Genomic DNA, 144179 nt, shown 5'->3' with positions numbered 1-144179 from the left:
AGATGTTCACTGTAACAGGAGCTTGAGTTGACTTGATCTTCTGTGTGACAAAGAGGACTAGATGATGAAGAGAGTGAACGGGACAGAGAGAGAAAGACCAACAGGCTCCCATGAAGTCTTCAGGGGCCGGTCCACAAGCACAAACACCGCAATAAAGGGGCCCATTCTTTCCTGTCCCAGGCCGAAGTTACTGGTTACACACATTTAAACTGAATGAGTAATTGAGAAGCGGCTCCTCGGGGACCATTAATCCCCCCCGGCTGCAAGTTTCATTACCCGCCCAAAACCCACTCGTTCGGGACAGAGACTTGAGGGTCTAATTTATGCATAAACCAATGAACCTCTGCCGCTTTATTAGCAAAGCCTCACTGTACCGGAGCGGCCCGGTAATTACAGACAGACCGATCACGAGAACAATCCAAACACAAACGGCAGCGAACAAAGACCTCGAAAGAGCTGGATTTCCATTCAAACCAGAGCCATTAAAACCCACTTACAGAAACATGATGACAAATGCACTTTCATTATCCTTAATCTTCCTCGTGCTATCTTTAGTTCACCCATTTTTAACAGGCCATTTGCAGAAGAAACTCCTCTGTTGTTGGGTAAAGATTTTGTTTTAACCATGCGCTGGTTAGAAACACACTTGACAAGAAGCGCACCGGTTACTGGTTCAACAGGTTGACCGAGCTTCTTCTGCTTCACCAAGACTTTCTCACACTCCAGCTTCTGCTCAGATCATCTCAGAGGAGCTTCGTTTATGTTTTCTCAGAGCTCATAATCTCTCCCAAAGGAGATCGGACAAACATAAAGATGAGGAATCACGTTCCCATAGCAGTGTTTCTCATTTCAGCTGCACTGAGAGATGGACAATCACTGAAACGCAATACTACAAATTACATTTTTAATTTTTATATTTTCAATTAGTTGTTCAGAGGTTGTAAGTGAATTTACATAACAAAAATGTACCAAAATGTTTTTTTTAAATGTTTTGCGTACAGGCAACTAGGACCCGAAGGGATGAAAAACTACTGCAGACTTGGCAACACTGGTTGGCCTTTACTACACAGAGCCGAAGTTCATTGACAATCTACACAAACCGATTTCAAAATCGCAGACGATTCATTGCAGATTTTAAAAGTGATTTTGTGTAGCTGGTCCATGAACTACGGCTCTGTGTCGTAAATGCCGCTCCACCTGAACCAGTGTTGCCAAGTCTGCGGTTGTTTTTTGCACAACCCTAATATGAAGAAAACAGCAGTGAAGAAAGCATCAGAGCAGAGTGATGTGAATGTGGATGTCACTTGACATTTATTTATATAGGCTAACACCAAACAGCTCTACAGTATTAAACATGAAAAAGCATCGTCAGTTTCAGTAAAAATTACAACTTGATTTTCTACTTTAAAGCAGCTCTATATGTATGAAATGAATATGCATAACTATATTTTAACGAACTGCAAAAGCTGAATAATTGATCAAAGTCTACTGATTAATTTGTGTGAGCAACAAGTCGATTAATCGTTTTAATAATCATTTGTTGCAGCGCTACATATGATCCCTGTTCAAGTGAATCGACTAAAATCACTCTGAATACACACATATACATCCCTACAGACTGAGCATGTAACATGCATGTGCACGACTTCAACCTTCACAATAATGTGCATTTTGGTTGTTTATATGGAGATGATAATTTGCATAATAAAAAATAAAAACATGCACTTTGAAACCAGTTTAAAAAAAAAAAAAATTTTAAGTTCCCAGACGCCATTGACGAGTAACAGCACAGCCAAAATGCTTAAAAAGTGTGTTTACTAAAGTGTTATTATATAAGAGCATCCTGATACAGTGCAGCACATCTTTCTATAGCTGTCCATTAGCAGGAAGTGTCTCATGCTAAACCATCACAGTAAACTCTGACAAATGAGTGAAACAGAAACCTCTGCAAGCAGGCCACAAATGGGAAAGTTTTACACAAAGAAGGAACCACAGAAGGAAGGTCACACACAGATAAACAGCTCGTCTGAGACAAGAAACAGGAAGTTCTCCGGGAGCGAAAGCTATCATGTGTCATTAAAACCAAAGTGCAAACCTATTTCAGTAGCAAGTTGCTAGTCAATGATCTCATGGAGGGTAAAACAGGGTATGTGATGGCTTCCCAAACTTTTACTTTATTTAAACACTCTCACGCAAACAAGCTTTCTTTATCCATCCTATACAAACACACACACACCCATCACAGAAAACAGCGAACGAGGAACACAGTGCGTGCAGCGTGGGTTCGTTCCCAGACTCTCGCTCGGCTAGTTAACCTGCCTTTCAACTTGTTTGCCTGAAAGTTCCCAGTGTTCATTGAGGCGCACGGAGTGAAACAGAGGCTTCAGTGTGAGACAGACTCAACATACACATCTGAGCGCATGGATCAACACCGCAGGCTCAGGGCCTGATGGGAAGAGAAACTCTGTGAAGCAGACTTTGAGGAGGACTCATTCTATCGCCTAGTGCGACCCTGATCATAATGTCTAAATACTAATGTTTGCAAAGCAATACTTAAAATTCCTATTGGGATTAACATGCATGACAATGATTGTACTCAAAACAGACAGGCAAGTTTTTCTTTGCATTCACATGGATTCAAATAAATGACTAAAAGTGCTACATTAAACCACGGCCAAGTAGTGCACAACACAACAAGATCACAAAGAAAACAAGCCTCAACACAACAAAATTAGCACAACACAACAGAAACAAGCCTCAACGGAGTGGAAACAAAACTCGCAACATAACATAAAAAAGTCACATGGGAACAGAAGAAAGTAGCAACATAATAGAAACAAGTCGCAACAGAGCTAAAATAGCACAAAACAACCAAATCAATCCTAAGTGTTGTAGAGTTTTAGTTGTGTTGTGCACCACAGGGCCACCGTAGTATTATCAAGGCATGCACACATATGAATTCCTACAGACTGAACACATAACAAGCTTACACATGATATCACCATTTTCACAAATTTTCATGGAGACAATAACAGTAATTTTTCCAAAAACTTGCACTTTTGAAACCCATTTCCAAAGTTTAAGGCCCCCAAAACGTTGTCGTGTAAATGAACAGCTACAGTGCATCAAGTTTTCCATTTTTTGTTGGAGTTGGTTGTGCAGCTTTGGTTTTAAGTGACAAGTACACACTTTACTGTGCATGTCGTGTAATGAGGTTCTTTTGACTAACCATCTAGTAATTGCCCACAACCCCCTACACACACACACACACACACACACACATTTTTAACAGAAATAACAATAATGAGTAAATTTCGTATTAAATGTCTATAATTACTGCATGAAATATTGTTTTGATTTTTAAAAACGGGAAATATGAAGCTAAACTGTAGAAATTATGATTAAGTGGTAATTTTGCTAAAAGACTTTGGAAATCCATGCCAATGCGTGTGTTTACAGTGGGCCAGCAGATGTAGGTTATTCAAGTAATCCCTGAGGTTCAGATGTTACTAGGTTAAGCTGTGTTGACTGTGTTTGTGTGTGTGTGTGTGGTTTAGCCGAATCAAGAATTCAGTTGACAGGGAAATTCCATATTGTCCAGTACAGCCACTTAAAATACCACATTACGTTAAAAAATAATGCAATTAAGAAAAGGCATGTCTATGCATGTGCTTCATCTATTCATATACCCATACATCAATGTGATGCGTTGCATTAGTTAAAAAGCAGGCTGAGGATAAAGCAATGTGACCATGCTGTGCTAACGCCATTGTATGGATGATGTTATCCAATAACACCATAAAACATTTACTATGGTAATGCTATGTATTTGGACAAGGGTCAATGCATTCTTGGAACTACCTCAGAGTGCATTTAAATAAACTAGCATCACTGTACGATGCATACTTCAAATGTACTTTTGTAGAATCAAATAAAACATGGTATCACCATAGTATTTTTTGCTAGACGTGAAAGTACAACAGAGTAGTGTAAAAGCACTATGGTAAAGCACTATAGTAAATCTTTGAGGAGTAGAATCAAACGATATGACGCGTGGCAACAGCTGCGGCGCGATTGATCTAATCGTGTAGCCATGGGAACCGCTACAATGTATCCAGCGATCGTAAGATTAATAGTTACTTTTGCTCGCAGCCGCCGGTTTACTGCGAGCCAATGAAACAGCGCAGAATCTCACCTTTACTGCTGAATGAATCCTCCTAGCGTCCGGATAGCTCCGTCACGGTGTCGTTAAACGATATTCCGCGGGAGCAGCGCGCAGAGCAGCGGATGGAGTCGCGTTAAATCGGTTCGTTCACGGTTATCCGCGGGAAGCGCTGCAATCCACCGTCTTCCCAGACGCCATGACTGAACTGATCCCAAACAGTTTTCATACAATAAAACACCGCCTCCAGCCTCAGCACTACAGCCTCGTGAGAACAGCGCCCCCTGGCGGCGGAGTCGAACTACACCTGCTCGAGTCCTCGAGGCTGTACGTTTTTGGGAGACACCCCAGTACCATAGTACACTTGGAAGAACATTAAAGTCAAGTCAAGTGGTACCTCATTTCATTTTACCAAGGTAAAAAGCCACATTACATTTTTACAATTCAAGGAGTATAAAATCACAAGTGATTCTTTTGATAATCTACAATTTATACTGTCTTATAAAGAACTGTGATGAGTAACAGCGCCACCATGCTGTGGATGCGTCACTTCCCTTCAAATAAATAAATTAATAAATAAGGGGGAGGGGCTCAGTAATTACTATTACGGGATTCTCTAATAACATTTAAAGGAATCCTGATCGATCGATTCAGATGAAATCAGTCCAAGATATTACAACATAAGCTACAATTTACAACAAGTCAACATCTGAAGCAGATGTGGATCAAAACCTTTTACCAAAGCTGTCCTGAAACCAAAAATGTGTTCTTGTCTCAACGTTTTTTGATCCACTTTCAATGTTGACTTCTATGGTTCCCAATAAATACCATTTTAATTGCTACCAAAATATAGTTCCTTCAACTGGTGCCAGTGTAAAGTCTAATATATTACTAAATTACTTTTTCCTTAAAAAGGTAAAGGCATATCTTTAATCTAATTTAGTAGTTATGTAATTCATAAAATACTACAGTACACAGACTATTAAATAATTCTGTATAAAACAGTGGATTTAATGGAGTTAAAACGTAGGTTTTTAATGAGTCCTCCTTTTTGGTCAGTTCAAGAGTTAATGATGCAATTTTATGTTTAAAGTCTTTAAAAAAAAAAACGAGTTTTGTGCCTTTAATTTTTTCATTTGGTCTAGGTTGATCTGGGATATAGAAGTTAATAAATAACGCAATAGTTCTAGAGCTGATAATTAGTAATCGAATACCACTTTAAGATGCAATTAGTAACTAATTTAATTTAGTAACGAATTTAAATGACATCTGTTTTTTCTTTAGCTGAACAAGCACCAACTCATTAAACACAATCCACTGGAGGCGCCATACTTCATCCTTTCACAGCCTCATTTTCACTCCCGCCAAAAGTTAAATTCAGCAAAACGCTCGCTGACAGATGATAAACCCAGGCCAGTAGCATCTTAAATCAATGTTAATTTGCATCCTGTGCATGTTTGTTTTGACTAGAACTAATTTAAAAACTGAACAAATAGATATTGAGTGCTATTCTTTTTTTTTTTTCACGAGATTTTACTAATGTTGCTATTGACAAACCTTATATATAAGCTCCCAATCAAGTTCATCTGTGGTTACTGCTGTAAAACCATAAACAGCTTCCTTAATGTTAGCTTCTACAGAGTCAATATAATGTCAATTATGATGCAACATTTTAAAGTTTTGCAAACGAAAATGAAAGTATTGAGAAAAAGAAATTGATTTTTGCCAACAAAAATAAAGAATTGCAAAAGAAAATAGCATATGGCCATGGAAGATATATATTGCAAAATCATTGCTTTCACAGTTTCATTTATATTTTGCAAATCTTTATTTTTGTTTTCAAAAAGCACATTTTTCTCAATACTTTCATTTGCAAAACTATTTTCCTTTGCAAAATGTGGCATTATATAGACTCCATAAGCTGTAGCCTCTCCTAAACAATGGTTGAGGAGCACTCGAGAAAGTAAAACTATTTAAAATCAAAAGTTTACTAGTTAAGAATCAGAACCTGAGGAACGAAACATTTGAACTGAATTCAGTTCATATTGAGAGCATTCAGTTTGCAATGAAACGCTGACACGGAGTTGATCATGTCTTGCAGTTTTAATACTGAAAGTGTTGTAAAATGATTAACCAGGAGAAATTGCATATCATACAAATGTTGCATGGACACGTGACCACTATTAAGCCAACCGGGCTCAGATTTGTGCATTTCCTTCATAATATATCAGAAGCCCGAACCAAGAGTCCTGGTTTCCCAATGGTGTTTATTTCAGTGCGTGGATTAAGTGAGAAAATATTAGCCGTAACACAGAGATCATCAGCGTTTCTCCCAAACATCAGCACCGGCGTCCAAGAGAAGAAAAACAAAAGCCTAAAAGAAAACCAAAAAGTTGATGACTTCACCGCTGCATCATCGCTCTACTGCATTCGAGCTCAACCAACATGAGTCCGATCCGTCGGAGAAGAGTCGGACCAAGCCTTAAATCAGCTTCGGCAAGGATCCACAGACACTAGAACTGATCTCAGAAGGGAGAAAAGCACAATTTCTACACCAGAGATTCTTAAAGATCTACGATGGATGACTGTTAGTTTCATACCCCTAACCCCCCCCCCAATGTCCGCTCAAGACGAGGGTTTCTGAAGCCGTTGGTCACACTCTGCCCCAAGCCTTCGAGAGATCAGGTCCAGACGGCTCAGAGGCCCAACACAAACTCAAGTCACATGACGTTAACTCGAAACTGGGAAAGGGCCAAAAATCTAGATGTTGGAATTCCAGGTGCACAGTTTTGAATCCTCAATCGATGGGCTGTTTTACAGGGTTAAGGCTTCGCTCGTTCACTCAGGCCGTGTTCAGGAGGTCCTGGATGGCCTTCTGCTGCGCCTCGTTGAGCGCCGATACACACTGCGTCCAGAGTCCCCCAGAAACCTGGAGAGAGGTAGCATGCATCGTAATCAATACATGCTACATCCTGCCGGTGCTCGGAAATGATCTAAAAATCTATCATCATGCATACTAAAAATATATCTTAGAGCATTTATTAGGAAAACATGGATTTTTAAAGAACAAGAATAAACAATTCAACATATGCATATAGCAAAACAAACATTTAAAAGCATGCATAAACATGCAAGAAACATTTCTTGAACATTTCTAGATTTACACTATATAGATATCAAATACAAATATTTAACTATATATACAACTGAAATTAATTCAATTAAAAAGCAAGTGCATGCAATATTTAAATGCATACATTTGAATATGATATTGCATATATACTACGTGTGTATATAAAAGAAATAGAAATAATTTCCGGTACATGACTAGGATGACAAATCAGATAAAATTTTAAAACATTACAATTTGCAATATTTAGATCAACACATACTGAATATTTGTATTTCACAAGATCATTAAAGAACAAGGATAAACTATTAAATATTTATAGTCACCGATATAACAATTAGAAATATCTACATTCATTTAAATCAATGCTAGGCCAGGAATTCTGAATGCTAACACTACATCAACGTGCATAAAGAGATTTATATTTGATAAACATGCCCTTTTATTGTAAATTAATAAGGCATGGCTGCTATTTAAGTCTATATATGCACCAATATAACAATTACAAACAATAATATTCACCAAGTCATTTATGTGTTATATGTTTTTATATTAAAAGGGGAATAAATAGAATTGATTTAATTTTGCAATCCTGCATCAGAGGTTGTCTACAGGTGAATGTGATAAAGCAGTCCGTTCACATGACATCAAACTCACTTGTACTTGACGAATCACGTTGGCCAATCGTTTGCTGCAACCGTCTTCCCCTTTAATCGATTCATTCACAACACCGTCAGCGATGATGATGAAAATCTTGGGAAGGTTCGTATTATCAGGTCCAAGAACGATGGGATTGTTACTGTCGGAGGAAAACAAAGGTTCAACTCAAATCTGTTTCTAAGAGTCTCAGAGTTGACGTCGGGTGACAGACACGCACCTTTCGATGAGGTCACAGAGATAGTTGAAGGTGTGGACGGCCTCCTCTTTATCCTCGTTGAGTGGCAGCCAGGACAGCCAATGAGGGAGGAGCTCGGTCACGTTGACGCACTCGGGGCGGTACTTCATGACTTTGGCCACAGCAGAGATGCAGTTCTCCGTGGCGTTGGCGTTTTCTTTAGCTCTGGAGTCTGGAGACTGGATCACACCCACGAGAAGAGGAACGGCCTCTGGAAGAACAACGAATCGAAGATGATGTCCATGAAGCAGAAAAACATTAACACACAGAATCCTCTAGTTAAACAAAACCAACAGCACAGTGTCAAGGCATCTGGCAAATAAAAAATAAATACTAAAATCAAATTCTTTTTTTTTTTAATAAGATCATTAAAATGTAGTCTGAAAAGAGAGGAACGGTTATTATACTTTCAATAAATTTCAATTAACAGGCATCATAAAATCAGTTAATTAGATGGTTTTTAATAACTAAAATTTACTTAAAACAATCCAAATTCAAACTAACTTAGAAAAAAAAAATTCTAAATGAAAACTAAAGTTTTGGGGGTAAAGGACAAAAAAAAAAAAAAAAAAAAAAAACACTATAAATAAATACATAGACTCAAGTCAAATTTCATACTTCAACTAATTTCTTTCATGACTTCAATTAATTACACATGCTTTTATTTTTAAAATTTTTTTTTTAAACCATACAAGTTTCATGATTTCAATTAATTGGATGCGTTTTAGGATTACTAAAAACAGTTAACCGAATCCAGAAAAAAAAAAAAAAAGAACTTCGGAAAATAAAAACTTAATGAATAGTAAAAAAATAAAATAATAATTCAAAAAGGGCCTTAAAGATGTAATTTGTTTAACTTAAACCAAAAATAAACTGCATCAGATAATTAGTATAAAAAATAAATAAATAAAAAAAAAAAAAAAAAAAAAAAAAAAAAGGGACATGCTTTTTGATTACTAAAATTAAACTATTAGGGGGAGAAAAAAATAAAACCATTCCCAAAAAACAAAAAAGCAGAATCCAGAAAAAGAAACGAATTTGGGAACAAACAGCACCCATTTCATAGAGCCCTACTGATGCTAATAATGCTGGAAGTCACCGAGGATGTCTCACCTGTGAATGCAGGCCTGTAGCTCTCTCCTCCAAACTGAGCCATGACCCCGACGCCGTACGCCGCCGCCTGCCGCACCTCGGGACTGCTGTCACACAGCGCCTGCATCATGGGCCGCAGGAAGTACTCCGCGTATTTGAAGGAAGACGGGCTGCAGTGTTCGATGACATCATCGAATATACACAGACCCCACTGTCTGTCCGCCCAGGGTCTGTGAGGACACTGTCACGAACACAACACCATAAACACTATAACATTCTACAGATATCTCCACTTTTGGTATGACAAGATTTTTTTCTAACAATTTTTCAATATTAGATTACCTCTTGATTTTACAAAAGCACAAATGACAGTTTAAAGATTTTTTTTTTGTGCATTTATTTACCCATAATGAATGTGACACTAGTGACAATTTTCATGAAAAATGCAATCATGGTATATTCACTAAATTAAATAGTTTAAGTAATTAAGTAGTAACAAAGCAGGTCACACCAGTGAGTTCAACTAAAAGCTTTGCATGAGATAAATTAAAACATTTCTGATAACTGAAGACTTACAGGCCTTTCTTCTCATATCTTCAGGTTTTTATTTCAAAAGAAACATGCAATGTTCTTAGTCAATTCTTTGACAGATTTTCTTTCTAAAAACTATAATTGACAGCTTAAACAAAAATCTATACTTTAATGCAAATAATTTATTAAATATTACAATTCCCCCAATCTGGACGAAGTTAGAGATGTTCTATCAGTTAAACCGCTCTCAAAAAATAAAGTGCTCTGCGACTAGAAAAGAGATCGAAATAACAGTTAACTGAAAAGCAGTTGCTGTATATAACATACAGATGTCATTTCCCACCATGCATCATAAATGGTCATTTTTCTGACTAATCGTATTAAAATGGGTCATCTTTCACCACATATTTTTACATTGTTTCAATTAATTCAGTATCAAACTCCATGTTTCCACTGCATCAGCCTTAAAGTATTTACACAGTTTGATGAAGCTGAGGTGCCATAAATGCATTTACACTGTAAAATTTAAAATGCATGAAGAATTTTATAAAATTAGTGTTATAAAAAAAAAAAAAAAAGTAAAGAAAATATCGGAGGAAAAAATGCAATGGTTTTAAATATGAAACCACCACCAGTAGGTGGCAGCAAATGACTGTTTGAATGAGTCATTTATTCATTCATTAGATTTGTTCAGACAGATGATTCATTCAGAAATGAGGCAAGTGACTACTGCATGAAGGGGTTAATGAATCATTGACTCATTTGATTCGTTCGAAACGGTTCTGCTGTGGCTTTGACTGGAGCCAATTTCATCAGCAAACCAAGCGGAAACGGTCAATATTGTGTCCAAAATCTAAGACATTTAATTTTAACTTCGACTATAAATAAATTGCATCCCTAAAGTGTTTTTCAAGTGTGATATTTCTGTAAAGGCTAGGGACAGAAACGCGGACTCACGATCAGATTGACGAAGAGCTGCAGCAGCTGCTCGAACCACGGGAGAACCTTCTCTCTGTAGCTGCTGAAGATGGAGTGCAGGATGTCCGAAACCTTGGTCAGGATGTACACGTCATTGTCATCCTGAACACAGATCAAGAGGCGCTTCACGATTAGTCACCTAAACCAATTAACTGCTCCGAAGCAACGCATGTTAGATGAGCTGCGCACCTCGTCTTGTAACGTCTCCTCCACCTGCTCGTCATAGTCTTCATCTTGTCGTTTGGCTGCGGAGAACAGATACCATTAGTAAAACTTCACAAACCTGTATGACTTTTCATATGAAAACTGATTACGCCACGTAAACATAGGAAATCAATGGGAATAAGGCCTTAATGAATGCTGATAATGGCCAATCAAAATAATTTAATCCTTTAATTTACAGATAATTCTCAAAACATTGCATAGTAAATCTTTTTTGCCAGCTGTCATTAGTTTGAGGCTTTATTGTAAAATTGAAGTTTCATATCAATTATATACATTTTCTGGTTTCTAAAAATGTTAAATCTAATAATTAAAACAGAATCCAGAAAAAAAAATAAAAAATTGTAAGCGCAAGAGAAAGTAAAAGAATAAGGAAAAAGGATTTTACAAGGGCCTAAAAATATATTTGAAAATTCAAATAAATTCAAAACTCAGTAAGATTAGTTTTTGAAAAATGTATCATTTCATCCACGAATGATGAACTAAACTGATCAAAAGTGTCAGTACAGAAACTTATGCTACAAAATATTTCTATTTCAAATCACTGTTCTTTTGAAACTTTCTAGAAATCAGGGAAACCTGAAAAAAATCAAAATATAAAAAAAAAATAAAAAAAAAATAAAAAAAAATCTTCAGCAACAGTCAAATCAGAAATGTTTCTTAAGCAGTAAATCATCATATCAGAATGATTTCTGAAGAACCATGTGACACTGAAGACTGGAGCAATGATGCTTAAAACTCATCTTTGCATCATGGGAATAAAACATTTGAACAGATTCACACAGAAATGATTTTTCCTGTATTTTAATCCAATAACCAGCCTCTGTTAGCACTTAATTCCTGTGCGACTTACCTTGTCTGACCTCCTGGTTCTTAAAGTGCTCCTCTAGTTTTCCTTTTAAAATGCCGCTCAGCTCCTCGAAGTGCTCGTTGTTCAGGCATCCGTCTCCCATCAGCTCGATGCACTAATGACAACACATTCACTTATTAAAACAAACACAAACACTGCTGAACAGAGCTTCTTCAACCCGTTACCTTCGCAAACGAGTGCATGATTTCCGACAGCACGTCAGAGTCAGGCTCGGTGCCGATGGCTTTGATGAGGGCGTCACACATGAAGTGCCACATCTGCGTCAGGTATTCTGGGCCTCGGACGCGAGCGCACTCCAGCAGGAGAGGCATGGACTCGGACGCCGCCACACGCACACGTCAAACACACGCTAAGGATGCTAACAGAGTCTCAGGTGCACGAACAATCATCTCTGAACAACAGGAACTGAGAAGCTTCAGGATAAGTCCAGCTTACAAACAAAACTTAGTCATTACTCTGGGAAAAAAAAAAAACTAAAGTTGCAAAACAAATGTAGTTACAGTTGATGAAATAAAAGACTAAAACGGGAATAGCTATAGACAAAAATGTAAAAATACACATTTCCAGTTATTTCTGAAAGTTTAAAATTGTGCACTTATTTGTGAAGGCTAAACTGCATTGTTTTATTTTAATGCGTCTAATTTTATTAGTTTTAAGTACTTCAAGTGAAATTAAAAATAAAGTGAGAAATGGTGCCTTGGAAATGTGTGAACTGAATTTTTTTTTTTTACTACATAAACAGAACAAGGACCATTTAAACATTTTTTAAAAATAACTACAATCACGAACGTTAAAAAAAGGTTTATATTTTCCGTTTTCATGTTTAAGTTATTTTGTTGCACGTTTGTCATTTAGTTTTTTTAAAAGCAGTTCATTTTATTTACATAAACATACATGCATATATATTTATTTTATAGTTGTATTCCAATTGTTTTATTAGTTCTTAATATTTTCCATTTTCATGTTTTAGTAATGCAATTAATTTTATTTATATATACATAAATATTTCGTTGTATTCCAAATTTTTTATATTTACCATTTTAATGTTTCAGTAATTTCTTTGTGCATTTGTCATTTTCATGTGTTTATTTATACGCAGCTCTTGGTTTTAGTTGTTTCAGCACTTTGAGTTAAATGATAATAAACCCGTCCTGCACTCCAGATTAAAGAAGACCATTCTGGATCATTCCGCTGCAGAAGATCCAGTAAAGTGACCGTGATCTCATGAAGGATATCATCATGGAAGTAGAACTTCAGCAGAGGAACCATCAGCTTGACCACTTGCTCCGTGTACTCGACGAACCCTTCCTTCAGCTCTTTAGCGTAGCACACCTGAGGAATAACACAAGACAACATTAAATATCACCCCAGACATTCAACACAAACCTCTTGTGTTGCAACACACCAGAGATTAGGCAAGTTACAGGACCCAACATGGACTTGAACTGTTAAAAGCAGATGAATCTACTCACACTTGCATGCATCATTTCATTAAAATGCATACATTTATTATACAATTTGAAATGCATTATTTTGTTCAAATGAATTTTGAATTAGGAAATATAGTGGCTGTTACATTTCCAGACTCGATTGAAAACAAAACCTCCTTTAGGTTCCTCGAGCGTTGGTTCTGGAGGCTCAGTTAGTGCTCACTGGTTTAATGGTAATGATCTTCGTCTCACCAGCATCTGACACGCGGTGGCTTTCTCCTCCAGTCCTGCCGTCTTTATCCCAAAACTCTGCTGGTCCCCCAGATTCACAAACTCCCAGCCGTCGTCTTCAGTCATGTTCTCCATGTCCTGAGCTGAACGAGTCGCACCAAGACGTGTTACCACAAACTCCAAAAGAGTCAAAGGCTACTAATCTAACACTTGCATTAAGCGAAATCTGAAGAAACATTTTGGGTTCAATACGATTATCAATAATAAATAGATTTAAATGAAACTCAACAACATCCATAATTTAAATAAATCAGTATTTAACAACTAAATCTACACTTTTTCACTAAGAAACAGTTTTCTTTGTTAATGTAGAATTTAAATAAAGGTAAAATATAGTAATACTGATTTTCTTTATCACCTACGTATAACAATAAATGTTGTATACATCAATATTTCTACATTTTAAAAGTTGATGAAATACAGTAATGCTGATTTTTTTTTTTTTTAAATAAAAAAATAGGTTAATTTAACCTATTGTTTTATTTTAAAAATTTTAAAATATTAATAGCTAATATAGAATTGATTCAAAATATTGCAACTGTCTTTTATCGTGTTACTAATTACTACAGTAGTTGTAAATTTAATTCAATACTTATATATTTTATATATTGTAGACTATCAGAAATATTAATATAGTTGAAAATCTATTTTTTCGGTAACAATTTACAATAAAGTTTTTTTTTTATAGTTGTAATCCAATTTTTTTTAATGAGCTCTTAATTCTTTTTAATTTTAATATTTTAGTAATATTTTGTTGAGTAATTTTTTTTATTATTATTATTTAGTTCTTAAATTAGAGTTAATTTCCGTTTTAAAACAAGTACAATACATTTCTTCAACACAGATAGATGGATTTAAACCATAAGAGTGTCTATGTTAGTGTGGACGGCTCACTCACTGTCAAGCAGAGCCACCTCAGGTTTGATGGAGGCCGTCTTCATCAGTGGACCCATCACCACAGGAAGGTACTGCTGGAACTCCTTGCCCAGGATCTTACACATGCGTGCCCAGGCCGAGATCATGTAGGAGATCTGCAGACACGAGACCGCAGCTCAAACACACACACACACGAGATGAGATCAGAGATCAGGCTCGGCTGGTGTTCACTGACCTGTGGATCGTCATCCTCCAGATCACTAAAATCAGTCTGTGTCTTCAGAAGGAGCTGCATCACTGCTGAAGCATCCGGCATGAACTACCAGAGAAATCACAAACACAAGCACATCGTTCAGATGCAATCACACAGGTGAAGAGAGCGAGTAGATGGCATGAATGCAATGTATGTTGAGCATTATTAAAATGTAATTTAGTGTAAATAATAAAGTGGACCAAGTTTTTTTCAGGATCTTCACTTTTCTATTGGAAAGTGTAGTTCGCTTAAGCCAGATAAATTCACATGTCAAGGTATAAATAAATAAAAATGGATGCATGACTTAAGTTATTTATTGTACCTAAAAGGAAAAATTAAAATAAAAAGGTTATTAAATAAAAATAAATATAAGAAATAAATTAGGTTTATTCAAATAAATAAACTAAAATATTTAGATTCAAATAAACTTAAATTAAAGCAATTAAAAATTGTATGAAATAATAAAATAGATCAAGTTAAAAACTAAAACGTTGGCAAGTTTAATTTTTAAATAAACAAAAAAAAAAGTGAAATTTCACTTTGATCTTTATCAGATTCAATATTTTTTACTTTAATGGATAAGTAAAAAAAAAAAAAAGTGCAATAGAAAAAAAGAGGAAAGATTAAAATAACTAAAGATAAAATAATTAAAAAATAAAACTAAATAAAATAAAAAAATACATAAATCGAAAGTGTAGTTGGCTTGAGCCAGATGAATCCACTTGTCAAGGTATAAATAAATTAGTTAAACTAGATCCATTAATTTTGGGCTATTTTACCTAAAAAAAAAAAAAAAAAACTTCCATTCAAAAGAGAAGTTGGCACATTTAATGTTTAAATGAGCATAAATTGATTTTATTATTTATTTTGATCTCTTTATCCATTCAATATTTTTTACTTTAATGGGAAACGCAATTTGAAAGAAATTACATTCATATAAAATAAATTTGATAAAATGCATTTAAATAATTTGTAAAAAAATAAAAAAATAAATTAAAAAAAAGGTGCATAAAAAAAAATGTAAATAAAAGAGTTAGTTTTGCACAATCAAACCTTCTCTTTGCCCACAGCCAGACCGATGAGACTGATGCACTCGATGGTCTTCCCTCGGAGCAGACGAAGCTCCTTCTGAACGGCGTTCTCCACGATGTGTTTGAGCGAGGGCATGAACAGATCGTAGTACGGCACAAACTTCTCCTCCGCGGTATCAGCCACCGAAGCGATGGACGTCACAACCTGCTCCAGAACCAGTTTAGTGCCTTTCTGGATCAGCTGGAAGAACCAAAGACAACATTCAGTCATGACTCGCTGCCATTAAACACACACCACAAGCACCAGAAGACCCAGGACCACAGAACCAGTCATTATGATGCTGAGAGCTGAATTAATAATCTTTCCATTGATGTATGGTTTGTTAGGAGGACAATATTTGGCCGAGATGCAACTATTGTATTTGAAAATCTGGAATCTGAGGGTGCAAAAAAAAAAAAAAAAATCTAAATACTAAGAAAAAGTCCTTTAAAAGTTGTCCAAATAAATTCTTAGCAATGCATTTTACTAACAGAAAATAAAGTTTTGATATATTTACAGTAGGAAACATACCAAATATCTTCACGGAACATGATCTTTACTTAATATCCTACTGATTTAAAGAAATCAATAGGTTTTACCCATGCAATATTTTTTTTGGCTATTGCTAAAAATATACCCGAGAGACTTAAGACTGGTTTTGTGCTCCAGGGACACATGTGTGATCACACAACATCCGAATCGAGGTTCAATTCAATTCCAATTCAGCAAGCGTAAAAGAAACCACACTGATTTCTGAATTGAAGCTGAACGGACCCTGATCCAGATCAAACTACATCTCACCGCGTTAGCTTCGTGCACCTAACAGAAGAAGAGAGATTGAAGTCTAAAACTCATTTAAAGCAGCAGCTTGGGATGCAATCTCTGTGTAAACGCTGCGATGAAGGAAGGACGGGACGCACCTCCTGGAGTTTGGCCACCATGATGACGTGCAGGTGCTGGACAAGGCTGTCCAGGTAAGGGGCGAGCAGGGATTTGGGACAGTCCTCGGTGAAGTTGATGAGCGCAGCGGCAGCGTGGGCCTGGACACGAGGGTTCGACTGGTCCTCCATCGTCTGCAGGAGCGCAGAGATCACCTGCACACACACACACACAGAGCATCGATCGATGAGAAAACCATCCTCCGAGAGGACGACTCGACCGAACACCACCAGCACCGCTCACTTCAGATTTCACTTTAAATAAAGGACCAAAACCGTTATTTTACCATTAAATAATAATTATTCTTATCTGTTATTTCTTTTACTACTAGAATTACAAAATATAAATGTATTCATTTGTTTATAGTATTTGTATACTATCAATATTACCATATTTTATAACCACTAACAATAATAAATCATTTTCTATTAATTATTAATTATAATTGTACAGTAAATGTAATAGCAATTACTGTATTTTATAACCACCTAATAATAATAATAATAATAATAATAATATCACTATAATTGTTAATTAGAAACATTGATTTAAATGATCACAACTGCTGTTTATTATTGTTATTTTTAGTAGTAGTTTACATAATTACTATATATTTAAAAAATATTGATTTTTTTATTTACAGTAATTTTTAATTATACCCTATATCTTTAATACAAATGTTATTGTGATACATTATATCAAATCGATACATTATATCAAAGTAACAATTTATATTTACTGCTACAGTTATAAATGTTATCGTTTATGACCATTATTATTATTATACTTATATTACATTGTACATCTACTACAAATAGTAACTTAATGTAAGTGACTATATTATATTTAACCTATAAAGTTAAATGACTGACCATTAATACAGTAGTTTTAATCAAACAAGTTTAGAGAGAAAAAAAAACGGTAACAAATGAAGCGTAAACGTATGAAAGCGACACCTTGTCGTGGAACTTCTTCTGGAAGGTGGGAGCGAAGTCTGTGGCCATCTGTCCAACAGCGTTGCAGGCGGCGTAACGAACCCTGGGGTGCTGCAGGGGTCAGAGGCTCAGGTTTAGCGTCTGTTCTCGCTAACACACATCAGAAGTGAAGTGCTGTGATGGTTCTTACAGGATCCTGACAGAAGAGCAGAACGAAGCTGACGATCTCGCTCAGAATGGCCTCCATCTGTTGGTGACAGCCCTCGCCGATGGCAGAGAGCGCCATCAGACCGGCGTGTCTGTACTTCCAGTCGGCTGAGCGGGGAAATAAACATCAGAAATCTCACTTCTACTAAAAGCAAATCACAATAATAGATCCTGAGGCATCTGCTCACGGTTCTGCAGCATCTGCATGATGTGCTGTTTGATCATGGGAAGGACGATCTTTCCTCCGAGGCCACACGCAATCCTGTCCAGAGCGCTTTCTCCAGCAACAGCATTACTGAAGAGAGACGCAGAGTCAGATCACACTCAAACATCAGCAGGAACACAGCTTTAGTGACCGCTGCTTCAAAGCAGAGACGCTGCAGATACAGCAGGGCTCCTGAAAAAACACTTCAGACTTAAAAATGAAATTATAAAAAGGTATGGAGTAAAAAACGATGCATCAATGATCATTACTTATAAATGTCTACAAATATAGTTGAGTTAGCAACACTTCAAGGATAAAAAAAAAAAAAAATCAAGTTATAGTGAGAGAGTGAACATTTTTAGTTTTTATATTCATACCCACTTTTCATTTTAATAATTCTGTAGCGTTTATGGCAGTTTTGGGTTATTTAATGGTTATATAGAACACACATGGTTTTTATTAATATTTTCCAGTTTACTGTACTACAAGCTAAGCTAAATTTACAAATTTAAAAAGTCTCTTGGCTACATATATATTTGTTTATATTATATTCAAGTTTAGTTGACTATCATTTGATTTTTTTTTTATTATTTACATTTTTGTTAAATTAATACTTTTGTTATAAGTGTTTGAAAGCATTGTTTATTAATGTCTACAGTTTAAAAAAAAACTCAGTTTAAGTTAAACTAGTTAAAATAAATAGCAAATTTTTACGTTGTCAACTAAAATATATATGAAGTCTATAGATTTTTTTAATGCAAGCTTTTCAAGTAATGTTTGTTTTTTTTTGTGTGTGTGTGTGTGTTTTTTTAAAACAAGACTTCTTAATTTTGCATTAAGTAAATGTACCTTGATTTTAGGAAAGTTTAGCTTTCTTTTTTTTTTTTTTTTTTTTTTAAAGAAATTTTTCGCAGTACATGCTAAATTTAGTGCCATAACTTCATGAATTTAGGACTTTCATCTGCTTTTAATATCAATTTGTACTACGGTCTTAACATCCACAAAATTCCACAGAGATCGAATCCCAGCGAGCTGCGGAAACAAACTATTTTTAGTAACTGTATGCCAATTACCCAGTGACCCTGAATACTTTGCAAACAATAACAAACAAACAAAAAACCATGCAAATATTAATCTCACCTGTCAAAATCATCATCTTCTAGTTCATCAGCCATGGCCCACTCCTCGTCCTCCTCCAGATCCACCATCATACTCAACATCTGAGGCACTAAACATTTAAGAGCAAACATGATTAAGTCATTAACAGTGCTGGGAGAGTAAACAGCATCGCTATCAGCTTCATTTTTCTGATGCGTGACAACGGATCAGTTGCTTCAGAACTGCAATCATTTTTTACTTGATGAAGAATGTCCAAATGCACGTTAAGTTGCATGGTACGGTGCACTTCTAATAGCTTTAAGCTAGACAAGTGTCTCTTTCATCAGCTGTGACTCTGGTAATTAGTATTGTGACGTATGGAGCGTTAAATGTCCCTCTCTTACCGCTCTGAGCAATGATGTTGGTGTGTTTTCTCAGCATCGCAGCAGCGGTCTCAGACAGTGTGACGATGACTTCCAGCGCGAGCTGTCGCTGCATGTTTGTGAGGTTGGTGTCTGCACACAACTGGAGTCGAACACATTAATCAGATTAGAATGATTGTTGTTCTGCATTGGTCTGGATCTATTATACGGTCACATGGTTTACTGTGTTCGCTGTGCATCATTCTCACTCTGAAAGCAGTACATGGTTTAAGATATGCTCACACATCCATGAAAACATGTTTCTGCAACCGGGCTGTGGAAGCTGCATGGGAACGGCAACTTCCAAGCATTAAATCGCAGAGATCGATATGTGCCTGTTAAATAAAACCCCATGGATCAGCACAGACGAGCTGCCTCGAGGAACCACCAGGCACAACTGAGAGCGTAATAATGCGAGAGATGCATACAAGAACTTAAAAATAAATGTAAAAAAAGTTTCTTCGCTCATCAAGGCTGCATTTTTTTGAATCAGTGTCACATGATCTTCAGAAATCATTCTGATATGCTGATTTACTGCTCAAGAAACATTTTTAATTATCAATGTTGAAAACACTTTTTTTTTTTTTTGGAACATATGATACTTCAGGTTTCCTTGATGAATAAAAGTTAAAAAGAATTTAAAAAAATTAAAAGTAAAACAAGCATTTAGAAATAAATACAAATCTTGATTCACATTAATGTAACATCCTTGCTTTAAAAAAAAAAGAAAAAAAAAGACTGTCCCCAAACTTTTGAACAGTAGTACATCGTTAAAATCAATCATCATATCAGAATGATTTCTGCAGATCATGTGACAGTGAAGCGTGTGGATAATGATGCTGAAAACACAACTGTATTTTTACTGTATATTCTGATTAAATAAATGCATCCGGTCCCAGCTTCGCTCACCTTTAGGCTCAGCTGGAGCGTGGCTTCCAGGTTTGGTCTCAAGTATTTGGGGGCCGTGTCTGCAATCTCCACCAATGACTTCAGCACAGAGTCATCACCACGGTAACAGGATTCATTCACCGCCTGATTGGAGAAAGAAAGATTCTCGTTAGTGCACTTTTCTCTTTTTTGCAGTGCTCAACAATAAGGACTTCCTAGAGTTTCAGATTTTTTCTATCCATGGCAATGTATAATATATATATATATATATATATATATATAGTTTGTTGTTTTTAACCCATAATTATACATGCAAATATATAATGGACAAACACCAACACTTAAACAATTCTTGATTGTACAACAAAACTAACTAGACTAACTCATTACGATAGAACAAAGACATAAACTAAAGAAACACTGCTTTAAATTAGAAAACAGGTAGGTATAACAGTAGTATTTAAGTATTTGAGTCTGTATAAATTATATCATTCAAGCTACAACAGTTATTTAGTCAACAGCAGTGACTAAATCAGTTAACAAAAAAATAATAATTAATGGTATAATAGGCTGCTGTCACTTTAAGACCTAACGCACAATTCAATATTTATTAGTTTCTGATTCGGTATTTAATGTTTTGACTAATATCTTTGATTTTATGCTTCAGTTTACCTCAAAGCATGAACGCAGACACTATAATTAAGATGAACACAAGGGAGCATTATCAAACTATACAAGTGTTAATACACAAGCCAGCCTCCGCCCTTTCAGTTCTCCACTGTAAACTTGACAAAAGGATAGATTTAAAAGCACATAAAGGGGAACTAGTTAGCACTTTCTGACTCATAAAACATCTCTTCACCTGTAGGATGCCTGCAAGAAGGTCTGAAAAGTGTTTCAGCAAGGCTGTGTTGCTCTCATTGGACAGGACGAAGGACGCAGCCGCACGCGCAGCCAGGGTTCGAATCTGAAAGTGAAAGCAGTTTAAAAGGAGTCACTCTGGCAGCTTTATTCGGCTGCAATGTCACAACACCAACAAGGTGGAGAGGAATCAATGAATAAAGTTATTTACTGTGCGTCATGTTCAAATACTTTCATCAGGGTTAAAAGACAACATATGAGGGGACAAAAGAAAAAAACGTAATTAAACAGAGCAAGTTCAAACTTGCTACCAACCGATGAGGAAATCAAAGATGTCAGATTATTTGTAAAGGTTGGATTATTTAGGATCATATGTATTTTTACTGTATATTCTGATCAAGATTTAGGATAATATGCTTCATAACGACTCTTATTTACCAACCTTGAATTAACAAAAAAAAACAACTAAAAAAAAAATCTGCATTTTAAAGTACTTTAATAAAAAACATGGTAACACTTTACAATAAGATTCATTAGTTAACTACTTTAGTGAACATGAACAATGAACGAACAGTAGTTCTACAGCATTATTAATCCAAGTTTACCAATATATTATTAAATTCAAAAGTTGTGCTTGTTAACATTACTTAATGCACTGTTACATGCGCTAACAGTGAACAAATTAATGAACTTACAATAACAAAGATTAATAAATACTGTACATTACATCTGTAAACAAACACATCAACTTAAATTCTCAGTAAACTCTTCATTTTTTGAATTATTTTGGAACTATTTCAAAAACGTCTGTTTATCAGGTGTGTGACGGGGGGGGGGGGGGGGGGACACTGACCTGTGGGTTTTCCTGATCCTGCATGCACTGAACCAGCATGCGCTTGATCACGTCCAGGTAATGCTGCTGCTGATTGCCAAAGATACCTGGGAAGTTCCTGTACACGGGGAAACCGTTCAGAAAGACAATATCACCGCACGAACGAACTCTGAATCAGTTCTGAGCGAAGTAACCGAAACCGAAGAAGCTTGAAGTTGACGCACCAGAAGATGTGCAGCGCTGCTTCCCGGAGGCTGACGTCTTGAGAGTTCACCGAATCAAACAGAAACTTGAGGATTTCTGGCCACTGATTGTTCCCGTCATCATCTGGGGTTAAAAACACAAGGCATTAGTTCACACGGACGCCATTTAATTCGGTAGATGTAGGAGTCAACTCACCGATGAGATTGCGAGAGAGCTCGGCGGCGATGTCGCACACCTTCTTGCGGATGTTTGAGGAGGCTTCAGACTGGATTCCTGCGAGAAGCTCGGTCCTGATGGCCGTCTGAACGTCGAGGGCCAGGCTGGGATAGACCTCCTCGAAAGACGAGGACAGCAGTCGCCGCAGAAGCACGGCTGCCATCTGCTTGACCTGCGGAGACACATTCGAGAGTCACACAACTCTAGAAACATGCTGTGACCAACTAGTATTGATCACATTTAAAGAGCATGAGAAAACAAGGATGCACGAGGACTTTTTAAGGCTGACTGTCTGTGGCACTCTAGTTTCACACATCTATAAATATCTGAGGTCAGGAGAGTGAAATGAGACAGTAGGTGAAGCAAAGACTTAAAATGTGTTGAGAGGACAACTAGACGATGAGAGGCATGTTTAACCGCACGGTCATCTTGGCATTCGGGGGGTTAAAATGGTTAGAGATGTTTGAAGGTGGGCTTTGCACAATGTCATTGTTGAGTAATCATTGATTTAAGAGATGGGTCTAGTTCTACTTCTCACAATGCTTGGACTTTCTGGGTTAGTAGATCTTCACAAAATGTGCAACGCTTTGTTTGACATGACAATGCATGAAAAAAAAAAAAAAAAAAACTGCAATTTGTGATGAACCATTACAGATAAAAAAATAAATAAAAAGTACTGACAAAGCTGAAAAAAAAAGGAAAAGAAATAAAAGATTCTGAAGTAATTTAAGCTGAAGTAATAAACCAAAACTGACGTAAAAAAAATAAATAAAATATATATATTATGTTAAAATTACTTGCATTATTTATCTTACACACAAAATAAATCAATTTTAAAAACATATACTAAAATAACACCAACAATTATTTAACCAGGTTTGCTGTGCTTTTTTGCACGGCTGCACAATTTAGACATTTTAAATTACATTATAAATTAATAACTACATTGTTTTGTTTGTGATCGCTACTAAAAATTTAAACAATTAAAAAAAAAATTAGTACAAATGATCGAGTTTCGAATAGTGCTTTATAGCTGAACTAGTTGATACGCTTCCCTCTGAAACACACAGTACAGTTTTTTTTAAAGCTCAACCTTAAATTGATTTAAACAATTAAACAATCATGTAAAAAAAAAAGAAAAAGCACACCATCTGACCCTGAGAGAGCAGGTATGAGGCATAACGAACAGTAAAACAAAGCACTTCCTGCCATTTATACGGTTAAAGGCCATGCATAGAGTCTAAACGGATGCCTGGAATAAATATTCCGGCTCTGATGACAGCACACGGACTCTCACGCACCTCCTCGGCAGCGGATGCATCACGGATGGCCTGCAGCAAGAATGTGATCTTCGTCTGACCAGGGATGGTCTCATACGTCTCCTACAAGAACAAATGAAGAAGTTAATGAGTGCTATCAGAGTTTATACATATAGATGGTTATAAGAACTTTAAGACCGAATACAAGGAATCAGCAGAGCTTTCTTAAAGGGATAGTTCCCTCAATAATTAAAATCATTCACCAACTCATGTTGCTCTAAACCTGTATGCATTTCTTTCCTCCATTGAAGACAAACAACAACAACAACAACAACATTGTGAAGAATGCTGCTAACCATGAAATGATTTCCCTAGTATGGGAATCAATGGCTACCAGTAACTTTTTGGTTACCAACATTCTTCAAAATATCAGAACAGAAGAAAATAATCCTCACACAGGTTAGGAATAGCATGAGGGTGGAAAAATTGTTGCATTATATTTGTAAAAGTTGCATTTCCATTAACATTTCAGGTTTATAAAACGCAAACAAATCTCCATTACTTCTTAATTCACTTCGCACACACAAAACAGGCTTGAACACCCGTAGAAATAGCGTTTACAAAAAAAGTTTTTTTGTTTGTTGAGTCATCACAGAAATGTGGATGTGGCACTTCTGTCTTGTATTTTTTCAAATAAAACTATAATTTCTTATTTGGATTAAACGACCCTTATCAGATTCCAATATGTTTGGTTAGACTTTGATTAATTTGAGATTTGTCTTGTTGTCCAGTGCACAATTTCTAAAGATTCTTAATACATACATAACTGTATTTAAGTGATGCAAAAGTCCGCAGAAAAACAACATATATCCGAACTTCATTCAAATGGGAACATTTGCATTCCTCAATTGTCATATTTGTTCTAATTTTAAACAAATTTACCGGTAATGGTTCAGTTTTTCAAGACTTCTTATATTTGCATCTCAAGCAAATGCATGATACGAGGATGCTTAGATACTCATATTGCAAAACAAAAGCACGGAGGAAGACATTAATTTGAGAAGCATCCATCATTTAATGCCTTGCTCTAATTTTAGACTTTTAATGCCTCATTTGTTGATTATTATGGTTTTAAAAGCAAAAGTTAATTCTGTTCATGCAGGAGGAGGAAAGAGATCAACTAAGCCTCTCAAGATGTTCATTTTGCATGAGTCAAACAGATTCTAGGAGTCAGTGATAAATGGACATGGTTATGCGCAGAATGTCTGGAATGAATGTTGCAATGGGAATGTGACCGAAACAAGGATATCACACACCTTAAAGCTTTCGGAAACTTCTTGCCAATAATTTCACAGGACTGTGTCAGACATAAGTGGCATCCCAGTTAATTTCTGGGGTCCAGTCTGACTCTGTTTCCGCTCAGCATTAGCTACACCCTGGTCAAGCATTCTCTGTGCTGAAGGAAAGTGCTGACCAATGGCAGAGATGAGCGATTAGACCCAATCCGATCCACATGAGCCCCGATCTGAGCTCTCCACTGATAAAAGAAGAGCCTAACAAAAGACTAGTCTGAACACGTGCCAATGGGGAACCAGGTTTAGAGGGGGAAATTCGAATTTGCCGAGAAATCTGCGACGCTGGTGACCGTCCATGCAAAAGTGGGTTTATAAGTTTATATTAAATATAATTAGAAATTTAAAAGGTCTATGCGCTTGACTTCACATCCCTGACCCAAATCCAAAGTGTTTCCATAACATGACAGTATACATGGACATCTTTTGTGATAAACTCATCTCACGGCGTGAAGATAGGTGTAAAGTTACGGTTTAATGAGTGAAATACAAGCCTTGCCACAATAGCGACGATAAACAGTTTTTAAATATTCATCATTCTTCTAAGAAACGTCGTTTCATTACCGTGTTGCTTGTTGAGGGGAGATACAAATCAAGTAAACCGCATAGGGTTACAAACAGACTGCGATTTTGTCTGTGTGGTCACTTTGATGGATAGTTCTCGGAATGTGACTCGTTTAAAACCTTCACCTGTTTGAAATACAGATTTAACGACCGGTTTGGAGCGTCACAGGAGGCAAGAAAAGGAAGACGACGTTCAAAGATTAAATTAGGGGTAAAAACAAAACATCTGTTTTATAAGAGTTTTGAACGAGACGGGACACAAAACGTAATACACATCATGTTTGTAATGCTGGTTAGGCCACGCTGATACGCAACCCACGACAGTGATGTCCGATTCGCGAACGAATGGCTCATCTGAATCGATTCATTTAAACAATTCGAATTCGAACTGAGGGTTGGATTGATTTCGAAATTACATCTCTTTCAGCCTGAAATCCACGTATGACAGATAAAGTAAGATTCAAATGTGTAAACTAAACCGAATTCAGTCTCAAATGTACCTTTTAAAATGTAATCTTTACAGTCTAACCAAACACATTAAAATCATATAAAAGCAATTTAAATCCACATAACAAAAACAAAATATCACAATATAAGATAATCGAAAAGTTGTGTTGAGGACAAAAAAAAAAACCCAGAGGAATTTGTTTGTGGAGTTGGTTCGTTGAAGCGAATCGACTCTCTGAAGTGATTCGGAGCCGCAAAGCAGCAGCAGCGCGCGCTTCACACATGTGCTGGGCCACAGCGAAGCCCGCGCTAAACCTGCGTTAGATTTCCTCACATACATCCACACAAAGACTTCCATACCTCGGATTGCTTCCTGACGGTGTTGTCAGGGCTCATCAGGTTGCTCAGTAAGAGGTAGAACTGCTGCTGCTCCGCCGCCATCGTTGCTGAAATCAGAAAGAGAGACGAGCGAATGAAAGCCGGCGGGGGAAGCGACCTCTGACACCGGACGGCATGAACGGAGGGACGTGATTGGCTACTGACGCGCCGTCTCAACGCCGCTGATTGGCTAACGTTTGTGAATGAGATTAAATTATTGGCGTGGTTGGTGCGTTGGGGTGTCAGTCATCGTCACGCACATATAATTCAGCTGCTGACCATCCCGTTGGCTACGGAACCCGGGTAAAGTCGAAGTGGGCGGTGTCTAGGCAGACGCAATGACGTAATTGCAAAATAAGTGCGACCGTAAACGCGGGAAATTATCTTGTGAAAAACGTTAAAGGGTTAGTTCACCCAAAATTAAAATTAGCCTGTGTTTGACTCACCCTCGAACCATCCTAGGTGTATATGACTTTCTTCTTTCAGACAAATGCAATCCAAATATATATATATATATATATATATATATATATATATATATATATATATATATATATATATATATATATATATATATATATAATTTATCATAAATAAGTCTTGTTTTCCTGTCATTCTTTTCTATTATATTATATTATATTATATTATATTATATTATATTATATTATATTATATTATATATTTGTTTGTATTTGTCTTTTCTGCTGTTCAGCTTCTCTCTTTATATCTTGAATAACTTTTATTTTGAAGTCCATTGTGCATTGTTTGAAAGGAAAATTAAATACATGTTCATACATACATCAGTTAGCTCCATTAAGGCAGTACAAAAAATGAAAATGTTTATTATATATATGTAAAGAAAAGTATGTAAACAGTGCGCTCTCTCTGTGTGTGTGTGTGTGTGTGTGTGTGTGTGTGTGTGTGTGTGTGTGTGTGTGTGTGTGTGTCATAGACTGTATAAAAACAGGTGTGTGTGTCCATGCTTTGGACTGTGATGTTTGTTTTATTAAACTTTTAACAAATAAACATGTCTTATATCCATCAATTTGCAATGCAAGTGCTTTACAGGAATGTAAATCTTGAACTTTGGGGATCTGAGAATGATTTTGCTCTGATGAATCGGATAAAAAAGGCCAAACTTTTAAATGAATAAAGTTACCTTTAATTGGCCACAAGAGGGCGCGAGAGAACCCCTCTGTCAATCTCCAGACACATGCAGAGCCTTCAAAAACGATTTGCTCTCTTCAGTCACACTGAATGTCATTACACTAGAGAACAAAATGTCAAACTCTCATCTGTTCTCCAATGCTCCAGGATCTTTTCTTTTCAACTTCAATTTTCTTTATGACTTTATGAAGTCAAAGCACTAACAAACACAAGTCACACAATGCTGTCTGTCTTCAATGTCAGCATCTATTGTTTTGGAATTTCAAACTCTTTTGGTCAAAGATCATGCACACAATTCGATATTTGAATATATTTAGGAATCATCAATCAACCCTGGCTCACACAGACATTTTTGACATGACACAATGTCTGTTTACCCTTGTGCACAAGTGAATTAGTCCTACACCATAAATGTTTATGTTCTATTATTGTTTATACATATTTTTATGGCTTCATTATTTTGTCAACAGCTTTTATTGTCAAGCTCACAGTCTGTTAAGGGATGCATGGGCTGACTTCTGGAAAGTGTCCATCCTCTTCCATAACACACTCTTTGAGCCAGTGCACACACTTGAAAAACAAACTAAGAGAATATTTTCTGAAGAGAATACGAAAAAACTCACCATTGCATGTTCCCATCTTTTCCAGTATTTTCTATGCATGTTCTAAATGGTTGTTAAGAATGTGATTTGTTAAAAGAGTGTTCGCTCTAGTGCATCCCATATTTAGTCTCATTCTAACAACCTGCAGTTTGAATCAAATTCACAGATCGTTTGCTATAGATCTGAGTGTGATTGATAGAAAATAGATACACTCTCTGGAGCCAGGAGCTGTAATGGCAAGTGAAATGTTTCTGAGCCAGGCCACATCAACTGACAGACGGGGAAAGCAGGGTCTCCCATGACCTTTTGTGATGTGGGATGGAGATGTGGAAATAGCACTCTGCATTTTGGCAGCAGTCGAATCTCTCTGGAAGTTTGGACAGCGCCCAAAGCGGAGAAGAAATAGACGCTGGAAAAGAAAGAGACATGCGTTCTGTGGAGTTAAACTACCCGTCAAGCCTTTGCAGCTGAATATAGGTTAGTGAAGAGAAGAAAAAAAAAATTGCTGTATGTACAGTTGAGTTAAAAAATAATAAAAATTCAAAAACTCAACCCAAAACATCCTAGCAGCTGTATACCAACAACCACAGAAAAACATCCAACATAGACAACAGCATAGAAATGCACTATACAGAAAATTATAATTCAGCAATGCCCGAGCAAGTTTTCTATCTATGAACATCAGTGACATTTTCTTTGAGTTCAGTTCATGATTTGGTATCTGCATTGTGGTCTGATGTCTGATCGTACATGTGTCCTTCAGAGACGTCTTCAGCCCTCGTCCTCCACAGCTGCCCAGAACAGAGGGGCTCATGGGTATTATGTAAAGTGTGTGTAATGTACGTGGGTGTGTTTGGGAGAACAGGACTAACAGGAGGGAAAGTATTCATGGAGGTGTGCAGCAGATAGAATAAAAATATTAATTTGAATCATGTTCTCTAAATCTATACCGTTACCCTCAGATACTGATCATTTCAGATGGTTTCAGACTAAGTCATTTCACTGCACACTTAGAAGCATACTAAAAATGTCCACACTATGCATATACTGCATGAGTTGTGGTATAGCAATATGATATTCAAAATATAGGCAATAATAAAAGTCAAATTTAAAGCTACTGGATCCTTTGTGAAATAACCCAAGCACAACGTTTTGATATGCATGAGAAGTATGATGTTTGAGGAAACACAAGCTCTGCAAAATCTGATGCAGATTGTGTCTCCAGATGGCACACAACTCTGGATGCTTGTTAGATGTGACAGATCAAAGCGTGTGTGTGTGTGTGTGTGTGTGTGTGTGTGTGTGGAAAACAGAAGATTCGGAGGAGAATGCGGTGTGTGAACATCACTAGGCCTGATGTGGAGTTCACCGAGGGCAGTGGCACTTTATTTTTCCACTTATAATGTTAGTCAAGGGTTCTGGCACCACAAACTGTCAAAATGTAGTTTTTTTTATGTCAATTTTCCACTTCCTTAAATGGGCTGTTTGTTTAAAAGAAATAAACGACCTGTTATGATTCACCAAACTTTGCTTAAAGGCACAGTTTAAATATTCTCAATAGGTGATGATATATACATGTGGGCGGTTATATGTTAATGAGCTCAAATCTATACAAAAAGTGTGTAATGTGCTTTAATAAAATGTGTTAACATGCTAAGAACATTGCCTTAGCTACCACTAAATAGAACATTGGAGTACCATAGCAACAGCTTAGCAACACCCTGGCAACAAAGCTGAACACCCTAGTTACCAGATTCAAACATGTTAACACCCCACTCACAACACCTGGGCAACCACCCACAACACCCTGGCAACCATCCGAAACATCCCAGTAACAGTATAGGAACACCCTAGCAACCACACAGGACACCCAAGTAAACACATAGCAACACCCTGGATACAACTCAAACATCCTATTAACAGCATAAATATGCAACATGCATGCAACCCCTAGCAACCAGACATATTACCATGGCAACCAGCCGAAACCTCCCAGTAACAGCATGGGAACACCCTAGCAACCACACAAGACACCCTAGTAAACACATAGCAACACCCTAAATTCAAAACATCCTAGCAACAGAATGGAAACGCAACATGCATACAGCCCTCTAGCAACCAGACATATCACCCTGGCAACCAACCAAAACATGTTAGTAACAGAATAACAACACAGGACTCTAGCAAACACACAACAACACCCTGCATAGCAACACCCTGACAACAAGCCAAAACATACAATCAATAGCACAGAAAATGCAAAATGTATGCAAACAAAACATCCTAGTAACAGCATAGCAACACCCAGGCAACAACACAAAGCATCCTAGCAACCACATAGAAATATGCCAAAAACAACTCACAATACCTAAGCAACTGCACAGCAACACCCTGGAAACTGACCAAAACATCCTAATAAATAACAACACTGTCAACCACATAGCAACACCCTGGCAACAGACCAAAACAGAATGGAAGATGCATATTGTAGTTACTGTCATGATTCTGCCTTCGTGTCCTTGATTTCCCTCTAGTCTTGAGGCAGGATCATGGCAGGCCCATGTTTTGTGTACAAGCACATGGCCTTGTCTTTGGGCCATGTGCTTGTGTTGTCTCGTTTCCTTGCCCCGCCACCTTGTTATCCTAGTTTGGTCATTATTGCTTTACCTGTGCCACCTGTTTTGTTATGATTAGTCTCCCTATATCTATCCCCTTGTGTTCACTGTCCTGTGCGGTTCATTGTTACATTGTTTCAGTTTGAAGAGATGTTGTATTACCCGTGAGTGTTTACCTGTAGTCAGAGTTCCTGTGTTAAGAGTCTTTTGTTTATCGTGTCAACCTAGTCTTGTTAAATTATCTGTCCTTGCCCTAGTCGTTGTTTTCCCCTTGTGGGTTTTGTTTTCCCCTTTTCCTAAAATTAACCCTGTGTGTAATGCATCCTGTCTGCGCCTGAGTTCATCCTAACCTCCACGTGACCGTTACGATATCTAGCCAATAGGAAACCATAATAAACGTAATCTATTGACTTTATAGCAATTTTGCGAAAAAGAAAGTTGGTACTTCCTAATCTTCTAGCATTACTTTCAGTTGGTGTCAAACACAGCTGAACCAGTTCTGCAATGTCTTTTGAGTTCACTTATAAATCACAGACAGGTGTGTTTGGAGCAGAACTGGAGATAATCTCCAGGAACAGGATCGAAACCTCTCATCCAAGAGCCTCCCGACAGAGTGACTCTCAGCACGGAGACCCTTTGAAAGCCTTGACTTCACAGCTTTCCTCATCCCCACCCACCACCAGCTTCAGATGGCTTTGCCCAAATGATGATCCGGACCAGCACTCCTCAAAAATCTGCACTTCTCTAGGATTTAGTTTTGTTTTGAAGACATAATTGAGTTATCAGTTTGAAATGTTGAACTTTGTCTCAGATTTTTCTCATGAAGGTTAGTTTAAAAGTAACAAAATGTAAAGGTTGTGTATGTCATTTTTCTGACTGTACTAACTCATAATCATAAATAAAAAATAAAGTTCACAGACTTATTTCTCCGAAAACAAACACTACAGCCAGTTAATCTACTTTGAAGTGTGTGCTCGGTGTTAGAATCTGTTTTTGTTTTGGTCTGTGTGACTCCGCCCACTGACCATTTACCCAATAGTATTTTGACACCACATGTTGCCAGTTGGTGGAAAACACTAAACACAGCATGTTAACATCTGGGTATTTGTTTAGTTGCACAATAAAAAAATCACTTCACATTTGGTGCTGTAAGCATGAACAATGCTCTTTTCATTGCGGTTATATTTGATGGTAACTTTAAACTTCTCTAGTGTGGAGGTAATGGTCATAATTAGCTTGACAACATCCCAAAAACACTCTGCCTCTAATGAAGCATTAGTGATGGATGTTGTACCACACTAGCAGAATCAGCGGGATATTTTGGCCCTCGTTAGTGCAAATAATGCCTTTTAAAGAGCGCTGCGAGCCTCGAATGATGAATCATGGGAAGGTGTTTCCAGATGTGACCTTGCTGCTTGTTTCTAAAAAAACGACACTATTCTGAAGCCATTTGTTATATGATAGAAAGTTCTGAAGAGCTTTTTTAACCCCTTAGTTAGAAATCTAGTTTAACTCTTGTGCTGTACTTAAAACCAGCCTTACAGTATGTCATTATCATACATTATCACCAATCGACAATCCTTTAGTCAACTTGTTTAATTTAAAATCAGCAAAGATTTAACATTTCTGATTCAGTGTAACTGATTGGTCAGAGACCTCATTAACCTGAGCATATGCACCTCTGTATTTGAGTGAAAAGTCATTATCAGTGTATAATTTTGGTAATATGTACTCATTAAATGGTGTCGGTGGAATCAGTGAGGCCTACTGTATGACCAATCAGCATTAGTCCATGTGATATCATAAACTATAGCATTTACCGGGAATAGTGAAAATTCAGACATGTTTTTCTGAGCCCAGCGCAGTGCTGCATTATTTTAAAGGGACATTCACACAGAATGCATTTTGTGTTTAAAACCACCGAAATTACGGTGGCCGAGAGAGCTCAATGTTGTGCAACTTCAGAAAACACATGTAAATAGAAATCATATACATCAATTTGACAACACGTGCTGCAAATGCTCACAACATAACCAAAATAAAATGTTTTATTTGAAGTGCATTTTGCAGTGCTTTATTTGGTTGTGTTGCGAGTATTTGCGATGTGTGTGATGTCAAATTGATGGAGTTGTTTTCTAAATCTGCAGGTGTTTTTTCTATTTGCAGTGCGTTGAGCTCTCTCGGCCACTGTACGAATTGCAGGCTAGAAAAAACATTAAAAAGCACCATGTTTTTGGGAAAAACGTGAGACGTGAGTGCAACAGTCAAATATGTCCATCTATTGCATGTTTACATAGAGTGGAAACACAATAAATAAATAAATAAACAAAACACTTTTCTTTGAGGAAGATGGATGTTCTCATAAAGTCTTGTACTCTGTGTGAATCATTCATCTTTTGCTGTGATTGAATAAACAGTTCTTCTCCCATCAGACACACACACACACACACACACACACACACACAAGCATCTCCTGTGTCTCTGCCTCCGTCCCGTCATTACTGTACCAACATCTCTGATTTACTGAATGGCATCTCCAGATCACATCACTATTACAAGCAATTACAGAGACCATTCAAAACAACAACTGCAAGAGCAAAAGAAATGTCCAACCTATCCAAATCAAATATATCCGCGACTCCTTTTTCAAAACCCGTGAGACTTAAAGCCAACATGAAATCAGAACTGACTCATTGTACTTTCTCATGCTTGTTTTATTGAGCGCTTCACCAGTGCAATGTTTGTCTTCATCATTTTAGATCATGTGAATTAGATATGAAGAAATACTTGGAAGTCTGAGACTCCGTTTAATGCCACTGCTGTGTGGGAGAAACAACTGAGACATTAAAGAGAATGCAGAGCCGCTAAAAACACATCCTATAGCTCCTTGTTCTATACAAAAACTCAATTTACCATAAACAGAGACAACGACATCATGTTATGTTATCACTCTGTTGCTATGACACCCAGCGATGCGGCCTCGGGCGAATCTCATCCTCTATAGCCTGCTCTTCACACGCTGTTCCATCATTGCAGGATGTCAGAGGAGGATGAAAGCCTGCTGTCGTGGGTGGTGTGAAATCTCCTGTCAAACGTCTCACTCACTCCACAAGATAACAGCGCACTCACTCCAAACGCTGTAAAGTCATGCTTTACGTTCAGCTCTGGAGAAATTCAACACCTTAACTCTATTAGGAGGGAAATGTGTGAAGTATATTCACTTATGACACACAGCATTATTATTGCTAACTAAAACTAAAACTATTGAATTATTTTTTTTTTTGATAATTATGATATAAAATTCTGATATTACAATATATATATATATATATATATATATGTGTGTGTGTGTGTGTGTGTGTGTGTGTGTGTGTAATATGAAATAGAAATACTGGATGAAAAACAAAACCAAAATTAAAATTAGAAATGAAACAATAAGTATTAAAATTACTAATAAATGAATAAAATTGTTAATTAAAAAAAAAGATGTTATGGTTAGTTAACTAAAACTTTAAAATAATATATTTTAATTAAGTACATAAGTTAATAAAATAAAATAATAAATTATATAAATTAAAAACTAAAGCTAAATAGAAACTTTTACAATTATAAAAAAAAACATAATAAATATGACAAAAGGACATAAAATTACTGAAATGTTAACTAAAATTTAATTGAAGCCTGATAAATATACAGTAAAAAAATTCTAATTCCAAATATTAATAAATACTTTGAGTATATAAATAATACTAAAATTAAACCGATATATGAATCTCGATTCTGATTGGTTGACAGAAAGAGATTCATTAGATTGGACTGAGTTATATATAGACTACTGTACCACGGACAAAGTGGTACAGTAGCTTCGTCTAGTTGAACAGGAAAATACTAAAATCTCAGAAACTGTTTGTCAATATTATAATAAAATACTTAAATCTGGCAACAATGTACTCACAAACTGTGCAACCTCAGCTGAAATCCCACTCATATAATGCACATGCATTTCCATGAAAAGCATAGGCTCTAACAGCCAGACAAACTCAAACATGCATCTTCAGCTGTGAATAAGATGTCTTTATTGTAGTGCTGAATGAACCCACATTCACAATCCATTTACCATGTGGAAGAGGGTAAATGTTCACTTAAAAAAATATAAGATCAATGATGAAAGTTAAAAAGGCAAACCCTTAGTTCGCATGGCAAGGCAAATTCACCCATGAATGATCGTCTGGAGGATCCTTGAGTGATCGTGTATTTTTGTGTGTGTGTCTATTCCTCTTGTTCAGTCTCATCTGCTGTAATATTCACAAACGAGGATGTTTTAGCCATGCATATGACCGCTAAATCAACATACTGTAAGTTTGGCATCTTTTATATAAACTACCCATCTTGAATCATTTTTGTAACATTTTTTTTTTTTTACCCCTTTGTACATTTCTGGATTCGTGAACCACAGATGACCATAATACTAAAATGACAATATAGATAAAGAAACATTATTATCTTGTACTCTATGATTAAATAAACAGGAATAAAATGACTCATAAACTTTAATAACAGATTTGGTAGCCTGGAACTCTCCTGAGAAAGGTATGATGAAATGATTTTGCTTATTATTATTTCTTGTCATTTTTGCTCAAGCAGATGAATCAAGGGACGCTTCGATTGAAAGTGCCCCGTACAAACTATATTTGATTTTCCTCCATGTGTTTCTGTACAACATTCATGTGTTTGACTGCATTATTATTATTATTCCTGTTCCAAAGTAGGCCTATAGTTAAATTAATAATCACATCTAGTAAAGGCTTCAAGATTAAAGGCACTTTCCACAAATAGAGTACAAAATAAGAGTTTGAAATGTTGAAGAATCATGTTTTCTCCACCTCGGGAGGTCAAACTCAAGATTATTTTAAATATTATAATTTAGGTGTATTTTAGTTATTTAACAACTATAATAAAAATGATGAAATGTAAATTGAAAAATTTATATTTAATAATTGAAATTAAATTAATTAATTCAAATAAAATAAAATATTTGCTTTATAAATTGCTTTAAATTGTTTATTTTATTAATTTAAATATTTTAAAATAATATTTATTAATAAAAAATAATGAATAATTTTAAATAGTAATTCAACAGATTTAATATGAATATAGAAAAATATATAAAATAAAAATATAATAAAACATAATTTTCAAGGGTTCTTCCAGACATTTTAAAAACTATCTACTTTGATTGCTAGGTTAATTTAACAGTTTACTATTTACGTCTTTATTGCTTCAAATAAAAGTAACAGGGCACCTGGACTCTTTTTGTGGAAAGTGCCGATAGCGTTTCATGACAAATACTTTTCCCGCCCAATTCAAAGCTATTCTAAAGCGAATCCCATGATTGTTTTACTACATTATTACAAAATACATAATTGCAACATTTTATATAGAAGTGCTAATTAGAAACCACAACATAATCAGCTGAATATTCCCAGCAGTTTCATGAATCAAAACAGACACGAGATTACAAAATAAAAGTGCTTCTCAGCATCCTATTTGGCTTCCTCAAAGAAAATGTCCCTCAAAGTAAAGCGCCTCATCGCTGCATGGGACACCCGCGCACTAATCGATCCCCTCATGAACATTTTAAACCGTGACGTCTGAGAGTCCCATTTTCGCTGACGTTTGGAAGAACAAATCTAGCTCATTCTGGCTCTTTAATAAAGTAATGGCAGTTTAAGACATCAGGTTCTATATGTGCAAACTAAACGGCAAAATCAACGCGATTGAGTCTCGAACAGCGTCAAACTTAGAATGAAAACATGCGGGGAAAAGAAAGACTCAAGTTTGGTGCATTTTTAACCCCTTTGACCTTTTTTACAGTTTCTTGTTAATTTATTAATCATAATTGTGTTGAATTAAAGCATTTACACACTAGACGAAGCTTTGCACTTTTTACGATCCGTCGTGGAGGGAAACGTCGGGTCATAAGCGGGAAAACAGTGAACTGGATTTCGCCTCACTCGAGATTCCAGGAGCTGAACGGATGCTAGAAATCCCTTTCGCAAACCCTCAGTAAGGTTCTCTCAAAGTTGAATAAATGTTCTTTCCAGTAACATTAATAGAATGTTCATTTAAATTTGCTTGGCCTATAATAACAATCACAAAATCGTTATTGATACATGGCTCATGGAACATTTTGATACATTTTTAAATATAACCTTTTGCGTTTTCAGAACGTTCAGAGAACATTTAAAAATATTGTTCCCAAAATGATAAAAATGGAACTTTCCCTTAATGTTTTCTGTAATGTTCGCATAAGCCAGAAAAAGTGGGCAGCTAACAAAAAATTTCCAAGAATGTTTTGTAAACATTTTTTGGAAAAGTTATTTCCGAAAGTTAGTTAAACAAAGTTTGTAAAATGATCAAATTAAACATTCATTTAATGTTTTCTGTTACATTCGCATAACCAAGAACAAATGGGCAGCTAACACAAATATGTTCTTTCCCATCACATTGTGAAAACATAATTTTTGGAATATTCTGAATATTCATTATTTCTCAATATCTGTAACATTCGCATAACAAAGAAGAAACTGGCAGCTAACAAAAAAAGTTTTAGAATGTTTCACTAAAGTTTCCATTACACGTTTTCTCAATGATCTCTGAAGATTCAAAACATTCTTATTTTTTCATGCTTTAAAACTATTCTTTCATGGTTACGCGAACATTCCATTTTGCAAACATTAGAGGAACGTTACTATTACATGCTCTCTAACATTCTAAAACAAATGGTGGCATTTAAAAATAACATTGTAGAAATAAACATCCCATGAATGATGTGTAAATAATGTTTTTGTGCAAACATTCTGAGAACACTTTTAAACTTTGAACGAACATTCTGTTTATGTTACTGGAAGAACGTTTGTTCATAACGTTGAGGAAACCTTCCCTGTTGGCTGTGTATGTCCTTGCAATGCATCATTCCCATTCAACCCAATGCATCTGCAGCATTCTCTAGTGTGTAGACGCCGTTCACGTGGGCATGACGTGTATGAACACCACTTGAGTGATGATCTCTATGTTGAAACGCTCTCAGAACCTGGTGTGATTGTGAGGGGTTATTGTATATTGCAGGAGGAGCAGCACGGGTCTTCTTTATCCGGCTGAGAGGCGTAGTCCATCTGTCTGACTATCTCAGAGAACAGTTCGTCCACCATGGTTTTGCTCTTGGCCGACGTCTCCATGAACGGGCAGCCCCATTCTTCAGCTAGAGCTTGACCCTCGCTCGACGAAACCTCACGCTCGTTGTCCAGGTCCACCTTGTTTCCCACGAGTATCACGGGCACACGCTCGTACCTGTGAACATACGTGACAAGAGAATCAGTGAAAGCTGCAGCATTAAATGACAAGTCCACGATGAAATGTGACATTTCGGCATTAACTGCAGTTGTTTCCGAACAGGTTTCCCTAATAGTTTTACTGCATCCATTGCCCTTGTCTGCAATTGGTCAGGCAAACAGATAGTCCCGCCTCCAAAGTCATGTCATTGGTTGAGTCAACAGAAAAAAACTGAACAATGTTTTAAAAGAGTAACAATGTTTCACTCTTCAGAAAAACTGACTCACTTAAAGTGACTGTGGACATTACACATAAAAAATATTAGAATGTTAATAAAATATTTATTAAAGTATTTAAATGAATATTTTAATGTTCATTCATTATATATATATATATATATATATATATATATATATATATATATATATATATATATACACACACACACATACAATAATGCTGTCAAACGATTAATCGCATTCAAAATAAAAGTTTGTAATAAAAGTATGTGTGTATACTGTGTATATTTATTCCGTATATATAAATACACAAACATACAGTATATATTTTGTAAACTTTTCCATGTATATATTTATAATCACATAATTTATATTATAGTTTATAAATATTTTACCTCTATAAACTTAACATATTTTTCCTAAATATATACATGCATGTGTACTAAGAACATTTTAGAAATACAATGACCAAGCACATATGCTCAAAATTTAAAATCTACTCACAATTAATGCTATAGATTTTATAATCATCTATAAAGCTACAAATAAATTGCTTCAAGCAAGAAATATAATGTTTGTTTTTAACATTATGCTGAAAACAAATCAGCTAAATTATATATCTGACACCATTTTCAACATAACTTAATGCTTTTAGTTAATTATGTTAATATGTTATGTGAATTACATACCAAAAAAAAAAAAAAAAGTTAAATTATTATCGATAAAATATGTCAACGATCAACAACTAATGAATAATTCGCTCAAGATGCAACAGTTCAATGTGTTTTCTTTGCCAAGATCGACTTGGCTCCAGTTCTCGAACCTCCATCCGATACCTGAGGTCACAATCATGAAAGACGACTCAAATGTATTTGGCGTTAGCGGTGTGTCCCCGACCCGCTGTGAATCATTCCCTCCACACACTCTGAGTCAGAGCTATTGATCGGTCAGCCGAAGCTCTTCAGACGAGTGTGTGTCCAGCGCTCATCGTGAGAGCGGAGGAGGATCAGCTCGAATTAAAGGAGGACGACTGGAGAGACTGATGATGAACATCTCAATGACAGCCAGAGGAAAACACCACTGCTCTTTTGAATAGCTCATTGAACAGACATTAAAGTGACAGCTGCCTTTCTTTCTTCTGTGCAGCACAAAAGAAGATATCTTGAATAATGTTTTAACCATCTTTCAACTTAAGAAAAAATATGACTTGTATCTCGTATGTATTGAATATAAATTTAGTTTTCTATATGTATTATTTATATTCTTATTTAATTTTAAAATTGTAATATTTATATATCGTTTGTTTGTTTTTGTCTGATAAGTAACACACACACACACACACACACACACACACACACATATATATATATATAGAATATTTTAATGTTTTAATGTCTACATTTATTTTTCTTAATAATAGTGTCATTGTTAAATATTAAATATATTATCATTATTATTATTATTATCTGTAGTGCCTTTTAGGTTCCAATTTTTTCCATTTAGTTTTCATTTTGTTTCAGTTTTTTTCCTAATAATAATAATATTATTATTAAGTATTAAATAAAATATTGCCTATTATTATTTAATTTTGTTTCAGTTTTTTCCCTAATAATAATAATAACAATAATAATAATAATAATAATAATAATAATAATAATAATAATAATAAGTATTAAAATATTGCCTATTATTATTTCTGTAACTCCCTTTAGTTTATTAAAAAAAATATATATTATTTAACATATAATAAAAAAATATATTTCTATGATGCACAGCTGTATTTTCAGCATCATTCCTCCAGTCTTCAGTGTCACATGATCTTCAGAAATCATTCTGATATCATGATTTACTGCTCAAGAAACATTTCTGATTATTATCAATGTTAAAAACAGTTGTGCTGCACAATATTTTTGTGGAAGGCATGATACACAATATTTTCACGGTTCAAAAGAACAGCATTCATTTGAAACGAAATCTTTAGTACCATTATAAATGTCTTCCCTGTCACTTTTGGTCAGTGTAGATAAAGAATAGAGCACCTGTGTGACTATGCTCAGCGTTATTGATGAAGAGGCAGAGACATCATGTTCCTCATCTAACAGCGGCTGTGAACGCTCTGAGTGGGAGTAAAGCGGCGCTCAGATGAAATGTCATGTATCGTGGCGAGCAGGAGAAACACTATTTATAACCAGACCGACTCCAGGGAAGTTAAAGCTGTTTGAGCAGGTCTGGGATCAGTTCTGTCATATATTCATATGCTTCAGCTCATGTACATCACACCGTTTACAAGAGTGCACTGTTTTTGTGACATGTCGTACATTCAGTTTGGACACGTTTTATGTGCCGCTGATAAAGAAAAGCAATAAAGCAGGCTGGAAAAATACTGGCTATGCAGCCATTGACCACACTTCTAATGTGTGCCTTTTACACTTCATTTTGTGTTGTAAGTGCTTAAATAAGCATATTATTTAATTCATTAAATTATCTATTAAAATTTTTATTTTTTGTGTACAGTTTTATGTATAATAATACAAATGTAAAATATATATCTAAATAATATTATATCTATGTATATACATTTAAATCTGTCTATCTATCTATCTTGTAAAATTACATATTATAATTAAAAATGTAAAAATAATATAAATATATAATAACAAATATTTTCAAATATATTAAAGAACATATACATCTAAATAATTAAATATTTCATGATATTAAAATATATTTTGTAAAATAACCTAATAAAACATAAAAAAATATATTTACCACCACTACAAAAATATATAAAAATAAATACAAGCATACATAATAAATATTATATAAAAGACATAACATAATTCAGATTGAAACCGGTCGTTATGTTTCACCAGGTTCTCCTTCAGTTCATCTAAAGCATCTTGGTGACATTTTCCAAAATGTCATGCCTTTCATTATCATCTTAATGTCTCTGATTAAAAGAATTGAATCCAGTTGCAAGATAAGACACAGAGCAGCAGTAGTTAAGTGAATGTAATTACCCTGGAGTGTAACGAAGCACAAGCCGTTATTAGAGCGTCTGACTGATGCTGATGTAACACACAGGACCCGTCCAGCTCAATAACTCATTATTCTTTTATGCTGCCGCATGAATGCTTTCCTTATTGCCTGAAACCATACGCCACAGCACACGCTTTCATGAGTCCCAGAGCGAATCCACACGGCTGAAATCACCAATCCATCAGATCTATCAGACTACAGATCCACCCTGGGATTAATAATGCACCCTAACCACAGAACCTGACAACGGTTATTAGGAGTGTTGTTTTACTGTGTGTGTGTATACACCCACACAAATTATATTATATACTTCATTTTTTTTATTTTTCAATTAAAAGAAAATTCAATCAACTTTAGTTGGAATTATATTTATATTATAAATAATTATATTTAATGGAAAAATAACAAAAGAATTCAAAAATGTTAAAAATAAGTTAAAATTATAATATTTATATGCCATTTTTTTTGAACATTTTACTATTTTAATAAGTATTGATTATAATAATTTAATAAATATGAAAATAATTATATATGATAAAAAATAATGAAAAAAATATAAGAAGAATAAAAACATATTACTATAGTATATATTTGAATTTAAATCACAGACATATATTTTTTTATTAAAATTATTAAATATATAAGAATTTAATAATATGAAAATAATTATATATGATAAAAATAATGCCAAAAATTAAAAAAGAATTAAAAAAAATATTTTATTATATATTATAATTTTAATCACAGACATATCATTTTTAATTACACTTATTTAATAATATGACAATAATTATTTATAATAAAAAATTATGATAGAAAAAGCAAAATAATTAAGAATCTGAAATTTATATTGTAATTGTAGTTAACTAATCACACACAAACACACAATTTTAATTTCAATTATTCTGTAATATAAACAATAATTATATATAATAGAAAATAATAATAATAGAAACTGCTAATGCAATTACAAACTCAAAAGTTTATATCATATATAATTGTAATTATTTGAAAATAAGTATTTGATTAAAATAAGTCAAAATGAATTGACTATAATATTGTAGACGTATATGATTTTAATGTATTATCTGAAAATAGTTACATGATAATCATGGAAACAATGATTCTAGTGTAAGAGTGAAGTGATGCTGATGTAGTTTATTGAGTGTGATTGTTGTAAATGTTGAAGCTCTGTGGTTTCTCTGTCCGTCCGTCAGAGAGTGACGTCCGGTGCATTGAAGGCCTCGCCGGCTCTGTTTCCCAGTAACCCCGCGACCCCCGCCGCTTTCCAACACAAAAACAGATGTGAAGTCTCCAGAGACGCTGCTGGAAGCAGTGCATGCTGGGACGCTTTGGCAGTAAATGCTGGTTGGCCACACGCTGACTCACAGAGAAACAAAGGAACCTAGTTGTTAATGAAAACAAAAAGGGGAATGTTTTTTTTTCTTCCAAAGTTTCCCAAAATAAAAAGGTCTGTCAGAAATTAAAAGCAGAGTTGGATGAATAAAGTCCAGAAACACTGAACACAACACGGCCTTCAGAAACTAAACTAGATAGGACCAGAATAACATTCAATATTAAGAACAAAGTTTACACAAACATTAAAATCATTGTTTGGAATGACATGAGAGATAATAAATATTTTACTTAAGTACTGTGTAATGTGCTGAAATGTCATGCTTTGTTTATTGTAAAGAACTTTGAGCTGCATGCCTTGCATACATGAAAATAATACATTAAAATTACAATGATTTCATATTCAAATATTATTTTTCATTATATTAGAAAAATGGAAACCAAATGTGAAAAATTTAAATTATTATTTAATAATAATTTATCACATTTAATATATTTTTAAAAAATAAGAAATCATAAATAAAACCAAAAAAAGAAACTAAAGGGAGTAACAAAAATAATAATAAATCATTTTTAATAATTAATAATATTATTCATTCATAAAAAAACTGACATAATGAAAACTAAATGGAAAAAATGGAACCTAAAAGGCACTACAATAATAATAATAATAATAATAATAATATATTTAACATTTAACAATGATGATATTATTAAGAACAAATAAAACTAACAAAAAATGCTACAGCAATAATAATTATATTTAATTGTAATATTTAATATTAAACCAAATAAATAATAGCATTATTTTGCCTAATATAAAATTTTTGTTCATTAATGAATAGATCTAATATATTGTCATGCATGTACAAATGAGGACAGAACTGTGCTTTTGGTGATGAACTATCGCTATAAATACACCTTACAAAAGCGATGTAGCAGAACGGACAGAGAACTGAACCATGTTAAACAGCAATCATCGTCTTCAGTAGCACTCCACACACACACACACACACACACACACACACACACACACCATGTATCTCAGAGATATGAGGATGTTTCGACACTAATCTAAGATCCGTCTCTTCAGTCCCTCCTGTATCAGCAAGAGAGGGATTTGAGAAGAGTGTGAAATGTCAATATCTGGCAACACAAACAGCAGGTTTCTCACAATAAACCCTCAAGAACCCAATCTCATCTTCCACCAAGATACACCCCCCGGTCCCCCCGGCCCGCATGAGACACCGTGTGTGCTGCATTAAATGATCCTACATTCAGTTAGTTATGAAAATGAATTGTGATGACTATAGCTATTTACAGGTGTTAACAACATACTTCAGCGGGTAAAATACGTGTTGAACACAGAACCAGTTTTCTCAGTGAATATATTTCTAAAGGTGCTGTTGACATGACATTTTCACCAGATGTCGGTAACACACACACACACACACACACACACACACACACACACATGACCCTGCAGGACAAAAGCAGTCTTAAGTCGCTGGAGTATATTTGTAGCAATAGCCAACAAATACATTGAATGGGTCAAAATTATAGATTTTTCTCTTTTCTCTGCCAAAAATCATTAGGATATTAAGTAAAGATCATGTTCCATGCAGATATTTCGTAATTTCTTAATTATGCAGTAATATGCATTGCTAAGAATTAATTTGGACAACTTATTTGTTACTTATTATAACAATATTTTGAGAAATCACACATCAATGGAAAGATTATTTATTCAGCTTTCAGATGATTGCATTAAATTGATCAAATGTTACAATGTCACAAAAGATTTCTATTTCAAAGAAATGCTGTTTTTTTAAACTCATCAAAGAATCCTGATCAATAAAATGTATCAGTTTCAACAAAAATATTGAGCAGCACGACTGTGTTCAACACTGGTAATAATCAGAAATATTTCTTGAGCAGTGAATCATCATGTTATTCTGATTTCTGAAGATGATGTGACACTGAAGACTGGAGGAATGATGTCTGGGTAGTTTTCACTATAGTGAGATTCATCAAGATTCATTTGAACTACAAAAAAAAAAAATGATTTCGAATGATTTGCACACAAAAATATGCTTCATTTATGGGGCATTCAGTTGCGTCTGCATGAACTCTGAACGCCCGTCTTTCATATTCACGCATCTCCTTTCAAATGAATGCTTTTGGATATCAATTATCATAAATTAACACATTTTACAATATGTAAATGCTGTTCACAGAAGTCCACTCTCAGACAGACTGTGTGTGGGCCGCTCTGTGTGTGTTTCAAACACCTACTGTAGCTAAACTGAATTAGCTAAATCGATTAAAGCGTGTTTAGCATTCGATATAAAGCAGGATGCGTCCACATTTCCTCTTCCCAGGCTCTCGCTGCCAGAAGTCCAGTGTGTCTTTGGGTTAGTGTGCACTAATGCAGTAGTGATGTTTCTTTGGCTTCCAGTGGCACACCGTCTCTTTTATATTGTGGTGAGTGTGTTACTGTATTATCATCGCTGGCCCAGCATGCATCTGTCTTCTCCTGCCGATGAACATCCTGTGCTAGAGCTTCAGAGACGTTTCACAGGTTCTGGCATGAAGCTGTGCCAATTCAGTTCAAGCTGCACAAAATATAATGTGTCCATCCTGAGTGTGTTTAGTGCTGGGAATTTCTACAGGAATTACCTTCGATTTTTATCAGTTCATTTAATGCATTTTATTTAAGTGATTTTCCTTTTTTTTAATCCATTTTCTAGATTGTAGATTTTTTTGTCTCGTAATTCAAAGCTCATTTAACTTCACATACACTAAAATAAGTTAAACTCCAATCAATATTCATTTGTTTATTTATATCTTGAAGCTGGAAGCTTGTGTTTGCCACAGGATAAAATAAATTAATAAATGACTTTTCGTGACTTTTATCTCACAGTATTGACAATTCAAGTCAGAATTTAAAAATATAAAATTAACTGTGGGGAAAAAGTCAGAATTGTAAGATATAAACTAATTACTAGGAATAGAGATAAAAGTTAGAATTTTTAGAGTTGAGGTATAGAACTGGGGAAAGTCATAACTGTGAGATATAAACTCAGAGCATAAACTCAAAAAAGGATTGAATTTAAAAAAAAAAAAAAGTCATAATTGTGAGATATAAACACAAAGTTAAGCGAGAAAAAGGAGAATTTTTAAGATGTAAACTCAGAATTGGGAATAAAATTAAGAATGTCGAGTTTATATTTGACAATTATCTGTTTATATCTCAGAATTGTAATGCAATTCAAAAAAATAAAATAAAATACTAATAAAAATTATACTTTTACGGAAACAAGCTTCTATAAATTTGTTACATAAAAATAAGAGATAAATGCACAGTTGCCATAATGTCTAAATAGACCTAACGTGTGCACACAAACAACTAAACATGCACGCAAACTATTTAGCACCAAATCAGTCCAAAGCCACATTACAAAAGCCTTTAACAAGAGGCTGTTCTGCATGAAAAATGATCAAATTACTGAATTTAAATATGCAGAAACTCTAGATGTCATTTTGTCATGAAAGCCATTGCATTGATGTGTTGTGACTTGATTACCGTGGTAAAGCGGCTGATTAGCTCTTCAGCAGCTCTACTGTTCAGAAACACATCACCACACAATACAGACATGCAACAGTTCCTGCACTGGTCACCAAGACAATAAGAGAAAAGTGCATGAATAAGAGCGTTTAATAGCTAAAAGTTTTGACATGATAACTCAGGCAGCAGCGATCAATCTTTTGTCTGTATGCTTCACCTCACAGACTGTTTTTATTGTTCTGTACGTGTCGTTTATGAAAGCAGTGTGTTTAAACCTCTTTTAAGAGTTGATCTGGAAAAACACAAACAATACAGCATCTGTTTCCAGGCCTTAGGTTAAATTATGGAAAGATTAGACCAGAAGCGGTCTCCCATTGGACTTGTTATTAACCGCACAATAAAGACACAGCATTATATGATTTCACACACGCTCAAGTCTTTCCATCTGCTTTAGAAAACAAACTACCTGCTTGCCAGATCGAGCAGTACCATGCTAAAATTATGATAATGCCATGGTTCTTTAATAGTAGTTACTGTTGTACTGTATCAGCGATATCGAATGATTACCATATTCATATAACGCTTACTAATAAAGCACTGTGACAGTACCCTGGTACAGCTATCATATCAGATGCTGGTGCATGTTCAAAAAATAATCATTTTCCATACGCTTTCTTTCACCTTGAATTTATAAAAGTACTGTGGTAGTCCCAGAGTAAAATGATGGTATCAGATGTTAATATCATGGTACACAACCAAAACATGGTAATATCATTGATTTCTGTAAGCTAATAAATTTAATTTTGCCTTGAATTTACTAAAAGTGCAGTGGCAGTACCATGGTAAAATGATGGTATACCATGGGACTTTAATATTTACCGTGGTACATGTCCACAAACATGGTAATGTCATAATTTCCTGCATGTTTGCTTTTCACCTTGACCATTGTATTTTAAAAATTACCATGGAACATTACCAAAATATGCTAATATCATTGTTTTTTTGTTTTTTAAGTTTATTGTGTTTTTATACGTTTTCTATAAGTTTATTGTGTAAATTAGTGATTTGGTAGCACCATGATAAAAGTGTGGTGCCATAAGGTAATGCTTCTAAGAATACTATGATGTGTTGATCATGGAGTCAGATGTCTTCATTACTATCTGGTACTGTGGTAGTACTACGGTAAAATGATGGTATCAGATGTTAACACCTAGGTACTTCAAAGTTTACCATGCTTCATGTCCAAAAACATTGCAATACCACTATTTTCTCTATGTTTATTTTTTTCCTTACAATAAACATACTAGAGTTGTTCCGATTCCGATACTAGTATCGGAAATATCTCCGATACCACAACAAATTCTGGCATCGGCATCGGCGAGTACATGAACCCATATACCGATCCGATACCATTTTCTTAAAAAAGACCTAGTTATGACCGCAAGCTTTGCCTAACCGCTGCACGGTTCTTCTTCGCTGCTCAAAATGCATTGAAAACACAGGAAGTTGTGCTGTGTTGCCACAAGCAACCCCTGTTTAGAGCAGCGAAGAAGAAATGAAAACGCGTTAGCAGCCCTTATCTATATATGACTGGATCACTCATCACATTCTAAACTGCCAAAAGACAGTGAAGCCGCTACTATATTATAGATCAGTGGTTAGCAGTATGTCTCTGTAGTACCGGTAGTTACAGACTCTCAAGTATATTCAGTACCGGCAACTGCGTTCAGTCGCTTCCGTGTAAGTCAAAACGCAGGGCTCCAGACAGTAGCCGAATATATACTAGTGTCTGTGAATATTAAACTGCAAAATACTATTTAAATATTACTCCCGCAAAATCTACATCTCTGTGGGTGACTGGCACAGATGCGCGAGAGCTCGCTGTTTTGTAGTCTCTGCTGTGTGTCATGAGGACACGAACGCATAAACCGTCACTTCATGAGAATTTACCGTTTCATTTGAGAATACTGTCATATCATAAACACAGACACTCAAAGATCTTCATGGCAGCCCATTAAAATAAATGTTTGGTTTACATGAGTAAATTGACAATATATAAAGCTACTGTTGTAGCCTACAGTAATAATAATACATCTCTATAATAATAATAATTATGCCTAGATGGTTGCTTGTTTTTTACTTGTTTTTTACTTGTTAGAGATTATCTGATTAATAGATCTTTTTTTATATTCCTAGACTTATTTGTTGCAGTTTTTTTATACAGTTATATTGTAAAACTTAAATACCTTTTTTAGTTTGCGGTGTTAGATTTTTGGCTGCATTTGAAGTTCTTTTTTGCATAAGAAAATAAATAATACTGTCAAATTCATGTTAGATAATAAAAATACTGTAATAAATAAAGTAGTTCACCATGTATTTGTTAATGTTTTATTGAGGGATCTGTCTGAAGCACACCATAAAAAAATTCTAGCAATTTACACAGGGCTAGTAGTATATACAGCTGTATATACAGATATACACCCAGGTATCGGATCAGTACTCGGTATCGGCCGATACCCTGAGCCCAGGTATCGGAATCGGTATCGGGAAGAGAAAAAGGGTATCGGAACATCTCTAAAACATACTGTGTCAGCAGCATGGTAAAAACTATGGTAATGCCATGGTTATTTAACACAGTGTGTACTGAATGATTATCAAATTATATAATACTTTCAAAAAGTTATTATAAAAAAGTAGTGTGGCTGTACAAAAGCAGTCGCTGGAGTATATGTGTAGCAGTAGCCAAAAATACATTGTATGGGTCAAAATGATCGATTTTTCTATAATGTCAAAAATCATTCGGATATTAAGTAAAGATCATGTCCCATGAAGATATTTTGCAAATTTTTTACTGTAAATATATCAAAACATAATTTTTGATCAGTAACATGCATTGCTAAGAACTTCATTTGGACAACTTTAAAGGAGATTTTCACTGTATATATATATATATACATATATATATATATATATATATATATATATATATATACATATATATATATATATATATATATATATATATATATATTTTTTTTTTTTTTTTTTTTTTTTTTTTTTTGCACCCTCATTTTCCAGATGTTCAAAGTTGTATCACAGCCAAATATTTTCTGATCCTAATAAATTTCAAAAACTGAACCTTATGACCAGGTCTGTGATCCATGGTCACAATTAACTCATTAAGGGAGGTGTTTCCCCCACTCTACCCATGGTGCATGCCAAAAAAGGGTTACATTTCTGTAAGTTTAATGGTTTTCGCATAAGTGACAAGACACTCTGGTAACAACATCATTGTAAAATGATGGTATGCTATGGTTCAGCCTGCTCAAATGATTGCACCAGATGGTTTTACCATGTTTACCATGTGTTATGCGTCTCACCTCTTCACCCTGATGATCTGGTCTCTCATGGGCTTTATATCTTGGAAGCTCTGCTGGTTGACCAGGCTGTAGACCAGGATGAAGCCCTGGCCGTTCTTGATGTAGAGATCCCGCATGGACGCGAACTGCTCCGTCCCCGCCGTGTCCAGGATCTCCAGCACCGACGGCGACGAGTCCACCTCGATCTCCTTGCGGTAGAAGTCTTCGATGGTCGGGTCGTACTTCTCGATGAAGGTCCCGGTCACGAACTGGACCGTGAGCGCGGATTTCCCGACCCCTCCGCTGCCCAGCACCACCACCTTGTACTCGCGCATTGCGACGTGACGCGCGTAATGGAGCCAGCTAACAGTGTCCAAACCGATCAGACGCGACGGGAAACTTGCTTTGAATATCGCAGAAGTCGAGCAGACGCGGAGCCATGGCTGGCTGTATTGCAACACTCACCATAGAGACAAATAACAAAGGCGCACAAAGAGCCAATGCGCGGACTTCATGGCATCTCTAGCTACCTCGAATACCCAGAACCCGACAGCTGCTTAGAGAATGAATCGTTTAACACGTATTTGCATGCATTTTAGGTTATAAAAGCGCGTTGCGCCCCGTCAGAGCGAGCATGCAAGGCATCACGCGTCACCTCCGAGCGTCATTTGGAAATCGTTAGGGACGCTGCTGCATTCCAGAATAGCTATTCTTCTGTATCGTCCAGCATCCTCAACCGCCATACTCTCGGGTGGAGACCTTCTGAAGCCAGAGCACTCCGTCTCGGTTCGAGGATAGGAGTTTTGTGGCGGGATTGATGCGCTGGGCGATCAATGGGCGCGGAGGAGCGCAGTAAGCCACGCCTGCTTGTCTTAATAAGGCAATGTGGTGGGCGGGACTTCCGCTCTTAACTGCGACGCGAATGGTTACAGCGCAAGCTGAGCGACCAATGAGGGACGGCGGCAGGGAGCGTGACGATCAATGATGCTGGCGATGCTGTTCCTATGGCAACAGCGCGTCGCCTGCATCAGCACCTGAAATAGAAATCAACAGCGATGCGGCCATTGTGCGCGCTGATGGAGGCTGGAGGACTGCAGTGCTTCTTAAGTATTTGAATGTCACTCTTTTGATCAGTTGATGCTCCTGCATGTTCCACTTTGACAGTCACATAGCCTTTCTTCAACACTGCATCCAGTATTTGAGTTTTTCAAACTGATCAATGTTTTACTTGAAAAGTGTGCTTTCTTAACAAAGAGAAGTTGCATTTAGTGTTTTTTTTTTTTTAGATGTTGTTATCCAATGCAGTGACATCTGTACATTTTTAAGCATGTCTTTATGCAACACAGGGTTGTGCAGTTCTTACCTCTTAATAAATTATCCATGTCCACATGTCAGGCCTACAGCTTTCATTATGAAGCTGGCTCGAGTTACATCTGTGGTATATCATATCTATAATGCATCAGCAGTTCACGGAGTATGAATCCAAGTGAGGCATGGACAAAGAACAATACATTGTCCTAATGAATCAAAATTAAATTAAATGATGCTACAACAAAGTGCATTGATTTCGGAACTAGTTCAGCCAAAAATGAAGAATATATATATATATTTCAGTATTCAGTATATTGTTCCTCAATGAAACACAAATCAGAATTGGCTGGTTTTTGTTTTGCATGCAATTACTACTGAGGCTTGTTTTAAGCTTTAAAACCATAACCATATTCATATGCCACAGTATCTCCATAACATACAGCATTTTATCAGTTAAAATAGCAAATTTGGAGACAGCTAATTTAATTTTTTATGCATTTTCACAGGGTTTTATATTTTATAGTTAACTAAACACAAAAATAGATTAAAAACTATTTCAGCTAAATCTCTCTCTAGATATATACATATAAAAATATATGTATATATTGACTAAAATGACAATGAAATAATGAGCAAAAAGTTAAATTAGACAAAATTACTAAAAGCTTAACTTAAATATAAATAAAGATGGAAAATATAAAAGAGAGAGAAAAAAGGCTGAAAATATTACTAAAAATTACAATAACATTGATTGACAATAAAACAGAAAAAAAAGAGGATGGAAACTTGGCTATTCCCAAAAAAAATAAAAATAAAAGAAAAATGTATTATGTATTACCAAGGTACTCGTAGTTACACACATGCTCATGCAAATGAAACTCAATCAAGCAGTAAAAAACACACATGTCCTTTTTTTCTTCCTTTATTCATTTTGTCTCAATAGATTTTACACTATTTTTCTGGAAACATTTGACTATATGACATAAAATAGCACATAATATATATGCACAAATAAAACATTTAAAATGGTTACATGAAAACTAATATTATCCAAAGAGGGCTTGGTTTATAATTTTCTTCTCGTATTATCTGTGTGTGTGTGTGTGTGTGTGTGTGTGTGTGCGTGGATGGGCTACTGCATTACTGATGAAAGTCAAGCAGCACAGCGTAAATACCCACAATCCCTTGAGAACGGCATCTCGTCATAAACAGGAAAGGGCACTGAAAAGCATCAACACCTTCAAACCCTTTGGCCTCTCCGTGACAATGCTTCGAAATAATAATAATCATTAAAAACTCTTACATTAGTTATAGGTATAGCATATATTCATACATAAATGGAGGTGAGAAGTAAGTTCAGTAGACCTGTTGACACCCTAGCACATATTAATAGCTCTGAAACACAAAAAGCTTAAACAATAGACTAAAGGTAAGGCAAAGTGTTTGGATACGCTGTGTCTGCTCAGTATATCAACTGATTCCAAAGTGCTTTTCCACAATCAGTCAACAATTGTTTTGTCCCACAACTCATTGTACATTTCGCCTGGGGTGTAAGAAATCCCAAATTAAGGACACCCGTTACTTTCATCACATGTGCAGTTTTTTTTTTTTTTTTTTAATAATATAGATAGAAACATTCAATAGATTTCTTTTTTTTTTAATTATTATTATTTTCTCAGGTTAAATTGAAAATAACTTCTTAATTTGACATAAAATACCATGCAAGATGCTTATTGAATATTTAGTTATCTGGTTTAATGAAAGCAATAAAACAACCGTCATTGATTCGTGTCGCCATACCATATTCATTGTGCATCTGTTTTAGAAATGAACATCATACGGTTACATGAAATCAAAGTGCAATCGTTAATTCATTTAAGTTGCTGAACAAACCAGGACAATGTTCATAAATAATATATAAAAAAAACAATCTTCACAAGTACTTGAGATTATTTGTCAATCTAAAAGGGGAATGGGCTCGGTTTAACCCAACACTAGAGTCGTTTCTTAAGTTACGTCACACTATTGTATCAGTGAGTATTTACTACTATCTTAAAATGTTACACCAATGAAGAGGCCGTTAAATGCTACCGAAAAATCTCCTGGTAATATAATTTCGACATAAAATAGGAAATGTTCCAATATCTGTTTTACACTCTATTGTTTTACAGTGCTCTAGGAAAACAATAAAAAAAAATAAAAAATAAAAGAACAAACGAAAAAAAAAAAACTTAACAATTACATAATTTACAAAAATACCAAAATTTAGTATTCGCAACTTTTTAGGTTGCCACAGCAACAACTTAATATTATTAATATTATTATGAAATAACTATGATACTACAGAGTTTTTTTTTTTTTCGTTTTTTTCCATTTTAGTTTTTTTTTTGGTAAAACATTACCTATACAATAAACATTTTTACATAACACAAGCAATTCTATAGCCTTGCTTACGCTACGACGCGGCGTCCCGAACGAGAGATTTAGAAGCGGCTCCTGATTGGCCGAGGACCGCTGCACGTAGCTAAGCCCGGCTTAATAAATTACATTCATTTTTAAAATAGGTTACACCATTGTTCTGTGTTCTAGCATTTAACAAAACAAAATAAAGAATGAACAGAATGACAATAAAATATATTTAAATCACTTTCCACGTCAAAAATTACATTAAAACTGTAACTTTTGAGACAACAGAGAAAAAATCCCTAAAGGAAAAAAAAAAATTGACATGAATTTAAAATAAAAAAATGCTAAGACCAGTGCCATATTCCTGCGAAACCAAACGTCTCTTCGTGGATTGTCTGTGTTAATCGAGCACCATGAAAATACATGATGGTTCTGATTGGATCGCTAACACACTCGCACAATGCAGATACACATGCTTCACCCATAACAAATCAGGGAGGAAAGAAGGCTGAGCGCGCTATTCCAGGTAAAACACCATCCAAATAAAAACTAAACAATGATGTTAGATGATTTGTTATAGTAAGAAAATGACAAATGTGTTTGTTAAAGAAGCAGTTCACCCCAAAAGATTGCTGTAAATGTCCTCATCCTCAGGCCATCTGAGATGTCGAGGGGACTGTTTCTTCATCAGGTTTGGAGAAATGTAGCATTGCATCAGTGTCTTATCAATGGATGTTCTGCAGTGAATGGGTGCCGTCAGAATGAGAGTCCAAACAGCTGACAAAAACATCACAATAATCCACACCACTCCCGTCTATCACTTAATGTTTTTAGAAGAACCAAATCCATTATAAAGACAGTCTGTTTCTCCTGCTTTATTGTTGGTTTCCTCTTTTCTGATAATTTGTAATGAGGATTAAAAAAAATAAAACATGCAAATAAATTCAAACATCCATTCAATATCTATTATTTCCCTAATATTACGGATGACCTGATCAAAAAGTAGGCAAATGTTCACATGCATTTTACTACTATACAGTATAGTAATAATTTAGTACTTTCTCCTGCTTAATTGTTGATTAGCTCTTTTCTGAAAATTTGGAATGAGGATAAAAAGACAAAAAACAAACAAACATACAAACAAGTTCAAACATTAATTTAATATCTACTATTTCCTAAATATTATGAAATTCAAGATTGCCGCCCCATGATGATGTCATAATATGCAAATTAGATCAGTATATTTAAACCCCACATAAACTTTCGATCATGCCCAACATTTTTCTAATTTTTACCCATAGTCCATAACAACACTTCCTCCAGTGAAAAAGTCCATCTCCTGTTGTCCCTCACATTAAAATCCACCAGATATTTGTTCGGAGCTGTTTAAACGCTGCTTGATCTGTGCAGATTTCTCTCCTGATTCGACCAGAACACTTTTTCACTTTGAATAAAAAAAAAAAAAAGCCATAATGATCAGTTAGTTTCCTACAAACATGCAGCTTTTAAATTCTCCAGATGGTAACTGATGGACTGGATGCTGTGGATAATTGTGATGTTTTTATCAGCTCTCATTCTGACGGCACCCATTCACATCCATTGGTGAGCAAGTGATGCAATGCTACATTCTCCAAACCTGATGAAGAAAACAAAGTCATCTAAATCTCCGTTTAGTATATTTCCAGCCAATTTTAGGATGAACTGTCCCTTTAAACAGACAGTCCACATAACTGGTTAAGAACACACTGCAATGACAATCATTTACCAAACTCAAAACTTCACGTGTGTTACAGACATTGAGCTCCAAGTTCCTTACATTTCCAATGTCAGCTACTCCAAGAAAGCATAAAAGCTAACACGTTACAACAAAACAAACATTCTGCCTGTGCCGTCTCACACCGATTCTAGCAACATTGACATGGTGTAATGAAACAGACCATGATGTGCATGAAATGCATTTAAACTTTTTTTTGTTGTTTTGTTTTGTTTTCATCACTCGTCTGGCCAAAATCATTTCGGGAGCTTCACTCTGAATGTTTTTATAACCCCCAGACCCCACATGAAGTCATCTTCTCAAGATGCTCGCTGTGTAAAATAGATTTTTTTTAGGCACTTCTACTGTTTATCAAATAAAACAGGATTATCGGCGAGAGCGCAGGGCTCTCCATTCACAACGCCTCAAAGATCGTCTACTGCAATGTTTCCCCCTCGTCGTTTCCGTTCGCTGGGCACCGTGTGAGTGGGACTACGAACAGGCCCCAGACAATTTGGAGAAGAAGTCCGTCTCGTGTGTGAGTTTGTTTACAGCAGCTCTCCAGTTTAATGTTCAATAAGCCCTTGGCACGGGATAGAAGCCAGAGTCGACTCCCTGATGGCCAGTGTTTCCACAGACACATCGAAATCATTCAGCGTCCATTTAAAACAAAAAGGGAAAGAGTAAAACACAGTCCTTTAGGAGAGACGCAGACAGAAACGTGGTTGCATGGCACGCGGTTTGCCACATTCGCACTCGCGACACTGACAGGTTTTCAAATCAGTGTGCGCTTCGTGTCCTTGTAAACCTTTCTTTGGCCAGTGGGGATGAAGAGTTGGGAATAACATCTTTCCAAAGACAGCTCGAGTCCAAGAAGGGAGGTGCATTTTGACCAGTAGACAATCTTCTGTGTGTCCGCCGTGTGACATTCTGTGTTTTTGTAAATTAAAATAAGAAACAAAGTCCCTATTTCCCCTCTCTAGAGGGTGCATGGGGTTTAGTTTAAGACATCCTCTGCAGGAGACGTCCTCCCGTTCAAGACAATCAAGCACTTATTATTAAGCACTATTTCTGACAGTGCAAACCATGTGTGTGTGTGTGTGTGTGTGTGTGTGTGTGTCCCCTCGCTCGTCGCTCACTCATTGTGCATTTGTATTTAAAACAACTATGGGAGAAAAATACACATTATCTGACGGGTGACCGATCATTCGGATGAAATCTCACTTATGCCTCTATGAAACGTGCTGTACATTAACATACATATATATTTATAGATACTCGTATATATTTTCTAGTCTCGTTTTTTTAAGTTAGAAACCGGTTGAGTCACCTTTCCGAGCATTAACAGGTATACGGTGTGTGTTTGTGTGTTCTGTGTGTTACGCTTTAGCATGCAGGTTGCTGTAGTTCTAAAGGGGAGGAGGGCAGGTCGTATTTACACGGGGATCTTTTTGGGTTTCTCAAAGCAGCTTCCTGACACCCCGTTGTTCCTCTTCGGTGGTTTACTTCAAGATGATCTGCGCAAACAGAAGGGAGAAAAACACACAAAACGGCATGGCAATATTAGTAAAGGCTCGTTAAGAAGCATCAGTCGATCTTTAGTGCTCTGATTGACAGCTATGTGTCGTCTGCGTGTGTGTGGATGTAGACGGCGTGAGCGAGGGATGTGCATGCTAATTACTGAGCGTATGCATGTTAATGTAGTGGTTATGAGCTCTCAGTTGTACGGTAGTGACTCAAATGCTCTCTAGAAAGTGCTGTTTAGTGTTCTCAGGTGTGGAAAGCAGCGAACGCAAAGGAGTTGGATAAAAAGTAAGCATCTTGTTTGCAAGCCAAAGTGGAAAAATACTTCGAAAATTAAGTTTAGAGCATTTCAAGTCTGTTATGGTAATAAAAGTTGCATTTATTGGATCGAAAATACAAAATAGATTTTTTATGCGAATATCTGTCAAAATGGAATTCACTGGTGTGAGCAAAGCTGAATTTTTTTTCAGTCTACAGTGTAATATGATCCTACAGAAAACATTCTAGATTAAGAAACATTTCTGATGTTGAAAAGAGTTGTGCTGACCGATATTTTTGTGGAAAACGTGGTGCATCTTATTTTCGAGGATTGTTTAAAGAACAGAAAGTTCAAAAGAAGAGCATTTATTTGAATCCTCTGTAAAATTATAAACGTCTTTACTGTCACTTTTGATCAATTTAATGCATCCTTTCTGAATTAAAGTACTTACTTTAAATTACTGACTCTAAACTTTTGCATATATAACTTTTGCATCATTTTAATATAATTTTATGCCAAAATATCAACTTTTGGCAGCCCAATTAATGCACTCAATGCATATTGAAAATCAGCACACTGATCACTTTATTACTTAAGGTAGTATAGTGTGCTATTTATATTCAATGTGCTTCTCAAACAGCATCAGGTCACAGTACAATATTATGGTCTTTTTGTGCGTAGATTACGTAATATTTTCATTGTTTTCACATTCAGTGTCAGGATTTCATTCTTCTGCACGCATGTTGTTGTAAACACCCGTCAAATTGCATCCTAAACATCATAAGTGACCCTGGAGCACAAGTAGTCAAAAATACATTGTATGGGTCAAAACGATCCATTTTTCTTTTATGCCAAAAATCATAAGGATATTAAGTAAAGATCATGTTCCATGAAGATATTTTGTACATTTCCTACCATAAATATATCAAAACTTAATTTTTGATTAGTAATATGCATTGCGTAGAACTTTAAAGATGCTTTTATTCACCCTCAGATTCCAGATATTCAAATAGTTGTACCAAATTTTGTCTTATGCATCAATTGAAAGCTTATTTATTCAGTTAACCTTATGCATGCATAAATAATAATAATAATAATAAAATACCCTTACAACTGGTCCAGGGTCACGTATATAATTTATAAATAGTTCTGTTTTATGAAAGCTGGTCTTGTTTCCCAGTATAACTAATATTTTGCCTGGATCCAGTTTTCCAGAAGTAGCCCAAGCCAAACAGTAGAAGAGCAGTGATCAGGAAGCACGTGGCACCCTAGTTTAGTCACAAAACGTGGAAAGTTACTATGAAACACCGTCAGCGTTGTGAGCAGAGCACTGAGGCGAGGCGACAGTGTGGAAGCTTGATAGCCGGCTGCACTGATGCATGATGGGAAAGCAAGGCCAGAGAGGGGTCATGCAGGTCACACAGAGCCCGATGAGACGATGCTGATGTGTTGGATCGGGATGCATGTGATGTCAATCAGGTTCAGCTAATATATCATTTCTTTCAGACTACTGTATTAACACGTGAAGTATCTGACTCAGTTTTCTGTCCTGGTTTAATGTGTTCTCTGTTGAATCAGGAATCTGGAGAAGTATATCACTAGCAGAGAAAAACACACAAAGCTGCCTCCGACAGATGGGCAACAAATAAATGAAGTATTAATTAAGACATAATGACAAACTATGACATGCTACTCATAATCAGATGGAATTTTTAGTAGATTTCATTTCAACATAATTATATTATTAGAATGAATTCTTATTCTTTTTAATTTATAGATATATAATTTATCAACAGTAAACATGTTAATAATGTAAATACACGTTAAAAACAATAAAACACATTATTTAAATTAATATTTTATTATGTATTTTTGACGATGTCAAAATATAATCTAAATGTATTTAGTTTATTTATATTTACTGTATGTATGTGTGTGTATGTATTACACACACACACAAACACAAACACACACACACACACACACACACACACACACGCACACACAAAATAACTGTTGTAATTCATAATAATAAATACATATTTTAAAACACATTTTAGCAAATAGCAAATACATTAGAATAGCAAATACATTATATAAAGACTATATAATAATTATCTTTTTAAAATAATTTACCTATTTTATTATTCTATTTTTATTATAATAAAATAAGTAAATAAGTAATTCTGTACAGCTTTACAGTTTTAAATGTGAATATCTTGTGAATCTTTACTATTTAAAATGATTATTTTTTTTTTAAATATCATATATATATATATATATATATATATATATATATATATATATATATATATATATATATATATATATATATATATATATATATATATATATATATATATATATATACACACACACATGCATGCAAACACACACACGCACAATAGCATACTCAATTACATTTATAATAAATATTAATTTTTTTGTTTGTTTTACTTTTAGGACAACATTTGATATTTGACAGCTATGTGTTATTTTAAATTACATTATTTCAAAATAAGTAATAAGTAGACAGTGGTTAAAAGATTTCAATTTAAATATGCGTCTAAATCCTCAGCCGCTGCTCTTTGTGTCCAGGAGGAGGCGCTGCTGCTCTCTCTCCCTCTCTCTCTCTCTCTCTCTCTCTCTCTCTCTCCCTCTCTCTCTCTCTCTCCCTCTCTCTCTCTCTCTCTCTCCCTCCATCACTCACACTCTCTCTCTCTCTCTCCCTCTCTCTCTCTCCCTCTCTCTCTCTCTCTCTCTCTCTCCCTCCATCACTCACTCTCTCTCCCTCTCTCTCTCTCTCTCTAATTAAAGTCGTGTGTGAGGTCAGTGCTGGCGGTGATGAGTCAGCGGGTGTCTGTCTGGGTCTGAGACTGACACAAACAAACCTCACAGAAAAGGCCTCTGTGTAACAAACATCATGAGTCTCAAGCTATTCTGAATGAAAGCATCTGCTAAATGTATGATATGAATATTAATGCTTGGATTTTGAAAGTCATGCAAAGCATGTTTCAAGCCAACATGAAATTTAAACGGGCTATATTTACTTCCTGAACTGTTTCTATGCTGTGCATGATATTCTGAAGAAAATAATATTTCCATCTGAGCCACCTGTAATCGAGCCACTTCTCTCTATTAAACCGTTTTATCACATTTTTACTTACATTTCTTTTTGTTGAAAATCCTGCTGGACTCAAAATAATAAGCTGAATTTCAAATAATTTGAAACAACAAATAATATATAATAGAATAGAATATAAAATATGAATGAGCAATATATAATTGAATAATATATAAAATATATTATTATTAAATAAGATTAATTCTTATGATTATCATAATTTTTGCTATTATTATTATTATTATTATTACATTTTTATAATTTATTTCTCTGAGGTTTTGTCATTTACAGTATTTTAAATTCATTAATATTAATAATGACTACATAAATTATTTAAATATACTGTTGTTTTTAAATAGGCAAATAATAAAAATAAATGAAATGGCATTATAATTAATATATATATATCTTCTCTGCTCAGTTTTCTCTGCTGCTAGGTGGCGCTAAAGAGCCTGGAAGTGTCTGGCAGGAGCCTCTCAGGAAACAGGTTCAGTTTCACATGACAAGACTACAAATAACCTGGACGTATGTCCCAGTTCCTGATGCAGCCCTGGAACAACAGGAAATGCTGCTCGCTGACAGGAAGTGCTGGAAGTCTCCTTACATGAACAATTCTCGAAGAAAGGGAGCGGACCAAAGATGATCTTTTTTAACATCGCAGCTATGTGGGGTGTGTGTTTGGCTGAAGTTAATAAGCAAGTGTAAATAAATGTCATGGGATTATTAATATTACCAGATTTTAAAATAATGTTATTAAGTAAAATGTTATATATAAAACCATTACTACTCATAGTGTTAACATATTACAAAAACTGATGTTCACATTCACATTAATTTATGTGATTTTGAAATGTACTGTATTTTTATAACATTAAAATTATAACATTAAAAAATGCTAATAAATTTTAAAACAAAAACTTATTTAAAAATATAATCAGTCACATTTTGAAATGTACTTTATTTTTAAACTATGAATAATAATAATAATAATACAAAAAATAATAACAATAATTATTATTTAAAAACCTTTAACTTAAAAATATAATCATTCACATTAATTTCTGTGATTTTGAAATGTACTGCATTTTTAAACTATTAATATTAATAAAACATATTAACAATTATTACTTAAAATATGTAATAATTTGTTTAAAAAGTGTTTTTTATAAAAACTTTTATAAAAAATATAATCATTCACATTAATTTTTGTGATTTTGAATTGTACTGTATTTTTAAACTATTAACAATAAGAATACAAAAATGAATAACATAAATTATTATTTAAAAATGTAATAATTTGTTTAAAAAGTGTTTTTTATATAAAAACTTTTATATAAATATATAATCATTTAAATTAAAAAAAAATGCTGTGTGTTATTCAGTTATTCAACAATATTAAAATACTACTACTAATAATAATAATTATTCTTTACATATATTTATGAATTTAATAACAGTGTTAGACAGTCAATAATATATTATTAATATTATTTAAAATGCTGATGCTATTCAATTATTCATCATTATGCAAATTATAATAATAATAATTATTATTATTATTATTATTTCCATATATTTATGAATATAATAACAGTGTTAAACAGTCAATAATCCTTTATTAATATTAATTAAAAATGCTGCTGTTATCAAGTTATTAAACACTGTTAAATTGCCTGTTAGCTGGACGCCTGCTTTCCCGAAGCCTGAGACGGACACAGATCGGCCGAGTGCATGGAAATCAGACTAGAACGGAGTGAGGCGTGTCTATTTTTAGCCGGTGTGTGTGTGTGTGTTTGTGTGTGTGTACGTGTAGATGAGGAAGGATACCTTGACATCAAAACAAAGCAAGGACATGCAGAACAAAACGAGAAAATAATGCAACACAACACAACTACTATTTGCCAATGTGCGAGCTCTGAATAAGCACCGGTCTGAGCGCAAGTGCCAGGTTTTGCCGGGAGATTGTGCACTGATCGCCATGGCGACCGCGGAATGAATTTGTAGCAAAGTGCTTATTCGGAGCTCAGGGATTGATGAAAGAAAGCTTTTAAAAGGAGCAAACCTGATTGGCTGGTGCTGTTGTTGCGTAGGGGACACTTGTGGCAGGAGTTGTTGCTGCAGAGACAGTAGCAGGCGTAGCACTGTACATCATGGGTACTTTTTCAGGAAGGGAACCATGGAAGCAATGAACAGGTAGGTGGAGCATTATGGAAACAGGTGTTTGGTAGGGTTTTTGTAGTTTGTTTTGGTCGTTTAGCAATGGTGTATATCACAGAGCAGCGAGCCATCGTTAGGTTAAACCAGCGGATGGCATGCAATCACGATGCAAAGCGAGAGAAGCATGGGAAACAAAACCATAAAACAACAAAAGAAGAGGAGAAAGGCTGATTATAAATCACCTCAAGGAAATTTAACAGCATTATCAGTTTGTACCCAGAGAAGTCTGGCGCGAGCGGTTCGTGCACGAGCGGATTCACACTGATCCTGCCGTCTACAGAAAACTACACACAAGTTCAGGATCGAGTCCACTCTTTCTCTAGGAAACTGATCAAATTTCCCAATCAACTCTACACAAGCCTATCATTCACTAAAAAAAACAATGACTGTTCGCAATAATCAACTGATAATAATCATAAGAATGAGAATAATAATGGTGACTGTAAAAATTTAAGTTATAATATATATGAATTGTATATAAAAAAGACCACAGTAAAAATTTAAAATATATTTAAACAATAATAATAAAATCCACCCAAATTAATTTAGAATGAATAGAATACATAAAATATAAAGAATTACAATTTAAAACAATTAAATAATACTGTAAAATGTATATGAATTTAAAAATTATAAACTTTAAATTTACAGTAAAAATGTAAAAATAATATGAATGTTTAAACCATAAAAATAAAATCAACAAAAAATAATTTAGAATGAATGAATGTTAAATACAGAGAATTCCTATAATTATAATAATGATTTAAAAAAATGGAATTTGAAATAATAATAAAAAAAACTGAATAATAATGTATAAAATATATATAATTCCAATAATAATAATAATAATAATAATAATATTTTTATTAAAATAATTTTAAATAATCTAGTTAACGTGAATAAATAAAATATATAGACCTACGGTAAACAATATTATTAATAATAAATGTAATTAGAAATAAAATCTAAACAAACTGATAACATATACATAATAATAAAAATAGTAATTAGAACAAACTGAAAACATACAGAACTACTATAACAATAATAATAATAATAATAATAAGTATGTTAAATATGCACGTAAGCAAACTTTAAACAGCAAAACCCCAGAAAGAGAAATGTGAATATTTCAAACAAACCGAGTGCTCTTGCAGGTGAACAGAAGCAGAATAAAGCAGAAAACGGATGCTAATTTGGTGTTTTGTGTGACGTGAGTGTCTCTCAAGCTTCAAATCACCTGCAAGAGCGACTAGATCTCTACGTGAGCAGGAGAAAACAGACACAGACAGACACAGACAGGAAGAGGAGGAACCTACCAATGCTGCTAGCAGGAGCCATGCACAGAACTGACCCTGTGACCATGCAGTGAAGAGTGGAGAGAGGTTAATAGGGAAGAAAAACATATTAGACACAGAGCCAGAGATTCAGTATTCAGCATGCCATACAAATCATTATAGATCGCTCGCTCCACCGTGTCGTCATTCCGGTAAAAACTCAGCGGATTCCGGGAAGATAAACTGGATCAATATTCGCAAAGGGCCGCAATGAGAAGACAGGAGCTTAGCATTGTGAAATTAGAGCGCAGGGAAACCGTGTAGGAGAAGAGGAAGAGGGAAACAGGGCTAAAAACTAACCACACACACACACACAAGAGAGTCATGCGGTGAGCCAACAGCCACTCCTACGGTTAAAATAGACATAGTGCTGTTACAAAAGCCCCAGAGCTGGAGAAGAGGGAGGAACAGGGGCACAAGAGGACGGTGAAAGGAAACACAACCACCATGTGGGTGTGTGATGACAAAATACACCTACGAGGGATTAGACAGCCGGACTCGCTCTGAGACCCTACACACGGAGAGAGCTTCATCTGTGTTTACTGTTATTAATACTGCAGCGTGTTCGCCTACAGGTACAGAGCCAGAGAAGGTGGAATATATATATATATATATTTTACGCTGAATACATTTCTCACATTTTAAAACTTAGATCACATGCAATAATAAAAAAATATACAAGGCATCTCAGAAAAAAAATTGTTTTATAACAATTTTAATTTATTCTAGTCATTTTTATATTGACTAAATATTTTTAAAATATAAAATATGGTTATTAAAATGTTACAGCAATTTCATCGGCCAGACAAATTATTCATTTAGATAAAAAAAATAAATTAGAAATATTTGAAATATTTGAAATAAAGAATATTTTTAAATATTTAAATTTAATGTATAATTTTTTTGTGTTTAAATAATTATATATATTTATTTTTACACACAAGTTTGTAATTTCTGCAATTTTGTAGTGAAAGACAAATGTCAAAGTTTATTTAAATTAATTCAAAAAAAATGCAATACTATTTTAGTACCATTGAGATATTATTAGAGATTTTATTTATTGAATTTTATTGAGTTTTTATTTCTTTAAACTTTTTTATTTACATTTTTTGTTTGAATTATTTTGTGTTTTATGTATATCTATTAATATTTTTTAATTTTCATTTCAGTTTTAGTTTGAATTATTTTAGCAATATTTTGATAAAACGAAATTTTTAATCAACGACAATAATTGCAATCAAAAACTGTAATACATTATGTATTGGCCAGTATTGATGGTTATCGATCTATATATATATATATATATATATATATATATATATATATATATATATATATAAAATCATTGCGCTGTATCAGTACATTTGTAAATGCACTTTAGCATGCAGATCAAAGCGCCTCTGTGAATTTTCTAATTTAATCTATGGCCCGCTATCATTTTTAGATCAAAGTATCCCAGCAGTACTGTCCAAATTAAAGTCAGCAGTGCTCTCGAAATAACGTCTGTATTTTCCCTTCTAAAAAAAACCCCGTTATGCATTAGTATTCCGTGCACACACACTGCATGCAAATTGGGACACGTTGCTGTTTAAAAGCCTCGGTTATGACGTTACGCCAGGATCGGGGAAGAGAAAAGGGTGTAACGTTTAGAGGGTGACCCAGGGATTAATACAAAGCAGTGCTGGTGGAGTGTGTGTGTTTGTGTGTGTGCATGTGTGTGTGATCTCACCTGTGGGAAAGAACGCAGCGGTGGGCTGCTGGAGCTGTGCATTGGCCAAAGCCTGTTGGTAGTGCAAGACACTGGGGTTGAAGAGCGTGCTGGCCCCGTTACTCTTTTCTAGCGCCTGTCTCTTTGGTAGGGGCTGCAGGACTCCATGGGGAAACGCCTGAGCGTGAAACAGTACATGCACCAGTTAAACCAGTCTTGCACCACTTCTATATCCATGCACATGTTGACTGGAAGCTGCATCGCTCTGTTTTACACAAGGACGACGACAACCGTCGCTAGATACTTAAGCAAGGCACTTACGTTTACTAAATAAAGCTACTTTACTTTGAAAGACGACACAACATTCTTTTTTCAAAATTGACTACAATGTGACTTTTACTGTTTATATCAAAACAAAGAAGCCAAATTAAAAACTTCTGTGAGTCGCTACAGTACATTAAAAAAGCTACATGCAAAGCAAAAGGTGAAAGGTCATAGTACCAGATCTACAGATGCCTCGAGGGGTCGCTTCATTGCTTTGGCAGTCGACTGAGTCTTTTAATAGCAGGCAGCGAGCACATGATGGCAGTGGGCCAATGGGATTCAAGCGTATTAACATACAGGTAACAGCAAGCAGAGGTGCATCATGGGGACAGCATTGCATTGTGGAATAGGTGAGAAGGAAAAAAACAAAAACAAAAATAATCTGAATGCAGTAATACCACATACAAAACAATAGGCATGCACATAAACGGAAAAACTTGTCTCAAAGAAACATTTGACTACGTTCTGAATTAGTACGAAAGCACAAAGCATCTACAATACCTGTGTTAAAAGCGTCAGAAATCAAGAGTCTCACCATTTACCAATCAAACGTCAAACACGCTAATGGGATTGTAGATATTAGTGTTATGAGAGCTCGCTGCATCAAAAACACACCCGATATCTGTGTGCATAATTCAAGTTGTGTCAGGTAGGCATCAACGTCATCTGGCTCTGTTCGGATGCAACGTGAGGTTGCATGCTGTCTATTAAGACTGGAATTGGGTGCAATCCGCATGGGCCAAGTTAGCCAATTCGACCGGCGCTCGTCAGGCGATTTTAACATGGTGCGGCGAAAATGCTGTGACATTTACCAGCACTTAGCAAAAAGGAAACAAAAGGACACCGAAACGCCTTCCCTGACATTTGTTTCTGTCACAATGTGTTGCAATTTCTTACCAACTAGCAACATGTAAATCGTAAAGGTCACGGAACCAAAAGAAAACAACTGATGTGATTGATCACAGAATGTGGAGCTCTGTTTATTCTTATATTTGAGTTTTTATTTATTGTGGCCCATTTTAATGTCTTTCTTTTTACATTTAAATATTTATATGCAACTAACACTGCACACATTGCAATATTCCTCGCCAATAAAATGCCATGCAAAAGTACTGGTAATAAGTAAAGATGTGGCAGCAAAAAAAGGACGCTTGAAATGAGATGACGCCATGCAGAAATGCTTGAAATCAGAATAGCCACACACCAAAAAAATCGGATGTTGAATGGAAAAGAAAAAATGCATGTTTTTCTTTATAATAAAGTCACAGCAAAAGGGTACGAGGGAAATATAATGCATCATTTAAAGACATTTTATTGCAAGGAAAAACAAGTCTGGACTCTGCTCCAAAACCTAGTGAGCTGCATTGTTGTCTACATAGGATGCAACCTTCTCAAGCATATATGACTTATTTGAAACACTCTACATAGGCATCAACTTAGTGCACTAGGTGTACTTCTGACGCAAAGTGCACTGGAGTCATAATTATTCATTCCAAAATAGTTTGTATTTTAATTGCAGCATTCACAAATAATGAATATAATGGTATTTGTTATGATTTAACTACTTTAGTGATAGCTTTGGTGTTAAAATAGAACTGTATTGCTCTCTTTGTCATCTTAGGTTTTTTCACTGAGCTTGTCGCAATAAATTCTGGGATTAAATTCTCCCTGAAGGATATCTGCTGCATGAATTTATGCAAAACAAGGCATCTTGGAAAGCAGCATAATAATGCACAAATCCTTTGGAACAGTCTTGGCGTCACGTTTATGAGAGTCTAGTGCCGTCTAGGAAGAAAGATCAGTAGGTTTAGGAACAGAGCTGGCAAGTACAACTTTTAATAAACATCAGAATAAGATGCACTTTAATTGTGCATGTTGAAGGTTTTCTTGTAACCAAGAGTTGAATGTTTTGCTCCCCTCCGCCAACATAGAGAACCATTAAAATAAATATGCCACCCACGGGGATTTATCATACAGAATTACATAACCTTCCACTGCTGAAAAAAACTAAACAAAACAAAGCAAAGAGCAACTGAAGAGCAACAAAAATGAAGAAACTATAACTGCATCATCTGACTTCTCTGGGGTCACATTTGGGATCGATTGCTTCAGCATTCCTACAGTAACTGGCCCGGTTTGAACCCTAGAAAAAAACCTGTTTCGTTATCTGCATTACATCATAATCAGGAAAGGACATTGCACCTTAAGGCTAACAGCGTTTTACCCTGAAGCCAAAGCTGGTGGTTTATCTCAGGTCACTGAATGCTCTGGCTTTATTTTCACTCTTGTTTTATTGTTATGGCTGGTGAGCCAATACTGTCCTTGCGTCAACCTCTGACCCAGACGTTACAGTGGAAAAAGACAAAAGGTTCAGGGCAAAAGCAAAAGCAAAAATGGAGTAAACAGCAAAACGAATGAGGCCAAGCGTGTGAATGCCATGACAGCAAATGCTGCAAACTAAAACCACACCAGTGTGAGATGTGCAAGCGGGAAAGCTTGCTGCCTATCACGGTGTCTACACCACAACCGAGTGAAGTGACCACACTATATTCACCCCGACGCAAGATGTTTCACATTTTTAACAGCAAGCTTATCATGTTGCATGTGTTGCATCACATTGTGAGCTTGCAGGACCAAACTATATCCTTACCGTTATAATCAATAAAATAAGCGTGGCTGTGCAAGGAAACAATCATTTTCATTAAATGGCAAACTCATGCATGTCGCATTTGTTGCATCGCATTGCGAAGTAGACAATTTCATTGATTATAACATCTAGTTTCCTGCGTTGCATTTCTTGTAATGCCGAACAAAGTGTTCACTTTTATTATAATCAACAAAGCTGTCTACACTGCATGCACACAATGTCAAGCTTTTTCATGCTGCATTGTGTTGCATGCAGTTTTAACAGCTTCAGAAGGAGCAAAACAGTTGTCTTGTGTTGCTTTGCACATTGCAGTGTAAATAAATCTGAACAGCGTCTTATAATCAGTGCTAGAACTGTTTACAGTCTAGTGATTCAATGCGACAAAACTAGATCACGTCACATTTGGTTGCATCTTGCAGCTTAATTAATTTTAATGGGGAAAATCTAGTGTTCTTGTAAGAGTGTAGAAGAAACTATATTGCTCTCATTCTAATAAAAAAAAAACTGCGCTGCAATGCAACAATTCACTGCGACTTTATTATAATAAAAAAAGCTATCTGTACCACTAACTTGCAAGTTTCCTTACATCTCACCACTCTCCTCCGTTTATTTAAAAGCATGCAATACCAAGTTTCATTGTGTCACACCACTGGAGATGTGGACAGGTTTGCTGATTATAACAGGAGCGGTCTAGTTTTGTTGTGTTGCGTTGCATTGCTGTCTTGCAGCGTAGCACAAAGATGCAATCAACAAATCTGTCTACACTGCAAATGTGCAATACTGCTTTTGATGCATTACTCACTTGCAGCAACTCAGGGTTTCATTCGTTTTTAAGGGAGCGCTGTTGTTTATTGCTCATTTGCAGTGTTGACAAAACTAGAATGCTGCCATAATCACCAAAACTGTCTACAATGCAAGTAAGCAATGCAACAAAATCCAAATAGCATACATGCAGAAATTCTGATGCAACAAAACTTAATGGCACCTGCTTTAATCAAATCCATATACTATACATTGTGATGGTGACAAAACGCAACAAAACTCATTTACCACAGTTTTTTGCACTGCTTACTTGCAGTGTAGAAAAAACTTGGTATGCTCCCATAACAAATAAACAAAAATATCTAGTCTGCAAGCGAGTTATGCATTAAAATTGCATGCATGTAGGGATTGCAACAAAACAATACTTTATAGCGCTGTTATTATCAAAGCCATACGCATAAAAAAAACCCTATATTTTGCAAGTAATGCAATGCAATTAACATTGGATGCATGCAAAGATAGCAACACAACAAAACTTAATCGCATCTGTTATAATCGGGTGCAAAACACAAAAATAACTAAATAAATAACGTTGCACAAAACCCCATGCGTCATTTGCTTGCAGTGTACACAAAAAGATGCGAGTGATGCAAAAAATTGCATGAATTTAGAGATTGTGACAACAATAACTTATAATCGAAGCAGTACAAATTGCAAGACAAATTACAAAATTCAACATCTCTTACTTACAGCATTGCACGCAACTGCAGTTCCGTTGCAATGTGTCGCTCGCTTGCAGCCTAGACATGCGTTTGAACTTGCAAACGAAAGAAGCCTGGCATGCGGCCCAAGATAGTTTCACTGTTTCATGCATTCACGTCAGTTTGGCACGAAGATGTCATCCATCTCCTTAATTTAATCTTGACTGCTCTGAGGAGAGCAGGCCTCCCATTGGGCAGAGAAATGGGCAAGTAAGCTGCCCCGTGACCTTGTGCAGTCAAGAGTGTCAGCAAAGAAGCTTTTAAGCCATTGTGCTTATTATATTAATATCCTGTTCCTAATAATGATCGCATCAGTACAATACTAGATGGATAAGAAGTGAGAGTGATTTTTATCACATGACAGTCTTCTCAAGCAGCTTGTCTCTTTGTCTCTCTCTCTTTACTCACTCTGTTTAAAAGGACTAAAATACTCCAGGGACGAGATAAGAGAGTCGACACCGATTTGGCACGCAATCCCCGCCCAGAATCGAGAGATGGGTCATGGCTATATAATAATAAAGCAGTGCTCCACATTTAATGTGCTAACATCATCAGATATCTCAAATCGCAACCTCCGCGGGCACGTCTCAACATGTGTTGTCAATTGATTTTATCATGCACAGAACCGAAAACGGTTTCACAATTCTAAGCACTGCCTTGGTTGCGATTCAATGTGTCGTGACAATGCGGTAAATTAAACTCTGCTGTAAATTAAACGCAGCTGGTGAGGCACGCTGGTGTAATTTGAAAACTCGTTTTGCACAACATGACTGTGTTAATGTAGAATTGTATGCATGTCATTTTGAAATCAATTGTGCGTGATTGGCTCACCATGGCTGCGGCGGCGGCCTGCGCGGCGACGGCGGTCTGGTTGGCCTGATGCTGCGCTGCTTTGATCTTGGCCTGCAGGTGCGCCGGAGGGTGGAAGTACTTGCACTTCTCGCGTGAGCAGCGGCTCTTGATGTAGTCCATGCACACGGTGACCGTGTTGTCGCTCGTGTCGATCATAGGGCTATCGCTAGGATGGGCGAAGCGGCAGTCGGTCTCGCCGCGTGCGCAGTTGCCTCGCTGAAACTCGCGACACACCTGGACGCAAACCAACACCCGCAGACAAAACAAACAGGGAACACAACAGAAATGTGCAAACAGAGACGTGAGTCATTGAAGTTTCAAGGCCTGTGTATGAGCACAGGTACATAAATAAACACACACCGAGCTGAATATTAACAAAGGCAGCGACAGCCTCTCGGTGTGGGAGGGATGCAGAGGAACAGAGCCTCTTATTATCACAGACATCAGTCAGTTGCTAAGTGATCGCACATTTAGTGACACACACACACACACACACACACACAACCTTCAACTGTTATTGTTTCAACCACGCTGATCATCTTGCGAGGCAGCGCTGCATTGAAATGCCTCGCACTTGTTTCTATCCTCTTCTCACACTTTTCCGCAATTAATTCAGGTCTTTGGTTTTCACAAACTTTAAATCTACTTCAAGTTCGAAAATCTCCCAGTGACCTTTGCTTTGTTCAAATGTTTAATGTTCAGAATCTGACCAAAAATGATTAATCTAATACTCACTTACTTAATTCTGACTGGTCTTCTTTCTTGCATACATTTGCATACTGACTGTCTTTATTTTTAATTTGGATCAGATTTTTATTTATTTATAAATATTTTGTACATTTAAATGTAAACTCAATTATGATTGGTCTTCTATTTTCAATTATGATACAACTTTGTTATATATATTATAACATACTGAATTACTGCATATTGTTTAACTGTATATCATTGTTCTGTTTACATATAATTGCATACTTAATTATTATTAAATTTTCTTTCTTTTTTTATATTGAATTACAATAGGTACTTTTTAAATATAGATTTACATGCGACATTATGACTGTTATTCTTTCTTGAATACATTTGCATATTGAATTATGATCAGACTTTATTTTAAATCATGATTTGTCTTTTATTTTAATTTTTTTTCACATGTAATGGCATTTTTACATAAAATTACATAATGACTTGGCCTTTCCTCCCTTACATGTAATTTCATTATTTTGCATTATATCTTGATCTACTGATCTTTTTTTTGGCCCTTTCTTAACACTTTACTATGATTAGTCCTTTTTCTTTTTTACATACATACTTTTTTTGTTACATACTGTATACTTGCATAGTACAATGTTTTTCCACATCTTACACTGTCCTTTACTTGGTGATATTTTTGGATGAATGAAATGAGGGCCTCATAATGTCTCTGTGTGAGGCGTCACCTCGAGTTTGTCCGTGCGCAGGAGCTTCTGTGTGGAGGATGAGCTCTGCATGCTGACCGGCGGGCTGCCGGGGACGATGACCGGGGTGCTGGGGAGCATCTCTGTGGGGACCAGACTCATGCCGTGGCTCATGGGAGTCAGATACTGCGCGTAACTCAATCCAGGGTTCGAGCCCAGACCTTGGCTGACAGGAAATGTATGCTGTGCAGAAGACAATTAATATGAAAGAATTGCAATTTGACGAAAAAAAGAGAAGCAGTTAACCCAAAAAGTATGTTTCTTCATCAGGTTTAGAGAATGTAGCATTCCATTTCTTTCTCAGCAATGGATGCCTTGCAGTGAATTGGTGCCGTCAGAATGAGAGTCCAAACAGCTGATAAAAATATCACAATAATCCACAAGTAATCCACACCACTCCAGTCCATTCAGTGAAGCCAAGAGCTGCACGTTTGTAATAAACAAAGCCATCATTAAGACGTTTATCATTAAACCATTGCTTCCAGCTAAAATACAAGTTTATAATCCTTAATAATGCTTCCTCCAGTGAAAAAGTCCATCTCCTGTTGTCTCTTACATCAAAATACACCCACATATTTGTCTCGGACTGCTTTGGCTTGTAAACAGTGCTTGATCTGTGCAGATTTCTCTCCTGATTCAGACCAGAAGACTTTTTCCCTGTAGGAAGCATTATTATGGATTATGGATTCTTCATGATAAAGTAGTTTCTTATGGGAAGGAGTGGTTTGGATTATTGTGACGTTTTTATCATCTGTTTGGACTCTCATTCTGACGGCACCCATTCACTGCAGAGCATCCATTGGTGAGCAAGTGATGCAATGCTTAATATCGCCGAACCTGATGAAGAAACAAACCAATCTACATCTTGGATGGCCTAAGAGTGAGTACATTTTTTGATAATTTGAATAACTATTACTTTAAGTAAAGTAAATATGAAGAGTTCATTTGCAAAAACAGTAATTTTACATAAAAACATTTTTCATTGTGCATTCAAATTAATCTCAATCGAACTGCAGTTGGGTTATTTTGATTAGGTATAAAAAAACTAAACAAAAGAACAGCTAATTAACACAATAAAACACAACAAAAACATGATTACATGATAAAAAAAAGTTATCGTTTTTTGCAAATAAACTGTTCGTATGCATCTAGACAGAAAGACGAGTAGACGGTTCTCACCACTGGTTGCATGGTGGTGCCCGGGATCATGAACTGCATCTGCTGCGCCAGCATCGCTGCGGCGGTCTTCTGCTGGATGAGGTTGTTGCGTCCGTTGATTTCCAGCTGCGTCTTCAGATGCGCCGGTGGGTGAAGGTACTTACAGTTTTCTCTCGTACACCGACCCTACGGCCAGAAAAATCAGGAAAATTAAGTTTCTCCTGGTTTAAGTAATCTCGCATTTATCTCAGAAGAGTCTCGGCTTCAGCAAAAGTCAGAGATCTCAAGTCTTAATGATCTGAACTGCTATTTACATTATTAACTTCATCGCTCTATTCTCTTACTGTTTGACAAATAATGACGCATTATCTACAGTAAACGTTGATAACCTGAAAAAAATATTTTTATCAACACAGAAACAAGAATGCAACATACATGAAAAACAAGCAGCAATGCAGTGAGGATGTCTGCATTGCACTGCAATATTTATTAAGGAGGCCAAAGTTAGACGAATATTCTGCCCAAGGTCAAGCGCGTGTTTGCATTAAACCTCCGCTGCAGGATATCCGGTGACACGGGAGGCCGAACTGATACCAGGATGTGAGAAACAGTGGAGGAGGGGTTAAAAACGCAGCGGTAGCACATACTGCGGACATGCAGAGACACAGAAAGAGAATCTCACTGCCTCTGCAGATGCTGCGTCACCCTGCATGAGCTCTACAGCATCAGCTGCTCGCTGGAGGTGTGAGATCTCCACAGTAACCTTGAGCACAGATATCACACGCTCATGCTACTCACAAAACAAGACAACTGGAGAAAACAACCACAGATCTCATTAAATAAAATAATAATTGCTTTATTGAAACTTTTAATTTTCAGATTGAGATATATATATATATATATATATATATTAGGGGTGTAACGGTTCACAAAATTCACGGTTCGGTTCGATACGATTCACTGGTGTCACGGTTCGGTTCGGTACGGTTCGGTACGTTTTAGATACAGCAAAAAGAAAAATTGGCAGATAAATTTCCTTGATTTTTAAAAAATGTTTTATTTATTAAAACTAACAAAGTATGTTTTTTTTTTTTTTTTTTTTTTTTTTTTTTACATTGAACAATGATGGAGCTATTCTTTACCCATATTCTATGGTGTTTTCTTAGCAGCATATTGTATAAACAAAAACAGCTCCTTATAAAAAATTAAAAAAATGAAAATGTCATATTGTTGTAGTAGTTATGAACACATAGAAAGATGTAACCTTTTATATGGAACTCTATAACTCTTTATATTGAGTGTGTTTTTACTCAATTGGTTCTCTATAGGGCTTATGTTTTTTGGAACAAAGCAGGAATTACTCTCTGGCTGAAATAGGCTCGTGAAGGAATATTGTAACGGGGCTCAATTACATTAAGCATGTTCTTAAAACCTGCGTTTTCCACTACAGAGTAAGGCGCTCGCTCACTCAGTACGCGCTGAAGGCTCGTTGGAAAATGGCCAAAGGGTCTTTTACACAGGACGCGGTATGCGCGGTGCTGGACCCTGGGCTCAGCGTTGCCCTTCAGATACAACGCGATTTGCGCTGAACCATACCAAGAGCAAAGTAGGTGGAGTTTTCAAAACTGCCCTTGCATACGTTCTATTTATAACAGTTCTTCTATCTAATAACGTGCAGGCCTGTTAATTGTATCGTACTGCTCAGGAAATTCCGACACAGTATAGTACTAGTCCATTTTGATTTCCGTGCTTGTTTGGATGCCCCGATCGATTGGTAAAGTGCACCCAAACACGAGACCTGTTGGTTATTGGAGGATTTTCTATTTCTGGTCTTTTAAACGCATTGGCCATTTTTTAAACGAGCCTTCAGCGCGTACTGAGTGAGCAAGCGCCTGACTGAGCAGCATAACATAAACATATAAGTTGGTGCTTTTTTCTTCTTCGGGGTGTCAGGGGCGTTGCCTGTTACGTCGTTTGGGTTATTGGGCTACCTTGTTGAATGCATATCATTATATTTCACAATTCTTTTTTCCAAATATAATTAATTAGTCCAATGAACCGTTCGGTACATAGTGCGTACCGCGTACCGAACCGAAAGCCTCGTACCGAACGGTTCAATACGAATACGCGTATCGTTACACCCCTAATATATATATATATATATATATATATATATATATATATATATATATATATATATATATATATATATATATATATATATATATATATATATTAGAATTTTCTTTTTCTAAATTGTTTCTTTTATTTGTATTTAAAGTCTCTACAAAATGTAAAAAAAAACTATATTTTCAAATTATGTAATTACATGATTTAATTACACACATTTGCTTGTTTTATTTCTGTTTTTAACGTTTCGGATAAATTAAGAAATACTAAAATAAATATTTAAAAATTTTTAATTTACATGCTTAGAATTATATATTTTAATTACACATTTTTATTTCAAAATTATGTATTTTTAATTTATTTATTTTATTCAATGTGTTTGTATATTAATTTTTTTATTAATATTTTTACATTTAAATTAATACTAATTTATGTATTTTAATATAATATTTCATGTTTAAAATATTTTATACAATGTATTTGAAATTTAGGATATCTTCTAAATAAAAAAAAATATTTGAAATATTGCTATACTTGGTATAACAGAAATGCAAATTTAAATCAAATTGCACTAAATATTTTTTTTAAATTCTACTGTTTTATTTTTCATTAGTTGAATTTGAAATCAAGCACTCTCAATACTGCTGTTTTTAATACTTCTGCAAAATAAAAAAAAATGTTTGTTTTTTTACAAAACTACCGTCTACCGTTTTTTGCTCTTTATTTATTTTTTGTCTTTAGTTGTGATTGCAAAGTCAGGATCAATATTAATATTGTTTAGGCTTTTTTTTTTTAAGGTTTTGTTTTCAATCTTTTCCAATAATTAGTTGGAGTGCCAATACCTTTAAAAAACATAAATACAGCCAATTTGACATGTTTTGTATGAAGATAAGCAGTTTCATCAATAACTTGTCAAAAGTATTAATATGACTCACCTGTGTGCAAGTCTACTCTTATATAGAAATATAGTTTTCTGTATTTATTACTTTTCTGTATGGGTTAAGTTTACGTTTTTAAATTTGACTAAATCTGGCCTTACTTCATTAAACTCTTTCTCTAACTGTCGGATCATTACTGTGAAACTATCTTGACACCTTTACAAGCTCATTACTAACCAGATACAATGCCTCATAAATGCAAAATGTATAAACCACATGCATTTTGTGCATATTTCACTATAACCAAATTCCATAATTTTGCATTTAATTATAATGAAGTATATGTCTGCATCAAGGGTATAAAGCAGAGACATGAACCATATAGGCTTTTGTGTGCTCTCTGCATTGTTGCAGGGAGGTCACAAATCCCTTGAAAACATCTTCGAAGCGTTGGCAGGAATGTGCACGCTCAGCTTATCTGAGGTCTTGCTTGCTTACGGTGGTTTTTGACAACAAGGATAAAACCGCAAGACGTCCAGGTATCCTTCCATACTCGGATTACAATGGAGATAGTGTGCTATAAATAACACAAAACTAGATCTAAACGGAGCACGGCTGTCATTTCAATGATTTCCAAACAGTTAAACAATGCTGAATCAGCTCACTGCGGCTCATGAGCATGAGCACTGCAACGGCACGAGCTGAGATATCTGACTTTAGTTAATGCGGCCGAGACCTCGGGTGATTAATCAGATCCAAAATATGATGCATTTGCAATCATTTAAAAGCTATATGTTATCGACTGAAGGTCAAAGCTTTGTGTTTTCGCTCAATTATTCATTAATGCATCAACATCTATAGAGGTGAGCATCTCAGTGATTCCACCAAATAACTGTGGATTAACTATAAATGATCATTTATTATCAACACATAGTCATTATAGGCCAAGCTGAAGACAGGTCTAGACACCGAACACCCTCAAATTCCCAAATATGCAGCACTGTAATCCACAGGATCAGGGTGCTGCTGCAAAGGGGCTATCAGTATCTCCCTGCTGGAGTAACAGCGTTGTTTAGCCATCCTGACAAAAGCTGAGAGGTGTCAAAGTCAATCAGTCTTTGGGCCGAAAAACGGACTCTCGTGGCCTCTGACGGAGTGATGGATGGTGAGGAGAACGAAAGACATCCGATAGAGGACTTTCACCGCTATCAGGATTTTCGGATGCTGTGCAAAGGATCGTATTGGAAAAAGTATGAGAGGTTTGATGTGCTGTGTTGAGAGGAGACTGCTGATTCAATAATGAAGGTCTATTTTTACTGGCGAACTGGGCAGGAATGGTTCTGATGGAGGACGACCAGAAGCTCTGGATCGAATGACCAATCTTCAATGTGCTACACAATACTGCATCGCTGCAGTTAATGGAGGAATCAGATTTAGAAATCCATAATGCCGAAAAAAGCATTATATACTGTAGGAGACAAAAGTTTGAGAATCATTAAAAAAAGAAGTACAAGGTTTCTGGTTAATGTTCAAAACATGCATGCATCAATGATTAATCTAGTTTAGTTTACTGCATCTAGTGTCCTGCATTTTTTTATTTATTTTTTAAGAGTGAAAAAAAATGAATCTGAATGTAAACTGAATTGAATTCTAGATGTAGCATAATCTTACTCTGTGTGTTCACACTGACAGCAATTAAACATATACATACATTTGTAAAGTTTATGCATATACAAATGTCAGAAAACTTTGTTTGATAAATTGGCATTCTACAGGCTTATATGTAATTTCTATACTCTTCAAATACAAACTGGATTAAACAAAGGTACGTTCATACTGTCAGTGACTAAACTGCATTAGTTTGGCAAGATGCTAAATTATCGGCTCCCATTTGACCACTGTATTCAACAGTATCAAGTGAAGGATTGCACAATAATCTCTATATTGCCTTAAATCAGCAACCTTAATTGTAAATGACTGACTCACTTTGCTTTCTTGCTGCAAACTGTTGTCAGTGTGAACGCTCCTTGACATCTATTTACACTGTGTCCTTACTATACCTGACAATGCAAAGCAACATGCAATCAATCTTTCTTTTGCTCCATTTTATGTCTGAAATGTATGAAATGTATGAAAAAGACTAACACCACATCATAATTTAATTTGAATTGAACTGCTTCAATTTGACAAGATGCCATACATTCAGCATCCAGTGAAGGATTGAGCAATTGTTCTATAGTTGCTATATATATATATATATATATATATATATATATATATATATATATATATATATATATATATATATATATATATATATATATATTATTGCTGCAAACTGCTGTCAGTTTGAATGCCCATTTACATCTATTTACACAAGCAACAGACAATCCAACTAGTTTTACTTTTTAGCATTTAGCATCTTGAAAGTAAAAGGTTTTACCACTTGTAATCTGAATTTAAGTGAACTGGTTAAAAACTGTGCCCTATTTAACTACAGTACAAGGTCAAACGGTTTCTGATTTGACTGAATTTGTGACTTTGTGCTGTATTTTTCATTTTATAAAGACCGAAAGTTTACTTCTCATGCCACAGCTGGTTAGCACATGTACTTTCAAAGACATGACCAGCCTCTGTCTTCTGTAAGTGAAATTGAAACACAGCCCAGATGTTACTACTCAGGTTGCATTCAAACTACTGTTTGTGTCCAATTCAGTGAAAAATAAATACATCTGGAGTCATTTTGACCTCAAAGGAAATACACAAATATTACAATTGCCAAAGCCCCTTTGTTAACAATGTTAGCGAACAATATAAGTCAATGTTTGGTTTTATCTACCAAACAATAATGAAAAATTGGTTTATAGTCTCGTGGGCGGTGGTCCCTTGGACACTACATGTCTGAACAAATTAGTTATTGCGGGATGTAGAAAACACTACAATCTGCAGGGCTCAAAGGAAGTACTTGACACAAACATACTTCAAAATGGTGATACAATCTCTCTGATTGACATGAAAATCAAGCAAATATTGAACCATTCTCTGAACTACACTGTAGAGCATTCAAGCGTCGTGAGTGATCTAGCTAGCGCTGATTGAAAGTACAGTGGGTCACGATGGGCCCGTCACTGTCCCGCATGGCACTTAAATAAATAGGCTTGATTACGAAGGTATGGTGAGAGAGAGAGCAGGATCAAAGAGGCTTAATGGGATGAGCTCCTGGGAATGCTGACAAAGACATGAGTGTCCTTGTCTTCATGTTGGGACTATCGTCGGACTGTCCCGGTCTTATTCCTGAATGTGGCAGAACTGAATTCAGAATGTCTTTGGATTCAGATTCAGTTCCAGAATTTGAATTGAGGTAGCAAACAGGATGCAGAATTGCAATTTGAATGAACGATATGCGTATTTTGACAGCCGATGCCAAAATCTTGGAAAGCATGGGGGCCGATAGCCGATATAAATCCGATATGATAATTATATATATATATTTTTTCATATTTAAGAGATTTTGAATCATTTAACAATGGATTAAAAAATAAATGTGTAAAATAAACATACTTATACTTTAGATGAGCATGTATTTATCACAAATAAATAAATATTAAATAAACAACCGTGATCATGGTGGATAAAACTGCACACTTTAGTGGACGACCGATATATTGCCAAGGCCGATAAAAACTTATCGGCCGATGCCAATATTTGAAGCATGCCAAAAATCGGCAGGTAAGTATTTCTGCTTGGCCGATGTGTTCGAGAATTAAATGTTCACTATTCATTCAAAGATTTGTATAATTATATAAATGCGTATTTGCTTAATGCTGACGGTAAACGAGAACGTATTATACTGCTTGCCTAATATAAAAGCAATCATTATAATACTTTCATTATAATACTGTGAGCACTGTGTGCGCCGCCAAAATAAAAGTCCCACCTTGAACACATCGGCCAAGCAGAAAAACTTACCTGCCGATATTTGGCATGTTTCAAATATTGGCATCGGCCGATAAGTTTTTATTGGCCTTGGCAATATATCGGTCGACCACTTAAAAGAACAATAAATAGACGGATAGAATGACAGGTAGAGCAATAAACCTAATGATTGGAGGATTATATACAGACAAAATGACAGAGAGACAGACAGAAAGAAATATAGATAGATAGACAGACAGACAAAATAAATAATAGTCAGGCTAAATAACAGACAGATAGATAGAATGATAGACAGTAAGAGACAGATACAGACAAAACAACAGACAGACAGAATTATAAAATGATAGACATTATTATAATATGATAGATAGATGGATGGATGATGATGATGGACTGATAGAAAGACAGAATGATATAGATAGAATGACAGATAGATAGAACGATAGAGCAATATATATATAGATAGATCGAGAGATCCGTTTAGCTGTGAACAGATAATAATGGTGATTTGATGATGATGGTGATGAGATTTGAACCCGTGTCACCCACATGAGCACCACACACACGTGCCGCGTCACACCACAGCTGTTTCAGTGCATTAGGGAAAGTCTTTCAATCAGTCGTGAGCAGCGGGAGGGTATCAGGTAACCAGAAAGCTTTTAGATAGATTAACTCCACTTACTGTGAATGACTGCTCTGAACCCCTAAAAGCTCTCGGCTCTTTCAAAGCACCGCACCTGAAACATGGCAAATGCAGCACCAACACCATCAGTGACAGCAAATGCTCCTCACACCAATCCCACATAGGATTGGGAACGCTGCTGCTCATTTCATGGAGAGATTAGGATTAAAACCATTTAACCCATTTAATATCCGTGCCTCAAACTCAAGAAAAGCAATTCCCATCCCTCGCCCATATACATCAAGCGCATTTTTTAGAAAATTACCTTTTAGGTGAACATGCTAATTAGGGTATAACTGAGGTCAAACAGAAGTTGGCTGGTGGAATTAATGTCTCTAATAATAGTTTTCCACTGCAGAATAAAATCCCAGAATCTCTGTAAATTCCCAGAGCGTTTTTACTGTCATCCGTCTAACAACTTGCAGATTTCTGGAGGTGAAATGTTCACTCCATTATTTTACTAGGCCACTATGATTTCCACCATGTGAAAAACGCGGGGGGAATAGTGGGATCCAGTCATAAAAAATTAATTTTCCGTACACTGTAAAAAATTGCTGCAAAAATGCTACAGTAAAAATCTGTTAAATGGTTAACGGTAAGCTCCCCTACAATATACGGTGGAAAACTGTATTGGACATTACATGTAATTTTACAGTAGTATACCATTTTTGGAAGTGAAAATTAACCTATAATTTAGTGAATAACTGTAAATTGACATTTTCAGAATTACGTTACATTTCAAAATAGTTTTTCTTGTTGTTGTTGTTGAAATAAGAGTTTCTTAGTTGTTGTTTTTTCTTATCAGTTGTGTACAATAGGTTTGTATGCTACATCGAATGTTGTTAAAATTAGTGTTCATTGCATTATTTTAGGTTCATGTGTGTCTAATGTCATATAATTTTTTTTAACTTTTTAAGAATTTATAAAAAGCAGGTCATTACACTTACATTGCAATATGGCCTGGTATCTGTAAATCTTAATCCACAAAAAGACTTCAATATGAATTCTTGATATTCTTTGCATCTCTGTTTGAATAAATGGCGCAGACACAAAATGCTGTCTTACAAAACAAGGACATAACATAACAGTTCTGAGAGTCACTTCCAAATTAAAAGTTCGGTTTAACTTGAAGACATTGTGAAAGAAATATATTAGCCTACTATTGTTAAGTAGAATGTACTACAATTAAAATTATTACATCTTTATTTTTTTAAGGAACAATCACAAAAAATGTCTTCCATGTTCTAATTGTAATAGTAAATATCCCTGTTTTTTTTTTAAATAAAGTTTGTTTAATTTTTTTGATAACCAAAAAAAAAAAAAAAAAAATACACAATACATAATTTCTAAAGGAAAAAAAAAAAAATATGGCTATTGTAAGAATCAATTTGAATAAATTAATTAATTTATGCATTCAAATAATTAGACATGTTAAAACACAGAATTTGTTAACAATCAAACAAGAATAGGGCCCCCAAACATGCAGTTTTTGTTAAACTTTTAATAAATCGATGTGAAATTGTATAATTTTCATCATTTTAATCAATTAGACCTGTTTTTTTTAATTATTAATAAAATTGAATTTAATAAAAAAAAAAGAAAAAAAAAAAAAAAGAAAAGAAAATACAAATTGAACGGATTTTCGATGAACTGCAGTGAACTCCGGTTTCCTCGATGTGCCGACTCACAGTCAAAAGTAACCCAACTGCGTTGGTGGGTGGGAGACAAACACAAAGCCCATTTTCAGAGGAGCAGGAGAATTGAGCCTCAGTTATAGCCTTCAACACCCAAACAGGGATTTGCATTCGGCTCTCAATGGGCCTCTATTCCAGCGGCACAGTCGGCGAGCTGCGTTGCTTCTGATGAGGGCGGCACTCCAAACGCCGTCCTGATGGCTCAGCAAGTATTTACAGCTAAATAAAGGCTAGTTTCTCTCATTGTACACACACAAACATTTCTCACAGCCACAAACAAGACATCCGCTGACTGTAAATAACTTACTAACCAAGACTTTTTTTAGATCTTCAGGAACTTACTATTTCAAGGCTTTTGAAACTAAAGTGTGAATTTTCATAGGTATCTCAACCACAAAACAAAGGCCCTGCACAGTGGACCATCACAAGAAACAGAGACCCAAAGTCATGCCCTAGTAATCTGGCCATCAGCCTGGAAATATATCTGTCAGTTTAAGTTGCTGAAGAGCAAACGGGAAAATTGGATTCAGTAGCAACTGATGGAGTCTAGCTTCCCTCTCATGCCTTCCTGCACACAGACAGCTGAAGAACAGCTCCGAACTGTTCAGAAACGGGTGGAGCAGTGAACCCATGACGGTGTCTTGTGTCTGTGGCATGTTTTGGGTGGCTGCTCGTCCACAGACCACCAATGAGTTTGCTCTCGCGGTCAAAGGAAACTGAACTAAGTGACCCTGCCTGCAACCAGAACCAACAGGGCTGACGATGAGAAAGTAGGAATGGAAATAAACTTTCCCGGTTACTCTTCCGGAGTTCTGATCTATTTCAGCAGCTCCATTTTCCGACTTATTATATGGAATACAACCTACACGGGTGCCGTTCAATGACATCACTTCCTGCTTTCACATGAGGGGGAACTTCTGGAGTGAAACCCAATCTAATGCAGGAATTGAAACATTACACTATTTCTTCAATCTCACAGAGACAACTGGTCCGTAAGTTTCATTTCTATATAAATAAAATAAATATAAGCATAATGTAATCATTAAATTAAATACGGCATAAAAAGTTTTCATATTCTCATAGTACTAATGTGTTGAAATTCACAATGTTGATTCCCATTAGATTATAATTGAAAAACTAATTTTTATTTTAAATCAGTGAAAAAGCAGTACAAATACCACCATGCAAGCGTACTTTATAATCTTAATATTAATAAATATTTTAAAAATGTATTGTATATGATAAAATACTATTTTGATCAAATAAAAAAAATAAACATTATTAAATATAATTGTTTATTATTATAAAATAACAAAATAAAATAAAAAATACTATTAAAATACTATTAAATATAATTGTGCTAAAATTTAATGAATATATTTTTTAGATAAAACAAAAATAATTTAAAAAAAAATCTTATATATATATATATATATATATATACATATATATATATATACATATACATATATACATATATATATTTTTTTTTTTTTGATGAAAAATTAACTTCAAGCAACTGCAACATTATGCGTTATGTCTGCAATATGCAATATATCTGCATGCACCACTGGAACAATAGTTTTATCGGTTATTATTTTGATGTTAACAATAAATGAAAGAGAAATAAAAAAAAATGCAAGAGATAATTTGGAAATATGTATGGGCTGTTAATTCCCTCTCCAGCCGAGACAAAAAGCATCCCATCAACTGTTTCAGACTCTGCTGAGGTGTTTGTGTTACTGCAGTTATTTGCAGATGTGTGAAGTGTATTAGACTTGATGCTGGATCAGCTGCTTCCAGATCACTGCTTTCCCAAAGTGAGCTTCACTTTAGCGGAAAATGCAATTACAAATAATGAGGTGAGAGAGACTTATGGGGAAATAACAGCCTTACGCTCATGGTTTAGTTAATATTACTATTGCACAGATAAGTCAATCTTACATCTAACTAATGTACTTGTCTGCAGTCCTGTTTACAATACAAAGTGGTCGGATTTTACATGTTTAGTGCATGAATAATACGATTCTGCAGATTTAAAAAAAACATTCAAATTAATAATAAAATAACAAATACATTATTAAAATTATATAAACAATAAGTGCAGCTAAACATTAAACAATAAAGACTTAAAAAAACATTAATATGTTAAATATAAAAAATGCAAACTAAAAGCTCAACTAAACACTATTTTAAATGTAATTTTAAATATTTCATAAAGTATTTTTTTATATTTTAAATAGTATGGTGTCATGAGTTTGTAAAACATTTGTAGCTTTTTTTTATAAATAAAACATTAAAAAAACATTTAAATAAATACCTCAATAATGTCATTTGTGTGTAGTTATTTGTTTTTTGCAGTGATGTTTATTGAACCTTGATTATTGAACCTAAAAAAAAACATAAAAAAAAAACATTCCAAAAACATTCAAAAAACATTTAAATAACTAAATAAATAAATGCATTAATGTTTACAGGATTTTTTTTTTTTTTTTGCAGTAATATTTGACCAAAATATTTATATTTTAAATATTGATGCCATGAGTTTCTTTATCTGAATGCAAACCGCCGTGACGTTTGTCTTTGCATGCACCTGCAGCTTTGAAAAAATATACAAATGAGTGCAATAAACAAAGCGATAAAATGCACAGACTATGACATCAAGTGAACACGCCTGAAATGCATTCAAAGCCGTTTCTCCTGCAGGTGATTATTCATGCATCGCACTCCACAGCAAAAGCTTCTTGTACTACTCGCTTAGTGTATCTCGACTCGCTCATTCTTAAGTGTGCTGATGCATCAAAGCACAAGCTGAAGTCTCAAGGTCTGGAAAAACAGTCAACCTTGTGTTGAGCCGGAGCGAGTGAATACCAGAAGACAATATTAGCACGGATTAAAGGAGTGCAATTTATCATTCAAAAATAATAAAAGCATTAAACAATCATGCATAACATAAAATCATCCATAACACATGAAAAAAATGCATTAATGAATAAATGAACTGAAATGAATCAATAAATTAATTTGTAAATTAATGTATAAATTATTTCAACAAAATGAAAGAATGAAACACTAAAAAATATTTCATAAAAAAAAATAATAATTTAAATAAAACCATTAACCAATGCATAACACTTGAACTTAATGAACTCAATTAACTGAAATTAATCAAATTCTAATTGCATAAATTAATTAATAAATCAATGAATGCCCCCCCCCCCAAAAAAAGATAAAATTAGTTCAAAAATAATGAAACTATGAAAATAACAACTTAATGCATGAACACACTAATGTATTAATAAACAAATGAACTTCAAATATCATGAACAAATTAGTAAATGAACAGTGAGCGAGTGTAAGTGATCTCCCGTCTGCTTCAGCTCTGTAAATCTGATCATCTGTGAAGTGCTGAGACGTGACGCCCACCCAGGAGAGCCACAGTAATCCAACACACATTCTCACCTTAACACACAAACACACATGCATTTCCTCTACAGAAATGATCTGCTTCAGATGGATGCAGGAGATGCCGTCAATACGGAAATGGTTATCCCTGAATTGTGCATTGCTAGAATTGATCTCTATGCATCTCTCAGCGTGGATCATGAAGAACCTGGGTGAGAAAATCTGTGATGCACATGATGCATTTTGGGTGGGTGGGTGTCAGAACATCCTGCCTGGTATCTCCTTTTGTGTTTGACAACAGAAAGAAAATCATACAAGTTTGGAATGACAGGAAGAGGAGTAAATGATGATAAAGTTAAGTGGGCTATCTCTTTAATGCATTCACAAAACGTCCATCCCACACATTCCCAATCAATGCTTTTATCCCTGACAAACGACTGGAACGACAGTACATCAACGCAAACGCCTGAGTAGCATGAATACAACACGTGTCTCCTGACATTCTCTGGCCTTCATCATCACTCTCTGCTGTGTTCTGCTGATGAGTCTCACGTCACACAGACAGAGCGCGGGTGACAGCGGTCTCTTAACACGACTGAAGTGCCTGGAAATGATAAGAAGCGTGCAACAGGCCATGTGCATCGCTATGACTCATCCACTCTCACCAACATATGACCACATCGAAATAAATGAGAAGAAATAAATCGCTGAATAAAAGTGTTGCTTTCTTTGTATTTTTTATTTCAGTGTTTCAATTTCTGCGTAATAATTGTTTCTAATTTGGTTCGGTGTGACGCTCGTGGATGGATGCCATCACACCTCTTTCGATGTAACGTTATATGCTGCGTACAGACTGCTGTGCGATCAGAAGCGCATGGCTTTAATGCATGGTGTATGTATTTTCAAATCATATTCGTTTTACTGTCTGTGTGTTTGAGGTGCTCCTGCTGCCACATACACAGTGTTTTAACTGATAACAAACAGTCAGATTCAGAATCAAAAACACTGTAAAATCTGTAATATTATTACAATTTAAAATAACAGTTTTCTATGTGAATATCTGTTAAAGTGTAATTTATTTATGTGATGCTCCGCTGTATTTCCAGCATCATTCCTCCAGTCTTCAGTGTCACATGATCTTCAGAAATCACAAAAATATGATGATCATGATTTACTGCTCAAGAAACATTTCTGATTTGCATCAATGTTGAAAACAGTTGTGTTGCATGATATTTTTATGGAAACCCTGATGCATTTTCTTTTTTACAGTCACTTTTGATCTGAATGTGTGATTGCACGATAAAGGTATAATTTCAATATGCTGATTTAAGAAACTTTTCTGATTATTATCAGTGTTGAAAACAGTTGTGCCGCACAATATTTCTGTGGAAACTGATGCATTTTTATTTTTCAGCATTCACAGGATTGATATTTTGTAAAACTGTAAATATCTTTACTGACTCTTTTTATTAACTGAATGTGTCCTTGATGAATTAAAGTATCTATCTATCGTATTTTTCTTCAATTATTTGACCAATCAATAATACACAGAATAATTACTATCATAACAAACATAAGCAGCAGCCCTCATTTCAAGTGTTTCTTCGATCAATGTAAGATTGAGGGTAAAAACAGACAGATCTTCAATGAGATGACGTTATGTAGGTAAGATGACTGCCAGAAAGCACTTTGTGCTATTTCTGTAATGCATCTGTCTGCGTTACTAATAATTCCTCCGTGGCCGTGTCTTTAGTATAATCGATGAAATGAGCAGCCGATAAAACACAAACCTTGTTTATGCTTGTTTTTAAAGCAAAGACTAATTTCTATTACCATTTCAAGCGAGTCATGCTGTATTTTGTGCATCTGTTTTGTGTTTTAATCATTGCACATTTGTTTTTCCTTCTAGATGAAAAGAACTTGAATGAGAAATTATAAAGACCTCAGGCTGTCCATTAACATCGCATGAAATAGACAATCGATAAATGTCTGAACGCTTCGACAATGAACCTCAGAAAGGCATCTCTCACACGGCGTTCAGGTGACAGGCTTGTTTTCCCAGCCTTTCTTCGAGAAGGAGACATTTCTCAGCCACGTCAAGCACGAAACATTGCATCCGACAGATATCCGCGGCTGACAAACTAGCCAATCGTGAAGCCTTCAGTTATGACATCATAAAACAAGCGTGAGGCATATTGAACCATCAATCCTGCAATCAGAGCATGAACTCATTTCTGCGCTGAAGCCATGCACACACACACACACACACGCCGCTGATGCTTGTTCAGAGATCCTGCGTTACACTAAAAACCAAATATTTACACTTTCAGAAGAAAATAAATTAAGTGTTTAATTTAAGAAAATTAAATTTAACTAATCAAATGAATTTAACCAAAGTAGAAACGACTTGTACAGATTATTCTGATTATATTTCAAATGTAAAGCAGCAACCGATCTTAGTTTTTAAGATGAAGTAGTTTTAAATTAATTAAAATTAAATAGAATTTTTTTACACTGTAAAAATCTGAGGATTCTTTTTTTACTACAGATATGGATAAAGAATATTTGTACATTTTCATTAGCTGTTGACACAATAACAACTAAATGATCATTATTCTAGAACAAAGATATCAAATAAAACCAAAAATATAAAATACGATTAAAATTGCATCTATTTATTCACTTAAAAGATGAAAATAAATGTCACTTTGCAAAAAGTGTAATGAATTAAAGAAATATATGCTTTACTACTATTTTAAGCCATTATCTTTATGCAACATTAATGCATTTCTGTTATCATCAACATTATGCAACTGCATTTCCACCACTAAAAATGAAATAAAAAATGGTGACTTTTTACATTATCTCACATATTCGATTTGCAATTGCGAGCTGTAAAGTCAAAATTGCACGTTTAAATTGACTTAAACTCACAATTCTGAAAAAAGTCAGAATTATTTCAAAATAAAAAGTTTAGTGGTGGGAACAGGCATCCATAGAAAAATTTAATAAAAAATACTTTTTTAAAACTAATTATTAACCACTTGCACATGGTTGCTTACTAAACCAAACAGGTCTGTGAGTTTTTTTAAACCAGTTTTATCACAGCTATAGCAATAGTTTTAGAACGCCGCAAAAGATTATTCTAATGGTTAACTTTGAAATTTAAATAATTATTATTTCATATAAATTTGATTATTTATCCAAAAATACATGTTATTCTTCTGTGGATACCATTGTTAGGTGGTTATCTTCAGTTATGCACCAAATCAAACCTTAACCCCAAGTGAACAACTGCACACTTCCTAATCACGAGTGAGCTAAATATGCTGATCTTCCTGAGCTAGCGGATGCATTATCCCATGTCAAATTAGCTGGAATACTGCCACTCGGCTAAACGATATTCATAAAGCAGGTTCAAATCAGGAGTTCAACAGTAACTTAAAGGTTACAGCCTAATTAGATGAGGATTCTGATTTCAAAGCCTCTCGGCTCATTAAAGCATCGAGGTCTCTCAACACCAGCTGTGGCCTCGTGGTCTATCCCTGCTGGTCTCTGGCGAGGGAGACACACAACAGGATCGGATCCATCGCGGGAACATTCAGATCTGCTCGACGCCTCATTATGCTTCCTAAGTAAGGCAGGGGATACACTGGGAAATCAATGGTGATTGCAGACTTGATTGAATAGGATATGTTTTGCTCTGGAATATTTCAGAGATTCATGTGTTTTGGAAATGGCTAGGAAATCGCTGTAATGCTTTGAGGTCACGCAAGTATTAAAAAAAGCTGGTTGAAACCGTAACGAGACCCTACAGTAATACTTTCGCTTATAATTTCCTAAGTTCATTTATCTGTTTTTTTTTTTTTTTGAATGTAAACAACAAATTTAAAATAACTTTGGTGTTGTATCCAGTTGAAAGAAGATATTTATTGGCAAACTAGGTCAATTTTGTCCAGAAAGGACTGAGAATTGTCTTGTTTAATGGAGTTTAACAATGCAATCGTTTCTTCTATTAAAAAAAAAAAAAAAAAAAAAAAAAAAAACATAAATATAGAAACTCCCTGAATTGTTCAGTGGATGAAAGGGATGTTTTTCCTGGAAAACCTTGATGTTGACTCTTTACACGCTTTGAATGTCCAGGTGCAGTACAGTTTATTCTCTAACAACAGCATTTGGTGCATTGGCTCATTATCAAAGAGAATAATTTACTTGATCCTACATTAAAGTCATTTAATGCAATGGAAGTACACAAAGTCAGCACCATATTCAATTAATCTTAATTACTTTAAACCTTTCCTGATGCATTAGTTAATGTACAGTGAAATAACATGAACAAACAATGAGGAATTGCATTTATATTAACTAACTTTAAATGCTGAAAATAAATATTGCTCATTGTTAGTTTATTCAAGCTAATGCATTACTGTTAACAAATGAGAACTTGATGCAAAGTGTTTCCGTATTAATCATGCACCCAGAAAATCACTATACTTTTCCAAGTGGATAAATTGTGGATTAAATCATTTCTAAATCCATATAATTTAGTCATTATTTCATTATTCCCGTTTGCTATTAGCTCCATGTAAACACTTTTCTTTCTTTTTTTTAAAGATTATTTAGTTATGATCTTTTGTGTGAAAATGATTTAATATTGTTACATTGTCTTCTTACAATAAAGTTTATAAGACTGGAGTGAAAAGATTGTCGTTTAATATTAATGGATTTTAAAAAAAAATACATGTACTGTGTTAAAACATGGTCACGATGCTGAGCATTGATATTAAAAAAATTAGAATTAAAAATTACTTATTTGATTTTCTTTGTAATGACAAAGTTGAAAGATTGGAAATAGCTAAATATAACATTGGATCAGTAAGCAATATTATAAAAATCTTAAATCAATGGGTTTTTATGTTAAAATCTATACTTTAAAAGTGTCTTTTTCGTATGTTTATTCTTTTAAAAACCTTTAAATTTGATACAAATCTTATGACAAAGATATATTATGTTGGATCTATTAAGAGTGTTTATTTTTATTTTAAGTTTTCTTGCTTTAAAAACACAATATTTTCTGCAGTAAAACATGGTCATTAAATGCTGTTGATAAATATTAACTTTTTTTAACCATAAATTATTTATTTGATCGTTTTTGTAATGAATCTTGCATCTATACTTTTAAAACAGTATTTATTTTAAGGTGTACTGCTTTAAAAACACTTTTTTGGTCACAACTTTTGACAAATGTTAAGTTTACACTTTTTTAAAATATAAATTATCTATTTTATCTTCTTTGCAATGACACCAAAATTTTAAGATTTGATATAACTTTAGCATGATCAGTAAGCAATATTATACAAGTTTTTTTTTATACAAATACCTATGCCAACAGATTAATTTTATCAATGCTTTCAGTCTTTACTTTAAAAGGGAGTATTTTAAGGTCTATAGCTTTAACACCACAATATTTTCTGTGGAAAAACAGTCACAAATGCTGTTTATTATGAAGTTATGTTTTCTAATTTCTTTGTAATTTCACTCAAAAGTCTAACTTGCCATCTGAAATCTCTTGTGAAGTTTGACAAATAAAACAACGAGTGCATGCACCAAGCAAACAAGGTAGTGTGTTATTAGAAACAGTCCCCAAGCACTTGAAAGTATGTTGACACAGAAGCCAAGAGCCGCTCCGAGGTCTGTTTCTAATATCCCGATATTCCACAACAGATCCCGGTATGTGAAAGAAACACACACGCAGGTGAACTGAAGCATTAACCAGCAGCAGCTGACGCGAGCGGCTACTGGCTAGTGAGCAACGACATCAAAATCTCACAATAGCATAATATTGTGATATGAAGTCTCAGTCTAAATGACATTCACATTAGCGTTTTAGGAAGCCAAACAAATTAGAATAGACTAATAATAACAACAAATGACAGTAATAGTCATATATAGTAAACTTGTAAAACAACTGCACTGAATATTTAATATATAAGTGTTGCTCAATGTGAATGTTAAAACATTAAATAAGGTTAACTAGTTGCAAAATGATGTATGTATCTATTGGTCTTCAGAAGTCTTTTTCACTTTACTCTGTAAAATTTCAAACTTCATAAATTGTTTGGGTATTGCTTTATTGTATTTAAATGTTCAGTTATTTTTGTTATAAGAAAAAAGTTATTAAACATGTTATACTGTTTTATGACAACAACTAAATTAAAATATCGTGATAATACCATATACCGTGATAAAAGCATTAGCAATTAATCGCAACATGAAAATTTACATATCACTACTTCTATGTTAGAATAAGTTAACATTTATTTTAAAAACTACATTTTTTGCCCTGAAGACCTATCGTCTTCAATATAGAGACAGTTTTGCTATCGCGATATCACGATATTGATAATACCATTACATCCCTAGTCACGAGGCTGAACAGAAAGCAAGCACATTGATGTGGACGCCTCTCTAGGCCTGTGACAATAACACATTTATGTTGTGCGATATATTGCCCCAAAAATAACAGCGATAAGCGATATTATTGTCATTTTAAAAACCATTTTATGCTACTGAATATATAATCGTAACAGCATAATGATGCAACAAGGTCTATACACTTCCTAATGACTACATACTTTTAATTTTTTGTAAAGATAATGGCCGATATATTGCATCACCAAAAATTATTGAGGTCATATGCATATATTGCACGATAAGTCGATATATTGATAATTGCACCTCTTCACCCCCCCGGCAGGAGTGAAGTCACACGGACCAAATGCGCTCAGGAATGAGAGGCTGCAGAACTCAAAGTCGACGTTAAGCTCAAGTCAGCAGTTCATTGTTTTGTGAATGACCCGGGGGGATGGACACCCTGCTGCGCCGAACACATTCCCCCGCATGATTGCTCTGCCGAGGGTGCTGCTCGATGCGCTGCGAGAAAACATACAACAGGTCCTTCTCAAATTAAGTTAAACAACTCCGAAAGAGCGCCTGTGAAATCAAGCCTTTTTAAACTGTAGTTGAAATACAGTAGAAATACTCCAAACATTAAGAATAATCAAATATTTAGGAAAATGATGCTTGGCACTGGCGTGAGTGTCCAAAGGTTTGGCTATAGCAGCCCGACAATGTATATCGACCCTGCGAAGACCCGACGAATAGTTTTGGTGGAAACTGGAGAGCTGAGGTGTACATTTAATTCTGCAGTGAGTTGACCAGCTGTGGTTTCATGTTTTTTTTTTGGATATAATCCAGGTTTACCCCTGGACATTCCTTTCAGACAGCTTCCTCTCGCATCAACAGTTACTCCTGTTCGTCCTTCATGCTGGTATGCTGACATCACTTTGGATACTGTGGCTCTTAAAGCTGCAGTAGGTAACTTTTGTAAAAATATATTTTTTACATATTTATTAAACCTGTCATTATTTCCTGACAGTAGAATATGAGACAGATAATCTGTGTAAAAATCAAGCTCCTCTGGCTCCTCCCAGTGTCCTATTGCCATTTGCAGAAACTCCATCGCTCCCGGTTAAGAATCAACCAATCAGAGCTGCGGTCCGTAACCTTGTTTGTGTTCAAAATGTAGAAAAATGTATATAATAAGCGAGTACACCATGAATCCATTTTCCAAACCGTGTTTTTAGCTTGTCCTGAATCACTAGGGTGCACCTATAATAAGTGTTTATATTCGGACTATTTTAGATTGCTTCGGGGATACCGCGGCGGAGTAACCCAGTACCTTTGTGATTCTTAGACATAAACAGAGAGAAGTAGTTCCGGCTACAATGTTCTTCCGCAAGATGCAAGCAGTTCTGTTTATTAACCGCTAGAGCGTCAAAAGTTCCCAACCGCAGCTTTAATACACCAGAAAGACTTGCTGTCCTGGTCACAGATACGCCAACAAGATGCGCACAAATAATTTCTCCACTTTATAACTCCGATATGTCTCTCATTATGTTGTGTGTGCATTGCAATATTTTATGTACAGCTGTGCTACTGCTCTGCTAATTCAACCTTCACACTCTGCTCTTACTGGTGTAGCATGCAATCATTAAACACTGCCCATCAGGATGTGAAAAGATAGCCACGAAACCTCCAACACCTCCAACACTATATTCAACAAATGTATATGTGTATATATACTCTGTACAACAGAGAAGACCTTATCTAATAAAAACAACAGGACAAATGAATGTAAGAAGCACTAAATGTGAAAATCTAAATTAGTATAATATAATGCACATTATAAATCAATTAATTCATATTATAAATTAATAGAATACACTAAATGAAAAAAGTAGATTCATAAAACTTAACCATTCACATAGTGCTAATACAAGCGGTGTAGATAAAGAGGTTAATAGCCGAATAAGTACATTTTAGAGGTTTTTTTTTATCCTAAAGGTAAAATTCTTCATAATACATACATACTGTAAATAAATGGTTCGCTCTAATAAGTAAATAAATACCTGCGGCTAGTCACATTACAATTTACAAGATTTATTACTAGTCGCTTTGTTACACCATGCTAGGATAAGACATGCAATATATTTAGCAAAATAATGAATTCTTCTAGATACTTTTCAAAGAGCTATAAACTTGTGTGTGCTGATGATGCAGCAGAGACGGCACCGATGCTGCACATCCAGCAGCGTTAAAACTGTTGATGTTGGCTACGCAGCTACGGTTCTGCTGATGACATGAGAGCTGTTTTTACGTCTGTCTCGCTGACGGCTGCAAGCGCAGACATCTTCACTCCAGAGCGAGAAACAACAACAACAATGGCTTATTCAGTGTCTGGCTCACCATCACATGACTCTGGCATTTGTGTATTATCTAGGAAGACGGGAACGACGCTCCTTTCCATCCCCCACAATTCACAGCACTTCCTGCTTCTCTGTCAATAGTGTCGACCAGCTGCAGCTCAACCGGCTTCTCAGTAACTAGGTTAGAGAGGACAAACGCATTGAGGTCGGGCACAACGCTGGGAAACCGATCTGAAATTGCAGTTTGTCACGAGCAACTCATAAAATCAAGCATCCCCTAAAAAAAAAAAAAAAAAAAGGATGACAAATAAGGCAATTAAAAATCTAAGTTAATATTAATTCATGAAAATACTCGTAATACATACATTTGACTAACCTAAACTACACAAAACATTTATATAAATACTCTATATACTAAAAAATAAATAAAAAAGTAAACTAAATACTAAGGTTGGTAACACTTTAGAATAGGTAACACCTATTAGTTGCTTATTAGCATGCATATTATTAGCCATGTATTATTGCTAATTAGGAACATATTAATGCCTTATTCTACCTGACTAATCTTTCCCAATAACTTAACCTAACAACTACCTTTCTAACTATTTATACGCAATTTTTTAAAAATAATTTATTGAGAAAAATGTCATAGTTAATAGTTAACAAGTGTTACCTATTCTAAAGGTGTTACCAAAAGGTTATATTTGTTTTTTTAAAATGACCTTTGGTTAAAGAAAAATAGGACAAACGTAATCAGATAAATGCATTAAACAAAAAATATATAATAGTCACAGAGGGTTGGTTAATGCAATAATTATTTATTCAGTACAATGTAACTGATGTAACTGGAAAAGAGTTTTAACGAGTTACTCCCCAAAAGTGATTCTTTGTTCTTGGACTCCAAAGTCACAGGCTTGAACATCAAGCTGCGGTCAAGCTGGAAATTCGCTGTGCTGTTCTTCTATTAAAATGGAAAGCGTAGTTGATGGCAGCGGACACTTCGCAGCACACACCTGCACCTCCACAAGACACAGCGCAGAATCTCACGCCGCTGTGCAAATGCTGAGGGCAGCAGGACGGCGTCACAATGAAAGCGTGAACGCTACAAATGAGCCAGTGACCAGATTCATTATCAGCTAATGCAGAGCACATGGCCGACTGGAAAACAACTCGGCCTTTTGTGCATCTTCTTCACAAGGTCATCGCAGTCGGAGGAGCACCTCCGGCTGTGAGTCAATGACACAATCTGATGACCGTCGACTCCCAGGGGACAGAGACCGCAGCTCAATGGGCCCCTGTGTTTGAGATTGAATTAATACAAAAAACGCAATCTTCAAGATGCACACACTCAGTTTTAGAGGTCAGAGGACCGAACCAAGCACAACAGCACTAAACTAATGATTGGGTTTTCTAAAGTTTGTACAATACATCTACAAACTTTCAAATAATAGGGCTGAGATTTGCCAAAAATTTTTATTTTGCAATATCAATGTATTTATACTATTTAAATAAATGAGTAAGATTGCTATTGTTATTTTCCATGGAAAGGAAGGAAGGATTATTAAAAATTATTATTGTAATTTATATGCACCAATATAACAATACACCTGGGGAAAAAAATGCATATTTTTACTAAAACAATTTTGATATAGTTAAATTTAGTTACATAATAGTTTTACATTAAATCAACAAAGAGAATGATAATTAATAATTATTTATTTAATAATTAATTATTTTGATTTATATGCACCATTATAACAATATATGGAGCAAATACCCTTTTTTCAGTAAAACATTTTGATTTTAGTTACAATATTTAAGGTATATATTCCAAATAGTTTTTTTCCATTAAATGAATACTAATAATTATTTATTTAATAATTATTAATTATTTTGATTTATATACACCAATATAACAATGCACTGTAATAATAATAATAATAAAAAAAACTATAATGCAAAACAAGCACAATTAAAACATTAACATTTTCACACTTTTATACCATAAAAAGGTATAAATGGCATGTTTTGGGAAACTTTAGAAAGATTATTTATATTTAATACATTACCCAGTCCTGTTAATTCATGAGAAAATAAATTATGAATATTATGACTATAAATTATACATTATTATAATTTAAAAAGAATAGATTATCATTATTTTCTTTAAATATTAAACCTTTAAATTTTAGACTTAGAATCGATACGTCTGGGTGTACTTTCTCAAGAAAATAATAGAGTAGAAAAGGTCAAGGCTCAGATTTGTTTCAGTCACATGAAGGCCACAGAGCAAGCACCCAGAAAACCCTAACAACAATATGATGTACAAAACAGTTGTTATTGCATTAGGCAGCTATCTTCTCTCTGACAGACCTCAACTACTGTAACAGACCGTAAGTCGATGACAAATTACAGTAATTCACTAGATCTTTGACTCACCTCTGAATAACAGAGAAGAGATGACACTAAAAACTGTTTTACAAGCTGATGTTGCCAAAATGAAATCAACTTCTGCCCTGCGAACCGAAACACAGAGCATGAACGAACAAGGGGTTAAAATGATTTCACAAGCTTTGGCTTATTTAAATGCAGACAGGAAAACAATACAAGTTAAAATACTTCACTAAATCCTTTTAAACTGTCACATATCAGCTTTAGGCCTGGCATAAACCAACAAAATGCTGGCACAATCAGCCAAAAGTGCATAATGCAATGCATCGCTCAAACATCCAGATTTATGCACAAGTAACTCTAGAGGAAGAAATGATCTCACAGGTCGACTGCCTTGATACCAAACTCATGCTTCATGTCCTAAAGCCCTTTAAACACTATCCTCTGACCTATAGAGTGACCTTGCCTAATTTGCATCATAAACGGCAGAGCATGTGAACTGTATTTTTTTGTGAAGGACTGCAGTGCACATGAAGTTAAGTCTAAGTCTATTATTCCTGTGAGAGTTCAGACCTGCTCCAGTTTTACTGTGCATTTGTCAATGTCACCGGTGCAGTGTTTTCCTGCATTAAAACATGCAAGCGACCGTATTCTCTCGCCTCATGACCATCTGTGTCGGGAAACATTACGTGACCCAGATTAAACCAAAATATCACCATCATGGTTTTCCGCAAGAGTACGATAAAACAATAAATAACTCATGTTATTATTAATAATATTTGCCATTACTTTATTGTATTGTTAAAAAGAGTGGTGCTTGCCCATGCAAAACTGCCAGGGTTATTAAACTGAAACAAAAATCTTATTCTTGTGTTGCATGAAATAAAATAATCGTTACCTGCAATTACACAAAACATTAAAAAACTTAAACTGATTTTATTCCAGCTAGTTACCAAGGCAATGTCTCATTTTCATTTAGTTTAAGCTGATGTCAATTTACAAATATAAACTAAAACTAATATTAAGCAATATAAAATTAATAAAAAAATATAAATATATATAAAAAAAATAGCTAACAAAACAAAAACAAACAAGGACAAAACAAGTAAACACGAAAATTACTGAAACTACCTAAAATAAAAAAATGGAAATGGAAATTATAAAAATGATTTTAAAATACTGATTAAAAACTACAGTATAGAGGAATCTTTTTTTTTTTTACAGAATTTACAGTGGTTTACAGTTGATGCAACTCGTTATACAGTGACATTAATTGATTAAAAATACTGCTTAATATAATAAAATATATATTTTTTTTTCTGAAAGTTAAGATCTGCAAGACGAAATATTTTACTGATGCTTTTAAATATCGATTTCAAAAGTTGCATCTTTAAATTCACCTCATTTATATCACTGCAACGGTCATGCACAAGCAAACGTGAACCTGTTTTTGAACGTTATTTAAGTGCATCGCCATAAGCATTGTGTTTTATCTTCAAAACCTCCATTTATAGACTATTCTTCAATAAATTAATTAGCTGTACTGATTTGGGGCATTATGATAGAATTCAGTTGAGGTGCATGTGCACAACAACATTTCAATGCATGAGCAATATCCTGTTTGGAGGAATAATATCCTGTTTTTATCAGTTCAAGAGTACAAGAGTCATTGTGCTTATGTAATCAGAAATGCTTTTAACATATCTCACATTAATGAAAACTTACAGACCAAAAAAATAAAATAAAATATTTGTGCAGTTTATTTAACCACACAGCATGGGCTAACATCTGATGCTTTAATTATCGGTCACTGCGTTTATGCTTTTGTTTGTTTTGCACATGATCAAGCTTCTAAAAACAGAAACCCCGTTGCATGGTAATGTTAGATGGAAAGATATAAAACGGGCTGGATGAGAGAACAGCGCTGCCCTTTCGCTCTCCACAGGTCAGCTTTATTTGAAGTGTGCAGTATGCAGTGTGGCAGAGCTGACACATGCACTCCAATTTCAGAGCGCTGCACTAAGGCAAGCTATTTGCCAGCGACACAAAAAGTATCCTCCAAAAACTTTGTTGACGTTCGCTCTGTCAATTACTGGGCACAGCGAGTTCCTGTGCTTCATACTTACCTAGTAAATATTGCCTACAGATTTATCACCAGTCAAAAATAGTGTTTATGCACACTGATCAATGTGAAATTACATATAGATCAAGCAATTCCAGCTCTAAAAGTCATCAATATACACTAGCAAAACGCATAAATAGCTTACAGTTACACTCACGAAATAGAGAACAACCGTTAAATTTCCAGAAGTAAAATTTTTATTTTTTTTTCATTACATAACATGATCTTGAACAATAATTGATAGCTTATAAACTGTTAAAGATAAACCTACTGTGAGCTACAAGGTTGTTAATCGATGGTATATGCTTTTCATCAGCCCACACTAATTAGAAAAATAATTTTTAGATTATGGCTAAGCTGTGTTTGAAAAAAAAAAAAAAAGTTTGAAAATTATTGAAAATTGGTGCATTTAAACTTATTGCTATTGCTGCTGTTTTGTAAAAAGGCAGTGAAAGAGTGATTTTACCATAGTTTCTCTGCAAAAACATCTGTTAACAATGCTAATTTAGTTAATTTTCTACCGTAAATATATCAAAACTTAATTTTTGATCAGTAATATGCATTGCTAAGAACGTCATTTGGACAACTTTAAAGGTGATTTCCTCAATATTTAGATTTTTTTGCATCCTCAGATTTCAGATTTTTAAATGGTTGTATCTCAGTCAAATATTGTCCGATCCTAACAAACCATACATCAATGGAAAGCTTTTTATTCAGCTTTCAGCATATGTATATGGTTTTGTGGTCCAGGGTCACATATATGAAACTCAAAACATTAATTAATTAATTAACAAACATATAGCAAGTCATATGTAATCCCACAAGACACATTAAGTTAGTGGCAGGTTTTACCTTCAGCGAGTCGAAGCAGGCGATCACCCGCCCGTTCTCCACCTGGCAGCTCTTGGGCGGATGTGCGAATTTGCATTCCTCGTCGCTGCGCGAGCACGTCCCTCTCTGAAACTGTCGGCACACCTCGAGGGTCAGCCACTTCGTGTCTCGCATCGACGCGATGTTTAAAGCCATAGCTGTTTGGGAACCTGCAGGCTCTATGGTGTCGGTTGCGGGATTCTTGCCTCGGGTTAAAATATTCAGCAAACGTATTTCTGTGTTGTTTTGTGTCTAGTTTTGAGGTTTGTTGACTAGGTCCTTTAAATAGAGACGTGACATTCAGACCCCTTCTGGCTGTCGCATGAGAGATGGTTGCTATCAGTGAAGCTGTCAGTCTGGTTCATCAGTCATTTAGTCCCAGGTGCACAACAATGGCACGACAATAAGAACATGCTCCAGGTCTTTAAAAGGTCTCGAGCTTGACAATATCTAAAGGCAACGGCTGTCCTTGGAAAGATATCTAATAAAGTCAGTGAATGGGAAAAGTGTGTGGTTTCTGTGTACTATGGCAATTCTGAGGAACTGAGATCTGTTTGGAGCCCAAGCCAGCGATGTTTACAGTGAAGGATGGGAGCGGCGAGCAGCTTCAAGTAGGAACGTCGTCAGAGAAGGCACTTTCTTCTGTCCAGGATCTGGAAAAGATGGACAAGATTTGGGTAAGAAACATGGACATCAGAAACTTTTTCATATCTACTTGGCACAGAACTGATGTTGTTCATGTAGCTAAAATATTTCAAAACTACCTATTATAAATCTTAACATTAACATTAGGTAAGAACAGAAGTGTTTTAAATAAAGGAGTGCATTTAATTGCATATTAAACAAACAATATCCACCTAAAAGGTACAACAGATGGGTGCGTTTCTGGAAAGCATTGGTGTTCCCTAATCAGAGGCCATCATTTAGTCATTTAAGCAACAGTTTTGTCCAAAGGGACTAACAAATAAGGGAACTAACAAGCAAAGCACAGGAGCGAAGTACTGTATGTCACATCAAAGCATGCTGAGCAAAAAAAAATTATATCGATTAATCGGAGTGCCATTTTTGGTCAAACACCGAAGAGCAGAAGAACCAAAGGAAAACACCTCCCCTTCCTAAAGAAAATGACAGAAACTGATGCGTATGTACAGACAAATAGAGACAGACAGACACAACTAAAGACAGACAGACAGACAGACAGACAAAACTAAAGACAAACAGACAGACAAAACTAAGGACAGACAGACAGACAAAACTGAGGATAGACAGACAGGCAGATAAAACTAAAGACAGACAGACAGACAGAGACAAAACTGAGGACAGACAGACAGACAGGCAGGCAGACAAAACTAAAGACAGACAAGCAGACAAAACTAAAGACAGACAGACAGACAGACAAAACCGAGGAGAGACAGACAGACAGACAGACAGGCAGGCAGACAAAACTAAAGACAGACAAGCAGACAAAACTAAAGACAGACAGACAGACAGAGACAAAACTGAGGACAGACAGACAGACAAAACTAAAGACAGACAGACAGGCAGACAAAACTGAGGACAGACAGACAGGCAGAAAAACTGAGGACAGACAGACAGAGAGACAGATAAAACTAAACAGAGAAAGACAGACAAAACTAAAGACAGACAGACAGAAAGAGACAGACAATAATTAAAAGGAAAAATAGAACAATAATTGTGAAGACAGACAGATAGATGCAGATCATTTCCGTTATTAATTCATCATTAACCCCTGGAAGAAAAACTAGTCATTTCTGTAGAATTTGTAACAGCTTATAATCTAACTACCATTGCAGGACTCAATCGTCCAATAATATGCCGCCTCTGGCAGGACTCGGGAACTTCACACAAACCTCACCACTGAAACAGAGCTCTTTTCTTGAAACATCTGGAAATATTTTCTTGTGCAAACTGAAGAAGAGGAGGGGTGGGGATGGTGCACCAGACGAAACAAGGCTGTAAAAATCTGCAGCTGCTGCTTAAGCTTCCCTTTGCTGTGTAATGACGGCCACGTCCCCTCCACTTCTTAATGCAAAGCCAACAGACAAGTGCCAAACAATAACTACTGTGTGTATGGAACCCAACACTATAGTGCTTTGAAGCTCTTTAGGGTGATTGCATGCATTAAATCATGTGCATAAACAAGTCTGAACATGTTCTCAGCCAGGTGTGCTATAGAGGGAACATAAGGCCTGTATTTGCCCTAAATCGAATATCACCATTCTCATACTAATTTTTTCTGTATGCAATATGTAGGCTTATATTGTGTGCAAGGCATGCATGAAACAACAGGATGAGCTACAACATTTGATAAAATGTGAAGCTTACAAACACACTGCAGTGATACTATATCCCACAATGCAATGCACTAAACTTGAACCTATATTTAAAAGAAACCTCAACTGCATCTCTTGACTCATCATTATTTGATCAAACTGCCAAAAATGTTAAACAAATCTTTATAAAGTAATAAAATGTCTGGATGATAACTAGAAACACTCTGAACTAAGAAACATAGTGAAAGCATATAGTAATTTGGTGGTGATCTGGACCTTTCTTTTGTCTTTCACCAATAACACACAGCGAGTATTAGCGTAATCTAATGAGCTCGAGTGCTTCTTTCATTTTCCACTCTTGTTGCTAAGGGCCTGTTTCTTCTTTCTATTTCCCACAATGCCTAGCAACCACAAGAGTGCACCTACAAAAAAAGAAAAATGTAATTGAGGCGTAATGAGAGAAATCGACCCTTTAAGAAGAATGCAACAGGTGTAGAGCAACAGAGATGCATGCTAATCTGCATAATGCAGACAGTGCAATCATGAAATAATAACACGGCAACCACAAAACAACAAACAGGGCATTTAAAACAAGCGTGCACTTTATTTAATTGTGATAGATAAAAATAATAGCCACTTGGAAACATAATATCTTCTCTTCTTGTATTAGTTAAGCTAGCACTGCCTCTATTTGATATGAGCTTTGAAGTAACAAGATAAAATATAACAATATAAAATAAATAGCAAAAAATTAAACCTTCATAACATCATCTGTTATTTTTTTCTTGAAGAACCCAAAGTAAAATAAAATTAATTAGTAAAATCAAACCTCCAAGACACTACTGCAATGCTTTTCCTGAAAAACTCAAAACGAAACTACCAACTGTTAGATTTTTTTTTATATACAGTTCTGCACATCCTTTAGTTGAAATTTGCAATGAAGCCTTGAGTTAAAAGCAATGAATGCACCATACAGATTTACGATAAGATAAGATGACAAGAAACCACAGTCAAATAACAGGTCCAAAGGTTCAAACTGTCATGCAGTCATTTTAAAAAAGTGTTCTGGTGCAGCTGTAATTTGAGATTCTTGTGCGCGGCACTATTTCAGCTCTCGAAAAACACATTAGCAAAGCTTCCTTTTTGGCAGCAATTCGAACGGGACCTAAGAGAGGCCGATTTCCAGCCCTGGAAAGGCAAAAACCCTGGTGTTAGAAGTTGATTCAGAAAGAGTCATTTGGATCTACGCTTCACTATCGTTCACTCCCAGCGCCCGCTGTGCCTTTCCATTTTACGATTATAAAATGAAATGGCCTGCCATACTCTTCGCACACGTAGTCTCTATGGTACGATTTAATTTCATAGCTTTACCCTCGGGAGTCAAACCATAATAAAATGGGATAGAAACCATGTCAGATGTGACCTCATGCAATTAATCCTCTTGTATTTTTAGAACTCAGAAACCCGATGGTCTAATTTATGAGGTGAATGACAGTTAAAGGGTGCTTCAGTAATACAATCTGTCAGCTAGTAGAAGTGCTTAAAGCTTGTAAACTGACATAATGGGCCACCAAAGTCTTTGGATACGCAGGCCTGATCGGTTCTCTTTTTGAGCTGCAATCACACAATTCATGAAGCGCAACAAACACAGGGTTAATAAAAATCAATGCAAATGTCTCACTGTTGCCTCAAATGAGGACAAAACACTGGATAAGTTTCTCCAGATGACAAGATGTTATAAGTGAAGGCATTTAAAGTTCAAGTGTGTAATTTTTTTTTCATGTTAAAATACCTTCTACTACTCTTAGTTTAATATGCAGAGTCAACTCTTTGTAGATTAATGCATCTGAAAACAGCAAACAATGCAGTTCTGCAGTGCTTGAGCATCTGATAAAACAACACTTTCGCTCAACTAATTCCATTTAGTAGTGCAAAAATTAAAAGATAAAAAGCTCATCAAAGAGTAGGCCAAGATTGGTTATTTTGACTCTTTGAAAACAGAGAATTTTAGTTGATAGTTCAAAGCTATGGTTAGTTTTGTCTAAATGGCACTGAATAGATATCAAATTAAAGAACAGTGGCCAATAAAGTGCTAAAGTCTGCCAAGTCACCAGATTCCCTGCAGTTACTCAGGGTTTGGGAGAAGTGAAAGCTTTGACAGATAGTTGTAACGGAGCAGGAATGGCTGCAAGTCAGAGGCTGATGAGGGCGGACAGATGGTGTGCAGGTAGGAAGGTGGCTGCGCTATCCTTGTTGTGACCTGCAGAGATTAGTGCTGTCTATACGCCCCCGCCCTTCCCCAAAATGATTAGTGGCTCCAGAGGAGAACGCCTGGCTGAACAGCAAAGCCGGGCATTCCACAGATGCAGAAAAAAGTTAAATATCAGACCTTACATCACTGCAGGGAAGAGTATATCAGCAATTAAAGTTAACCAATCTAAGTCAACAGGGAGCCACCATTACGAGCTGTACAGATAAGTTTGCCTCTAAAACAACTTTCTTTTCCAGATGACATTATAAAGCCCTCTTATTTTTAGCTCATCCCCCTCTATCCACCATATAAACCCCACTTTTCACAATCCATTTCAGATGGATAAAATACATTTTTGCTCCATTTTGCTTTGTAACACATACGTTAAATGGGTTGGGGACAACTTTCCTTTTCAGATGACATCAACAAGTCCTTTTTTTAGCCACTCCCCCTCTAACCACCATATAAAAAGTGAAAAAGTGAAGTGAAATACAGCCAAGTATGGTGACCCATACTCAGAATTCGTGCTCTATATTTTAACCCATCCAAAGTGGACACACACACACACACACACACACACACACACACACGGAACAGTGTGCAGCCATTTATGCTGCGGCACCCGGGGAGCAGTTAGGGGTTCAGTGCCTTGCTCAATGGCACATAAGTCATGTATTGCCGGCGAGAGAATCGAACCCATAACCTTAGTTTTAGGAGTCAAACTCTCTAACCACTAGACCACGACTTCCCCATATAGAGACCACTTTTCACAGTCCAATCCATTTCAGATGAATACAATTAATTTATGCACCATTTTTTGCTCTCAAACACAGAAGTAAAACGGGTTGTGAACAACTTTCCTTTTAAAATTACATCATCAAGACATCTTACGATTTAGCCTCTGCCCACCATAAAAAGCCCTCTTTTCACAATCCAACCCATTTCAGATAGATATAATCAGTTTCTGCTGCATATAACTCAGAAGTAAAGCAGGCTGCAAACAACTTTCCTTTTCAGATGACATCAAGTCCTCTTACTACACTGAACAAAATTATAAACGCAACAGTTATGTTTTGCCCCAATGTTTTATGAGCTGAACTCAAAGATCTAAGACTTTTTCCTTTGTACACAAAAATGCCCATTTCTCTCAAATACTGTTCACAAATCTGTCTAAATCTGTGTTAGTGAGCACTTCTCCTTTATTGAGATAATCCATCCACTTTACAGGTGTGGCATATCAACATGCTGATTAGACAGCATGATTATTGCACAGGTGTGTCTTAGGCTGGCCTCAATAAAAAGCCACTCTAAAATGTGCAGTTTTATCACACAGCTAAATGCCACAGATGTCACAAGTTTTGAGAGAGCGTGCAATAGGCATGCTGACTGCAGGAATGTCCACCATGTCCATGTTGCCCATGAATTAAATGTGTTGCATGCAATTTAAAAGCGTTGTGGATTGAGTGGCCAATGGTGGCGCTGGGGTTATGGTATGGGCAGGCGTATGCTATGGACATGAACACAGGTGCATTTTATTGATGGCATGTTATTGAGGATGTTGCAGCATGATAATGCATGGCCCCATGTTGCAAGGACACAATTCCTGGAAGCAGAAAACATCCCAGTTCTTGCATGGCCAGCACTTATGTGTGCTGTCACCCATTGAGCATGTTTGGGATGCTCTGGATCGGCGTATACAACAGTGTGTTCCAGTTCCTTCCAATATCCAGCAACTTCGCACAGCCATCAAAGAGGAGTGGACCAACACTCCACAGGCAGCAATCAATGAGCTAAACAATACTAACTTCTTTTCGGACTCACCGGACTCTAATTTTCACAAATTTCAAATGGATAAAATCCATTTCTGCTCCTTTTTTTACTCTACTTTTTACTCACAAAAGTAAAATAGGTGTACAACTTGCCTTTTCAGGTGACATCATCAAGTCCTCTAACATGTCAGCCCCTCTCCCTCTAACCTCTATACAGAGCCCACATTTCACAATCCAATCCAATTCATATGGGGAACAAATTGAATTCTGCTCTCAAACAAAAAAGTAAAATGGGCTATGAACAACGTAACCTTTTGGGATACTTGTGTGGGACATAACTAGGTTGCTAATTAATCTGTGATAAATTAGGTAAACTGGTAATACAAAGGCTGCCACTTTAGTCCAACCATTTAGCGTGTTCTGAAGGAGTTCTAGAAAGAAACGTGACCATTTGATTCAAGGCATCTGCTAATTAACAAGCAGGCAAACTAATATAAATTCCACATCTATGATGAAACATATGAACGATCTCATTTACAACGTTAGTTGAGAAGTTAAAAAGTAGAGTATAACCAATGAACTTGCATTGGGGCCACAAGAGCCGGCTTTTCCAAACTGGTTCTGCCCATTCAAACAGCCTCTTTTGTTTTAATAATAACGGTTCCAAATGCAGAGGATGAATGTGGGGTAATCCTTCATGGCATCAGATCAGGATTTGGGTTGCCTAAGCCAGCTGGCATTACATAATACTGGTCATCTCTTAATTTGCACAGGAGGTGGATGCTGAATTGTTAGACATTTTCATAATTTTTGGACTTCACCAAATCTAATTAGCCTCCTGTCCTGTTGACCATTACAGTATGCTTAAAGTTATTGGTTTTCATTGACGTGATTCAGTATACCAACCCTGTTAAGTGCAAACCCCAACACTGGAACAAATACTAAATGCAAAGCCTAACCCGAACCCCAACCTTAACCTAAATATATAATTGGTAGCACACGATATGCTACAGTAGATACTGTTTGTAGTGATTGGATCCATTAATTTTTCTAAAATCTGATTTTTTTGACAATTAAATTAGCTGCAGGGTTTATATACTGAACTGTTTTGGGAAAAACATGCTTTTCATTGCTGATGATTTTGTACAATGCCATGAACATATCATAGAGGCCAAGGACAGAGTCAAGACGATAGCTGTTTTGGAAGTAGCGGCTTCATCACAATAATAAAACGAGGCCACATTTTCCACAGTTGGACCTGCAAATTATTTTAAATAACCACAACCAGCCATTTTAATCATTCAACTTAAAAGAGCTTAATATCTTCATAGTCAAGAGCGAATGAATCTAATCATTAATTAGATCACGCACTGCCATCATTAGTTTCATCTAAATGAATATAAAGTGATCATAGGAAAGTCTTGTGATAAACAATCAAACAATAATGTAATTAAAAACAGATGATCATATTTAAAACAATCCGCAAGTCTGCAAGGCTTGATATGAGACAGTAATCGCTGCACATGCAGTTTGGAAAGGGATGCAGCCTTGATTCAATGTGTTCAGCAAAAACGCGTCTGTCATATGATAATAGCCTTAATGCAAAACTGAATCTTGGTGACCCAAGTTATTATCTTCATAACACCAAGGCTGCTTTTATCCCCCAGATCATCGTCTCTAGTTATTTATAGCGTCGTGGACGGCAGCCATGCCTGGCTGGTACAGCACTCATATCCTCTGGCTGTGTGAAGTTGATGTGCAGTTTAATTAAGAAGATCATTTAGACACAGATCTGATCTACTTAGCGACTGACAAACATTTGCATTGTGTTTTCAAAAACTAGCTATCCCACAACTTACCAAAGGAAAAAGCTAATTATGACACTAACCTACCTTCAAAGGATGGTGAAGGAGGATAAAATCTTGCCCCAGTTATGAAAACACAACATGAGCTTGAGTTTTAATACTCACTCCCTTCTAAAACAAACTTTCGCCTTGACGTGGAGATGTTGGCACAAAGTCTCGGTTCTCTTTACAAGTGCGCAATACGGCGCCCCTGCTAAAATAGACTCATAATAAAGGGTAATTTGTTCATGAAACACGCCTGGCAGTTGTTAAGTCTTAAAAGGTGCAGCCTAATTACCTTTTGGAGTCTGTCTAACGTGTTTCGAATCGATTCAGAAAGGCGCTGTTGCTCTCAAGGCTTTGGCTAATAAAGAGTCAGTGGACCGTTTTCATACTTTTTTTAAAACTGGGAAGGGCAGAGTCAGTCTCTCTCTTTAAAAAAAAAAAACACGCTCTTCCTCCCAACACGTTTGCCAAATGTTTAACACAAATGCGGCCTTTTCCTGCCACGACGTAGGTTCCTGCTCTTTTAAAGTCTGGACAGTAGTTAAACCGGAGGTCTGATCAGGCCAACATGAAAGATACTGGCATTCATTAAATTTGCATAAAACCATTGCTAATCCAACTGCACTATTACCTTTCGGAATAATTTCCTTGGAATTGCAGAAAAACCTAAATATTTGCAAGCTGCACAAATATATCTTCGGTTTGAGACACACATCAGTCCTGAAACTACTTTAGATATGTTCCGACTGAAATAAACCGGAAAGATTTAGGATTTGGGATACACATGGGTTAAAGGCAGAGTAACTTACTGACACAACTCCACACCTCCTCTCAGACTTCCCTCCCTCTCTTTCCACACCCTGCCCGCATGCAGCACATTGCAGCAAAATTCCTCGTGTTGGGAAAAACAGACAGAACTCTAAAGGATAAAATGTTCCCAACTCCTCCCACCTTGCTAGAATAACGAAGCCTCTTTCCTCTCCACGTCTCACTTGCTCTCTCTCTCTCTCTCTCTCTCCTGCTCACCTGCTGCGACAATTGGACTCCTTCACTTCACGCTCCCCTGGTATATAACGACCACATGAACCGTTGTCAATCCCTGCACGAATGGCCCATGCCGAGACAGGGATTTTCTCTCAGCAACAGCGCAGAAAGCACCAGAGCGTCTGCTGGCTGCTCAACTATCTGGCTGAAACATTTCCAGCCATTCCCACACTCCTCCCCTCCTCTCCTGCAACCAACCCCTTCCTGCCAGAGTGCCTCCGGAAAGAGGCCGCCCATCCGCAGTCTAGCCAATAGCATCCCACATTCCCTCTCTGAGGCTCTGTTGTTGGCCGAGTGTCTCTGAACTGGCAGGCTGACCTCAGAGCTTCCGATGACAGACTCCTGAATGCTGAACTTAGAGGTATGCCCTGGCAACTGATGATTGATATATTTTCCCCACCATTCCCAAACTCCACACTGGAGATGACTGGAAATATTTAACGAAAAACTATGTGCAAACATTTGGCACTTTGAAGGAATAGTTGCTCCAAGCTTGGTTTTCATTCTTCAGTGGAATACAAATCTGAATGTATAGCGTTTGCTCCAAAAATCGTAATCATTGGCACTTTAAAATGTGCAATAAGCATGAGAAGCTGGATATTGGTTGAGTTAATTTTTGGTGTGGACAGGCTATGCAATGTGATGCCAAGTGGTGGACAAAAAAATAATAATAATTTGCACGGCTGAAACTTGACTTAAAATATCACTAAGGTTATTTTATATAAGGTTATATAAGGTCAACTAAACCTAAAAGCATAAAAAATATATATTTTTGTAACTTAATGTAAGTGATAACTGAAATAACTATATAAAAACATTTATATAATATAAAATACTTTTATATTACACGTTATATTTTTACATATAAAAAGAAAAACAATTAATTATTTAAACTAGTTGCTAGATAAAAAAAATAATATAAAAAATAATATAAAAATAGCTTAAACGTATAAAAAAAGAAATCTAAAACAGACATAATAATTAATAAAAAACTGCACAAACATTAAAAAAGTAATAAAAATGTACTACAATTGGTAATATGGCAAAAAATATCATATCAGTTTTTTTTTTTTTTTTTTTTTTTTTAGGAATATCACGAATTTATCACGATTCTTTGTAATGTTGGTTTTACTATGCAAGTTTTCGGAGCAGTACAGCCAAACTAATTTCCCTACTTTAAAAACAAAGCCTTACAAGGTAAAATAAATGATATGTATAGGGGAAGGGGGATTTCATATTTATTGTATCATCATATTTATATATATATATATGCAATATATATATATATATAATATATATATAATGAACCCGGTAAATTACATATTAAACACTCAGAGTTAAATGAAAATGAAAAGAATGATGCCGAGGGAAACAAGATGCAGCTAGAACATCAGAGAATTTTTAAAATAAGGACAATAATAAAATTAATTAGGAAACAGGAAGTGCTAAACAAGAAAAATATGAGATTGTTAAAGTAAATGATTGATTTGACTTTAATTTGGTTTTACAATTTTAAACAAATGATCTTTGAGATTACGGACTTCTGTTCTGATATCTTTCAAGTTTTAGAAGCGGTTTTAAGTGTGCATCCTGTCAGAGATGAAATCAGGTGTTGCTCAACAGTTAAAACTGCCATGCATGTTGTACAACGGTTCTGCAAGGAGATGCACGACTCAACTTCTAGCTGACTGGTATATTATATTTTATTTTATCTCAACAATTGTCTCAAATGTAGTTGAGAAACTGCTATATGCCTGGCCTATGCTTTTAAGATGTTGCGGTTGTTTAGATTAAAATAGAGATAGATTAGCTTGCTTTAAAAAGATGATGCAATTATTTTATTTGAACTTCTGTTCCTATGAACTTGTTTCTTGTGACAAGTCACGTATCCTAGAATAGATAACTATGCTTCTACTTGCAGAGAGCTGTGTGTGTGTGTGTGTGTTTGTGTTTACGGTATATGACATATGCAAGGGAGGAGACTTATTGTACTAATGCAAATTTTATGCACGACTATAAAGCGCTATGTTTGGAACACATTCAAGCAGCACTTCGAAGTGAAGACTTCTCGCTATCACTTTAATTTTTTTAAACAACTTATGAGTTGTTTTTAATAAAGCAAACCCATTCCCAATGGTGATGCGTTAAACTTCTTTTTAAACAAGTCTCTGAGTATTTTATTATTAGTAACCTATTCTCTGAACTTGAAGAAAACGTCTGTCAAAGACCCATCGCAGCACGGACCTGGCTGAGTGAGCACGGACACCTGTGGGGGGGATTCCTAAACTTCTGACTGCACCTTCACCAATACAAGAGGTAAGAGCATTTCTGTTGATTGCCACTGCTTGTGGGGAGCAAAGATGTGAGTTAGAGGATTTATGGATCCTTAAATTGGTATATAACATTTATATACACACACACACACACACACACATATACACATATGCACACACATATATATATATATATATATATATATATATATATATACACACACACACACACATATACATAAATATATATATACACACACACACACACACATATATATATATTTAGGACAAAGTGGGTGAAGATTTAAACCTTTTTTCTTATTTTATCTTTGTTATTAAAAAATAAGAACAAAGATACAGATAACAAATACACATAATATACAAATAAAACAAACAGTGACTTATTCCCCAGGTGCAGTAGGTGTATTAGGGGCATTAGAGAAACTGAATTAACAAATCTAAATATTGATGCGAAGACGCCAGAACTGCAGCTGATAGATGTTACGCTGAAGCATGATACAACGATATTTCTTCAAAAGCAGATTGTGGAGACATTTTAATCATACACAATCAAAAATCGTGTATCAAATGTGTCACATTGCTAATGTCCTACAGAATCGTGTCAGAAAAGGCTAGGTGTCATTTTTACACACTTTATTAAAAAAAGAAATCAGCCAGCAGCCAAAGCAACATTTATCATTTCATTTTAGTTTAAATTTATATACGAAAATAAATAAAACATAAATAAAAATTAATAAAAACGAATATTACTAAATATGAGTGATATATTTAAAGCAGCATTAAGACTTAAGAGCTCCAGCCAGTGAAGATGAAGAATATCATTCATTGAACACCATTATTAATTTTGTTCATTTTCAAATGCAAATCTATTGTATGCTTTCAGAAGACTTTAAATAGTGTGCAGGAATCAAAAGGACTATTTTTATGCTGCTTATTTTTCATTTTGAGCTTGACGGCTTCAATTACACCATGCATTTTGATTGCATGGAAAAGAGCAGCATGAACTTTCTTCCCACAGTCTTATTTTGTGTTTCCCAAAAGAAAGCAAATAACACAGTTTGGAATGCTACTGGAGAAAGTAAATGATGACAAAATCTGCTTTTACGAGTGAACTATTCCTTCAAGGCCGTTTCAAAGCGCATCTGCCCTCAAGGAAGGGTTTGTGATGTCGCAACAAAGAAACACTTTGAATTCTCTCGCACGTCTAATACCTCCGTCAAACACAGCAGCTCTGCCTGCCTCCAAGGTCTCTGCATCCCCTGGCAACCCATCGCTATGACAATGAGCATCATTACCGTAGGGCGACGAGGACACGTCCTCTCCTCCCTACCTTCGTGACAGGAAGCCTCTCGGCGTCACGTGAGGGATGATGCAGTGGGGTAGAAGTGATGAGTCAGACGCCGCTTCACACTAATGTTTCCATCCCAATCAATAGAACAGCTGTAGCCTCGTGCTTTTAGGGGCTCACGTTCCCGCAGGCACACTGCAATTATGTGACAGCCAAAGTGCTTTTACAAAAGCAATGGCAAGCGATGTTAAAACAATGCACTGCTTACACGTCAATGAGGCGAGACACACACTCGCACTCAATGCGGCTGCCAACTAACCCTGATAACCCTGACAGTCAACTCTGTGTGATTACACTAAACAGCCCAACTGGCTTAATGCGGTTTATTGCTCAAATTGCTCATTTGACATGTAGAATCAAGGCTGAATGATTCGGTAAAATGATTAACACACCTGCATCTCGCTAAGGAAGTTTTAAAAAATGATAATTATACAGGGTTTGTGTGTTTGCTTTGGTCCAATTAGGCAATGCTATTTTAACAAAAAACAGTTTTGTTAATGCATCTTTCAGGAAACTTGAGGAAATTAAACTGTGCAATGTTGACATTATTTCCTATTCAAGGTTCAGCATCGTTAACCGTCACTAGTAAATAATTCAACAAACCCATGACACATAATTGCTGATATGAAGCCTAAACCCATGGATTGCCTTCGGAGAGGACGTTAAGCTTATCTAACTGTTTACAGATGGAGACATTAAGCCTAAATATTTGATATACAAGTTCTAGATTTCCTCATTTATTTGGGCAACTCTGACTAATATAGCTATTTTATTACATATCACCATTTCAAGTTTGTTTAATGATTACTTTATCAAATGTGTCACATTGCTAATGTCCTACAGAAATGTAAGCCACCTCTGAGCTTCCCGTTTCACACTATAATCGATTCCTAGCAGCATGCCGATCTGTCATGATGAAGCTATTTGACAGATGAACCAAAAGAAGGCCTGGTGTATTAACAGTAACATAACTGTCCTTAAAGCTCCTTGCAATTCATTGCTTGCATTTCTCTTTTGCAACCAGCTCTGCGTAAATTCAGATAAAAGCATTTGCCAAATTAATAATGGAAATACAAAAAGACAATTCACATAAGTACTCATTTAAAGGTTTTTGCATGGGACAAGCCTGATGCAAATGCATCTGCATTTAACCTCCACTACATTTGCATACAAAATTGTAGGTCAGGGATCTTCTGAGGGTTGCATTTCAAAACTGGCCTATAACAGCATATATATATATATATATATATATATATATATATATATATATATATATATATATATATATATATATTGTACCAAATGAATGCAATTGCAGTATATGCATTAGTCTGCACGACAATACTTATTTTTAATAGCTTTGCAATGTAAACACCATTACAATATAATCATACTTAACACTTGTTAATATGTGAGAGACATTTAATAATTTTGCATAACTTAAGCTCCTTAAAATGCAATACTAATAATTAACATTTTAATCTTTTACACGATTTCTTGCAGATCTATGCTCTTTGTGTTTTTAAAACATGTCTACAGTAAACAGTTCATCACACTGCGATGCAAAACTAAATAACGCAGCTTTCTAAAACCCAAAGGTAACTAATTATCCCCATTAGACATCCTCGCTGAGCACGAACCATTATCCTGCATTGAACAACCACGATGCGCAGACTATCAGACAGAGGCTTCATTTACTAAAACAACGAGAAAGGTGCAGTACCTGCTGCGAGGGCAAATACAAATGAGATCATGGAATTAGATTGCTATTTGGGTCATACTTGCATTATGCTTATTGAGATTTTAGCAAAGCATCTTAGCATATATCCTCTTCCATATCTATGTCTCTCAGCACCTTTCATCTGCATATCTCAGCTAACTAATAATACTTGTTTAGACACTGTACAATCATAAGCTCATGCTTTTTAAACAGACACCATGAGACGCGACGCGACTAAATTAGGGAAGTGACGCATTGACAGCTGCGTTCATGATAAAAGCGTTCTAGTAGTTGCGTGTTGGTGATGATGATGATGATGATGTGCACTAGTTGTCGTGCTCTCACGTGCTCGGCGCGCGCAACGGGTGTGGCGCGGGATTTGGGAGCGGTTTAATGACGGGACTAGTCTTGATGGGTGCACCGTGTCAATCTGTGCATATCAAGTACCTGTTCCAGACAGAAACGATCCATTTCATTCTCCTCACGCAGCGATGACGCGGTAAAAGAAAAAAAGAAAAAGAAAAGAAAAGAAAAAAAGAATTAAGCACGTGAAGTCTAAAGTAACAAATATTTCTAAACGCATCGTCATAATTTGTGTTATTGTGTTATCTCTAAATCTGCGTGTGCGTCAAAGCAAGAAAAAAAACTGTTCTAAAAGTAATTATTTTAAATTAAATATCAAACTGATTATTTATAACCTGACGTGAAAAAAAATCTAATAAATAAACATCAAGGAACGATGACGCGAATGTTGTTCATTTCAACACGAACAAGTGTGAAATACGAGCTGCCAACGCTGATTTTCCTTCTTCTTTTTTTTTTTAGCCAAGCTAATGAATGCAACCATTATAATCATTTATATTCTGTTTTATGCTCAGAAACAAACTCTTACGTCTTTCTAATCGCGTCAGAACTCGGCGGACGATTTATGAACCGACGTGATTTATATTCGAATTAATTCCCATCACGAAGTAACGGAGCGATGACGCTGGAGGATAAAAAAGGCAACAGCTGTCAACTAAAGCAATCCTAGTGAATGAGCTGTCAACGCGCATTTTTAATCGATTTTAACAAATTCAATGTCACGGTGATCTCACGTCGGCCCAGCACTACGCGAGCGTTCCCGATGTAGCATTTCACGCAAACCTGGAAACTTCTCGCGCTCTATCGCGTAACATTACTTTATTATTATTATCCGTAACTCTTTATTAAAGCTCGCTCGGAAACAACAAGGAAACACAGAACATTTACGCGTGTCGACATCACTGAGCGACGAACGCAACGCTAGCAAAACGCGCTTCCTCTGCAATGACAGATTGTATCAACACTTGACACATTGTATCGTCTGTGCTTTACAAGTAACACATCACGCTACTTTGTCGACACCTAAAAACGCTTGAACTGAACCTGCCGCTTACCTGGTTACCACGACCTGCCGCTGCTGCGCCGTTTCTGGACCACAAATCACGCAGACGGCAAAAGAGCTCGATGGGAACTGCGGCAGATGACTCGTTAAGTCAAGGGAATTAAGGCTTGTTGTTTAACCGAGGCGAACATTCTTGTCGGTCCACGCCAAGCGGGATTTGTCAGGCAACTGGTTTAGAATTTAACGCCGAACTCAAGTTAGTTTACCAAAAAGCTGCTCGCGCAACAAGCTGCTCTGACAGCTCGTGGGAGGAGGGACCAGGTCATGTGACTGGGAAAGGGGGGAGGTTGATACTTTGAAACCATAATTATACCATAAGTGTATTTTATATACCAACTCATTTGATCATGTATATGCATTAAGGAATTTAAAAAGCTGCTGTCAAATGTAGTTTAAGATATCTAGTCAGAAGACTTGTCGTGTCAGTTGTGTTGGTTCCCCCCTATTTACAGTCTGAGTTGGTTTGACCCAAATGAATGCCAGGAGCCCTGGGAAGGGCAAGGGTCTGCTTGTTGCCGTGGAAACAACAGTGAATCTCCTGAGGGTACAATGGATGTGGGCTACAGTGCTGTTAAATCAACAAGCTGAAGGCCTGTTGTTCATCTCAGATGATGACGATTAGTTTCACACGGATGAATCCACAACAGTTTACATGTCAAGATAGTCAGAGAGAGCCCTGTGTGCCAAGAGGCCCCTGTGCCATGATATTATGAAAGTTAGAATAATCCATAATGATAAATTATAGACGTTATGGGCGGGTTTATGTGGGATAGATTTTACAACGACAATGTAAAACATGAAACGATTAAATAATGCTGCAGCAGTACAAAAAATAGGGAAAATGTGTATTTTATGTACATTTATATAAATATATAAAAGTTTAAATGTAGATATACACATGTAAACGTGTAATAGAAAATGGAGCACATAGATTAGTCATAAAATGTAAAATAATTTATATTTTTTAGATTAAAATAGGTTAATTTACATGTTATCACCTAAGCGTAACTGGAAAACAAGAACTGCATAATAAAAGGTAATCTCTTCTGAGCGTAAAAAAATGAATAACTTTAAATTGAACATGGTTACGACATTGTGTTTATAAATGACAAATAGATGTAAGCTATAAAGATGTATTTGTTTTCCAGCTTATCTCTTTCCACTTGAAATACAGTAAGAAATTCCTCACTTTAATTGGGACAACTCATGAAGTATACAAGGCATGTAATCACCTCAGAGGTTTTGCATTTGATAAATGAACACTTCCCCATGCTGGAACCTGAGAAAGAAATCCACTTTAGAAGAAAAAAACTGCAGAAACGATCCAAAATGATGAATATGTTATTCATTAAGGCATCTGAACTAGGAATTTTAATGTTTTAGCACTTGGTCGAACCCTTAATCAAGACTTTCTGCATTAAAATAATTGATGTGCCAACATTTCTGTCTCTGAGGAACGTCATTAAGTTGGCAGAACATTAATTAACGTCAACTTAAAAGTGACTGAATGGCAACCTTTAAGATATAAATGATTGCAAAAATGTATTGATAGGTGTTACGAGGATGGTCGTTTATCATATAGCCATTGTATGCCTAAACACACTAAATAACCTAATGGACTGAAGGATATTGATCTGATGACGAGTCACTGGTTCGAGCACGTCTGGATTTTCTTCTTGTAATCAGAAGATGGGTAGTGTGTACGAAACATTCCTGGAATGAACCGGAATTCACTGATACTATTATTTTCTCCAGTGCACATGCCATGAGCAAATTAAATTATTCGAAGTCAGAACCCAGTCACCTCATCCCTGGCTTCCGGGTGTGGTGTGCTGTGGAAAATTACTGTCAACCATTTTGGGATCCCCAACGAATGCTTCAGTTTTTCTCAGAGTTTAACTAACCTTTTTTTCACCGAACCAACAGTGCCAATAAAGAACCTTTATTTGAAAGGGTCAGTTCACATAGAACACATCTTTGCTCTTAAAAATGCAAAACGCAGTGCTCAGAAATGTTTGTTGTTTTTTTTAAGCGCTGCGCAGAAAGCCTCCTCCGCAATGTTGCCATAAAATAAAGCAGTTGCCATGCCAACTTGCAACTACAAAACAAACGTTTGCAAGGCTTGCCCTGCCTTTGGTGTCTTCTGATTGGTCCATCTGTAAAAGATGTGATCACAACAGTCATAGCAGACGTCTAGTGCATTTACATAGAAAAATAATGGAAAAGTAGCACACTAACATTTAGGTAAACCAATCTTATTCAAGTAGTATTTGGCAAAAATGTCTAAATCTGCTGCTTTTTAGGCTGTTCTTCACACTAAGAAAACTAAATTGATCACGGAAAGCTTCTTTGGGAAACCAGAAATGGTTCTTCCATGGCATCAATGCCAAAAAAACCTTTGTTTTTAAGAGTGTAATACAGAAATTCAACACTTCATTATTATATAGGTTGGGAAATCACAAACAGCATGGGAGGATCTTCATGTCAGTTTTCATGCTTCCAATATTTCACTTCCGTCTAATTAGCACGTTGTGCCACTGCGTTTGGCTTTAAATATGTCATGCTTATTTTAAACTGTAGCAACAACAGCATTGCGATTGTGCAAAAGATCTCAATCAGCATTCCTCAAACCCATAACTGCTGAGAGCGATTTCCTCCCAAACCCTTCCCAGCATTCGGCAGACATCCGTAAACATAAACATCACCACCGCGATCTCCTCCGGGATTAGCCGAGTTACACAAGTGTACGGTTTGCAAATAACAGAAAGTTGCAAACAATTCTTGGAGAAACATTCCTTCCGTTCGGCCCAGCACTGGTAGGGAGCTGATGAATGTGGCCGTAATGACCTAAGTGTGTTCTCTCGCCATCATGTGAAACGGCATTATTCAAGGAGGTGCGGAGAGACAAACTGCTGCGTATTATGTTGAGTAAAAGTCTAAATAGACCTCTAGACTTGAGTGCTGAATCCAGACTTGTGCATCATCTCGATGATCAACAGGACCTGGAATAACATCGTGTTGCTAAATTTAAGGTTGACTAAATTTCAACACAGCACATGGAAAGCCAAAAACAGTCATTAGTACGAGACACAGAATGCGATTCAAATGGCCATTTTGGGAGTTGTTTTGATGTGGGTCAAAGCTTCGCTGGCGGCGAGATGTAACGAAGGTTCACTGGTTAAGCTTCTCTGTTGAAAGGTCAACCGTCCGTGCCTTTGAGCTTTAAACGGTCACTAAACCCCACCATATCGAATCATAAAAATCCTCCTACATTACACTCTGTGTGTGAATTTCATTTCAAACATAGAGTGACCTTTTAATACTCTCCCCGTGGTTGTCATTTTAAGTGACAGTCACAGTCTGAGCTTTTTATATTAATCCAATAGTAAATAAAGGTAAAAAATGAAGACCGAAAACATCTACACTAATATGTTTAGAATGTGTCTTTTACTCCAGCTCAATTTTGTGCATTCATTATGTTTTGAAATGTAAATATAGCAACATGTTGCATTGCTAGAAGAGGTGGAGCTGCTTTATCAACAAAGCATTCAAGTATGCATGTGTAAAGAATGTTTCTGGCTTTCAAGAAGTAGGGCACCGTTGTCAAATCTATGATTAATTCTACTTAAAATCATAGTTCCTCTGTCCTGCATTTCATGCCAAATACATTGCACAAGTAAATTTTATTTAAATAACACAATGCACAGTCTAAAATCCACTTTTACAGAATAATAATGCAGTGATGAGGTATAAGATTTTAATTTAAAGCTTATTCAACTGTGCCTCTGAAAATTTCTTGCACATTTCATGACACGTTCAAAGTGAAATATTCAGTGAGTGGTGCCAAAAGCCCAAAACAGACACACCTTTACACCTTGTGAAGCAACAGTGGCATTTTTTCTGGCCTCTATACAAGTCTTTAAGCTCTTTTATATCTACATGTATTTGTGTTTCACGACACTCGTACCCAAGTGCTCTGCATCACCAAAGCAACCTGCACCGGGTGCACTAACAAGCAAGTTTACTTTGACGGAAAAGCCATATATATGGACTCGATTATGTGATTCAAACATCAAAATGACAAATTATGCACTATGGTGAAAGCTTTTTGAAGCATGCAAAAAGTCTTTATTCACCATTAATCTGCCTAGTTATCACAATTGGTGTGAAAAGGAATAAAACTTGATGTTTTACTGGTGTTAATTTCAGCATGAAACTGCAGTAAAATATAAGTATAGGTACATTTTTGGAGTTTGGCAAAAATTTAGATGCATGTTTTTATAATCAGTTTTCTAATATGTTACATCATACAGTATATAAATCCCATGTTAGACAATCAGTGTCAACTGTGGCAAGGAACTATTTTAAGTCAAATTTTAGTTTGGTGAACTCAGTATATGAAACTAAATTATATGTTGCTTTCTTGCGTAACTGTATTTATTATTTGATCTCAATTAATTCTCAATGTTGTTGGCCTCTCACACTGTAAATAATGGAGTAATATTCGGTAAGTTTGTATCCAAATCTTTCTCATTTCCATCTGAATTGTATAAATAATACGGAAGACCAGGAAAGAGGCAGCATGCAATCTGCTCTCCGTAACCTCTCATGGCAAAAATGAGACCCTGAGCGTCTCCAAGAGAAAAATGGCACCGCTTCACTTGAACCTCGATGTCGACATTACCCTTTCCAAGGAGCTGATGCAGAATGCGTGACAGACGGCTGAGAGGTTTCAAGATGCTCAATGGTATTCATTAAAATGATAATTCCAATGGTATTCATTAAAAACAAAATCCCCAAACTCTGCCAATATGCTTGTGCTTGTTTTGTGCACTGTAGACACACAAATTCTTCTGGATGTGAAGTGCACTTATCAGTAAAGATTTAGTAGCCATGGTGTGCAGGGCGATTCTCAAGAGACAAACGGATCGATTGAGTTGCAGAGGAGAAGAACGGAGACTCCAGGAAAACATTAAAGGAATAGTTCACCTCATCATCCTTTACTCACCCGTGTGTCATTTCAAACCCATTTCCTGGAGAAATCCTCATGCAGTTATTTTTCCTGTAGTGACAGTCAATGGTGACTACATCAGCCAAGGTTCAAAAGGGAGAAAAACCATTATCGTATTCACACATACGAGTGAACAAATAAATCACAGAATTTCCATTCTGGTATGAACGATTCCTTTAAACATCTCGACTCTATTTCCGCGCAACCTAAAGTAGTGTGTTAAAAAAACAATTGTTCTCCAGTGTATTATTTCCACTTCTAGAACCCGGCGGTCATATGTTTATTTTTATTTTATTTGTAGCCATGTTAATGCTGGCTGCATCTGAATCTTATATATATTGTTTTTTACATCTGCTCGGGAAAACAGCTTGACCTTTGTGATCTAGCTGGCAGCGTTTGAGACAGAACCACTTCTGCACTCCTAAACTGAAAGCTTGAGGTAACCCACGCACATTGACAGTAAATATGCATCCTTAGGGTCATCTTATTCATTTTATCCAAAGAAAGTCTATTTTTAATGAGTTGCATCATTTGCAAATGAACACGTCTTGCCTCTAACTCTCATCCGCTTGGTTGTGGACCAGGTCACTCGGGTAAAGATGTTTCCGTTCATCTGAATAATTTTTCCTTTTTAGGGATGGCATGACGTGAGATTGACGTCTTTATAGCTGGTTTTCTGTGCTATCTGCTTTTTTTTTCTCAATCTACAGTATTACAATTCATCCTATGACTATGAATCTAATTGAGTTTCTGCAGTAATTGGTTCCTTCCGTCCTCACATACTGTAGATGGACACATACAGTAATTAAATCTTGGGTCCGTTTGCAGACATGTTGTGACAATTGCTTTTACAATTCAGACAATGTTACGACTGTTTTAAAAATCGTGCCACAGCGATTGAGAAAAACTGTAACATTACTGGAAGAATGTTTGCTCATAACTTTGAGAGAACCTTGCCAGAATATTCTGATATTGGGAATTATGCATGCATATCTTCTTTTATTGTCTTTAATCCAATTTAATAGTCAGATACAGCTTGATGTAACTCTCTTGACCCCTTTAGTATGATTTTTTTAACAGCTAGATCAACTCAAGTACAAACATAAATACAGACTAACTGTAATTGCCTACATTTGTACTTTTACATAAAGTAGCCTGTTTCTAATATGAGCAATAAAAATGGTGATTCCAGACTTTGAAAACAGTTTACTTTGAAGGCATCATTGTCAGTCGCTAAATAAAACTCAAAACTTCCTGTCGCTCAGTGGTAGAGCATTGTGTTAGCAGCAAAAAAGGTTGTGGGTTCAATTCCCAAGGAACACATGCACTGTAAGTCGCTTTAAAAGCGTCTGCCAAATGCATAAATGCAACGGGGCAAGAATAAAAGCAATTATGTGCAAATCCATAAAGCAGTTTATTAAGGGAGTTGATCTAACCTTCTGTTTTTTGAGGTCTGAGATGATGTTCAGAATGAGAAGGTCAAACAGTGAATAGAAAAAAAGCTATTAGGCTAGTAAATTTGAGTAAAGAAAGAAGAGAAGCAAACAGGTAGTGTTCTATCATTCTCTGCACTGTCAATTAAATCAGTCGATTACATTGATTGAGACGCTCCACCTGTGCATTTAACCCCTCTGCGTCTCCTCCCTGGAGTATTACACACATCCATTTGCTGATGGATGGAAGGATTTCCAGTCACCGTCGATGACCCGTCTGACCTGGATTAAGACTAAACAGACGATGCAATATTACAGAACTGTTGAGCATCAGAGGTGGGAATCATTAGGCCCAGAGGAGCTTGGGTAACACTTTAACACCAGTGCTTCTCAGTCTGTGGGTCACAATCCAGAAATGGGTCACAGGTCTGTTTCTGAGATGGATATGATAAGCATAGCAATGCATTTCATCTTCAATAAAAATATTAATTATGTATCTTTAAATGTATAAATGTTAACTAACAGTACATATATATTTATTGCAGTGGATTCATATTTAAATATTGCAAGAATCATTAAAACGAATCACCCTTAACACAGAACTACATCCAAATGCACACACCACCCTTGACACACTTATGCAACTGAGTTGTGAAAACAGCCCACTGGTTAAGAGGTAATCAGTGCATCACTGTTAGTTCAGAGGTCATTCCAAAACACTGAAAAATTGATGAGCTGTAGACATGAATCAGTGTGAGAAAGATTTCAGTCCAGAACATATGTGTTTGATTGTGCATGCATGCACGTACTAGATGTCGTATTATTCCTGAGATGAGAAAGTGAGAGTGTTTACAGTTTTTCTCAGTCGCTTTGGTGCATTTCTCAAATCATCCATAAAATTTGCAAACAAGTATGTGCATTTCTCAAAACAATTCGTACAAACAGCACCACACAATGGATAACCTGCGAAAGCCTGTAACTTACTCAAAATCTATAGTTCATCTCTCAAAAGAAAGTATTTATGTCAATGAACATATCAGTAGGGGAACGTAACAGTGTGCAGATCTTTTTTTCTCTTATTTGATTTACCCTTTGATCTGGACTTTTTCTGATTGTGCGTATTTAGAGATTTTCTTTATAATGAACACATCTGTGCCATCTGACCAAAAAAACGACAACAAAAAACAGGAAAAGGAAAAAGAAATATGGGCGCAAATATAACAAAATAAAAAATAAGTAAATTTTCAGAATTTGTTACTCTTGTGTTGTACTCTGCCTTCACATTATACCCTTACCAAAAGGTAGTATACTTCAAGTTTATTTTACTTAGTTTACTTAAGTAAAGTTCAAGTATATTTTTAAGTACAGTATTTTTTATGTAGCAAGTATACAAATATCAGTGTTCTAGTAGTAAACTTGTAAGTGTACTGTTTCAATACTCCTTGGGACTAAATTGGCCCACATTCTAGTATATAAAAGTATACTTTTAAGTACACTTTAAGTATAACAGTAGCACACTTTGAGTACACAACTAGTTGAACTCTATGTTTGTAGTTTGTACTGCAATTACACTAAAAGTGAACTTATATGTATACTAATAGTTTACTAATTAAATACTTTGTACACGTTGAAGTATAGTTTCAGTAAACTACTAGTTTAGTAGTGTTATACTGCAAGTATATTAAGTGAACTTCACATCACTGTTTACAGTAGTTCTTAATCTGTATATATTTTGTTATGTGAATATCTGAACATACAAAACATCCAAAGAAAGAACAGGAATCTGCTTGTAAACAAAAACATTTTATTCTAGCTTCATGCATTCTTTTTTTAAAACACTTTAATATTGGCAAGTTTAATAAAAAATAAAGAAATAACATTTTGAACAAAAAGCTGAAAAAATACTATAAATTGGATTCAGAATGATAATCAAAATGTAGATGGAGTCGATCAACACCCCAAAGCTCGACTGTAATTATCACCTCTTCATCCATTGACATGTTTTTTTATCTTCTTCACTTGTGTTTAATCGGACATTCTGTGCAGAAGATGTGTAATAGCGCCCTCTACTGTATAATAATGAAAACACAGATTCTAGGAGTATAGCGCAAATATATTTACAAGCGTTTACCAATACGTAAAGTACTTTTTATAAACTCTTCATACAGCAACACAACTTTGGCCAAAACCACATTTTGTTTAATAAATACAAACTCTACATTTCAAAATGCTGAATACGTTTTTTTCTACATATACTAACTCTATCAAAACACAGCAAACACAATCCAAAATTGAGTAATTTAGACAAAATATCAGCACTGCTTTTCTATCCATACATACATACAGTCAATCATAGAACAGTGACTGTCAAAATACTAACAGTTGATGACTTTACAAAAACTGCATTACTTTCTTCTACATGTTTGACATACTTGTTTCAGTTCTACTTACATAGACAATATAAGAATTGTTAATTGTTAAAAAAAAAATCCATTGTTTTTTGTAATTTAGTTACCTTCAAGTGAAACCCATTTTACATCTTGCAATTCAGACTTTATCAGAAAAGTTAAAAGAAAAGTCAAAAGTCAGAACTGTGAGATGAATCAAAGTCACAATTACACAATAATATTCCATGGCAGAAATAAGCTTTCATAGGTTCCACACGTGAAGAGGCGAAAACAAACAAACAAACAAACAAACAAACAAACAAACAAACAGTCCAGCACACATTCTTACACCCTTCTTTACCTCTTCTTCTCTCTTACCTATCTTCTTCTGATCCAACTCCTCTTCCTCTCCCATGCATTATTTTCTCTCTCACTGATTCTTTGTATTGTTCTGCATCCACAAACCCAATTCAAAGAGGTATTTATTACTCTATGTTGATGTAATATAAAGAGCATCAACACCTGACTATTCCTCCAACTGAGACTGGAATCAGTTATTTCTAAATATTTGAGTGATCTCTTACTTAAAAATGCTTATCTCAGTTGTTACAATATTTTATATAGAGATATTGTTTCATTACTTTTAGAGCTGCTGTTGTTGCAGAAGTAGAGGCTTTACACTATATTTAATCTTTGGAACATTAGGTCTTTGTGTAAATTTGGCATGAATTGTGCAAGTGAATCTTGACTAATGAAGAGAATGTAGATCAATGATAAATGGTAAAAACCAATGATAAACCATTTCTCTGAAATAGCTCAAAGGTTTATCTCATGAATCTTTAGTTGGAAAGCATACCCTTACGGAAATAAGTTTATTCAAGTGTGCTATTACTTCTTATAAACTAAAAATCGGAAAGTACTACTTACTACTATTACTATTTATCAGAACTAATGCTAGATGTTTAGAGGGGTAAGACTATTGCACAGAAAACTATATACAGTATACATTTTGAGCACCAAGTATTTAGCAACTGATAGTGTAGTAAACCGCAGATAAATGTGCAACTTGTTCAAAAGAATGGGGAACTGGTTTTATGATGTGTACAGATGACTAGATGATGTGGAGGTTGTACGAGTAGTTCTGAAAATCTAATTTCTGATTTGAAAAAATGCATCAAAGCGACTGAGAAAAGCTGTAATGTCTGGCCAGTGCAGCTCACTACAGTGTCTTCAGACTCCTTCAGGGTGAAATATTAATGCAGCTACTGCAGACCCAATGATCACCGTCAGATCACTGCAGGAGAGCATCACAACACATGTATGAACGCAAATTATCATTCCTTGGCATTTTAAAAGAAAGCTTAATTTACTAAGAGACCTGACATTTTTTGTATTAGTTTTAAACATTGGTAACTTAATAATAAAGGAGGTCAGACAGTGACATACAGCCAAGTATGGTGAACACACACACGCACGGAGCAGTGGGCAGCCATTTATTTGGGTATTCAGTGCCTTGCTCAAGGACACCTCAGTAGTGGTATTGCCAGCCCGAGACTCAAACCCACAAACTTAGGGTTAGGAGACAAACTCTCTAACCACTAAGCCACAACTTAACCTTACAGACTGATAGACAGACAGATAAATAGATAGATAGATAGACAGATAGATTGATCACACGCTACATTTAATATACAGTACATGCAAACACAACACTGAGATCTAAATCATAGAAAACAGAATTTGTAAACTTAGTTAAACCATCACTCACTGTCTGTTCTGATTAGTTCGATTATATTGCTATGGGAACTATTTCATATTGTTTATATTTAGATGAATTAATTGAGATTTCCGTCTACACAAACACATGCACATAAACAGAGAGGGACATTTACTCACGTCTAACACCAGAGCCGGGCTGAAAACTTTCATATGATGTTTGATTCTGCAAATGTGTGTGTGTGAGTGTGTGTGTGTGTGTGTGTGTGTGCTCTTGTTTTTGTGTCATATCAGGACACAACTCTGTATAATGACATGGGTAAGACACAGGTATTACAAGGAGAGGGTGACTTATGAGGACATAACCCATGTCCCCATTTTTCCAAACACTTATAAATCATCCAGAATGAGTTTTTTTGAGAAAGTAAAAATGCACAAAGTTTCCTGTGAGGGTTAGGTTTAGGTGTAGGGTTGGTGAGGGGCCATAGAATATACAGTTTGTACAGAATAAAAACCATTACACCTTAGGGATGAAAACACTTTTCACAAAAACACCCCTGTGTGTGTGTGTGTGTGTGTGTGTGTGTGTGTGTGTGTGTGTGTGTGTGTGTGTTTGAGTGTGTGTGTGTGTGTGTGTGTGTGTGTAAGAGAGAGACCCTCCATTGAATGTATTACTCTTGTGCATAATGTATTCTGTATGAGACACGGCGAGAGTGAAATATAAACACGAAGACAAGAAGACTCGGCGCAGAGTGCTCAGCTCTAGGTGGGAAGAGATGGTTAGAACAACAGCAGAAGAGATTTTTCTGTGGTTGGCAACAGCGAGGGCGTGAGAATAAAAAAAGAGAGAGGAGACTTACTGAAATGGGGAGGAAAGCCAATGGCAAGCCAACCCACGCAACACCTACATCCTCCATCAGGCACACACACACACACACATACCGCATGAACACTGACAGATATCCAGAGAGACGCACATAAGTGTGCACTTACATTCTCCTATACCGCACATGCAAGTACCTGAACGTGAACACATGATCCCTGCATTCGTCCCATTGCAGACTGTGGCGAGGGGGGCGTGGGAAGCCGAAAATACTGCAGCGGGAGAAAGAATGTGGGGACAAGCGGTAATAAGGAGGTCAAATGATTAATGATTGACACCTGTCTGTAATTCCAGTGATTGGGGGAGAGAGGATTTATAAGCGCCGAGCAGACCGGCGAGAGGAGGCTGGATCTTGGATAGAGCAGAGCTGAGCAGTCTGTGTGCGGTTATATGTTTAAAGGCAGAGAGCCGAGCCGCAGTTTACTTTTGTTTATCGTGTTTTATTTTGAATTAATAAAGAGCATTTTTCGCCACCCCTGACTTCCTTGTCCGTTATCTAACGAACTGTTCTACACTGGTGCCGAAACCCGGGACAGGGAAGCCGGCACGCCGCCATGCAGCCAGCGACAGCAACGCCACTTGCGGAGCTGGTGAAGTCACTCGCCGGTCTTCACCAAACCCAACATCAGGCGCTGATGGACCTCAAGTTGGAGCAGGAGGATCGCTTCCGGCTGTTGGTCCAAGCCCAGGATGAAGACCGGCGAGTCCTCCGGAGCTTTCTGGGCCGGGAGGGCACCCCAGCAGCAGTCCCCTCCTTAGCGCACGTCCCGCTGATGAAGATGGGTCCACAAGACGATCCAGAGGCGTTTGTGGATCTCTTTGAGAGAACAGCGGAGGCGTGTGGCTGGGAGCGCACACAATGGCCGGTGCGCCTCATTCCGCTGCTGACTGGGGAGGCACAGGTGGCGGCCCAACAGCTGCCTGTAGCGAACCTCCTGGCCTATGACGACCTGAAGCGGGCCGTCCTTCAGCGAGTCGGCCGTACCCCCGAACAACATCGGCAACGCTTCCGGTCAAGGGAGCTGGGGGACAGCGGCCGGCCTTTCGTGATGGCCCAACAGCTCCGGGATGCTTGCCGCAGGTGGTTGCTGGCGGAGGATCGCGATGTCGAAGCAGTGGTCGACCTGGTGGTACTGGAACAGTTCATCGCTCGGCTGCCTCGGGGGACGGCCGAGTGGGTCCGGTGCCACCGCCCGTCATCGCTGACGCAGGCTATCCAGCTGGCTGAAGACCATCTGGTGGCGTGCCCGGGGGGTGGCGAGCCCCTTTTTAACCTCTCTCTCTCTTCTCCTTCCCATCCCTCTCCCTCTCGCCCTATTCCTGTTCCCAGGTCGCGGAGTAACGTGCCCCCTCGTGTCCCACAACGGAGTGGGGCCTTCCAGGGGAACAGACCAGGGACACGGGAGGGCGCAGGGGCTACTGGTCCCTCCGCCCCTTTCTCCTCTCTCCACCAATCTTTTGGCCATCCTTCTGCCGCTGGGGCGGCGGGAAGGCCTGGGCCGGCCTGCTGGAGATGCGGGGACCCGGGGCATTTTCTGGACCGGTGTCCAATGATGGAAGTGGGAGCATTGATCCGGGTTCCCGACTCCCCAGCGGCCGCCCCCGATCAGGCTGGACTGTACCAAATACCTGTGAGTATCGAGGGGGGTACATATCAGGCGTTGGTGGATTCGGGCTGTAACCAAACCTCCATCCATCAAAGCCTGATGCAACAGAGGGCATTGGATACAAGCCGCAAGGTTAAAGTGAGGTGTGTGCACGGGGATGTGGTGGACTACCCTCTAGTGCCGGTTAGTATTCAGTTTCGGGGGAAAACGCATAGAATGAAGGTGGCGGTTAATTCCCACCTTAGGCATCCGCTGATTTTGGGGACAGATTGGCCAGCTTTTACACAATTATTGGGGGTTTTGTGTGCGGATGCTTCTTGGGAGACAGGGCAGGGAAACGGAGAAGCGGTGGCGCAGGCTGGCGATGCAGTTGCGGGACCTTCACAGGCTGACTCGGAGGAAACGAGAGCGAGGGCGGACTTCAGGTCCCCTGAGCTAGATGACTTTCCACTGGAGCAGTCTCGTGATGAGACGCTTAAAAACGTGTATGACCGGGTCCGCACCATCGACGGACGGCTTCTCCAGCCTGACCAGCCGCTCTCTTTCCCTTATTTTTCCATAATAAAAGATAGGTTGTATCGGGTGACCCAAGATACCCAGTCAAATAGGAATATAACCCAATTATTAGTCCCAAAAAGCCGTCGGGAAATGCTTTTCCAGGCGGCTCACTGTAGTCCCATGGCAGGCCACTTGGGGGAAGCAAAGACACGTGAGCGGCTCATGGCCCGTTTTTTTTGGCCGGGCATTCACGAGCACATCCGCCGGTGGTGTGCGGGGTGTCGGGAATGTCAGCTGGTAAATCCGCCGGCCACTTCTAAAGCGCCATTGCGTCCCTTACCACTGATAGAGGTCCCCTTCGAGAGAATTGGTATGGACCTCATCGGGCCATTAGAACGCTCAGCACGCGGGCATCGTTTTGCATTAGTTCTCGTGGACTATGCAACACGATACCCAGAAGCAGTGCCGCTACGCACAATCTCCGCAAAGAGTGTGGCGGACGCACTGTTTCGGGTGATCTCCCGAGTGGGGATCCCCAAAGAGATCCTCACAGACCAGGGCACGGCGTTTATGTCACGTACGGTAAGCGAGCTATACGAACTACTGGGCATTAAATCGATTCGCACCAGCGTCTATCACCCACAAACAGATGGCTTGGTGGAACGATTTAATCGCACATTGAAATCCATGGTTCGTAAGTTCGTTAAGGAGGACGCCAAAAATTGGGATAAATGGCTCGAGCCCCTGTTGTTCGCAGTGCGGGAGGTTCCACAAGCCTCCACAGGGTTTTCCCCATTCGAGCTTCTCTATGGTCGTCAGCCCCGCGGGGTGCTTGACGTCATTAGGGAGGCTTGGGAGGAGGGGCCTTCAAACAGCCGTAGTGAAATTCAGTATGTCATGGACCTTCGAGCAAAACTTCACACTCTGGGGCGGCTGTCTATGGAGAATTTGCTCCAGGCTCAAGACAGACAGAGTCGGCTGTACAACAGGGGTACGCGAGCGCGTCAATTTACACCGGGAGAGAAAGTGCTTGTGTTACTTCCAACATCCAGTTCTAAATTACTCGCGAAGTGGCAAGGACCGTTTGTGGTTACACGGCGAGTGGGGGATCTCGATTATGAGGTGGTGCGTTCGGATAGAGGGAATTCACGTCAGATTTATCATCTCAACCTGCTAAAACGGTGGAATGAGGTGGCCTCGGTTGAGTTAGCCGTGACAATTTCAGCAGAGGATGATCTCGGGCCAGAAGCAGCTGTCAAAACCAACCCGCTCGCTCTGGTCCCTGGGGGAGATCACCTCTCGCCACGGCAGCTTGCCGAGGTAGCCAAGTTGCAAGCAGATTTCGCGGACGTGTTTTCACCCCTGCCGGGTCGCACCAATCTCATACAGCACCTTATCGAAACGGTCCCCGGGGAAGTGGCGCGCAGCCGCCCCTATCGTTTACCGGAACACAAAAAAAAGGTGGTTCAAGATGAATTAACGGCCATGCTAGAGTTGGGAGTAATAGAAGAATCGCATAGCGACTGGGCGAGCCCGATAGTTTTAGTCCCTAAAACAGACGGCTCGGTCCGTTTCTGTGTTGATTACCGAAGGGTGAATGCAGTGTCGAAATTTGACGCTTATCCAATGCCCCGAGTTGACGAGCTGCTTGATCGGTTAGGTTCGGCTCGCTTTTATTCGACACTGGATTTAACAAAAGGGTATTGGCAGATCCCCTTGTCGCCATTATCCAAAGAAAAAACGGCCTTCACCACGCCGTTTGGGTTGCACCAATTTGTCACCCTTCCGTTTGGGTTATTCGGGGCTCCCGCCACCTTTCAGCGTCTTATGGACAAGATTCTCCGGCCCCATTGCGCGTACGCCGCTGCCTATCTCGACGACATCATTATACACAGTAATGATTGGCAGCGGCATATGGAACATCTGCGTGCGGTCCTGAGATCCTTAAGGGTGGCTGGACTCACGGCGAACCCACGGAAGTGTGCAATTGGGCGGGTGGAGGTACGGTATCTGGGCTTCCACTTGGGTCATGGGCAGGTGCGTCCCCAAATTGACAAGACCGCAGCAATTGCAGCTTGCCCAAGCCCCAAGACCAAAAAGGAGGTGAGACAGTTCCTGGGGCTGGCGGGATATTATAGAAGGTTTATTCCTAATTATTCGGACCTCACCAGCCCGCTGACTGATCTCACCAAAAAGGAAGCACCAGATCCGGTCCAGTGGACGGAGCCGTGCCAACAGGCCTTAACCAAGGTAAAGGCTGCCCTGTGCGGCGGGCCGCTCTTGCACTCTCCTAACTTTAATCTCCCGTTTTTGTTGCAGACGGACGCGTCGGACAGGGGGTTGGGTGCAGTCCTGTCTCAGGTGGTCGCAGGAGAGGAGCGGCCGGTGCTGTATCTAAGTCGAAAGCTCTCAAAGAGAGAGACTAGATACAGCACCATTGAAAAAGAATGTTTAGCCATTCGATGGGCTGTCCTCACTCTGCGCTATTACCTCCTGGGACGGGAATTCACTCTCTGTTCGGACCACGCGCCCCTCCAGTGGCTCCACCGCATGAAGGATACCAACGCGCGGATCACCCGTTGGTATCTCGCTTTACAGCCTTTTAAATTCAAGGTGATCCACAGGCCGGGGGCCCAGATGGCGGTGGCCGACTTCCTCTCCAGGAGGGTGGGGGGGGCTGCTGCAGGCCGGAGTGCTCCCCGGCCTGAGTCGGGCGGTGGGGGTATGTGGCGAGGGGGGCGTGGGAAGCCGAAAATACTGCAGCGGGAGAAAGAATGTGGGGACAAGCGGTAATAAGGAGGTCAAATGATTAATGATTGACACCTGTCTGTAATTCCAGTGATTGGGGGAGAGAGGATTTATAAGCGCCGAGCAGACCGGCGAGAGGAGGCTGGATCTTGGATAGAGCAGAGCTGAGCAGTCTGTGTGCGGTTATATGTTTAAAGGCAGAGAGCCGAGCCGCAGTTTACTTTTGTTTATCGTGTTTTATTTTGAATTAATAAAGAGCATTTTTCGCCACCCCTGACTTCCTTGTCCGTTATCTAACGAACTGTTCTACACAGACATATAACGAGTGCACTTTATGTTACCGTGGCGATCAGCTCGAGAGGGTTCCAGGTGTCTGTGCGATTGTCACAATTTCTGTCCATTCAAAAGTAACACATATCAAATTCATAATTGTAATAATTTTTAAGGAATACAAAAATGCTAATTTGGTGAAAATGTGTTCACCCTTCTCAGCCCATCCAAGATGTAGAAGTGTCTGTTCATCAGATTTGGAGAAATGTAGCCTTGCATCAGTGTCTCATCAATGGATGCTCTGCAGTGAATGGGTGCCGTCAGAAGGAGAGTCCAAACAGCTGATAAAAACATCACAATAATCCAAGAGTAATCCAGTCCATCAGTTAACTTCTTGAGAAGAGAAAAGCTGTGTTTGTTAGAAACAATTCCATCATTAAGAAGTTTTTAACTGCAAACTGTTGCTTTCAGCTAAAATCCATAACGAGTCCATAATCCATAATTCCTGTTGTCTCTCACATCAGAATCCACACATATTTTGAGCAGTTTTTGGCTTGTAAATGGTGCTTGATCTGTGCAGATTTCTCTCCTGATTCAGACCAGAACACTTTTTCACCGGAGGAAGCATTATTATGGATTATGGACTCGTGTTTTAGTTAAAAACACCTTAATGATGGGTTTGTTTCTTACAAAGATGCATCTTTTGCCTTTTCAAGATGGTAACTGATGGACTGGAGTGGTGTGTATTATTTGTGGATTATTGTAATGTTTTTATCAGCTGTCTGGACTCTCGTTCTGACGGCACCCATTGAGCAACCATTGGTGAGCAAGTGATGCAATGCTACATTTCTTCACATCTGATGAAGAAACAAACTCATCTACATCTTGGATGAGGGTGAGAACATTTGCAGCAAATTTGCATTTCGGGTGACCTATTCCTTTATTTATTTAACAACATGACAATTTTTGATTTTTTTTTCTCACTTGGTCATTGTACAACCCTTTTATATTTGAACTAACTTTAATCTTTATCAGTAAGATTCTCTTCAGATTGTTATTACACCATGCCAGAAAACTTAAGATAAACAACAAGAAAAAAGGGTGCGTGCAAAACAAAATACATTTGCATTAGCGTAATGTTTTTCATTAAAACCAATATTTTATCATTCAGGAATTTATACACAAACATGCAGACAATTTCTAGCAACAAATCACACGTTTGCATTGCATTCTGACACATTTCAGTGTGAATTCTCTCTTATAGCATTAGTGCTCACATACTTGCGTAGATTATGTTTCAGGGCTGATAAACACCAGCTGATTTATACGTTCAGCCTGTAACAAACATATTCTTTGTCGGTGCTACTAAGAATCTAAATGCATAACAAGGCCGCAGCCCCCAGTGCAGATGAGCGTTTTGTGGTTGTTTGTGCGATGCAGGGCACTAAAAGGCCAGTTCGACAGCAGGTAGCTGTGCACTATTTGTGGGCGTAATGGCACAGCAAGACGGTGATACGCTGCCGTGCCAAGATAAGTGCTGTTTACTGCAAGCTTCGTCACTTATGGTGTCCCCACCTTCTGTCTAAGTGTGAAAATCTAAAAATCAAAGCAGGTGGCCCTCGGCGCTCGACGGATCCCTCCTGAGCCCATCTGAAAGCTGATTCTGATCTGAGATCATGACAATCAGAGGCTGGATCCACATATAGATCCAGCGCCTTCTGATGCAGAAGCCTGGCCTGCCCTTCAGTCTGGCCCGCTTTTCAATGTGCTCTCGTTTTCTAGTCCCCTAAAATAGGCCATCGGATCCTATTTTAGTCAAACCACAGTCTATCATGCTCGGAGGATTTCACTTGGCCAAATCACCACAGTGATCGCTCGATTTTTCAGTGTGATACAGCACAGGTTTTTATGCATCCATTAATGCATAAAATAAACGGGCATTTGAATTTTTTAATGCAAGGCTTGAATTTTTTAATAATTCTTTTAAGTTTTAAATGTGACTAGTCAGTTTTCTTTCTGTCAGTTGTTTTGCTTCCAGTTGCATAATAAGTTAAATTTTACATGTTGGATCTCCAGTGTTTTGAAACAATGAATCAGATTAAAACAGCACTATTGCAGTAGCATTAAGATTTTTGGTAATATTTTGAATCCGTTTTTTTTTCTGTTCTCATTTGAATTTTATTTATGAATTTATTTATTTATTTATTTATTTTTTACATTTGTATAGCTGTTTTTAATTATTTTTTAGTTTGTTACTTCAGATCAAATAACAATACATGAAAAAAATAGGTAAAATAAAATGTTTGTTTCTTTTCATTTAAGCATGCATTAAAACACATTAAAATTAAATATTCAAACAATCTATCTATCTATCTATCTATCTATCTATCTATCTATCTATCTATCTATCTATCTATCTATCTATCTATCTATCTATCTATCTATCTACTTTTAAATTCTTAATTTAAGTGTGAGTATTCCTCCCTCTAGTGGTTAAACTAGAGCACGTTCTCTTAGATATAAAGCAGTCTCTTTTAAACTGTTTAATGATTTCTTAACCGCAGGGGTTCCTAATCTTTTCTCTAGCTGATCCTCTGTGATCTAAATTATTTACTTAAGGACCTCTGAAATTTCAAGTCATGTTCTAACCTTTCAGTAAATGAAGAATAATAATGATTTTAATGACAAATAATTTAATGACTCCTTCTGTATAAAAAAAAAAAAAAAAAAAAAAAAAACAGATTATACAGTTTCCCCAAAATGTATTTGCACAGAACATTCTATTTTTAAAAGTCCCAAAATGTCACTGCATTAATTAGAAAATCATAACAAATAAGTTGGTTTAGTTTGAACACACACACACACACACACACACACACACACACACACACACACACGCACACGCACACGCACACGCACACGCACACGCACACGCACACGCACATGCACACACACACACACACGATATGTTGAGAATGAAGACATGTATATCTGGCTGTGTGAACTTGAGTTTGACCAGCATTAGCTTTTCTCTCACGATTGTCCTGCAGTTCCATCATCAACCACTAGAGGTTAACAAACGCTTGTCTACAACAGTAACAGTAACAATCTCTCACTTCATGTCGCTATTTACAAACATCTTTATCACCCAGTGTTCGCAGTTAGCTAAATGCATCGCACTCAAAACATGAAATTGCTCATTTATCACAGGCAAAACAGCCAATATGTCTTATTATATCAAAACACTAATGACTATACTATATACTAAAATCATTGGCATGCCAGCAATAATTAAATACACTATATCTGCCATATAGAACATATTGTTTACAATTAATGTCATGATATATCAGTGGCAGAAGCAGTATGCAACATGTTCCGGTAAGGTTCTCTCAAAGTTATAAACAAATGTTCTTCCAGTAATGTTAATAGAATGTTGGTTCAAAGTTCTCTGATCTCAAAATTATAGCTTTATAAATCATTTATTCATTCCTGTTCTATGAAAACCATTCTTTTATTTCCTGAAACATTTAAGTTGGACATTTTCCATAACTTTTATTAATAATAATTTCCTGAACCATTCTGAGGTAATCCAACCCATGATCTTGATATTGCTAGCTCCATTTCATATAAAAAAAAAAGGAAAATTAGGATGCAACCTTCAAAAAACCTATACAAATAATATATGTGTACCTGTGCTGTATCATTTTAAGTTTACTATTAAGAATTCACTAAGTCTGATCTGGCATATAGCTGAGAGGGAATGTTCCGGCAAGGTTCTTTCAAAGTTATGCACAAATGTTCATTTAAATTTGTCTGGTTGTTTGCATATACAGTATAACAGAATCAGAACATTCCGAAAACATTTAAAAGTGCAACATTATGAAATAAAACATTCCCTTAATTTTCGCATTGGCGTTATTATTATTCTTCTTCTGCCGCAAGTCTATGGCAGCCCATAGAACCGATTGGTTTGACATTCTGATAGAGGGCAGTCCCAACATTAACTATAGGAAATTTGAAGTCTCTAACTCCAACTTGTCCACCACTTGTCCAAAATGTCAATATTTTTATGCTAATAACTTTTGAAGCATGAGCCAGAAAATGATTTTTTTCCCTCTGAATCCTTGAATTAACCCTAAAATTAAAAACGCTATTTTAAATTTTTCAAAAGACCTACTTTTTTGAACTCTGCCTAGACGGTTAGTCCGATTTTCACAGAAATTGGCTCAGATCATCTTCAGACAATGCTGGCAAAAAGTTATGGAATTTATGTTGATTCGTCCAACCATTCTCGAATGACACGGGAACGAATTTGACGAATAGCACGCAAAAAAGCATGTGAGGCTATATCTCAGCAACGGTTTGGCATATTGAGACCAAACTTGGTGTATGTTATAACCATGAACTGAGACTACCTGCAGTATTTCGATGCAGCGCTACCTAGTGGTCAGGAGATGAAAAAATTCATATTTTTGCTTATAACTTCTGAATGGTTTGGCCAAAAATCACACAACTGGTCTCTTTAAATTCAGTGAGTCATGTTGAGTCGAATGATATCCAATTTTCCAGTGTCAGCAATTTGTCAGCACAGCGACGAATTTGAGGCATCTTGCCATAATGACACTTCAGCCTGTATCGCTGAAATGCTTTTGCATATTGACACCAAACTTTGTGTGTGCCATTGTCATTTCTCACAGAACACGCCAACATGATTTGATTACAACACCGCCTGTTGGTCAAAAGTGATAAGCCTTTTAATCATATTACTAGTGGTTGCATTTTTCAGCCATTTCAAAAGCAATCTTCCTAAAATTGCTGTAAATGCTCACTGTTGCATTTGGTGTGGTCCTCCATGCCATGCTTAGCTCCCTAAATTTGCCAGTGGAGTGCTTGGCCTGTTCTGAACGTTCAGGAGGACATTCAGAAGAAAAAAAAAAATGTTTTCACAATCTTATTTTTTTGTTAGTTGAGATTCTGTTCAGGGTGGATAGAATTCAAGTTAAAATTATGCATTATTTATTTCTCTTAGCACAGTGTTTGTAAAGCTGATATTTGCACCGCTGCCTCCCGCACATGATCATTTTATTAAAACTGGCATGTAAACCCAGATGACACATGGCACAAGAATTAGTGCGGTCTTGGATGAGTGATAAAACATCTCCAAACAGGTGTTCATAGGTGTATCATGTTAATACAGCATTGACAGCAAAGGAATTTACCAGTGACACACTTTCCCATAGTCAAGTATCATAACAATGAGATCACACCTGTCAGGCAGTAACTGTAAATCCCGCCCATTTCCCATGTGTTCACTTCATTTTGTGTTTATAATAAGGACTGTTGTTATATTTACAGTAGCATTCAAATGTATGGGGTCATTACTTTTTTTGAAGAAATTACTTCAATTCAATGAACCATTGAATTGATGAAAAAATCAAATGACACTGAAATCATTTGAAAATAAGATGTGGAGTGGAGTGGCGTGATTTTTGACTAGAACGAGGAGTGGATTTTTAGAAAGTCAGAGCATTGTAGTGCTTTTAGTCGCTCAGAGAGCACTCCACTACCACTCCATCACAAGCACAATTAATGACAACTGCCCATAATATAACTGCATTTTATCAACTCACACATTATACATCATTAGCTAGTTTGACAGATCTGTGGTTCACTCAAATCAAACATAAATAAATACAACTTTACTAAACAGAGCAGATTTGTTTCAAAACCATTAAAAAATCTTACTGACCTTTTATTATTATTATTATTATTATTGATGTAGGTGTATATTGTAGGCTATATTTTATTTGTAATATATAACCTAGGCCTACTTTAAGAAAACATTTTTTAACCCAAATATAACAACCCACAATATTACACAACTAATAATTGAATCCCACATCTCATGACACATGCATGACATATTTTAATTGACTGGACTTGAAATATCATTATAATTAGTTCCCAAGTGGCAAAAAAGGCACGCAAATATAAATTAGGATATATTTTCAAGAGTTAAATCTTAACATTTATAATTAAAACCAACTGCAGCCAATCTGCAAACAAAAAAGCATTCATATTAATTTTTCTAAACAAGAAAAAGCATACTGTGCGTTATCGTGTCTAAATGTTTGCTATTGTTTTCACGAGAAGTCTGGCAGCTGTGCTAAATCTATGGAAATTATAGTTTAGAAGCGGTAGTATTGGTGCACACAGATCCTGATCATAATCAGTCGTTTAATATCTAAGCGCGAGCACTACATTAATATGGGAAGCCAAACACACCAAAAGTAGGATGAAACAGCACGGTATTAAAGTGTTCACGCAGTGCTGACTGGTCAATTAGTGCTTCAGACTCCAGTCCAGTAGGTGGCGGTAAATGCAACAAAAGTTGGTTTGCCATCCACCATAAGATGTTATTAGAAGAAGAGTAATGTTCGCGATGCGCTGTTGTAACTGATCAGCGCCGCACTGATGAAATTAGTTCACATTTGAATGTGTGTAAAGGTAATATTTCAAGGCAGCACAAACACTTTAATTTGAAACAACATTAAATATACAATATATTTATATAAAGGTGCATCTCAATAAATTAGAATGTCGTGGAAAATTTCATTTACTTCAGTAATTCAACTCAAATTGTGAAACTCGTGTATTAAATAGATTCAATGCACACAGACTGAAGTAGTTTAAATCTTTGTTTCTATTAATTGCAGGGCCGCGGGAAGTAATTTTGAACAGGGGGTGCTGTGAATTTTTTTCTTTCTTTTTTTTTTTTTACAAAAAACCTATGAGCCTATTTAAAATAAATTGTAAAAATAAATACATTGAGATTTACTACTTTGTCATATACACTTCAGTGCACAGCCAGCCAGGGTCTGAAACACACAGACATCAGTTCTCAGATATGCGCAATGCGCTATTAATCGGAAGCAGAAGCAGAAATAATAGTTTAATAATCGAAAGAAAACCTACCTATAACATACATGCAACTAATTTAGATACAACAAATAATATTACATCAAAATATAATATTAATCAAACTTCACAATAACGCTAAAACAATGCAATCGATTTGGTCAGCTGGCTTGAGTCACTGCACTTTTATGTCACACGCAACTCTATTAACTCCAAAATCTTTTTACGCACACCACAAGGAAATAATCTCTGAATATTTAAGTAATTTGTTTATTGAACAGTTCTCCACATCCATTACGCAAAGAACACATGCACAGTATAAAGTTTTCTGTCTCCATCTCCAACCTTTTTACACAAACCACAAGGAAATAATCTCCGACTATTTAAACTTTATTTAACAGTTCTCCACAACCATTACGCAAAGAACACACGAACGAAATAATACTCTCCATCTCCATCCCCACCACCTTACAAAAATACTATAGTGTACTACTTACAATTGCTTGGCCAGTCAAAGCTGATCCCACACTTGTTGCCAAAAAAATAAATGTTACAAGCGCGGCAGCACCATGCTCTTACCTGAGCTACATGCAGGCGGGGTGCCCTGGTTACAGGTGTCCAAATGTCGAGGTGCGCTCTGGGGTCGTGGACATAAAGTCTCTCATGAGGGGACGAATGTCCAGGGAGTTCAGAATGTCTGTGTTGGTATGCATCAGCGAAAATTATGTAAATTTACTAGTCAGCTGCTGCCAAAGATGGATGTATTCTGCATGGAACGAGCGGGAAACCTCGTTACTCGGGGACCAAACCTGCCTGCCTGACGTTGACAACGTAACTTCCGAACCTGTGTTGATTAGGCCTCAAAATATGAAATTAAAATCCAATATATATGTAATAGGAATTTAAGGAATAAGGAATTTATAAATTGTGCAAAATATTTTAATAGGCCTACATTTTTTTTAATCTCCCTCTCGTCACTAGGGGGTGCTGCAGCACCCCCAGCACCCCCACTTCCCGCGGCCATGATTAATTGTGATGATTTTTAGTTAATTGTTGGCTTTCTGGAAAGTATGTTCATTTACTGTACATGTACTCAATACATACACTCTTTGCTTTAATTACTGCCTCAATTCAGCGTGGCATGGAGGTGATCAGTTTGTGGCACTGCTGAGGTGGTCTGGAAGCCCAGGTTTCTTTCACAGTGGCCTTCAGCTCATCTGCATTTTTTGGTCTGTTGTGTATCATTCTCCTCTTGACAATACCTCATAGATTCTCTATGGGGTTCAGGTCTGGTGAGTTTGCTGGCCAGTCAAGCACACCAACACCATGGTTATTTAACCCTTCCTCCAGACTTTAGGACCTTGATTTCCAAATTAAGTAAAAAACTTGCTCTAATCTGAAAAGAGGACTTTGGGCCACTGGGAAACGGTCCAGTTCTTCTTCTCCTTAGCCCAGGTAAGACGCCTCTGACGTTGTCTGTGGTTCAGGAGTGGCTTAACAAGAGGAATACGACAACTGTAACCAAATTCCTTGACACATCTCAATGCCTTGACCCCAGCCTCAGTCCATTCCTCAGGAAGTTCACTCAAATTCTTGAACCGATTTTGCTTGACAATCCTCATAAGGCTGCAGTTATCTCGGTTGGTTGTGCATCTTTTTGCTTCCACTCAACTTTCTTGTTAACATGCTTAGATACAGCACTCTGTAAACAGCCAGCTTCTTTGGTGATGAATGTTTGTGGCTTACCCTCCTTGTGAAGGATGTCAATGATTATCTTGTGGACAACTGTCAGATCAGCAGTCTTCCCCATGATTGTTTTTCCTAGTGAACCAAACTGAGCTGATTAGCATGTAACCATATTCTAATTAGTTGAATTGGTGGGTTTTTGTTAAATGTGGGCTACCAAGTATTGAATACATGTACAGTAAATGAATATACTTTCCAGAAGGCCAATAATTCACTAGAAAATATCACAATTAAAAGAGCCATAAACTTAAACTACTTCAGTCTGTGTGCACTGAATTTATTTAATACACGAGTTTCACAATTTGAGTTGAAAGCTGCGGAAGGGGACTTTTGACGCTCTAGCGGTTAATAAACAGAACTGCTTGCGTCTTGCGGAAGAACATCGTAGCCGGAACTACTTCTCTCTGTTTATGTCTATGAAAAATCACAAAGGTACTGGGTTACTCCGCCGCGGTACCCCCGGAGCAATCTAAAATAGTCTGAATATAAACACTTATTATAGGTGCACCCTAGTGATTCAGGACAAGCCAAAAACACGGTTTGGAAAATGGATTCATGGTGTACTCACTTATTATATACATTTTTCAGCATTTTGAAGACAAACAAAGTTACGGACCCCAGCTCTGATTGGTTGATTCTTAACCGGGAGTGATGGAGTTTCTGCAAATTGCAATAGGACACTGGGAGGAGCCAGAGGAGCATGATTTTTTCACAGATTATCTGTCTCATATTCTACTGTCAGGACATAATGACAGGTTTAATAAATATGTAAAAAATATTTTTTACAAAAGTTTCCTACAGCACCTTTGAATTGGATTAGATCCATATTGGAATTTCACAATTCACAGATTAAATAGAGATGGCATGCAGACTACTATGTTTGAATAAATAAGGTTATTGTGAAATCAGGTCTAACAAATCGAACCTAGTCATGCCTGAATTTCCTGGAATTATCAGTTAGACAAATGTTACATGCAAGCTTTCTAACAATTTTTTCTTTATTCCTGCTGCAGGAACAACCATGAGCAACATTTACTATGGCCCGAGTAACAAATCGATTGACAACTGCACTGATGTGGACGATCTGATGAAGCGATACTACCTGCCCGTGTTTTACGGCGCGATCTTCATCGTAGGTGTGGTGGGCAACATCACCGCTTTGCTGGTCTATGTTGTTAAAGTCCGTCCCTGGAAGAGCAGCACCATCATCATGGTGAACCTTGTCGTCACCGACCTCCTCTTCATGATCCCCTTGCCCTTTCTGACCTACTTCTACAGCCAAAACGACTCGTGGACGCTGGGCATCACTATGTGTCGCTTCACGCACTTCATCTTCCACTTCAACCTCTACGGCAGCATCCTCTTCCTCACCTGTCTGGCCATCTTTCGCTACGTGGCAATCGTGCATCCAATGCATGCACACAGCATCAAGAAGAAGCGCTGGGGAACGCTGGCATGCATCCTGGGCTGGACTGTGGCGGTCGCAGAAATAAGTCCGACTTTTAACAAATTTGATATGAAGGAGAAGAACAACAAAACCTACTGCTTGGATCTTGCGAGCAACAACCCAAAATTCATGTGGCCTTACAGTTGGGTGCTGACCGTGCTTGGATATCTGGTTCCTCTAGTCGTGGTCTGTCTTTGCTATTGGCGCATCATTAAGGAGCTCAGGAAGGGTCCCCATAAGGAAACCAGCAAACGGGTTAGAGCGAGGCGGCTCATCGTGTTGATTTTGACGTGCTTCATTGTGTGCTTTTTCCCTTTTCATGCACTACGAGCTTGGAGGATCTACACAAAACTCACTCCGGAAACCAACTGCATGCTGTACCGCTGGGCTCACGCCGCCTATATCATCTCGAGGCCGATCGCTGCAGTCAACATCATTATCAACCTGCCACTCTATACGTTATCAGGGGATTGTTTCAAGCAGGCCTTCATGGAAATGTTCAGATTTGATCGGCTCATGTCAGTGATCAACAAACCCACGACCAACATCTCAAATGATCAAAGCAGCTGAGACTAACTCTGGTGTTTGAAATGTACAATAAACGATGATCTATTGTTGGCTATTGCTACAAATAAACCTGTGCTGCCTATGACTGCTTTTATGCTCCAGGGTCACAAATGTGCACTTTCTCTTTCACTTTCATTTCAGAACCAACAATTGGTCTAAAATAAATAGGCTTAATGTAAACAAACAAATATGCAAAGGCATGTTCCATGTGCTCAAGTTATTGCATTGCTGTTGTACATGTAATGGTCTCTGTGTTTGTGCCAGTCTTAACTTGATGATGGTATTATGTTCCTTTGTCATACAAGATTGACAGCAATAAAAGTGACTAAAATTACATTTGCATTTAGTTTTGCTATGTACTGTACATTCAAAACAGATAAAAACATTGAAACTAAAGTAGTTTGAATAATATCTGCATTCCACAATTGACACATAGTGCTATTTTAGTCAATGTACCTATTGAGATTCAAATAAGGGTGTGTATTTATCTTAAGTCTCTTAAGTATCTTGTCACATTCACAATCAGATGATCTACATAGTAGTGTTTTGATTTCTAATGAAAACTCAAAATTAGCACATGATTACTC

General features: G+C 36.5%; 5 protein-coding genes and 1 non-coding gene across 24 annotated transcripts in view; 1 reads left to right on the top strand and 5 right to left on the bottom strand.

Annotated features, from left to right (window-relative positions):
- The window catches only part of LOC127948840 (FERM, ARHGEF and pleckstrin domain-containing protein 1), a 65924-nt gene extending 61228 nt beyond the window's left edge, over positions 1-4696 (bottom strand). The window contains exon 1 of one of the 3 annotated variants that reach the window (XM_052545610.1): positions 4196-4696. The gene's annotated coding sequence lies outside the window, so the exon portion shown is untranslated. The remainder of the gene's footprint in view (positions 1-4195) is intronic. The other 2 variants (XM_052545612.1, XM_052545611.1) reach the window with 2 other exon arrangements.
- A 1550-nt stretch (positions 4697-6246) lies between these two features.
- On the bottom strand, positions 6247-26787 carry LOC127949149 (importin-5). The gene is made up of 26 exons (XM_052546112.1): positions 26592-26787; positions 23911-23991; positions 22589-22781; positions 22414-22516; positions 22211-22307; positions 21359-21463; positions 20518-20640; positions 19591-19711; positions 19229-19316; positions 18072-18178; positions 17867-17991; positions 17698-17787; positions 16723-16896; positions 15785-16003; positions 14714-14797; positions 14501-14633; positions 13564-13685; positions 13117-13213; positions 12046-12218; positions 11864-11975; positions 10978-11033; positions 10768-10890; positions 9301-9520; positions 8170-8398; positions 7950-8091; positions 6247-7091 (listed from the first exon to the last, which is right to left on the bottom strand). The coding sequence occupies exons 1-26, from the start codon at positions 26670-26672 to the stop codon at positions 7005-7007; spliced, it is 3285 nt and encodes a 1094-aa protein (XP_052402072.1). The 5' UTR covers positions 26673-26787; the 3' UTR covers positions 6247-7004.
- On the bottom strand, positions 19864-20001 carry LOC127949755 (small nucleolar RNA SNORA84). The gene has a single exon (XR_008152433.1). It is a non-coding gene; the product is annotated as a small nucleolar RNA SNORA84 (small nucleolar RNA).
- Positions 26788-35052: 8265 nt separating the features above from the next.
- Positions 35053-50712, bottom strand: LOC127948352 (ras-related protein Rap-2a). The gene is made up of 2 exons (XM_052544774.1): positions 49908-50712; positions 35053-38343 (listed from the first exon to the last, which is right to left on the bottom strand). Exons 1-2 carry the CDS (start codon positions 50219-50221, stop codon positions 38106-38108), a joined length of 552 nt encoding a protein of 183 aa, XP_052400734.1. The 5' UTR covers positions 50222-50712; the 3' UTR covers positions 35053-38105.
- A 1391-nt stretch (positions 50713-52103) lies between these two features.
- LOC127948470 (muscleblind-like protein 2a) lies at positions 52104-116621 on the bottom strand. Of its 16 annotated transcripts, XM_052544912.1 has the most exons (10): positions 116351-116621; positions 100345-101015; positions 73508-73672; positions 72311-72511; positions 70851-71105; positions 66027-66080; positions 65547-65703; positions 63800-63835; positions 62326-62420; positions 52104-56873 (listed from the first exon to the last, which is right to left on the bottom strand). In XM_052544912.1, exons 2-10 carry the CDS (start codon positions 100516-100518, stop codon positions 56859-56861), a joined length of 1152 nt encoding a protein of 383 aa, XP_052400872.1. In that variant the 5' UTR covers positions 100519-101015; positions 116351-116621; the 3' UTR covers positions 52104-56858. The 16 variants fall into 16 exon arrangements, with proteins under 16 accessions (XP_052400872.1, XP_052400868.1, XP_052400876.1 ...); XM_052544908.1 differs by lacking the exon at positions 62326-62420; XM_052544916.1 differs by lacking the exon at positions 63800-63835 and having other exon boundaries at positions 116351-116620.
- Positions 111114-143926, top strand: LOC127948473 (2-oxoglutarate receptor 1-like). Of its 2 annotated transcripts, XM_052544927.1 has the most exons (3): positions 111114-111261; positions 111781-111886; positions 142592-143926. In XM_052544927.1, exon 3 carries the CDS (start codon positions 142600-142602, stop codon positions 143593-143595), a length of 996 nt encoding a protein of 331 aa, XP_052400887.1. In that variant the 5' UTR covers positions 111114-111261; positions 111781-111886; positions 142592-142599; the 3' UTR covers positions 143596-143926. The 2 variants fall into 2 exon arrangements, with proteins under 2 accessions (XP_052400887.1, XP_052400886.1); XM_052544926.1 differs by lacking the exon at positions 111114-111261 and having other exon boundaries at positions 111331-111886.
- Positions 143927-144179: the final 253 nt, after the last annotated feature.

This window comes from Carassius gibelio, chromosome B1, assembly GCF_023724105.1.
Source record: "Carassius gibelio isolate Cgi1373 ecotype wild population from Czech Republic chromosome B1, carGib1.2-hapl.c, whole genome shotgun sequence".
NCBI lineage: Eukaryota > Metazoa > Chordata > Actinopteri > Cypriniformes > Cyprinidae > Carassius > Carassius gibelio.
This window is presented reverse-complemented; position numbering and strand designations above follow the sequence as displayed.

Bases quoted from the DNA above. Each gene is read 5' to 3' on its own strand.
- LOC127948470 (XM_052544908.1), bottom strand. From the start codon at position 100,518: ATGGCTTTAAACATCGCGTCGATGCGAGACACGAAGTGGCTGACCCTC. The intron at 71,106-72,310 runs GTGACGCCTCAC...GTTTGCGTCCAG, and splicing joins TGCGCACGGACAAACTCGAG to GTGTGTCGCGAGTTTCAGCG. The intron at 66,081-70,850 runs GTGAGCCAATCA...TGCTATTAAAAG, and splicing joins AGGCCGCCGCCGCAGCCATG to ACTCAGTCGACTGCCAAAGC.
- LOC127949149 (XM_052546112.1), bottom strand. From the start codon at position 26,672: ATGGCGGCGGAGCAGCAGCAGTTCTACCTCTTACTGAGCAACCTGATG. The intron at 19,317-19,590 runs GTAAGAGAGGGA...TTAAATGTTTAG, and splicing joins CAACATCATTGCTCAGAGCG to TGCCTCAGATGTTGAGTATG. The intron at 9,521-10,767 runs GTGAGTCCGCGT...TGTTCGTGACAG, and splicing joins AGCTCTTCGTCAATCTGATC to TGTCCTCACAGACCCTGGGC.
- LOC127948473 (XM_052544927.1), top strand. From the start codon at position 142,600: ATGAGCAACATTTACTATGGCCCGAGTAACAAATCGATTGACAACTGC.
- LOC127948352 (XM_052544774.1), bottom strand. From the start codon at position 50,221: ATGCGCGAGTACAAGGTGGTGGTGCTGGGCAGCGGAGGGGTCGGGAAA. The intron at 38,344-49,907 runs GTGAGACGCATA...GTATGTTCACAG, and splicing joins CAGATCATCAGGGTGAAGAG to GTACGAGCGTGTGCCCGTGA.